At 43.2% G+C, this 104,933-nt stretch overlaps 3 protein-coding genes and 1 long non-coding RNA gene across 5 annotated transcripts in view; 2 read left to right on the top strand and 2 right to left on the bottom strand.

Annotated features, from left to right (window-relative positions):
• Positions 1-8,397: 8,397 nt before the first annotated feature.
• C3H2orf49 (chromosome 3 C2orf49 homolog) lies at positions 8,398-22,504 on the bottom strand. Of its 2 annotated transcripts, XM_012737659.3 has the most exons (5): positions 22,338-22,504; positions 18,841-19,007; positions 13,997-14,123; positions 13,748-13,870; positions 8,398-11,105 (listed from the first exon to the last, which is right to left on the bottom strand). In XM_012737659.3, the coding sequence occupies exons 1-5, from the start codon at positions 22,434-22,436 to the stop codon at positions 11,049-11,051; spliced, it is 573 nt and encodes a 190-aa protein (XP_012593113.3). In that variant the 5' UTR covers positions 22,437-22,504; the 3' UTR covers positions 8,398-11,048. The 2 variants fall into 2 exon arrangements, with proteins under 2 accessions (XP_012593113.3, XP_075857182.1); XM_076001067.1 differs by having other exon boundaries at positions 13,748-14,123.
• Positions 22,505-22,521: 17 nt separating this feature from the next.
• LOC105856152 (uncharacterized) lies at positions 22,522-26,345 on the top strand. Its single transcript, XR_001146976.2, has 3 exons — positions 22,522-23,118; positions 25,173-25,260; positions 25,351-26,345. It is a non-coding gene; the product is annotated as an uncharacterized LOC105856152 (long non-coding RNA).
• Positions 26,346-30,911: 4,566 nt separating this feature from the next.
• Positions 30,912-87,651, top strand: TGFBRAP1 (transforming growth factor beta receptor associated protein 1). Its single transcript, XM_012737660.3, has 12 exons — positions 30,912-31,016; positions 51,585-52,286; positions 56,909-57,103; positions 59,462-59,616; positions 71,661-71,743; positions 74,864-75,205; positions 77,785-77,842; positions 79,793-79,936; positions 81,940-82,083; positions 82,633-82,792; positions 84,083-84,516; positions 86,625-87,651. Exons 2-12 carry the CDS (start codon positions 51,599-51,601, stop codon positions 86,799-86,801), a joined length of 2,580 nt encoding a protein of 859 aa, XP_012593114.2. The 5' UTR covers positions 30,912-31,016; positions 51,585-51,598; the 3' UTR covers positions 86,802-87,651.
• A 15,410-nt stretch (positions 87,652-103,061) lies between these two features.
• GPR45 (G protein-coupled receptor 45) overlaps positions 103,062-104,933 on the bottom strand; it is a 3,598-nt gene continuing 1,726 nt past the window's right edge. The window contains exon 1 of the mRNA XM_012737663.2: positions 103,062-104,933. This exon is cut by the window's right edge and continues 1,726 nt beyond it. The gene's annotated coding sequence lies outside the window, so the exon portion shown is untranslated.

Raw genomic sequence — 104,933 nt, 5'->3', positions numbered from 1 at the left:
TCAGGAAAATCTATTAATACTAAATTTTAGCAAGAACAGTGAAAGTCTATGGCATTTGAGCCGCAGCCTGATCCTACCCATTCCCACGCTCCAACGTCATGTAACGAGCTCTACTCTGGGTAGGTATAGCCAAGAAAGTAAGAACTTCCCCTCCAGCTACTCATCTAGGGCTCTGCCCCAGATGCGACAGGCCAAGACAGCCAGGGCTCCAATTGCCCTGGCCTGCTCATAGTGTGGAGGTTCCACTCTTGGAGCGGTAAACTTGAACTACCAACCACTCACACAAACACGTATATGTATTTTCACTGAACTGTGTCAGTTAGCAATTTTTAACTTTATAGTATTTTACCTCAATAAAGATTTAAAATATTTTTAAATATGCTTGTTACACTTTTATAAGTTTCCTGTACTGGATAGTTATTTTCAAGCTTGCCTTTTTTTCTTTAAACATAGCAAGCCACTTTGTTTGATCTTTACTTGATTATTACAATATTTGAAAACTCTGGGGGCCAGTCTCTACTGCCTGATGTTTCTGCTGCAGCCCATGCTGGCCCGTTGTTTCTGTGTATGCTAGTGCAACTCTGACTTTTGTTAATCACAGCTTCTAAAAAGTTACTTGGCAGTGTCTCTTGAGGCTTAGAATAAGGGTATCTTCCTGTAGAGATGAATGCCATTGCCTCTGCCAGCCGCCTGGCCAAGCACCAGAATAGAGGGGCAATCTGGGACCAGAGTCATTTCCTGAGTTACTTTCACCATCCTAGGGGGTTGTAAAATTTGGCTACAAATCTATATGAGAGCCTGCTTGCCTGCCTCCACCAAACTTCCTCCCTTCTTCTTTCCCTTTCCTATTCTTTCTTTCTATTCTCCTGTTTCTTCTTTCCCTTCCATTGTTACTTTGTTTACTTCCTTTGTTAACTTCCTCTCTTTGTTACACATTCTACAATTTTAAGATTTACATTTATTTTATCCATTTCAGTGTCTTAAGCTTTGATTTATCTTGAAGAATAAATTGCATACTTAAACCTGTGGTAATATTTAGAATATTGTAAAATTCTTAATAGAACTAGTCTACCTTCAATGAAAATTTCAGTCATTGAAGTAACTGAAAGAAACAGCTTCACTTATGAGGCAATCACTACATGAACTTTAAACATGGCAAGATCAGTAAATGCTGTGATGCAGCATGCCTTGGAACTATGATTACTACTCTCTCAAAAAACTTAAAGAATGTCTGCAAAAGAACTCAGTGCTGGTAGAGTGTTGGTAGAGTGGAACTTTAGAGACTAGCAGAAAAATCCTCGTCATCACATAAATGAAGCACTGGGTAGAACACATTGTTGACTTGCTACAAATAGACACAGCTCAATCTGTAAGCAGAGAGGGCTCCCCTCAAGTCATAAATCAGCCCAATAAGTAAACTCTAACTCCCTTGGAAAAAATTTTTAAAAACTAGCTATACTAAAGCAGAATAAAAGTGCTATTAATGTGTGTATCAATCATATTACTTTAGAAACTTACCTAATCAATTCTCAATCATCTTTAGTGATGCCCAGACATGAGAGCATCTCTCATTTTTGGCCTATTAAATGACAGATTGAAGGGACTTAGTGATAAGCATATGGTAAATCCTAGAAATACAGAGAAATAAGATTTCAAAAAAAACCTAAGGGTCAGAGTGAAATCCATCTGCTTGACAAAGCAAGAAAAAGAAGCCCAGAAAGAATAAAGCTTATTCAAGACTGCACAGAGGCCAACATACTAGAACACACCGGGTCTCCTGTCTCCTTAGTTCATTGTCCCCTAAAACATGATGTTTTTACACATAAAGGTGATTATGGGGCAAGAGCCATCTCTGAATACACAGATTTTTTTAAACACAGAGAAGGAAATGTCCAGGTGATATACATGCTAAAATGTACATAAGCTACAAAACTGACCATTTAGTGCCAAAAAAGTGAGAATAAAAAAAATGGAACTGTTATAAAAATGAGAGCAGTGACTTTATCTAAGACATCTATTAGAGTTTATATAATTAGCATAATCTCTCAGGTTCTGAGGATGCTATGGTTTGAATGTGTTCTTCAAAAGTTCATGTGTTAGAAACTTAATCACCTTTGTATAAAAGAGATACAGCCTTTAAGAAGTGATTAGGCTGGGAGGATTTGCCCTCATGAAGGGATTAATACCATTATCAGGGGAGCAGGTTAGTTATCATGGAAGTAGTTTCCTGATTACAGGAAAAAAAAAAAGTTCAGCCTGATTTCCCATCTTGTATATGTAGTGCTGCCTTTCTGCCTTTTGACATGGGATGGCCCTCTTGAACTTCTTTACCTCCAGAACCGTGAGCCAAATAAACATCTGTTCTTTATAAATTACCTAGTCTGTTCTATTTTGTTGTATTAATAGCAGCAGAAAACAGAATAAGACAGAGGGGATCATCTATAAGAAAAATCCACTCTAAGGCCAGGCTTGGTGGCTCACACCTGTAATCCTTGCACTCTGGGAGGCCGAGGCAGGTGGATATCTCAAAGTCAGGAGTTAGAAACCAGCCTGAGCAAGAGTGAGACCCCGTCTCTACTAAAAAAAAATAGAAAGAAATTAATTAGCCAACTAAAAATATATTTAAAAAAATCAGCCAGGCATAGTGACACATGCCTGTAGTCCTAGCTACTCAGAAGGCTGAGGCAGGTGGATTGCTTTAGCCCAGGAGTTTGAGGTTGCTGTGAGCTAGGCTGATGCCACGGCACTCACTCTAGCCCAGGCAACAGAGTGAGACTCTGTCTAAAAAAAAAAAAAAAAATTCACTGTTTTTATTTGGTTTCTACAGGCTTCAAAGAATTAAAAACATAACTAATAAAGTATCTAGTGCACAGAATAGTATGACTTTAATTATTAAATGTTCTCTAATTTCTTCTCAAATTATTGTTTAGACTGAATCAATTAGAATAAAAAGACAAGGCCCTTGAGGACCATGTTTTATTTACTCCAATCCCTTATTTCAAACCTGAACATACAGTAGATACCATATAACTGTTGAATGGATGTTTGTCCAGGGATTTTTTTATTTACAAAAATAGAGATAAGTTGATATGACATTCTCTTTTTCATTAAAATGATAAAACTACAAACTCTTTTAAATGATACAACACTGGAAATGAATCTCAAAAGGCAAAGGAATTATACATAATCACTATATTCTAGTTTATAAAGTTGTTTCCCACATGGGTACAGGTTAACAATTCTGCAACTTCTGTACAAGTGTACTAGAACTGAACAATTAAGTAAATAAATGGATGGTGACAGTGGTAGTCATGTTTCTCACTGTTTGAATTAGAGGTTGCAGACAAGCAAGTGAAGTCCAGAATGAGTAGTACGGTAATGGATTAGAGTTGCAGACATCAGTATGAATTCATGTTTAACTTATTAGAGATACAGATGGTTACACAAAGAAATATAAATACATGTGTACACATATACACACACATATTTACTTGCTCTGTCAGTTGAGAAGACATACAAAGAATGATACTCCAGTAGCAATGGGTACCCCTAGTGCCCAGATCTTGGTTTTTGATAACCTTCACCAATAAAAGGAGCCAAGGCTCTTAGAGAAATGGTTAATTCTAGGACTTGGCAAGAAATATAGAAAATGAACCTGAGGCATCTTATAGTGCCAGGAAGTTAGATTATGCCCCAAAAGAAAACACAATGATGGGGTAAGTCAAAGGGAAATAGGAGCCACTGAAAAAGCTTTCAATGGCAAAAGCCAGAACAATTTGAGTAAAAAAAGAAAATTAGATTTTAACTCTAAGTATAAAGTATCCATGAATCATACTAAGTCAGATAAACAGATTAATGGAATTAATGGAATACACAAATCTCCTATGCAGAATTCCAATAATTTATGTATGTGGCCCACTAGGAACAGCATAACTCCCTACTCCTTAAGTGACTTCCTTCCAAAGAGCGCAGTATGAAAAGTGAGAAGAGGCTGGGTGCGGTGGCTCACGCCTGTCATCGTAGCACTCTGGGAGGCCCAGGTGGGAGGATAGCTCAAGGTCAGGAGTTCGAAACCAGCCTGAGCAATAGCAAGACCCTGTCTCTACTAAAAATACAAAGAAATTAATTGGCCATCTAAAAATATATAGAAAAAATTAGCCAGGCATGGTGATGGTGGCACATGCTTGTAGTCCCAGCTACTCGGGAGGCTAAGGCAGGAGGATTGCTTGAGCCCAGGAGTTCAAAGTTGCTGTGAGCTAGGCTGAAACCACAGCACTCTAGCCCGGGTAACAGTGAGGCTCTGTCTCAAAAAAAAAAAAAAAAAAAAAAAAGAGAAGTGGGAAGAGTAACTTTAGAGTGAAGAAACCTGACAAAAACTTCAGCCAGATGACCCAGGTTAACCTCAAAAGCGATATATTAAGCCAAGCACAGTGGCTTATGCTTGTAATCCTAACTCTGGGAGGTGAAGGTAGGAGGATTGCTTGAGCTCAGGAATTTGAGACCAGCCTCAGCAACAGTGAGACCCTGTCTCTACTAAAAATAGAAAAATTATCTGGGTATCCTAGCGAGTCCCTGTAGTCCCAGCTACTCAGGAGACTGAGGCAAGAGGATCGCTTGAGCTCAGGAGTTTGAGGTTGCAGTGAGCTACCATGCCACTCTACCCAGGGTGACAAAGCAAAATTCTGTCTCAAAAAAAAAAAAAAAAAAGAAAAGTGGTATGTTGTATGTGTCCTCAAAATAATGTGATGAAAATGGCAATTTACCTATGTGGGCTTCCCCAAAAAACCCATAGCCCCAATCTAATCATGAGAAAAACAGTAGAAAAATCTCAATTGAGGGACATTCTCCAAAATACCTGACCAGTACTCCTCAAAGCTGTCAAGGTCATCAAAAACAAGGAAAGCCTGAGAAAATGTCACAACCAAAAGGAGTCTAAGGAGAAATGATAACGAAATGTTAATATTGTGGTATCCTGGTTACGGTCTTGGTTCAGAAGGATATTATTAGGTAAAAACTAAGGAAATCTGAATAAAGTATGGACTTTAGTATTTTGACAATGTACCATAATGTATGGGAATAGGGAAACTGGGTGTGAGGTATATGAAAACTCTGTACTATCACAGCAATTTTTCCATAAATACAAAACTGTTCTAAAAACTTTATTTTTAAAAAGTCTATTTAAAAAAAAATTATATATGAACAACTGGCTCACTGGGTAAAAAAAAAAAAAAAAAAAAAGAATAAAAAAAAAATTATATAGTAAGGCAGAACAGACGTAACAGAAGGCTTAGATATGGTGTTTTTATGTTTATGAAAAACATTTGTCTTTCACCATAACTGGTATTCTGCAGTCTCCCAAGGATCTGTTTGTCAAAGAAATAAATACTTTAATTCAAATTACTTACCCAAAGACTAAAAAACAAAACTTGGACACTTTTACTATAGGAAAAAAAGATGTTTAGGGTTATGATATACTTATTTAATTATTCTTATTTTTGATTAAACTGAATGCTTGGTTAAGTCTAGAAAGACTTAACAGTTCCCAATTGCTCTTAAAATCAAATCCTAAGTCTTACATAATCTGGCTCCTGCCTAACTTCTTTGACTTTATTTTAAACTACCTTTATCCCTATTTGCATTTACTTGAGCCATACCAGTCTTTCTGTTCTAAAAACCTATTAAGCCTTAGGGCCTTCAGATTTTGCCCTTGTCTGTCACATGTTATGTACTCCTGGGTAGCAAACTACCCCCAACACTTACAATCCCCATTTTATTCACTCAGGATTCTGAAAGTCAGCAATGTGGACTGATCTCACCTGGGGCATTCATGCAGGTCTAGTCACCTGGCACTTAGACTGGGGATGGGTGACTAGTGGTCACATGTGTGATAGTGCTGGCTGTCGGCTGAGCCACATATTTCCAGGTGGCAAGCCTGGGCTCTTTCACATGGCTGCAGCAGAGGTCCAAGAGAATAGAAGCATTCACTGGATCAAAGGAAGTTACAAGGACAGTCCATACACAAGTGGTGGGAAAAAGACTCCACTCCTGATGGGAGGAGCAAAACAGAGCAAAACAGAAAATGTAGCCATCTAAAACCGACTATGTGTAGGATGCTTTTCCTGAAAGCTTTCCATAGCTGTCCTTTAGTCATTTTCCCTTTAAAACGTAATCTTTTCAGAGGCCTTTCCTAACCACTATATTTAAAGTACTTCTTTACCTTCTGTTGGGGACTGACATTATATTTTACTAGTTTAAGAATTAAATTTAGTGAGTAATGTACGTGTTCTGCCCAGAGCATTTGAAAGTAATGTGTTCCAGACAAGGTCCTTGTGATAAACAAGGTGTTGCCTAGAAGCAAAACAAAGGACCTGAGTTGCAAGTAAGCAAGAGCTGCTCCGCCCCAAGGCATTGGGGGTCTGGAGGCCACACGATAAACATCCCATAAGATGGCTGGTTAGTCAATGATGGGTAAGACCCCTCAAGGGAGGGGCGACCTAAGCCAGGCAAAGCTGCCAGGGTTCAGCCGAAGATCTTAGGGGGTCACCTAAGAGAAGCTGGGGATGAGAAATGCCCCCTGTGGCTCACCTTGCCCATCCTTGCTAATCTTGGTCAGTGATCTATGCCTAGCGCCTAGAGCAATCACCTGGAAATTCTGAGCCAGGGGATATCTGCTTCCATAAGGCTACGCATTCTGGAATTTATGGCTATTGCTGCAATGCCTGGGTGGTTACGTACAAGGAACTAAGTTTAAAATTTTAAAGTATAAAAATAAAACGGACCCAGTGTATTATTACTCGAGTCAACTGTTTGTACGTGTGTCCGCGGTTTTCTTTGTGTTCTGCGTTTGTGTTTTGTGTTCTGTGTTCATCCTCCGTCCTGTAAATGGGCCACGACAACCTTCCTCATCTTTACCAATTCATGACCCTGTTTTATTTTCTATCACAATGATTACACATTATTATTCATTCTTCACTTGTCTGTCTTCTCTATGAGAGCGGAAACTTACCCTGCCTTGTTCACTCCCAAGAGCTTTAATAGTAGACGCTAAAGAAATATATAGGCAATGCACATCTTTATTTTTTATTTCACAATAAGGAAGATAACCAAATTATTAAACAATTGAAAGAATAAAGCACTTCAGTTAGTAAAATGTACTTTAGTAAAAACAATCTAAATGGAATTAAAATATTTTTTTTATCTCTTCTGTCCAGACAAAAAATGAAGAATCTACTTTTTAAGTTCAAAGTAGAAAGTTATCCGAGCCTTTTCCGAACTAGGTGACTTAAGGCTTCAGTCTCCAAATATAATAACATTAAGATACCGGTTTAGAAATTAACTTTTTTTTCCCCAGATCACCCTAAGCACAAACAATCTCTCAACTGAATCTGTGGCTTATCTCATTTTGTTAAGAGCTTATTACATGGGAAGGTTCAGGGACTTCTGTTTCTATCCCTCAAAAGCACAGTGGCAGTCAGCATGTCAGCCTCTGCAGCACCAAACACTCAAAACACCAGACCACTCTAGCCATCCTACCATCACAGCAAGGGCCCCAAAGGTCCAGTGGCTGGACTATTTGTATCATGCCTAATCTCAATCAATCCAGGTAGAGAAGGCTGTACTATATAAAGAACACTACTTTCTAACATAGTTTACTCAAATAAAAACAGATCAAGTTATTACAGAGTATTTTTACATTTTATTTTTTATGAATGACAGACCTACTCAAGATAATTTTATTCAGTTTATTTAAATAAGGATAAGGCTACTTAAAAGACTTTTTACATACAAAAATTTACATTACAAGGTTAAACTTTTCTGTACTGAATTACAAAACCTGCACAAGCATTTAATAAAAGAGCACACTTATAAACATTTTGACCATGTTGTATAGCCTCTAAAAATTACTGAAGTTCAACAGTAGTAAATAGAGGAAGCTCTTACATATATATGATTTAATCTACTGGCAGTTTTACTTAATGTAAGTTTTTAAGAGGTCACATTGCTATTGAATGAGTCTCTAGATCAGTTTTAGAATCTTCTCTCAAAACTTAAGTTAACCAAAATATTATTTCAAACAATAATCCCAATTCTGAAGTATTTTAATACTAGCAAATATATTATGGCCTCAGAGTAGTAGTTGAACCAACTTTCCAAAATGCCTGGTAGCTATCTACATTAATAAGGCTATTTTGGAAAACTGTACAGTCTTTAGAGCCATTGAGAAGTAATTTAGTGCCCTGATATTGCAGGGTCTTGAAACTTTCCAGAATTCACAAAGCAGTCTATGATCCCTCATATGTAGGAGGACTGGGGGTCAGCCTATTTTCACCTCTCAGTGAATGAGTAGGGCCAAGCAAAATGACTTGCAAACCTAAGCCTGAAACTTAGAATCTATAGAAATGAGGAATGAGAATGGAAGTATAGGTAAAGAGGAAAAAGGAAAACAGGGAGCAATGAAGGAGAGGAAGAAAAGAACAAGGACCAGGTGGTAGGAAGAAAATGGTAGAAGTGGTAAAGTGCCTATAACTGTACCTTACAAAGCCACCAACTGACTGTAATGCCATTCATTTGCCTACCCCCCAAATAAGAAAAGCTGACTTTATTGGAATATAGAATCAAGAGCAACAAATACTAACCCGTGTTAGTGAGTAAAGGGTACTCTAAAGGGTATTCTAAAGTTGTTTGCCATTCAAATCAAGTTTTTCTAACCTTTCAAGCAAACAAAAACAACACTTCAAAACATAAGACTCCCAGTGCCGCTGCTCCAGATCCCCATCATTCAGCATGCTTTTATCATGTGGAGAAAGACATAGCAAGACAAGCTGTATCCATATACTTTCAGAAGGCACAGCACTCTAAGGTGGGGAAATTGTGTAATACATAGTACATGGTTTAGCGCTTCTCCATATTTCAAACTCAAAATAGCTCAATAATATGCTGCTATATGAGCACTGATTCTGAATGTTCATAATATAAACTTCAATTTGAAGCAACAATGTTACACAGTTCAGCTGTTATTACCAACCTACTCTGTAAGTTAAATATACAAATTAAAAATTAATTTCACTGAGTAACTAAAAATAAGTTCCCACTGACTTAAAATCGTCAAATGGCTAACTCTCTCTCAACTAAGAGAGAAATGCAGATGGAAGCAGAGGGGACAACTGAATATAAAATATAATTTGTCATTCTACCCTAAAATCTGCACTTTTTAAATCTCCCTTTACATACATTTATGTATAAATCAAAGGTGCCCACCAACAATATTACATATATCAGCCCTGCAGATAACTATATACTTAACAATTTATGGAATGCTTAGTATGTATCAATTTTGTCTTATGCATACAGATTTAGAGTCTAAAATAAAGGCAAAATGCTTGGAAAACTACAGGGTTAAAGTCTTAGTACAGTACTTACCTGCAAGGCTGAATTAATTTTTTGGAAGGCTATTCAATAGCTGAACTAAAATGTTTGTTTTAACCCTTTGCACTCAGATGTCGAGTGTGACTCGACTCAGTTAGCAAAAATTATAGAGATTAAAATTACTCTTTGAATGTATCAATAATTTGAAATATAAAAAAATCCAAATAAATAAGTTTGTATGAAAAGAAACTCCAGTTTTTTATTCTACTGCCGCGCTTTGTAAAATCTGGGGTATTTAAAAAATTAAATCCCAAGTAGAATAAAGGAATCGAGAAAAAGCGAGTGCAAAGGGTTAACAAATCAAAAGAGGTATAAGACTCCTCTAAAACATACCGAAAAGGGCAAATCCTCATTTCAAGATCGATCATACAAGGAAAAAAGTATAAAGTATCCTTTGCTCTTGGTTAGAAATACATAGCAGAAAAACAGAAACTAGAACTTATGCATATAAGGTAAACTCTACTTTCCCAATGACTTCCATTATACAACTGGAGTAATAATACCACTTGAACAACAATAAACAAAAAACCTTACTAAATAATCCTATGTGGGACAGCCCTGTGGGCAGCTGTCCATATTACACCTGTAGGGAGCCTCACCTAAGCCAGGAGTCCATTTTCCTATGCGTGCACTCAGTGACTACCGACTCCAGTAGCTCTTTAACTGCCAACTCCAGATGACACTGACTTTTCCCCTCACTGCTACACTTCCTGGACTCTCATAAGTTCTAGAATTCCACCACCCCCTACCCCATTCTTTAAATTTGCTGCCATCAAGTACCACCTCTAACATGATTACTCAGCCTAAAGATTTTTAAATCAACTTCATTCTGAAAAGATTAAGCTCCTAGGAGGGAGTAACAGCCAAACTCAGAGTGAGATCACAGACTGCTCATGAAACGAGTATGTCCGACTGTTGCATGACAAGAATATTCTAAAGAATGGACCAGGTGCAGGACTGATCAGTTAGCTCATAAAATATATCAATTCTGTTATGATTTCAAGAGAAGGAGTAATAGCAAGTGCTGATTTCCCATTTGTTTTTTATGGGAAGAACAATGTAAGCAATTAATGAATAGCAATTTTATCTGTATATCCTGAATAGTTTTCCAGCAGTACTATAAAGATGCTTTTCTTGGTGAACCTTTGAGGATGAATGTGGCAATATTTACTAAGATACTGTGACAAACTGTTATATGCTTCTGCTGGTAAAAGAAATTAATAAAAATAGCAAACTAGTAAAATATTAGAGTTTTTAAAAAAAATATCAAATTTCCCCAGACTCTGAAAGACACTAATGAGTAATTCCTAAAATTCATTAGATGCTTTATACCAGACTTGCAGCTAATGATTTGACTAGGGTCAATAGAAATGACATATACTAAGTTATTAGTTTAAAAAGAAATTCTTTCCTAATCAGAGCATGACAGGCAAGAATTTTAAAAAAGAAAGGAAGGGAGGAAAAGAGGGAAGGAAAAGAAATGCTTTATTTTTCTGAACCTATTTTTAAACCTCTTAAGAAAATTCCACAATAATCAGGATCTCTGTAAATACTGTCAACATATATGAACTTGTTTCAAAAACTACAGTTACAGTTATATTTACATTTTTGGAAACTTTCCTTCACGGCCATGTGACATGTTGTATCTTTCTCTTTGCTTCTGGGGGTTTCAGGTTATTCTGAAAGACATGAACAGAAATCAATTTATACTTGCAGAAATGTCAGAGAATAACTAAAATGAACATTTTAAACAGTCAAGGTTTACTATTGATATACTAATGAAAGATCACTGCTGCCATCTGGTGGGAATATATTTTAGGAGATTAGATGGAGGAAAAAAGCTTCCCCTGGCTCCGATTTTTCTAGCTCTGTGGTTCTCAAATGTTTGCTCATCAGAATAATCTAGAGCACATAAAAATATGCCCAGGCCTGGGCCTTACCCCAAAACCAATTAAACCAGAATTCAAAGAAGGTCCTGGAATGAGAACCTTCCAGGGGATGAGGCTCTGACTTCTTTTTTATTTGAAAGCTCCTCAGGTGATCTTAACAAGTGCAGTTGAAAACCACTGACTGCTCCAGATCTGCTTCCTCCCTGCCTAGCCCATGTCCTCCCTAAACTTCACAATCCAAAGTCAGTGGGAAATGTTAAAATAGGAGAAAAGATTTTACATACTTATAAAAACACACACACATACGTATATACATATATCTCACACCTCTGAAAGAATATATTTCTTTGGATAGAGAAATGTTGTTTAAGAGCCTGAAAGAAAAATCCTCAAGACTCACTCCTTATTGCAATATTTTCAGATATGGCTTATTCTTCCAACTCTTACTTATATCACACCTTCCTCCTCTCTCCCACAAAGGTGGATGAAAAAAGTATGAAAGCAGTATGGTCTCATAATGTGTACCCTGGGATCAAATAAGCCTGAATTCAAATTGCAGTCTGGTCACTCACTAACTCTGGAATCCTGGACAAGTTTATTGAAATTTGATAAGCTTCTGTTTCCTCACATGTGAAATGGGAAAAACAAGAATGCCTACTCCACAGGGTTGCTGAAAGGACTCAATGAAAAGTAAAGAACTCATTGCTGGTCAAGCGGCTTTCTGTTTCCAGGATCTACTATTTTAGAATGTTTGAACTCCTCTGAATTTTGATCCCTTTACTCACGATTAGATGATGATAAAGCCAAAGTATACTACAGGAATAATGGCTATAAAACTGTTAGGTATTTAAAAGTAAAATAACTTTTCTTTTTGAGACACAGTCTCACTTTGTTGCCTGGGCTAGAGTTCCATGGCGTCAGCCTAGCTCACAGTAACCTCAAACTCCTGGGCTCAAGCGATCCTTCTGTCTCAGCCTCCCAAGTAGCTAGGACTATAGGCATGCACCACCATGCCTGGCTAATTTGTTCTATATATTTTTAGTTGGCCAATTAATTTCCTTCTATTTTTAGTAGAGACAGGGTCTCGCTCTTGCTTAGGCAGGTTTCGAGCTCCTGACCTTGATCGATCCTCCCAGAGTGCTAGGATTACTTTTCTGAGGAGCCTAGGAAAAGTATCAAACACATATATTATATGTAGATTACATATATATATATATATACACACATATACATACATATATATATATTTTTTTTTTGAGACAAGAGTCTCACTTTGTTGCCCAGGCTAGAGTGAGTGCCATGTCGTCAGCCTAGCTCACAGCAACCTCAAACTCCTGCGCTCAAGCAATCCTTCTGCCTCAGCCTCCCAAGTAGTAGGGATTACAGGCATGCGCCACCATGCCCGGCTAATTTTTTCTTTATATATTAGTTGGCCAATTAATTTCTTTCTATTTCGAACTCCTGACCTCGAGCAATCCGCCCGCCTCGGCCTCCTAGAGTGCTAGGATTACAGGCGTGAGCCATTGCGCCCGGCCTACATATATTAATATAAATATAAAACCACCTCACAAATGGCAAATTGTGTTACTGTACCAAAGCTGCCAACATATAAACTCGAAGTATCCAAATGGTTCAATATAGTATAGAGCACAACATACTAGATTCCCCTAAACTTCTCTATTCCTCCAAAGCTAGGTACATTTCAGGGATTGGGGAGGCAAGTGGTAAATCTTAAAAAGATTCTGGTGTGGTTGTAAGGCAAGCACAGATGGACTTAAGGTCAAGCCCCAAATGCTACTTAATAAATGTGTGACCCTGAACAAATTACTTAACACTCTGAGCCTCACTAATAAAGGAAAACTCTTTTAATTCCAAGATAGTTAAAGGAACTAAATGAGAAAAATCTAGGAAAAGTATGTAATAGACTGTCTCTCTTTACATATTTTAAGCAGAAATAAATTGAGTCCACTTTTTTTTTTTAAGACAAGGTCTCACCCTGTTGCCTGAGCTAGACTGAAGTGGCATCATGATAGCTCAAACTCCTAGGCTCAAATGATGTTCCTGCCTCAGTCTCCGAGTAACTGGGACTACAGGTGAATGCCACCATACCTAATTTTTTTCCTTTTATCTAGCAGAGATGGGGTCTTGCTATGTTGCTCAGGATAATATCAAACTCCTGGCCTTAAGTGATCCTCCCACCTTGACCTCTCAAAGTGCAAAGATTACAGGTGTGAGTGCACTTTTAAAAACATTAATCATCATGGATTTTAAAATTCCAGGGTTCAAGCATACAAGGAGATGTAAAAAATCAGACAGACCACTAAAGGGTTCAAGAACAGCATACAGCACAGCTGACCCACCTTGGGCTATGAGGTAGACTGCTCAGGTTTCATCCACACCACTACTAGCATGGAAAGCACCCCCATACTTACCATGGCCTCTGCTTCTTCTTTAGGAGCAACTCGCTTTAACTTCACTGGAGTAGTTCCAACAGGGGACAAAGGTGGTGACTTCACGGAGCCCAAAGGACTTTTCCTATGCGTTAAGTCATGGTTCTGTTTAGTGTCATTATTATTGTGTTCCGTTTTATTGTTCATAGGCAAATTGGAAGACAAAATTAGGGGTGAAACACTTGAAGAGGAATTTGATAATTTTCGAAAGGCATTACTGGTAAAGCTTGCCTGAGGGGGAGGCTTGAGTCGATCATTATCTCCATTCTCTGTCTTTTTCACTTTTATGCTTGTACTTGTTGAACTTCCATCAAATACAATGAGGGGTCTTTTCCTTAACCCATCTACAGTGCTACTCCTGAAATCAAAGAGAGGTACTCTTGAAAAAGACCATCTGGAATGGAAAACCAGTTCACTGGAATATAACGTTAAAACAAACAATAACCAAACAGATTTATTGATAAGACTACTTTAAGTAGGACTACTGGAAATGAAATTTTCATGTTTGCTCCAAATGAAAAGAATTTCCTAGTGCTTTAATTCAAAGTTTAAAATATTTATGTAAAAAATGTTTAAAGTTAGCTTTAATATATACACAAAATATAGTTATTTTTAAAACATCAATTAACCATTTAGCCCTACAATTTAAATAGGATTTCCTAGTTAAAAAAAAAATCACCAGCTTATTGATAAGGTTATCTTGCCCACGTAATCAGTTATTATCTAAAAGGATAATAAACTGTAAAATTATACCAAGACTACCACTGTAGCAGTCTACAAATAATAAGGCACAACATTCTATTCCATTCACTAAAGGTCTCTAAAGCCATGGCATTTTATAAACTTTTTGTTAACTATTTGTACAACTTTAATTGTAAAATTTGGTGTCTTCATATTTAGCTTCTGAAAAATCTAATTTCCACTCCTAATGGTAAAGGTAAATAATCAAAGCATTCATTTATTTATCATTGTACCTCAAGTTAAACCAAGATCTGCTTATGAAAAAAACCTATTAAACATGTTAAAACAATTGAAGTAGCCAGTTACTAGGAAGAACACTTTGGCCTTGCCCCTCACAGTGTGATCCAAGGACCAGTAGTAAGAGCAGCAGCAACATTTGGGAACTTGTAAGAAATGCAGAATCTGGGGCCTCAACCTGAACTCCTGAATCAGAACCTGCATTTTAACCAGATCACTAGGCAACTAGCCAAATTTACCAATTCTTGGGTCACTACTGAACATCATTTGGTGGAAGATGAAAAATAAGCTTACTGTATACCCACTGTCATTGCAGAAGGGAAGAGAGACTGAGAACAAGGCTCAACAGCTTGTGTGAGGTCAATCTGAGATACAAGAGGCACATTAAAATTTGAGAAGCATCTCCCTATGGATCCGGTCCTAGCTGTGTGACCTTGGGCACATTATAGCACTTATCTGTATCTCAGTCCCTCCAAAGATAAAATAATAAGTGGTTCAACATTATGAGACAATCTCTTGGATCTTTCCAGTTTTAATGCTCTGATTCAAGAATTAAATCATAAATTTAAAAAATAGAGTCAAAGATCCTTTCAAAGAGGATATTGAAGGACTAATAAGGATGGTCATATGAATTGTGCTTCAAAGGAAAAGTATAACCAGCATTGAAAGTTTTGCTTACTAGAACAATGTGCCTGAAAGCGATCAGGAAGAAAATACTGCCTGAATAAGAGCCAAAGAAAAGTAAATTAAAAGGTATATGTGGTATAATCCATAGATTTAGGAAAGTTAACACGAACAAAGTCTGTACCAATATGTAACCATCAAGCTTAAAATGATGCTTAATCTGAATTGAAATGTGTTCTTGACCAAATGAGTTCTTCAAGACTATATGTGTACTTATTTTCGAAAAGACAATGAGCATACATGTATTCTTCAACTAATTCTTCATGCTTGGGGGATAATCTCAATCATGAGTTGTTCTTTATAACTACAGATTAAAACTAAGCAACTAAGGGCTACACATTTCCCTTTACCCCTTTCCTCTTACCCTGTCTTCTCCCAGCGTCTCTAGTGCACTGCCTACAACAGTGCCTTACAAATAGAAGGCCCCCAAAACAAATTAAGTAATTGATCAATAGCACCCACTGTGATATAACAGACATAGAAGAGGTAACTAGGGATTTTAGGCTACTTTGTCCACATTAACTAAACACTGAGCAATCAAATATAATTTTCTTTAAAACAGGAAATTCATTTGCTTTTGGTTTTATAAAAAATTCTCTGAAGTTTAAAAATTTTAAATAGCATGTCTGAAGCTGTTAGGTTGGTGCAAAAGTAATTGCATTTTTAGCATTGTTGGCATTTGCCCTTTATTATTGGAATACGTTCTTAAATATTTGTGGTTATGTTTCATTTTAATGCACATTTCTTGCTTTGTTTTTTTGCTAATGACCTATTACTTGCTGTTTATTTTATATTTATTTTAGATCATGGAAATGATGTTAGACAAAAAGCAAATTCAACTGATTTTCTTTTGAGACAGAGTCTCACTCTGTTGCCCGGGCTAGAATACCATGGCATCAGCCTAGCTCACAGCAACCTCAAACTCCTAGGCTCAAGCAATCCTTCTGCCTCAGCCTCCCGAGTAACTGGGACTACAGGCATGCGCCACCATGCCCGGCTAATTTTTTCTATATATATTTTTAGTTGTCCAATTAATTTCTTTCTATTTTTAGTAGAGATGGGGTCTCACTCTTGCTCAGACTGGTTTTGAACTCCTGACCTTGAGCGATCCTTCCCGCCTTGGCCTCCCAGAGTGCTGGGATTATAGGTGTGAGCCACCACGCCCGGCCTGATTTTCTTATTTGAGTTCAAAATGGGTTGTAAAGCAGTGGAGACAACTGGCAACAACAATGCATTTGGCCCTATATTTGCTAACAAATATATGGTGGGGGGGGGGTTCGAGAAGTTTTGCAAAGGAGATGAGAGTCTTGACGATGAAGAGTGCAGTGGTGGGCCAAGGGAAGTTGACAAAAACCAATTGAGAGCAATTATGGAAGCTGATCCTCTTACCTACACAAAACATTGACCATTCTACAGTCATTCGGCATTTGAAGCAAACTGGAAAAAGCTCAATAAGTGGGTGCCTCATGAGCTGACCGAAAATCAAAAGAAAATTCGTTTTGAAGTATCATCTTCTCTTCTTGTATGCAACAACGAACCATTTCTGAATTGGATTGTGATGAGCGACAAAAAGTGGATATTATACGACAACCAGCGATAACCAGCACAGTGGTTGGACCAAGAAGAAGCTCCAAAGGACTTCTAAGAGCCAAACTTGTACCACAAAAAGGTCATGGTCACCGTTTAGTGGTCTGCTGCCAGTCTGATCCACTACAGCTTTCTGAACCTTGGTGAAACCCTTACAGCTGAGAAGTATGCTCAGCAATCAATGAGATGCACTGAAAGCTGCAATGCCTGCAGCCTGCATTGGTCAAGAGAAAGGGCCCAATTCTCCTCCACGACAACTCCCTACTGCACATTGCATACCCAATGCTTTAAAAGCTGAATGAATTGGGCTAAAGAGTTTTGCCTCATCAGCCATATTCACCTGACCTCTTGCCAACCAACAATGACTTCTTTAAGCATCTCGACAACTTTTGGCTGGGAAAACACTGCCACAACAAGCAGGAGGCAAAAAATCCTTTCCAAGAGTTCATCAAATCATGAAGAATGGATTTTTATGCTACAGGAATAAACAAACTTATTTCTCATTGACAAAAATGTGTTGATTGTAATGGTTCTTTTTTTTTTTTTTTGAGACAGAGTCTCACTCTGTTGCCCGGGCTAGAATGCAGTGCCATCAGCCTAGCTCACAGCAACCTCAAACTCCTGGGCTCAAGCAATCCTTCTGCCTCAGCCTCTCAAATAGCTGGGACTACAGGCATGTGCTACCATGCTTGGCTAACGTTTTCTATATATTTTTAGTTGGCCGGCTAATTTCTTTCTATTTTTTAGTAGAGACGGGGTCTCAACTCTTGCTCAGGCTGTTCTAGAACTCCTGACCTCCAACGATCCTCCCTCCTTGGCCTTCCAGAGTGCTAGGATTACAGGCGTGAGCCACCACGCCTGGCCTGTAATGGTTCTTATTTTCATTAATAAAGATGTGTTTGAGCCTAGTCATAATAATTTAAAGTTCATGGGTGAAGCCACAATTACTTTCACACCAACCTAACAGATGACAGGCTCCTCTCTCATGTATTATCAAAGACCTTAGAGTCTTACTTGACCCACCTTTTTTTTTTTCTTCAAAATTCAGCAAATTCTATTGGCTCTACCTCCAAAATACATCCAGACTCCCACTACCAAATTTATTACCTTAGTAAAAATCATTGCTTACCTGTACTACAGCACAGCCTCTTAACTGATTTCCTGCTTCCACCCTTGCATACACCCCTCCCCCCCCCACATACCTTAAATCACCTCTTAGGACAGCAGGTAGAGTGATGCTGTTAAAATGTACATCTGATGGTGTTACCACTCTGCTGAAAACCCTCTAGTGGCTTCTCCATCTCAGTAAAGCCAAAGTTTTCACAATGACTTGTAAAGCTTCCATGACCTGACTATCTTCCCACTCACCACCAATAGATCTCTTTCCACCTATTCTCTTCACTCGAGCCCTGATGGCCACTTTGCTGTTCCTGGATATATGATGGGCACAATTCCAATCCAGGTTCTTGTACTCTGCCTGGAACACTAGCTTGCTCTCTACTTGCTACAGGTCTCTCTACCGAAATTTCATTTTCTCACTAAAGAAATTAGCTGGACAACTAAAAATATATAGAAAAAATTAGCTGGGCATGGTGGCACATGCCTGTAGTCCCAGCTACTTGGAAGGCTGAGGCAGGAGGATTGCTTGAGCCCAGGAGTTTGAGGTTGCTGTGAGAGAGACTCTGTCTCAAAAAAAAAAAAAAAAAAAAAAAAGATAGTTATTGAGTAAATCAATAGTTTTTACTTACGTTTACTTGGGGAAAAAACAAAAACAGAACTGTTTAGTCATATAAGATAAAATGAAAACTAGAACAACTAAAAAGTACCTTTTAGTCTCATTTTTTATTTCATGTTGTTCTCTTTTCTTTTCCATCATTTTCCCCCATCTATTCTTTGGCAGATCCCTCTGAGGCAATGGTATTGCATGCTGGACATAAAGGTCAGTAAGATTGTCTTTGTTTATTCTTACGTCATTTTCAACAGCTATGTTCTTCTGTGGAAAAGGAAACAAAAGTGATTTCAAAACAACATTTTTCATTTTAATAACCACCTTACCCACCATGATAAAACACTACTACTTAAATAACAAATTATAAAACCATATTCACAATCACACACATGCTTAAAAGTCCTGTAAGGTACTGCAAGAAGTGGTATTACACATAGGTTACGCTCTGTAAATATTCATCTTAAAGACAATGGTCACATTTCCTCAGGATGACAAAGACTGCTACCTACAACTGCTTGGCCAACGCCCCATTTCCAATAACATCATCATAATCTATAAAAGGGAATGAAGGCTGGGGGCGGTGGCTCACGCCTGTAATCCTAGCACTCTGGGAGGCCGAGGCGGGCAGATTGCCCGAGGCCAGGAGTTCGAAACCAGCCTGAGCAAGAGTGAGACCCCATTCCTACTATAAAGAAATTAATTGGCCAACTAAAAATATATATATAAAAAAATTAGCCGGGCATGGTGGTGCATGCCTGTAGTCCCAGCTACTCGGGAGGCTGAGGCAGTAGGATTGCTTGAGCCCAGGAGTATGAGGTTGCTATGAGCTAGACTGACGCCACGGCACTCTAGCCCAGGCAACACAGTGAGACCCTGTCTCAAAAAAAAAAAGGAGCCGGGCGCGGTGGCTCACGCCTGTAATCCTAGCACTCTGGGAGGCTGAGGCGGGCGGATTGCTCGAGTTCAGGAGTTCGAAACCAGCCTAAGCAAGAGCGAGACCCCGTCTCTACTATAAATAGAAAGAAATTAATTGGCCAACTAATATATATAGAAAATTAGCTGGGCATGGTGGCTCATGCCTGTAGTCCCAGCTACTTGGGAGGCTGAGGCAGAAGGATTGCTTGAGCCCAGGAGTTTGAGGTTGCTGTGAGCTAGGCTGACGCCATGGCACTCTCTCTAGCCTGGGCAACAAGCGAGACTCTGTCTCAAAAAAAAAAAAAAAAAAAAAAGGGAATGAAAATGGGGGACTGCCCGGGGTAAACAAACTAAAGAAAGTTAACAATGATAATAATTACCACATTCTGCCAATAAGCTAGCTTGAGCGCTAGTATTGTGATTAAATCAGTGGGATAAAGGTTTCAGTCTCATCCTGTATGTTATTTCCCATGTTTTTCTAATATAATGTTTCTTAAATTGATGTTAATTACCAAGATTTCATATAGCACCAAGATGAAACTATAATCCCCTTACTGATGACAATAGTAGTACATCATTAGAACAGCATGCCCTGCCCCACAAGTTTTCACTGGTCCTTTCAAGTGGCTGCCAGTTGCTGTCCAACCATCTCTATCTAAATCACCTCATTCTCCCCCATTTTCCCATTTGTTCTCAACATCATGGAAAACATACAGCGTAGGTCACAGGAGTCCGGAAACAAAGTTTGGATTTGGGAAGGAGAATGAAGATTGTTGGCTCTTCAACTTCAGAAACGCTTGAAAACATTTGTTTAGTAAAAATGACAAGACAAACCTATGTCCTCTGATAAACTTATCCCAACTCATTTTTTGTGTGTTCAGATTCAGTCTCACTATGTTGCTCACGCTAGTCTCAAGTGATCCTCCTGCCTCAGCCTCCCCAGTAGCTGGGACTATAGGTTTGCACCACTGCACATGGCTTTTTTAAATTTAAAAGCGTACTTTTCTCTCCCATACAGTGGGCTGACTAATTGATTCTCACCCCGTACTTACTCAGAGGTAGGGGAAACCCTAGGGATTCTCTTGAACAATATTCCCAGAGGATTCACAGTTCTTACTTTGGAAAGCAATGCCTTAGGGAAGTGGTTCTCAAAGTGTGGTCCCTGGACCAGAATAAAAAACTGGTTAAAAATGAAAATTTTCAGGCCACATCCCAGAACTACTGAATGAGAAACTCTGGGGGAAGGAGGCCAGCAATCTGTGTTTCAACAAGCAGTGCAGTGATTCTGCTACACTTAAAAGTTTGAGAACCACAGTTAAAAGGTAACTGACATCATTAACCCTTTGCACTGGCATGAGGTTAGCTTCGGTAGCAGCTCATAAGTCGAGCCACACTTGACAGGTAGTTACATCGCTGGGGGAAGGGGGATTTTTGTCTATTTTTCCAGTATCTTTTCTTATTTTCATTAGCATGAAAGGACAAGTAAAATGTAAATGCAGAGATGGTATACTAACTTCTAGGGGTAGATTATTATCCACTAACTTAGAGCAACGTTTAGATAGAAAGCTCCATATAATCACACCTCACCCTAACAAAAAACACAAAGATTGTGTTGTTTGTTCTAACAGAAAAATCAAAGGAGGAAGAAGAGAGACGATTTATATTTGCAAAACATGTGAATGTAAATCATGTCTTCATGTGGATGAATGCTTCAAAAAATATCACACCATGAAAAATTATAGAGATTAAAATTACTTTGAATGTATCAATAATTTGAAATATAAAAAATCCAAATAAATAAGTTTGTATGAAAAGAAACTCGTTTTTTATTCGACTGCCACGCTTTGTAAAATCTGGGGTATTAAAAAAAATTAAATCCCGAGTGGAATAAAGGAATCGAGAAAAAAAGCAAGCGAGTGCAAAGGGTTAAAATAATCTCTTTAGCAAGAAGGCTTGAAGAAATTAGAGAAAGATAGGGTACTAACAGGAAAGCCACATGGAAAACAACAAAATATGCCACATAAAATATGCCACAGAGTAATTCCCTGCCACTTAAAACAAAACTTATCACTTTTTTCTTTTCTGAATTTTCCCCTATTATCAGAGGCCACAGAAGCTGAAAAACAGCAAGAGCAACATAGAGCCAGGAGCTCTGAATCCTGGCAGTACCATTTACAGTGTGACTTTAAACGAGTCACTTCATCTTTCTGGGACTCAATTTCACTCAGTTCATCTTTAAACGAGGTAAGAGGTGTAGAATGGACGATTTCTCAGATGCTTTCCAGCTCTGACGGTCCATGACTTCTACCCTCCGTACCTATTCTTCTTCATTTCTTCCCCAGTCCCTCTTTTCCTCAGGCCCTTGCTCACAAACAGGCCGTGGGGGGTCGCCTTAGGACTCCTCTTTCTGAGCTATCAAAAACTCAGAGAGGTTAAGTCCTACTTCCCAGGAATTCCTGATATTTGGAGGACGTCTCTTTTTCAGTCAGGGGATGAGGGACGGGAGTTAGGGGACACCTGGCTGGTCTGTGTGTTTGGAGAGTAGTACAACCGAGCGGGAGGAATGACTACGACGGGAGTGTCCGTCATCACCGAGAGCTATTTGGGATGAGCTCAGGTGCGAGTGCCTCACCCGGGAGGCCCACCCGTCCGCCCTCCCTCCACTTTGGCGCACCCAACCTGCTCTAGAGTGAGGAGAAGGAACTCCTGAGACAGCAGCTCCGGATGCAGCAGCAATTCCGAGTCCGTGCAGCTGCGACCGCCCACATCCCCCGCCATCGTCGTCGCCAGGAGACCCCGGCCGCCTACCCACAAGGCTCCGCGAAGGAAGCGTTCCGGAAGTGACGTACTATAAGTGGAGACTGGAGTGTGTCGTCACTCTGAATGCGCCGCGTGCCGCGCCCCTTGTCCCACTTTTCCCATCTGGATGGGGGTTCCACTGCCTGCGCCTGCGGACGAGTACTCCAGGGGGTGGGAGAGGAGATAGGGATGTCCGACAAAGAAACGAATGGCTTGTCAAGTTTTGTAGGAAGAGAAAGAAGAGAGAAGTTCGCGAATCCAGCTACGATCGGTCGCGCCTCCTATGACGTCTAGTGGCAGAGGCCAAAGGGATTTCTGGGGCAGTCTCGAGGGAAAGAATCCGGCGCGCGGGGCCCATAGACGTTACTCTAAATATGCTACTAGCGGTGTCTGAAATTCTCTTGGTTCTTTCTTTTTTTAACGATATTTAAAAAAAAAAATATTTTGTCTCCTAAGCGGCCTTTTATACAATGTAAGCCCAGTAAGGCCATAGACGTTAATTAATTCCCAGTAACCCCGACGCCTTGGACATGTAGGTATCCAAGTATTTGTTCCTGAAATAATACTCTGAATTAACCTGCTCATATGTGGAAAATAATAACCAGCTGGGAAACGCCAGCAGTATCAGCTAAACGTTTGTTAGAGATTTACTGTGTGCCAGGTACTGTGTTTTACATGGATTATTTCATTTCTCAGAACAGCTTTGAGGTGTAAATTACTAAAACGCCTGTTTTTCTGGTGAGGAAATAGCGGTGTAAAAAAGATCAGTTTCTCAGTATCACAGAGTGAGGAAGTAGCAAAACTAAAAGTCAAGTAAATTTTCTCTGTACTTATTAATAACTACAACGCAGTAACCGTTTTAAATGAAATTGTTGTAGGTGTCAATTATGGTCTACTGCCTCCTCTTACATTATTCATAGGCGAAATGTACATCCCCAAATAGTTTGCACATTTAAAACTTAAAATTGCAGACATGTTCTGAATATTCTTACTATTTGCATCCTATATAGTGTATCATTTTATTGGAAATTATGACAGTGTGTACAAAAATACAACTCTGAGGATGCCAAAAGATAAACCTTGAAAGAGTACTAGAAAATAAGTGAGATACTGAGTCAAAAAGACAAGCTAGGCCAGGCACGGTGGCTCATGCCTATAATCCTAGCACTCCCACTCCCCGAGGCCAAGGCGGAAAGATTGCTCAAGGTCAGGAGTTTGAGAGGCAGCTCAGCAAGAGTGAGACCCCGTCTCTACTAAAAACAAAAAGTTAGCTGAGCAACTAAAAATAGAAACAAACAAAAAATTAGCCAGGCATGATGGCACATGCCTGTAGTCCCAGCTCCTTGGGAGATTGAGGCAGGAGGATTGCTTGAGCCAGGAATTTGAGGTTGCTGTGAGCTAGGCTGATGCCACTGCACTCTAGCCCTGGCAACAAAGCAAGACTCTCTCCTGGGGGGGGGGGGGAGGCAAGATAAAGCTGAGAGGCTTTCTGTGTTTTTTTCATAATCATATATATATTACTGAATGTCTAGAAACTAAATGTCAGTGCTGGGAGGAAACTTAAAAGTTACTCAGTCTGGTTCTTTCATTTTAGTGACAAGGAAGCTGATCTGAAAGAGATTAAATGACTCACTCCAAATTGAACAGTCTTAAAACTGAGCTGAGGCCGGGCGCGGTGGCTCACGCCTGTAATCCTAGCACTTTGGGAGGCCGAGGCGGGCGGATTGCTCAAGGTCAGGAGTTCGAAACCAGCCTGAGCGAGACCCCGTCTCTACCAAAAATAGAAAGAAATTAATTGACCAACTAAAAATATATATACAAAAAAAAAAAAATTGGCCGGGCATGGTGGTGCATGCCTGTAGTCCCAGCTACTGGGGAGGCTGAGGCAGGAGGATCGCTTGAGCACAGGAGATTGAGGTTGCTGTGAGCGAGGCTGACGCCATGGCACTCACTCTAGCCTGGGCAACAAAGTGAGACTCTGTCTCAAAAAAAAACAAAACAAACAAAAAAAAAAAAACTGAGCTGAGTCAAGTATTTGAATGTCCTAAGTTGGAGTTGAGTATGTTAGCTTCATGGTATTAATATCATGATACTCCATATCCAAAATCTGATTTGATTTTCATAACAATAGTGAGATTAGTGTAATTGGTATTATTATCTCCATTTCCTTCACAGGGAGGCACATTGTTTTAGTGTTAAAGCAGCTACCTTGAAAGGATCCTGGGCTTGAAAGCAGTCCTCAGTTCAAATTTTATTCTGCTGTACCAAGCCTTTGGGTGAATTAGTCTCTCAGCCTCAGTCCCCTCTTCAGGAAAATACTGTGCTAACACTTGTAAAGAATGATCAGTGGTGCAGAATAAGTGCTTAAGAACCAGTAGCTAGTTATTAGAAAGTTTTCCGTCTAAGGAGACAGTCTAGGGAAGGAGAGAAAGGGCAGGCTTTGGAGTGGTACAGAGATGGATTATAATCCTTGGTCTTGTACTCATCTAGGACATATATTGTCTCTCCCCCAGCTGTAACTTCCTCACCTCTGAGATGGAAATTAAAATGCTAGTGTTGTGAGGATTGGAGCTAAGGTCTGTGAAATGCCTCTCCTGTTGGCTCTACATGGAGATACATTGTAGTCTATTGATTGTCATCAAAGGAGAGAGGTGACAGGATGGTGGCATAAGAGGAAAACATCTTGAGTTTAATAGTCTGAAAATGTGGTTACAGGTTCTTGCTGTGCTCTTTCTCCCTGTGGTTTTCTGAACCAATAACCTGAAGCCTCAAGTTCTTCATCTGCAAAAATGTTTTGTATCAGGTAAGATCTTTTTTTTTCCCTCCCAGTATTTCCCAGAGTAAGAATACTACCTTACTTAAAACTAAATGTATTTTATTTATATTATTTTAGGCGCCTCTGACGCTTATATCTCAGGATAGAAGAAGTATCCTCAGAGACAACAACAACAAATCAAGATTAAGAGGGGAAGAACTAGAATGAGATTCGTACACTGTCCCTCCCCTGTCCAAGGGAAGGAGAGGCTGTTTGGTAATGCCTGCCCACTCCTTCCTGGGCAGCACCTTTGTAGAATGGAGCCTGGGAGAATTTGCAGTCTGCTAAGGGCATTTTAGTCAGTTTCTGACTTAGGTTGGTAGGGAGGCCCTTGAATTTGCATTTCTAACAAGTTCTATAGTGATGCTTCAAATATGTCTAAACAGAAGTGTTACCTCACAGAGATTTCTGCCACACTGCATGCAAATGAACCCACGGATATCCCCAACCCTCAAGCCTGAAACCAAAACACTGAAAACGAAACACCAGAGTGGACAAGGAACATCTCAGAATTTCTGTGGGAACCAGTGACCCATGGACCTGACATCTTCTCATCTTGGCACTTCAGAAATCATCCCAGCCTGGATACAGCCCTGGGGAAAGGGAGAGATCTTCCCTCCCATTGATAAGATTATTGTCACTGCAGCTAAATGGCGCCTTTAAGTAGAAATCAGTTTCAGTTACAGAAAAAAATGTTATTTATTACATATTTGAGTTTGTAGACTGAATCTCATTCTTACCACAGTATTATCTGTGAGCATTATATAGTAGCCATAAGGCACTAAACATTTTAAGCTTAGTATTGTGAGGATTCTCACTTCACTTAAAGATTGTGAGGTTTTATTCATTAGCATTTTTATTTGGTGGCTATAGTTGACAAGGACAAAGCTAAGAGGAACCAACAAACACTGCCCTGCCTGATATGGTAATATTACTAGGTGGTAGGTTCCTCTAGAGCAGGGTTAATACATTTCCTTGACTCCTTCCCCGAGCCACTAGCATACAAAGTGCTTGTGCTTAGTAGGTGCTCAAAAAATGTTTGTGGAATGAATACATTATGAATAAAATATATACTGAGGATTCTGGATGCTGATTCTTGTGTAATATTTAAGATATTTATGTTACAAATATTGTATTAGTTATCAAAAATACCTTAGCATAAATACAATTAAGGAGCTTCAAACTGAAGTTAACAGTTTAAGCAGTACTTCACATTTAGACCTATATTTTTAGCTATTTAGAACACAGTTAAGGCCAGGCGCGGTGGCTCACACCTGTAATCCTAGCACTCTGGGAGGCTGAGGCAGATGGCTCGAGGTCAGGCATTCGAAACCAGCCTGACCAAGAGCGAGAGGCCATCTCTACTAAAAATAGAAAGAAATTAATTGGCCAACTAAAAATATATAGCAAAAATTAGCCGGGCATAGTGATGCATGCCTGTTAGTCCCAGCTACTCGGGAGGCTGAGGGAGTAGGATCCCTTGAGCCCAGGAGTTTGAGGTTGCTGTGTGCTAGGCTGACTCCACGGCACTCTAGCCCGGGCAACAGAGTGAGACTCTGCCTCAAAAGAACAAACAAACAAACAAAAAACCTCACAGTTAATTGACGACTTTTTTAAATTGACATTTCTCTCCTGATCAACTGGGGTGAGAAAGAAAGAAAAAAAAAAAAAGAATGAATTGTCATTTCTCATTCCATTTACAACTAGATCATAATGAAAATGCATTTAAACTGCTGGATTTCTTATACATCCATTTTCTTAGTCATTTCAGGCTGCTGTAACAAAATACCATAGACTAGGTAGCTTATCAACAAGAGAAATTTCTTTTTTAAAGGCCTGGAGGCTGGGAAATTCAAGATCAAGGTACTGGTAGATTCAGTCTCTGGTGAGGGCTCATTCATCATAGAATATTCCTTGTAGCTCCCTCTTACAAGGTGGAAAGGGCAAACAGCCTCTCTTGGGCTTCTTTTATGAGGGCACTAATCCCATTCATAAGGGCTCCATCCTCATGAACTATAATCACCTACTAAAGTCCCCATTTCCAAATACCATCACCTTGGGGATTAAGTTTCAACATATGAATTTTGAGGAGACAAAACATTAAGTGTGTGCTAGATGAATACAAATGAATGAATCTTTCCCAATCCTCAGATACTTCCTGAGTTCCCCTGTCACTACACCTCTATAGCACATTATTTTTTTGCCTTGTTATCTGGTTGGGTGGCATTTCTCTTCCATATCCCACGAATCCAGTGGTTCTCAAAATTGAGTGAGCATTAGAATCGCCTGGAAGGCTTGTAAAAAAAACAGTTTGCTGGGCCCCACCCCCAGAGTTTCTGATTTAGAAGGTTTGGGGTGGGGGCACAGGGATTTGCATTTCTCACAGGTTTGGAGGTGATACTGATACTGCTGGTTAGCAACCATACCTTACAAGCCACTGTACTACATTAAGCTGCCTGAGGGCAGAGACTGTCTTCCTCATTTCAGTATCCCCCTCCAGCCTCTGGCAAAGTACCTGGCACATAGGTCCTGCTCAAGAAATAGTTGATTTGAATAATATAGTTCAGGCTGGGTGCAGTGGCTCAAGCCTGTAATCCTAGCACTTTGGGAGGCCCAGGCAGAAGGATTGCTTGAGCTCAGGAGTTCAAGACCAGCCTGAGCAAAAGCAAGACCTTGTCTCTATTATAAATAGAAAGAAATTAGCTAAACAACTAAAAATAGAAAAAATTAGCGGGGCGCAGTGGCACGTGCCTATAGTCCCAGCTACTTGGAAGGCTGAGGCAGGAGGATGGCTTGAGCCCAGGAGTTTGAGGTTGCTGTGAGCTAGGCTGATGCCATAGCATTCTAGCCCAGGCAACAGAGTGAGACAGTCTCAATAAATAAATAAATAAATAAACAAACCATTCAAAAAGTTCATTTTACTGAAACTAGATTTCAAGTATATGAATGTGTATGTTTATATGATTAAATGAGCTAATACATGTAAAAGCTCTTAAAATATGGCACATAGTAAGCTATGTTTGCTTTAAAAATGTCATAAATGTAACTGCTTAACATCATATTCTAAAATAACTCCAAGCATCCCAGATGTGTGTGTTTTAAAGGAGCTTATACATCAGGATAACAGAATCTCAGTGTTAAAAACTTCTTTTAAAGATAATCATATTCAACAATGTTGACCATCAAAAATTTTTAAAAATTGGTTAAGTGCTTTCTACATGCAGCAAGATACAGGAGAAAATACAGTGGCCATGCTGCTTGCCCTCCTGAGTGTATACCCAGTGAGGAAGTGAGAGAAGCACAGGTTATGTGGAAATATGAAGACATTAAGTTTTGGTAGTAGACAGCAACCATTAAAGCATTCAGTTGTATCTATACAACTCTTAATCTCATTAATCTTCTGTTTGAACACATCTTCACATTCTATAAAATACTCTTAACATGTTTGGTATGGGCCCAAGGAATATTTAATAAATATTAATAAATGAAGTTGATAATTCATTTGAAAACCATGACTTTGATATTTCTTCTTAAACAGAATCAGTAGAAACAATCCAAGGAATTTAGTCTATGTACAAATATGCCCGTGTTTATAGTATAGGCATTTACCTATAGATGCCTGTCATTTGTGACATAGACTTCTTAGCAAGTTCCAGAAAGAGAAGATGTTTCTAGATAGAATAACATGCACATGTGGAGCTTGCTATTCTAAGAATGCTATGGTAAATCTTTTCATAAAGTAAATTATTTCTGAATTATCTTTTTTGTTATTATACATTTTCACTCCTAGATCACCTAAAGTGGGACACAAAGATTGTTCCATAAACTATTCAACCAATACAACCTAATTTTATATTTTAAAAAATCACTGTGTTGTTGAATTCTGAATTCTTGTAATTTCTCTGTTTCTTACTAGCATGGGATTTGGAACAAGTCATTAACCTCTCTCTCATTGCCTCAGTCAACTCCTCTGTAAAATGGGAAATTAAGTTACCCTACTTAAATTAAGGTACCCTATTAAGTTACCAAGGTATGTTGAGGCATATGAGATGATCACTGTAAAGCACTTAGCTCAGTGTCTGGCAGTCATATGTCACCTCTGCAACTAGTCTGGTGCAGCTCTCTGTGGTAGAGCACTAAAATGGAAAAGCACAAATGTGTATTCTAAGCCCAGCTTTGTCAGTGCTTAGTTGATGATAAGTCACACATTCTCCGTAGGCCTGGGTAAAATGAGGAGACTGGGGTGGATTTGTTCTGGTGCTTTCTCCCTCCCTGGCTCTACTGGCACTATTTGTCCTTGAAGATCCATTGCTGGTCAAAGCTCTACAATGCTGGAAAACGGGTTCCCCACCTTGAGCCTGAGCCAGTGACGCTGGGTCCCAGCTGAAGCAGCACTGTCTGGGGCCAGGGCATATTTGTTTTTGAGACAGGGTCTCACTCTGTCACCCCAGCTAGAATGTAATGTTGTCAACATTGCTCACTGTAACCTTAAACTCTCAGGCTCAAGAGATCCTCCTGCCTCAGCTTCCTGAGTAGCTAGGATTACAGGCGCATGCCAGCCTGCTCAGCTAATTTTTACTTTTGTTTTTGTAGAGGCGGGGTCTCGCTACGTTGCTCAGGCTGGTCTGGAACTCCTGGCCTCAACCGATCCTCTTGCTGCAGAAAATTAATTCTTGATAGTTCTTTTTCTTCTTTTTTTTTTTTTTTTAACTTTTCTTTGTCCATGTTTTTTTGCCCCATGATAACAGAAGATCACAGAGTAGACTCTGTATCTGCCTTCAGACCTGGGATGACATCTTTGTTTTACAACAAAGCTGGAAGAAAGCTGAGGCCAAAGGTCATTAGTTGGGTTCTAAAGTCAGTGAAAATCACAGGGAAAACTTGGCTTTGTATATGCTAATAATTGAGCACTGCCAATTCTGGAGGGGGCTTTTCGATTCTTTCATCATGAAATTGGATTTTGATTATATATGGAAGAGCGGTTTCTGGATTCATGGAAACCTTTGGTTCTTCATTGTGTGCTGACTCAAAGTAATAGCCATCGACGGACTCTCCTAGGAGGAGTGGGTGAAACAGTCCCAGGACTGCCTCCTTGACTAAGTGCACCACGCAGATGCGCTCCTGCCCTCTGGCAGCTCCTCAGGGCCTCGGCCCGACCAGCCGCGGGCCTGGGGGATGGGCGGCTCCGTCCCCGAGGCGCGGTCCAGCTCGGCCGGGAGCACCGCCAGCCAGTCGGTGCCACGAGCCCTCGCTGTCAGGTGGCGGCGGGGCCAGGCGATCACCGGGATTCATTCATTCATTCATTCAGCAGGCATTGCCCGAGCGCCTGCCGCGCCGGTCGGGGAGGAGAAGGTACCTTAACCCCAGCAGCGCTCGGAGCTGGCGCCGACTGAGCGCGCGCCGGGGGCCGGGCGGCGTTGTGGGCGCTTTCCCCGAATGAACGCCCCGCATCCCCGGGCCGCCCCGCGAGCCAGGCACTGTGGGGGTCCCCGTGAACAGATGGCGGCCCTGAGGCCCGGAGCGGGGCCCGCCTCGGCCTGGGCCCGGCGCGAGGCCGGGCGGGCGCGCAGGCCGGCGGGCGGCGCGGGCACGGTCGCGCTCCCGCCCTCGCCGGCGCCGGGCGGCCGCCCCACGTGACGGGAAGCGGCGGCGGCGGGGCCGGGCCAGCCCTGGAGCGGCGGGCCGGAGCGGGGCGTCGGGGCCCCAGGCCGCGGGGCGGCGCGGGGCGGCGAGCGCGGGCGCTGGTGAGTGCGGCGGGCGGTGGCCTGGCGGGGTGCGGACAGGGTGACTGGAGGGCGGGGGACAGGCGGCGGGGCGGGGCGGAGGGGCGAGCCGGTGCGGGTGCACTCGGGCAGGTGTAGGGCGCAGGAATGCATAGGTGGAGGGGGCAAGTGTCTGTACAGGTGTGCAGGCGTGCGACTCGAAGGCAGGTACACACTGTGGGGGCCGGCGTGCTTGCTGGGGTGAGCAAGTAAGTGTTCACGTTGTGTGGGATGGGGCGGTGTGCACGAGTGTGGGCTCAGCAAGTGTGTATGTTGTGGTGTGTGAAGAGTGTGTGTGTTCAGGGCAGGGGAAGATCCGGAGACGTCGTCCTTGATTTGGGTTTTATGGAGAGAGGGGCCAGGAAGGACTGCACTCCCGTGCCCTTTGCGCCTCCACCCCTTGTATGGAATGGTTTGGGCGCTGTAATTGAGGGCTCCCCAAGCTCTTTGCATGTGAGAGCTCAAGTTCAGTTCACACTCAGGCCGGAATTGTTGCCCTGAACTGGAAGAGTCGACAGGGATTTGTCAGGGAAGAGGCCTGTGCTTGGGGTTCCTGACCCCTGTTTTTAGCACCAGATCAGGGGCTGGAAGCTGACACCTCCAGGGGATTTTTCCTTTCCATTGCTTTCTGAAGGTGCAGGTAGAAGTTCGTCCACTTGCTTCTGTGTTACGTTGGGTTGACTTTAAAGACCGAAGCTGTCCAGTTGTCTGCACCTACCCGTTGCTTACACCTAAGGGCTGTTGGGTGACCCTCAGCAAGAATCCCCCAGCCTGCTCTGAGCCCTACCTGGGGGCTGGAAGTGGGAGATTAGGGATCATACAGTATGTCTTAATGAACTGCATTGGGGTGTATGTAATCACTGATGAATTGCTTGTGGGCAGGTGCCTTGTCCTTTGGGAAGGAAGGCAGCTGTGGCCATGGTTGTGGTGGCAGGTTAAGACACTGAGAAGGTATGCAAGAAGGATTATACTGTGCTGTGAGTTGCTTGCCTGGAGTCAGAACCAACAAGTGTGGAGGTGCTGTGGTGCCCACTGCTCCCTTGTGGTGGACATACTTCTCTCTCTGTTGGTCAGCTGGAACCTGGTAGACAACTGAGGGCTCACAGATCCAGGGTCAGATAGGAAGGAACATTTGGCCAGCTGCTTCCTTTTCTTTTTCCTCTCATTTCTGCCAGCCAAGCAGCCTCAGCAGTCATTGCAGCTGCCTCTGGTATATAGTGAAAGACAGTCTGGGGCATCAGAAAGACCACTGACTGGAATCTGCTGGCACCTGTCCACAATTAGGCTTTCCCAGGCCCTCTGTGAAGTGGGCGCAGTGCTCCATGGTGGTGATGAATGGGGGGCTGTGGGTTCAAATCCTGCCTTTGACACTTCATGTGACCCTTGGGCAGTTGGCTGGGCATTCTGAGTCTCGATTTCTTCAATCAAAATAGGGCTAATATTAGAAAAGGTACATGAATTCTATTAAGAAAACTTGTTTGGAATGCTGGCGCAGGGCCTGGCACTGGGTAGGTGCTTGATAAATTATTGCTAATATAATAAATATCAGTAAGGATGTAGGGCCATATCTCCCTTAGCTCTGAAAAAGCCAGGTTTTTATGCTCTGTAATTTTTGATGCAGTGCATGCTTTGCTCTGGAGTTTGACTTGCTGTAGATTCTGAATTCTAATTTGCTGTCCACATCAAGGTATGTCTTCTACAGTTAAACTGGGTGATATGAGTGTGGCAATACTCTAGCCTTCGTTCACTCTGCTCTTGATAGTCAGTGGTAGTCCTGTGGTCCTAGAGTTGGGGGCAGAGCTTGTTCACCACTGCAGGCTCTGGGATGGATTCAGCCTCACCCTAAATCTTCCACAGATAGGGATTTGTTTTAATTTTTTAATGTTATTTATTTATTTGAGACAGAGTCTTGCTCTGTCACCCAGGCAGAGTGCTGTGGCATCAGCCTAGCTCAGGGCAACTGGAAACTCCTGGGCTCAAACCATCCTCCTGCCTCATCCTCACCAGTAGCTGGGACTACCAGCGTGCACCACCATGCCCGGTGAATTTTTCTATTTTTAGTAGAGACGGTCTCATTCTTGATCAGGCTGGTCTCGAACTCCTGAGCTCAAGGGTTCCCCTGGCCTCCGCCCCCCAGAGTGCTAGGATTACAGGCCTGAGCCACAGTGCCTGGCCCACAGACAGGGATTTGTAAAGGGCCTATTCTTTGTTTAGGCAGCTCCAGTGAGGAGTTTAAAAGCATCGAGCTCACTGTTTAAAAAATGCTGTGTTTTGTAGGCCTCATTTGCAGCTGGCATTTCTGTTAAAAAAAAAAAAATGAAGTTATTATGGCTTCTTCTTTCATGCTGATATTAAAAATTTGTGATCCTTAAAGAAAACTCGAGGAAATTTTACTTAATGGGTTAAGCGTCTTCATCTTGGGCAGAATCCAGTCCTCATACATTAAAGTAATCATTTGTGGCAGCCAGGTGTTTGGATACTGCCGAATAATTTGGCCCGTACTTTACAATTCATCTTGATGGCAGAGAAAATACATAGCTACTAAGTGAATTCAGAAGTAACAGCTTAACTTGGGGCTACCCCAAATGAGATTGAGTGCTTCATGAAAAATGAATTATGAAATCTTGTAGATGATTGGACATCAAAGTCTTTTCTTGATCTGACGATCAATAGTAGCTGCTATTGAGTACATTAAAGATTTAAGAAAAATTATGTAAAAGAGGCCAACTGATTAGCTACTATGGACGGTGGAGTTTCTATAGGCAGTCGATAATTCCTTGTGGCTGTCTGAAGGTTCAGTGTTGAGCAAGTGTTAGGAAATAAATGCCTTATTCTGATTCTGCACTTCTCCACCTCTCCCTTCCCTTCTCAAGTTCCTTCTTTAATTATAACTGTTGATGTAACTCTTATAGGATTTCTTTTTGTTTGTTTTCATATTAAATTTGTAGTTTTATTCGGGTTTGATTTTTAACAAATCTGTCGAGGAGAGAGCCCGCAGGAAAGGGTGAAGCCTATGTGGGCAGGGCCCTCCAGATGCCTGAGGAGGGGGCCAGGTCCCCTCCCTTCTCTTCTTCCCTCCCCATCTAAAGGGGCTTGGGGAGAGAAATAGGGGAGGAGGCTGGTCCCCAGTCTGTGGGGATGAGGATTTCTATTATGTGTAGAATGTTCACCTCAGTCATTGTGAGTACTCTTTATAGGTTGCATATTATGTATACATACATATATACATCTCCTATAAGCATACATACACACACCCCATATATGTGGGGTATCTATGTGTTTGCATATATACATATGTATTTCTGTGTATGTGTGTATATATGTCTGTATTTATTTAAATAATGTTTAGATTAGTATTGCCCAGGAAAAGGTCATATATAGGTATACAGCGGGATAGTATTAAGATGACAAGTTAGGTGTTAGACCTTAGCTGTCCTTTTTCTTTCTTTTTTAGATACTCTTTTTTTTTTTTTTTTGAGACAGAGTCTCACTCTGTTGCTCAGGCTAGAGTGCCATGGCATCAGCCTACCTCACAGCAACCTCAAACTCCTGGGCTCAAGCAATCCTCCTGCCTCAGCCTCCCAGTAGCTGGGACTACAGGCATGTGCCACCGTGCCTGGCTAATTTTTTTTATATATTTTTAGTTGGCCAATTAATTTCTTTCTATTTTTAATGGAGATGGGGTCTCCCTCTTGCTCAGGCTGATTTCAAACTTCTGACCTCCAGTGATCCGTCCGCCTCAGCCTCCTAGAGTGCTTAGGATTACAGGCGTGAGCCACCGCGCCTGGCCTTTTTTAGATACTCTTGCAGGTCATTGGAACAGGTTCATTGTGCTCTAACTAGTCTTTTGCTGTCTCTGTCCCATGAGTGCAGATGTTAACATGAAATGGTTGTCAAGTAGTATCTTAATTTTCAAAAGAGGGAAAGCTTGACTTTGACACAAGGCAACACATTTATTGTTGATTCCTGGCAGATTTCAAGATTGCGTCACTAAACATATAGCTGAGGGACTTAGAGAAGAACGTAGGGCCGGCACAGGGTGCAGCTCAGGAAGAGCAGTTTATGTCACATAAGCTTATATCTTGTTTCGATAGATTCCTAGGTTAGTGAAGAAATTTGTAAGTTTACAGTTATGTCTCTGAATTTTAGCAGGGCAAGTAGAATAATAGGATTACTCTTCCAGACTCACAGTGAGGAAGCAAGGGCCCTGCAGATGGCAGGATCCCCTCAGGAGGAGCTATGGCAGCAGGACAGTCATCTTGTACCATAGTGGCCTCATGCTCAGGTTGCTGCTTTGTTCAGGAGAACTGAATTCCAAGAGAGGATCTGAAATCACAGTTATCCCCTCAATCAACGGAATGGGAAGGGCTGGGTGTGGTGGCTCACACCTGTAATCCTAGCACTCTGAAGCCGAGGCAGGCGGATCGTTTGAGCTCAGGAGTTGGAGACCAGCCTGAGCAAGAGCAAGACCCCATCTCTACTAAAAATAGAAATTATCTGGACAACTAAAAATATATAGAAAAAATTATCGAGACATGGTGGCACATGCCTGTAGTCCCAGCTACTTGGGAGGCTGAGGCTGGAGGATTGCTTGAGCCCAGGATTTTGAGGTTGCTGGGAGCTAGGCTGACACCACACCACTCTAGCCCGGGCAAAAAAAAAAAATTGAGTGGGAAGAATATGGGCTTGGAGTCAGAAACAAAAAGTAGGATCAAAGCCCTGTTTCCTCACCTCATAGCCATGTAACCTTGAGCAAGCCACAGGAGGTCTATCTCCATAATAATACCCACCCTTAGAATCATTGTGAAAATGAAAGGAAATCACTATATTGATTGCCCAGTGTCCTACCAAACGCAGGCTCCAGCTCTCTTAAGGAGCCGGTGTCAGCCAGAGCTGTGTCCAGCTTTTGCCCCAGGAGCCAGTGTGGCATCATCTAGTTAGGAGCATGTGCTCTGGAGTGACTGCTTGGCTGGAATCCCAGCTCTCCACATACTAGCTGTGGTTATTCCACCTTTCTAGACCTCCATTTCCTCCCTCTTTTCCTAGAACGAGCTGGAAAATGGTATAGGAGAGCATGCAGCCTAGTCCAAATTCCTGTTTAACAGAAGAAGAGATAGGTCCGGAGGCTCCAGGTGACTTCCCCAAGATAGCCTGGAAATGGCCAAGCCATGAGCAGAGCTAAGAATTCCCAGATTAATACTGGGCATGTCCGCTGTGCAACACACCCACCTTCACCACCCCTAGGGCCTTGGTCCTTAGGGAGGGGCTCTGCTCCTCCCTAGCCCGAGGGCCCCCAGCAGAGCTCTGACCTGCCTACTTCTCCCAGAGCTCACAGCCTGTCCGCTTCTGCACCCAGCAAGAGTCAGCTCACATTCTTCCCAATCCAGTCTGAGCCCCTCTATGAGAATATTTCAAATGAGCAAAAGTCCCAAACCCTCCTCTTGGAAATGAATTTTCAGTAAGAAAAATTTAATTTACAGGTATTCATACCTATAATTTTAAGCTAGGTTACTAAACTGGAGAAAAATCACGTCCCAAAATGACTCAATGAGAAAGGTCATAAAATTGCTCCAAGGGCACTCCATAGGAGCCTTCTGTCGGCCTGCTGGACATGAGTTGAATCTTGTCCTTTTTGTATTCTATACTCATCTCTTTTCCTGTAGAGATGGAGATTTCCAGGTCTCTCTTCTCTTTTTTGATTACTTTAAGGCAACATAATTAACCAATATACGATGACTACTTTTTAACTTTTGAAGTAATTTGGGCTTACTGAAGAATTGAAAAATAGAGTTCACAAATACCTTTACCTAGCTTCCCCTTTTGTTAACATCTAATATGATCATAGTTCAGTGAGCAAAATGAATACATTAGCATCAGTACAATGCTATTAACCAAACTGTACACAGTATTCGGATTTCACCAGTGTTTTTTCGGTTGCAGGATTTTTTTTTTTTTTTTTTTTTTTTTGAGACAGAGTCTCACTTTGTTGCCCAGGCTAGAGTGAGTGCCATGGCCTCAGCCTAGCTCACAGCAACCTCAAACTCCTGGGCTCAAGCAATCCTCCTAACTCAGCCTCCCGAGTAGCTGGGACTACAGGCATGCGCCACCATCCCTGGCTAACTTTTTCTATATATTTTTAGTTGGCCAATTAATTTCTTTCTATTTATAGTAGAGATGGGGTCTCACTCTTGCTCAGGCTGGTTTCGAACTCCTGACCTTGAGCAATCTGCCTCAGCCTCCCAGAGAGCTAGGATTACAGGCGTGAGCCACCGTGCCTGGCCAGGATTTTTTTTATCACATTGCATTTTTTTTTTTTTTTTTTTTTTTTTTGGAGACAGAGTCTCGCTTTGTTGTCCAGGCTAGAGTGAGTGCCATGGCATCAGCCTAGCTCACAGCAACCTCAAACTCCTGGGCTCCAGTGATCCTTCTTCCTCAGCCTCCCGGGTAGCTGGGACTACAGGCATGCGCCACCATGCCCGGCTAATTTTTTATATATATATCAGTTGGCCAATTAATTTCTTTCTATTTATAGTAGAGACGGGGTCTCGCTCTTGCTCAGGCTGGTTTTGAACTCCTGACCTTGAGCAATCCGCCCGCCTCGGCCTCCCAAGAGCTAGGATTACAGGCGTGAGCCACAGCGCCCGGCCTATCACATTGCATTTAATTATTATGTGCCCTTGGCCTCTAATCTGTAGCAGTTCCTCAGTCTTTCCTGTTTTTTCCATGACCCTAACCCTCTTGAAGGGTGTCAGGGATTTTGTAGAATGTCTCTGTTTGGATTAGTTTGGTGTTTTCTCATGATTTGGTTGAGATGATGTATTTTTGGCAAGAATACCACGCAGTGACATAAAGTGGTTACTTTTTAACTCAATGCTGGATGTATTAGTGTCCTGTCCTCCCTCCACCCCAAGCAGCAGGAGCACCTCTGATGAAGCCCCTCTGGATCCCCACTGGCTCTTCTGTCCTCAGGAAATTCACTGGCCTCCAGGCCCTGGGAAGCGATTCTCCCTCCCTCTGCCCCTGGTGAGCAGGGCCTAAATGTCCCCCTTTCTCCATCATATTTCTCTTTCATTTTCTTAGGCTCCAGTCCCGTGATTACCCTATTATGTTACCTTGAGGACTTAGGAGAGAATTTATTTTTTTTCTGAAAAAGCCAACTGCAGCTTAAAAAACAAAAATTTCAAGCCTTCTTTTATTTATTTATTTATTTATTTATTCACTCTGTTGCCTGGGCTGGGCTAGAGTGCCATGGCATCAGCCTAGCTCATAGCAACCTCCAACTCCTGGGCTCAAGCAATCCTACTGCCTCACCCTCCCGAGTAGCTAGGACTACAGGCATGCGCCACCATGCCTGGCTAACTTTTTCTATATATTTTTAGTTGGCCAATTAATTTCTTTCTATTTTTAGTAGAGACGGGGGTCTCGCTCTTGCTCAGGCTGGTTTCGAACTCCTGACCTTGAGCGATCCTCCTGCCTCGGCCTCCCAGAGAGCTAGGATTACAGGCGTGAGCCATGGTGCCGGGCCTTAACCTTCTTTTAATGAACAACACACTAAAATGCATCTTTTAGGTGCAACTTAAAGTTTTGAGACACTGATGTGGTTTTATTAAATGTTATTTCTACAGACTGAAGGTGATTGTCAGAGAGCCTGTTTAAGCGGCCATGGGAGTTGGAGGTGTTTAGTGGTTTATTATATAGTAGGGGACTCCCACTAGTTGTTTATTTTGCTGATTTAGCACAAAGAATGCATCAGAAGGTCGCTTGCAATGGGAGCTTATTGTTACCAAAGTTTGTCTCTTCCCACCTAATACAGGATTTTGAGTCTGTGATTTGGTTCTTCTTTCAGCCAGGAACATAAAGTAGGAAACAGAGATTCCTGGGCAAAAGAAGGTACTCAGTCTACCATGTTGCAGATTGCCCCTTTCCCACACCTCCTCCTCACCACCATGGCTTGCTTTTTGGCTATGTCCCCTGTGATTTACTTTTCACTCCTGATTATGTGGCACCAACGTTGTGACCAGTCGTGGAGCTGCGAATGACTGATGACATGTGCCAGGTCCTGTATTCTCTGCAGCCCTCTCCAAGGCTGTTAGGATGTATGGCTACTTTTGTTAATTCCCTTATAGGTTTGGTTTTTAGAGATAATATATGATATGTAGTCATGCGTTTCTTAACGATGAAGATACATTTTAAGAAACATGTAGTTATGCCATTCTGTCATTATGCAAATGTCATAGAGTGTACTTACACAAACCTAGATGGTACAGTTTACTACACACCTAGGCTGTATGGTACAGCCTGTTTCTCTGAGGCCACACACCCGTGCACCATGTGATCGTACTGAATATTGTAAGCAGTTTTCACACAGGTATTTGTGTTATCTATGCATATCTGAACCTAGAAAAGGTACAGTGAAAATACGGAATAAAGGATAAAACATACTACACCTATAGAGTGCACTTACCATGAATGGAGCTTGCAGAACTGGAATTTGCTCTGGGTGAGTCAATGAGCAAGTGGTGGGTGAATGTGAAGGTCTAGGACATTACTGTACACTACTGTAGGCTTTGTACACACTGTACACTTTGGCTATATTAAATTAATAAAAGATTTCTTAAATAATAAATTAACCTGAGCTTACTGTAACTGTTTTACTTTATAAACTTTAAAAATTTTTTAGCTTTTTGACTCTTGTAGTAACACTTAAAACATAAACACATTGCACAGCTATACAAAAATATTTCTTTCTTTATATCCTTAGTTTATAAGCTTTTTTTTCTATTTTTAAATTTTTTTATTTTTATTTTTTTACTTTTTATTTATTTATTTTTTTACTTTTTAAATTTAAAAAAAAAAAAACAAAACTAAGACACAAACACGCACACATTAACCTAGGCCTATACAGGGTCAGGATCATCAGTATCGCTGTCTTCTACCTCCCAATCTTGTCCCTCTGAAAGGTATTCAGGGGCAGTAACAGGCGTGGAGCCGTCATCTCCCATAGCAACAATGCTTCCTTCTGGAATATCTGCTGAAGGACCTGAGACTGTTTTACCATTAACTTTTTTTTTCCTAAGTAGAAGAAGTACACTCTAAAATAATGATTAAAAAGTATAGTATAACATAGTTATTTATTGTTATTGGCAACCATTATGTGCTGTTCATAATTGTATGTGCTAGACTTTTGTGTGACTGGCAGCAAAGTAAGTGTGTTTATACCAGTATCACTGTCCTACAGCATTACAATGGCTATGACTTCATTAGGTGATAGAAATTTTCAGCTCCTGCCGGGCGCGGTGGCTCACGCCTGTACTCCTGGCACTCTGGGAGCCCGAGGCGGGCGGATTGCTCGAAGTCAGGAGTTCAAAACCAGCCTGAGCAAGAGCAAGACCTCGTCTCTACTAAAAATAGAAAGAAATTAATTGGCCAACTAATATATATAGAAAAAAATCAGCCGGGCATGGTGGCACATGCCTGTAGTCTCAGCTACTCGGGAGGCTGAGGCAGTAGGATTGTTTAAGCCCAGGAGTTGGAGGTTGCTGTGAGCTAGGCTGACGCCATGGCACTCACTCTAGCCTGGGCAACAGAGTGAGACTCTGTCTCAAAAAAAAAAAAAAAGAAATTTTCAGCTCCATCATTATCTTAGGGGACCACCATTGTATCTGCCATCTGTCGTGGATTGAAACGTCATTATGTGACGTGCGACTATATTCAGTTTTCTCAAAGATTTTCCCCTGTAACGAATATTGATATCTGTCTCTGGCTTCGTGGTCTTAGTAAATATCTTTACCCAGGTTAATTGGAAAGCTGCCTCCTAGAGAAATATTTTTTCTATAAAAGGAAAGTTCTTTATTAAAATGGCAAAACAGAAACTTTAAGAAAGTCATTGTATTTATAGAAAAACTGCAACTCGCAGGAAAATGCAAGGAAAGAAAGAATATTCATGCCTAAAGCTGGGATCCATGTGGTCAGCCAGTCAGTGGCAGGTGTGTGGGAATCTGTGGGTGTCCTCCAGCACCCATACCGAGGCTGGCCTTGTCCCCCAGATGTCACAGCTTTTCTAATGCACGTGTGTCGTGGTCAGTGGAGGAGGAGGAGGTGGAGGCAGGCATCGTGTTTTCCTTAGGGGTTATTATTAATACGCTGTTAGATTTGACTCTACCACTGGAGGTAATAATAACTATTTTCTGACTAATGGTTTTAATCCCTTGAAAAGCTGTCCAGAAAGTAGTGTTTGCTCAAGATCCCTTTTGACAACAAGTCGGTTTGTGGAGTGCCTTGGACACTTGCAGGCTCTTTGGAACACCACAGGCTAGTTGAATGTAATTCAGAACTGAATGTAGCTTATAAAACAAGTGGCCGATATTATGGAATAATATGAATAGGTTAATAGCTGTAACTTTTCTTTCTAAATAAGGGAGGAAAGGTTAGCTGAGGTTAGAATTTTAAGGGCTTTGTGTCTTATCTGAGTCTGTAGTTTATCTTTTGGGCTGGGACACACCTTCCCAGACAAGTTAAGGATGGTAATGATGTTTCAGGTGCACGGTCCGCATTTCTGCCCACCTTTCCAAACTGGCTTCAGATCTGGCCTGGCTTTAGTCCAAATGCTACAATGACAGTTTGATCCCTGTTATGGTGAACTGTCATAAACTAAATAAAATAAATAAACAAAAAAAAAGCAAAAAGCTCTTACTGTAAAATGAGAAAACGGCAAATCTAACTTTAGGTAGAGTGTCCTTTTTAAAATTAGGAGAAGAATTCATCTTCAGCTTGTTCCAAGTGGTTTCTGTTATAGGGCTGTAAGACCCATTGATGAGTTTTTGGAGGTTTTTTTTTTGCGCCCTGAAGTGATGAAGTTCTGTTGCACATATAGCTTTATAGGGCTGTAAAGAGTTTGTTTCATTAAAAAGTTGTGAGCTAATTTTAAAATGTGAGATTTTTTTTTTTTTTGCAGATGCATAGGATGCCAGGCTGATCTTAAAGTTGACTCTCATGTTATGTGCACATTATTTGCACATAATATGCCATTCTTGCAGACAACAGATAACAGATTGTCATTCATTGGTTCAAGAATAATTACCAGTAAAGATCCCATCTTAATAAATGCCACTTTGTCATAACATTCTTTTAGCAAGATATATTTATTATATATAAATATCCTATATTTATATTTATATCTGTCTCGAGAGTTCGTAAATTATACATATGTTAAAATCTTATAATGTTGAATCTACAAGGCTCTTTCCCACTAGATAATGTATTTACTTAAAAAATTGCTCTTATTTTGTGTTTAATCTTTGTGCTGTGACTTTTTCATGAGGCCCGGCATTGGTGAAATTAGTGCAGCAGAAATGAAAAGGAGAGTGAGACAGTTGGTAAAAACCAGTCTTTTTTGTTGTTGCTGTTGTTGTTTTTTTTTTTGAGACAGAGTCTCACTTTGTTGCCCAGGCTAGAGTGAGTGCGTGGCGTCAGCCTAGCTCACAGCAACCTCCAACTCCTGGGCTCAAGGAATCCTGCTGCCTCAGCCTCCTGAGTAGCTAGGACTACAGGCATGCACCACCATGCCCGGCTCATTATATATATATATATATATATATATATATATATATATATATATTAGTTGGCCAATTAATTTCTTTCTATTTATAGTAGAGACAGGGTCTCATTCTTGGTCAGGCTGGTTTCGAACTCCTGGCCTTGAGCAATCCGCCCACCTCGGTCTCCCAGAGTGCTAGGATTACAGGCGTGAGCCACTGCGCCCGGCCAAAACCAGTCTTGAAATGGTTGAAAAATAAGAGTGGAGATATTATACTTGTCTGGCCCTGGAAGTGGAAGGAGGTGAGAGGCCAGCCTCCTTGAAGCTGCCACCCCAGAAGGTACAGGTGCTCACCCAGGGCGGGGCATCCACCCTCTGGAGCCGTCTGCCGTATGCTAGTTTTTTCCTTCATCTTCTAATATATAGGGGATATTTATGAGAAATAATTGATAGGATGCCCCAAATTGGACTTTGATATTCTGAGAAATGGCCATTGAATGTGAATGCAACGTAAACTAAGCATTGAATTTAGATGTAAAAAGAAATTACAAGTAAATCACTTATTTGTGTGATAAATATGCTTCCGTGTAATGAAGTTTTTTTGTTTTGTTTTGTTTTTTTGAGACAGAGTCTCACTCTGTTGCCCAGGCTAGAGTGCTGTGGTGTCAGCCTAGCTCACAGCAGCCTCAAACTCCTGGCCTCAAGCAATCCTTCTGCCTCAGCCTCCCGAGTAGCTGGGACTACAGGCATGCGCCACCATGCCCGGATAATTTTTCTCTATGTATTTTTAGTTGGCCAATTAATTTCTTTCTATTTTATGATAGAGACGGGGGGGGGGGGTCTCACTCTTGCTCAGGCTGGTCTTGAACTCCTGACCTTGAGCGATCTGCCTGCCTCGGCCTCTCAGAGTGCTAGGATTATAGGTGTGAACTACCACACCTGGCCCTGTAATTAAGTTTTAAACAAGGACATGTTGTTTGTGAATTCTACCAAGTTTATTAAACTGAGATTTTTTTCCCCTCTATTTTCAGGGTTAGCTGGTTTGGGAAAATGAGTAGAATTCTATATGTAAACATATGTATTTTTAAATGAATATTTAATATCTATAAAAAGATATTTATAATCTGTGTAAGATGTAGAGAATAATAATAAAGCAACATTTAGCCTAAGAAATAAAACATTGTAATACATTAGAAATCTGGCACATGCCCATTCCCAGTCTTGCCCTCCCTGGATTTATGTTTATTATTCTCTTAAGATTCCCTTACGATTCATCCTTACAGGTAGCTGTAGTTCATTCTCTTGCTGATGTCTATGTAGTATTCCAGGCTGTGGAGGGACTTGAGGCATTTTCACTTTAACCTTATCTCAAAAAAGATTGCTGTGAACTTTCTCGCTTCATGCCCTGGTGGACACAAAATGAATTCCATAGGGCATATGCCTAGAAGTAGAATCCCTGGATTACTAGTCATGTCAGGGGCTTCCTAGATAATGCTAACGTGTTTTTACCAGTTTAGAACTTTCCGCTGGCAGTGTGGAGCATTTTCATTGCACCATGTTCTTATGAACACCTGATGTTATCAGACTTCAAATAGTCTTGTCAATTTAATGGGTATGGAGCACATTTCTCATTGTACTTATAATTTGCAAATTCCAGGTAATTAATCAGGTTTTCTTTCATTTTTATTGGATGTTCCCCTTTCCTCTTCAGCAAAAAACTGGTTCATGTCTTTTGCCCATTCTTCTCTTAGATTATTTTTTCTCTGGCTGTGGGAGCTTCCACACCATCCGGAGGCCTGTGGTCAGATCTGTGATATCAGTGTCTTCTCCTCAGCCCCTTATGTTTTTCCCATCTTTTCACTTTCCTTATGGTTGGTATCTTTTAAAGAACGGAAGTTATACATTTTAATGTGGATGAATTTATCTTTTTTTCCCTTAGGGTTAATTACTGTAGTTTGGCAGCAATTTCTGAACTCAGTTAACTTAGGTCCTTTAGTTTTGTTCATTTTCAACATCGTTTTGACTATTCTAGGTCCTGTGATTTCCACTTAAAATTTAAAACCAGTTTGTAAATTTCTGCAGAAATCCTGCTGAGATTATAATTTAGGTCTTCCTTAATGTCTAACATCAGATTGAAGTTTCTAACTGTTGTTTGTAGTAATGCAGATTACTTTGGTAGTTTTTTAAAGAATTAAACTATTTTTAAACTCTCTAAGAGATTTTTGTCGGCTTCTATGTAAACGGTGACGTCATCTATGAATAATTATAGTTTTATCTTTGTTTTCAATTCTTTATAACTGTTCTTCTTTTTCTTGTTTTATTGTACTGACAAAGACTCCCAATACAATGTTGAATAGAGACAGTGTATTAGTTTTCTGGGGCCACAGTAACAGAGTACTACAAACTGGGTGCCTGGAACAACAGAAACTTCTATTTCACAGTTCTGGAGGGTAGAAATCTGAGATCAAGGTGTAGGCAGGGTTGGTTTCACCCAAGGGCTGTGAGGGAGAATCTGTTTCTGGCTTCTCTCCTAGTTTCTAGTAGTTTCCGGGATTCCTTGGCTTGTAGATCCCTGTCCTTTCCCTGTGCCTTTGCGTGTCTTTTCTCTGTATGTGTCTGCCTGTGGGTTCAAATTTCCCCTTTTTTTTTGAGACAGAGTCTCACTTGTTGCCCAGGCTAGAGTGAGTGCCATGGCGTCAGCCTAGCTCACAGCAACCTCCAACTCCTGGGCTCAAGCGATCCTCCTGCCTCAGCCTCCCGAGTAGCTGGGACTACAGGCATGCGCCACCATGCCCGGCTAATTTTTTCTATATATATTAGTTGGCCAATTAATTTCTTTCTATTTATAGTAGAGACGAGGTCTCGCTCTCGCTCAGGCTGGTTTCGAACTCCTGATCTTGAGCAATCCGCCCGTCTCGGCCTCCCAGAGAGCTAGGATTACAGGCGTGAGCCACCATGCCCGGCCTCAAATTTCCCCTTTTTATAAGGACACAGTCATACTGGATTAGGGCCCACCCTAATGACCTCATCTTAACTTGGTCATCTGTAAGGGCCTTGTTTCCAAATAAAGCCACATTCACAGATAACTGGAGTTGAGGACTTCAGCATGTTTTGGGTGGGTGGGTGGGGGGGTCTCATTTCAGCCCATAACAGATGGTAATACTGTGTTTCCCTGAAAATAAGACCTACCCTTAAAATAAGTCCTAGCAGGATTTCTAAGCATTTGCACAATCTGAGCCCTACCCGGAAAATAAGACATAGTGATGGGCGTGGCTACTCAGTGAATCCGCACAACCCATGCATTTCGTCACGGAGCGGTAAAGAAGACGAGCAGCCCTTCTCATCTGCCCCACGAGAGCTCTGTTGCTCAACATGAGAGATTGGGGCAAATGGTTCTAAAGGAAATAGAGTCGCAAGAAATTCAGGATGGAATTCGGGGTTTGGAGAGTTATGATGATGTTCCAGAACAAGATGACTTAACTATATTTGAATAAATGTAGATTGTTGTACTATACTTAAAAAAAATAACACATCCCCTGAAAATAAGCCCTAGGGTGTCTTCTTGAGGAAAAATAAATATAAGACCCTGTTTTATTTTCAGGGAAATACGGTAGCAGGTATTCTTGTCTTGTTTTAAAGGGAATGATTTTAAAATTTTGCTGTTAGGGTTTTTGTTTACTTTAAATAAGCAAGATAATATGCCACAAATTTGTGCTATAAATGGATGTCAAATTTTATTTAATGCTTTTTCTGTACCTATTAAAATATTTACAGTTTTTTTCTTTTCATTTATAAATGTGGTGAAGTAAACCAACAGATTTTATTAACTTAAACCAATATTGCATCTCAACATAGCCATTTTGTATTTTTAAACATACATTGGTTGATTCAGTGTGCTAATATTTAATATTTTTGCATGTTGATTTATGAGTAAGAGTGTCCTATGATTTTCCTTTTTCCTGTATGCTTATCTGGTTAGAATATCAAAGTTGTACTTTATACTGGCTTTATAAAATGGAGTAGAATGTGTTCCCTCTTTTTTTTTTTTTTTTAATTCTTAGGAGCATTTATTATGTGAAATTGGAATTATGTGATTCCCACATGTTTGGTAGAACTTTCTAGGAGAACGATCTGGACGTGGTGTTTGCTCTGTGGGGCCGACAGTGTCCATGAAATCAGAATATAGCCAGTGCTCTGCATTGCTCGTAAGCTCGTCATAAGCAGCTCTGCTGGCTTTGGCTGTGTGCTGTGAGATAAGTGGTACCTCTAGACACCTACCTGCTGGCATAACAGGTCTCCAAGAACACAGAAACTTTTTTTGAAACTTATAGGTAATATGAAAGTCTATGGTGTCCAGTCAGTGTATAGCCAGAGAGAATGGAATTGCTTTTGAACTGAGTTTTAGGAAACTTACTAAGGAGTCTAAGGGAAGATGCCAAACATAACCAGTTCTTTTAATAGTGGCCACAGGTGCTGACTAAAAGATAATGTTTTTGTGTACATTTATGGAAAAAAGATTAGTATTTGTGCGTAAGTATTTTCAAAGACCTGGACTTAGATTCTAGTTATCACTAGTGGCAGTGTCTTTAAGATGACAATGTGGGCATTCTTAGTCTGATAGAAAATATTTACTAGTATTTTTATTTTGGCCCCTAGCACACAATTTTCTTTATACTGTTACTTGTTTATTTTTCTAGTCCTATTTCCTTAATGAGACTGGGAGACTTTTGGGAAATGGGACTGTGTCTCATACTTTTTATTTTTATTTTTTTTGCACTCTTAAAGGTGTTTGCTATCTGTATAATATTTATTTAAATTATGGTCCTTGAGTATACTAGTATTTTTCAGGCTCTTCCATAACTGAGTATGTATTTTGAGATTTTGAGAAAACATTAAACTGTTGATCTTTTAGCCAGGTGTGGTGGTGCTCACCTGTAAGTCCCAGCTACTCAGGAGGCTGAGATGGGGATCCCTTGAGCCTAGTTAGTTACGATCGCACCACTGTACTCTAGCTGGGCAATAGTCCAAGACCCTGTCTCTAAAAATAAAAAAGGTTGATCTTTGAAACTAGACATGCTTTTAAAGTGAAATGCGAACAGAAAGTTCAAGTTTTAGATCACACAGGAAAAGTATGAATTGTATACCTTAGAGAAACCTTTTATTAGCATGTTGATTTCTCTCTGATTCAGAGCCTGGTTAGTTGGATTTAATGATAATACAAAGGTGTGGCCTATGTTTATGTTTTTATGATTCATATTTTTTTTATTTTAGCATATTATGGGGGTACAACTGTTAAGGTTACTTATATTGTTCATGCCCCCTATGATTCATATTATATTGATATAAATATGACACGTGAACAAGATCATGGAGAGTGTTTTCTCACTGCTTAAAAGAATAGTTTTTAAGTGCTAGCATATTATGTAGTCGGCTTTCATTTACCTCCATGTAATTTTGCCTTACCATTTAATTATTACCATTTAAATATTATTATTATTATTTTTTTTTTTTTTAGGAAAAGGGTCTCATTCTGTTGTTCAGCCTGGAGTGCGGTGGTGTGATCAGAGCTCACTGTAACCTCAAACTTCTGGGCTCAGTCAGTCCTCCTGCCTTAGCCTCCTCAGTAGCTGGGACACAGGTGTGTGCCACTCATAGGTGGCTAATTTTTTAAAAATTTTTGTAAAACGGGGTCTCACTATGTTGCCCAGGCTGGTCTCGAACTCCTGGGCTCAAGTGATCCTTCCACCTTGGTCTCCAAAGTGCTGGGATTATAGGTATGGGCCGTTGCACCTGGCTCCATTTAATTATTAAAGCAGGTTTTTTATTTAAAGGCCTCCAGCAGGAAATTTATCTTTAGCAAGACTTGAGTAACTATAGTTACCAAATAATGAAACAATATTGCATTTTCTTTTAAATATTATAGAGTTATGACCTTTTGATAAACCACATGCTTTTCTTACAGGTGCCTCTCCATTCCTCCTCTGTGTGCAGCCAAGGACTTAGACTAACTGTGGTGTTTGATTCTTTCCATAATACTCCGTACCGCAGATGTGTTCAGCATATCCCTTATGCTAACTAAAGACAGAGGCTAGAATTATGGACAATACGCTTTTAAGAAGTTAAATAAGAGTTTGATTGTAGGTGCCCAAAGCTTGTTTCTCTATTTCTTCCACAAAGGGAAAGACACAATTTATATTTTAAATGGCAGAATAACTTTATCCTGCCATTTTAAAAGACAGCCCTGATGATAGATCAATCAGTGGAGGGAGAAGTATTTTCTATTACTTGACTTTCACTGACTTAGATGTCTCAAAGCCTACATTTCGATATCTGGGTTTTTTGCATTAGCATTTAAATGGAGGAAAAAATGCTGTCTAGGTGAGTTTGGGTGATTATGGGGTCAGTTGGGACAGATAGATGATGGTGTTAAAGAATTATTTGTGCCAGAGACTATTTGCAGGAGCCTGCCAGAGTCCTTCACCCAACTTTCCCTGGGATTCCGGGAAGTTCCTGAGCTCGGAGACAGGGGGACACGATTCCTTTTCTTTTCTTTCTTTTTTTTTTTTATTTCGGCATATTATGGGAGTACAGATTTTAAGGTTTCAATAAATGCCCTTCCCCCCACAAGTCTGAGTCTCCAGCATGACCATCCCCCAGATGGTGCACATCTCACTCATTATGTATGTATATACCCACCCCCCCTTCCACGATTCCTTTTCTGTGGGACCTTTTGAGCCTTCCTCCCCACTCTCCCCTCCTCTTTTCCGTGGTTTCTGTGAAGGTGAGCCCCATAACTGAGTGTGAAGATGCTGAGGGTAGGGGTACAGTGTTCCGGCTGGCATTGGTGTCTGTCAGGGGAGGTGAACAGGTTGCCCGTATCTGAGGACAGAAGACAGCATTGTTCTGTCTCTTGCTGCCCAGCTTAGGAAATAAAGAACTGAAGCTGGATGGGAGAATGGGGGAGAGATGGGAGCTGGTCCATACGGGGAGGGAATCATAGTTAATGATGAGATCAAGCACTTTTATTGAGTGTTGTGTAAAATGCCAAACGATATAGTAAGCTTTTTACACGAGCTAATTTACTTAACCCTCAGTCTATGAAGTAGGTGCCATTATTGTTACACTCGTTTCACAGATGAGAACATCGAGGCTGGAAAAAGCACCTGTCGTTGTCTGTTTGGGCTGCTATAACAAACTCCCATAAACTAGGTAATTTATAAACAATAGAAATTATCTCCACTCACAGTCCTGGAGGCCGGAAAGTTGGAGATCGAGGCAGGGCAAGTTCGGTGTTTGGTGAGCACCTAGACGGTGCTTTCTAGCTGCCTCCTCTCATGGTAGAAGAAGTGAGCAGACTCCCTTAGGCCTCTTTGATAAGAGCTCTCATCCCACCCAGGAGAGTTCCACCCTCATGGCCCAGCCACCTCCCGGATGCCCCATCTCCCAGCACTACTGCCCTGGGGATTAAGTTTCCACATGTAATTTTGGGGGACACACAAAACATTCTGACCGCAGCACCAAGTAAGTTTTGCTCAAGTGATGAGAAGAGACAGGAGGGACGGATGTGTCCTCATCCCCAGACCTGGGGTACCCTCCTGCCTGGGGATTTTATTTGCCCAGGGCAGAGGGCTGGAGTCTCACTCATGTACATCAATTGTTGCCCCAGTGGACAGGGGGTTACAAGTAATTGCCGAGTTCTAAAATCTTTGAGTTGAAAGGCACTGGAGAGGTTATTGGATACCTCCCCTTCCCTGATGTATGAATCTTTCTTGAATATTTCTGAGAGGTCTTCTTGTCTTCTCTGGAATGCCTCAAAGGATTAAGGAACTTAATCACTCATGAAAACCCTATTCCATTTTTGGACAACTTGCAGTGATGAGAAGGCTCTCTGACGCAGGCCCGGCCAGTGTCCCTGTGACTTCCATCATTCTCTGTAGTCCTCTTGTGCAGTCCTCTCTCTCGGATCCCCTGCTCTGCTCCTGTCACAGGGTCTGTGCCTGTGAGTCTGCCTCCGACCACCTGAGAAGTCAGGAGGCCGTCTCGCCTAGTCTGCTGCCTCTCACCATAGAGTTAGAAACCAAAGTCCTCTCCAGAGGCTGGGTAGGAAGCCAGGGGTTAGCATCTGGGGCAGCCTCTTGTCCTATGGGAGCCGGTGGCCGGCCTGCAAATCTACCAACTCCCACCTGAAAGACTTGGGAGACCCGAGGCACACCTTTACTGTTCCACACGAACACGTTTACTCTGGAGCTGGGGCCAATGTGCACGCCTTGCTGGGAAGGATACAAAGCAGGCGTCCTCAAACTACGGTCCCAGGGCCACATGTGGCCCGCCCAGGACATTTATCCGGCCCGCTGGGTGTTTTTGCCACCGCTGCCCGTCCTGCTTAGCAGCGGACTCCTCCTCCTGGGCCCACAGTGCGCATGTGAGGAATGTGCGCCGCACTCTCCAACGGCCTGTGGGACAGTGAACTGGCCCCCTGTTTAAAAAGTTTGAGGACCCCTAATACAAAGGAATGCAAGACACAGTTCCTGCCTCGGCGTTTCTGGCAGGATCCTATAGTTGCATCCCACCGTTGACTGAAATGCATGTTCAGGTAGCGGTAGACACTCGGGGAAGATTGTTGAGCGCCGTCTCTGCCTTTTTCAGACGTTCCTTTGTTGTGTTGTCTGTGGGTGAGTACGTGCACCCATCTCCCCCAACGGGTGTGTCTCCCGTGGACAGCGTGAGGAAGTTCCAGATGACTTTCCGCTCTGGTGGGAAAGAGCGTGATGGCACGATCACCAGCACATGTGTGCACGCGTGCACGTGTGTGCTTTTCTGCTGGGGTCTCCCGATTGTCTGATGGGGGAGGTCAACGGGGAAATCTTTTCTTTGCATTTTTTAAATCAGTGTTGAATGATTTTCTGTAATGGAAATAACTGGCGAGTCAGTGTGTCTTTATTGCAACCTGACACGTTTCTGCTCATTCCTTGTTCCTCTAAAATTAATTTTATTTCCCCTTTCTCTCCCGACAGATCACCCGGTAGACATGATGAACATCAAGGCCTTCACGCTGGTCTCTGCGGTGGAGCGGGAGCTGCTCATGGGCGACAAGGAGCGCATCAACATAGAGTGCGTGGAGTGCTGCGGCAAGGACCTCTATGTGGGCACCAACGACTGCTTCATCTACCACTTCCTGCTGGAGGAGAAGACTGTGCCCGCTGGGGCCGCCACCTTCACTGCCACCAAACAGCTGCACAGGCACTTGGGTTTCAAGAAGCCAGTGAATGAGCTGCGGGCGGCCTCGGCTCTCAACAGGCTGCTGGTGCTGTGTGACAACTCCATAACCCTGGCCAACATGCTGAACCTGGAGCCCGTCCCCTCGGGGGCCCGCATCAAAGGGGCGTCCACCTTTGCTCTGAACGAGAACCCCGTGAGCGGGGACCCGTTCTGTGTGGAGGTTTGCATCATCTCTGTCAAACGCAGAACCATCCAGATGTTTCTGGTGTACGAGGACCGGGTGCAGATCATCAAGGAGGTGTCGACCCCGGAGCAGCCCCTCGCCGTGGCCGTGGACGGCCACTTCTTGTGCCTGGCTCTGACCACGCAGTACATCATCCTGAACTACAGCACGGGCGTCTCCCAGGACCTGTTTCCCTACTGCAGCGAGGAGAAGCGGCCGATCGTCAAGAGGATAGGGAGACAGGAGTTCCTGCTGGCGGGCCCGGGAGGGCTGGGTGAGGAGGATGCTTTAGCGCCCCGGTTTTCCTGGCGTGGTATCCGCGAATGCACTCTGAAATTGGAGAGCGAGGTTTTCGCTGTGCACAGTAAATACTCAAGAAGAGTATTGGCGAGAATATGTGGCAGGATAGTGGCAGAAGTGCATGAGCAGTGTTTGATTGTCTTGGCTCCTGAATGGTGACATTCTGTTTTTGTCCTTTCCTCCTTCACATCAATATATTATGGTCGAGCAGCCCTCATCCAAAAATCCAAAATCTGAAACTTTTTGAGTGGTGATATGTCATCACAAGTGGAAAAATTCCCCACATACGTACTTAACACGAACTTTGTTTCATGTACAAAGTTATTAAAAATATTGTATGAAATTACCTTCAGGTCCTGTGTATAAGGTATATATGACACATAAATGAGTTTCATGTTTAGGCTTGGGTCCCATCCCCAGGATATCTCATCGTGTATATGTCAATATTCAAAAATCTGAAATCCGAATCACTTCTGATCCCAAGCATTTGGGATAAGGGGTACTCGGCCTGTGTCGGGAATGCTTCTAAGAAGCGAAACTTCTCGTAAGTATTTGGTCACACCAAGTACGTTATATCCAAAAGGCAGTTTTCAACAGGGGGGTCCCTTCTGTCTCTTAGAAATGACTTTCTAAAAAGCATTGTTAGGAACTCACGGATGTGCTTGGTTCCTTCGGTGCCTGGTGGAAGCTCATTCGGGGGGACTCCTGAGTCCCTCCGACATGTCCAGGAATCTGTTAGTGTCCCCGGCTGCTGGCATGTTCCCGGCTCACCTAGTGCCCTTCCTGCCCTGGGTCTGGTTTCAGCCATTTCTCCAAGGAACCCTCACGGTTGCAGACCATAGCCTGGGGGCTAGAGGTGCTTGTTTGCTATCGTTTCTAGTGGACAGTGCTGAGAAGTGTATATTTTTCAGTCATAACTCTGCAGTGAGATCACGTTGATAGAACCAGTCCATCATCAGCATACCTGTGCCTCCTGTCAACCACACTAAAAATCTTACTTCTCTTACTTTACCCAACATCATTCTTCCTTTAATTTATCCCATAGTGTATAGAACAGAATAACAGTACTGACACTACTGTGCCCACAGCGTTAATTACTGGAAAAAGTTTAATGGTTTGTGGTTCTTTTTGTCCTGAGGGTATTAGGAATATACAGTCAAATTACTGTGTTTTAAATTCACTTGGAATAGTTCCCCTCTGTGCGGTTATGCCACCAACTAGATATACAGTTAGATTGGTTTGTTTTATTTTACTTTTCAATTTTTGGAAATTGCTTTAGTTTATTTATTTTTTATTATATAAATATTTACAGGGTTCCAAGGCAGATAAAATACAGCAAGATAGAATCAAAGAGGTCTAGCGTATATCCTGCTTTTTGCCTAGTCTCTCCCTCCTCCATAGGTAACCTTTATTTTTAGGATTTATCCTTTCATTTTTAAATACAACATAAAAATGTAAACATTTGTATCTCCCTCCTTCTTGGCTAAATGTAGTGTACTGTTCTTTCCCTTGCTTTTTTTACTTAATATATTATGGCAGTCACTTCATAGTATACCATAGAGGTCTTCCTTCTTCATTTTTATATTATTTTATTTATTTATTTTTTTTTGAGACAGAGTCTTACTCTGTTGCCCGGGCTAGAGTGAGTGCCATGGCATCAGCCTAGCTCACAGCAACCTCCAACTCCTGGGCTCAGGCAATCCTCCTGCCTCAACCTCCCAAGTAGCTGGGACTACAGGCATGTGCCACCATGCTCAGCTAATTTTTTCTGTATATATTTTTTAGTTGTACTGCCAATTTCTTTCTATTTATAGTAGAGACTGGGTCTTGCTCTTGCTCAGGTTGGTCTCGAACTCCTGACCTTGAGCAATCCGCCTGCCTTGGCCTCCCAGAGTGCTAGGATTACAGGCATGAGCCACCACGACCTGCCTATCCTTTCATTTTTAGATAAAACATAAAAACAAATACATAAACATTTGTATCACCCTCCTTCTTGGCTAAATGGTAGTGTACTGTTCTTTCCCTTGCTTTTTTTACTTAATATATTATGGTAATCACTTCATAGTATAACATAGAGGTCTTTCTCCTTCATTTTTATATTAATACCTACATGCTACTCAACGGTGTGGAGGTGCCACAGTGCATTGGACATGCTGGTGGACGTTCGGTTTTTTTCTAGTCTTACGCTGTTAAAAGGGACTTATCTTTGTGTGTTTGTGTGTGTTTTCAGAGTGTCTATGAGAAAGCTTTCTGGAGGTGAGATTGCTGAGTTTGCAAAGTGTAAATGCAAAATATTACCACATTTCTCCTCCATAAAGGTTGTACCAATTCATTTCTCTCCAGCAATGTATGACAGCCTGTTTCTCCCCAGCTTTGCCAACAGAGTATGTTGTCCAGACTTCTGCTAAACAGTCTGGTACATAAGAAATGGTTTCACAGGGTAGTTTTAATTTGTGTTTCCCCTATTACATGCAAGGTTGAACAATTTTCATATGTTTAAGAGCCATTTGCAGTTCTTTAATGGGAATTATCTATTCTTTAGCTTTTTTTTTTAAGTATTCTTAATATATTTGAGATACTAACTTAGTATCTGTTACATAAGTTTCAAATATTTATTTCTTTTTACCACACAAAAGGTTTTTTAGAAATTTCTATATAATCAAATATATTGACCTTTTTAGTTATTGCTTCTTGACTTTTAGTTGCAGTTAGGAACTTTTTCCACATCTTTTGAGTTAAAGATGGAGTCACCTGTGCTTTCTGCTTGTATGATTTCATTTCTTAGAGTGAGGAGTGTAAAGAATGGATTTAATTTTGTCTTTTTTATGTGGCTATCCAGTTATCCCACCCAACTAAGGAGTCCATTTTCTCCTTGTCAATGTAGGTGGCTGCCTTTAAATGTACATTCAATTCTCCTTTAGTCTTTTGTCTGTCTCTGGAGTTTCTGTTTTGTTCCATCAGTTCATTTGCCTGTTCATGTGTCATACCTAACCGTTTTAGGTATAAAGATTTTATAGTGAAAACATTTGACTTCAGGTATCCCTTTGTTGGTTGTAGTGTTAGGACTGAAGGGAAATGATATTCATATTTTGGATGCATTTTTCCCCAAGCTTGCTATCTCAACGACATGGGTATCATGCTAAATGAATTAACCTTCTTAATTGTTGTTCTGCTTATAACTGGTACACTTATAAGCAGATTGAAAAGTCACTTGTAAGGTCTCACATTGCATATATACAACATAGTAACCACCACCATCTTCCACCGTCTTCATATAGATTCAGAAGTTATTAAGTCAAACAAATTAGTGAATGTAAATGCACCTTTAAACGAAAAAGCTATATGTTTTCGTTTTTCTTGCTGCCATTCTCCCTGAATATAACTTGTGATCATTCCCCTGTCATGAGAAATTGCTCTGAACTTTTTGCAGAGCAATACTTTGTTAGAATTTTCATAATATGATTGATTATTGTGGCTTTGAACTCTATCTTGTGATAATGCTTCTTGAAGAAGGCAGATAACTCAGCTGCTCTTCATCCACCCCCAGCTTAGATAAGGAGGTAGACTGAAACTTAGAGGGTGCACAATTGAAAGTAATGTTTTGAGAGGTGTACCTCTTGCACGTTTGTTACGTTTGCATGTGACAGCACTCACACTCCTTCCCTAGTTTAGAAGCAGTACACGTCATCGCCTGCTTGGCCAGAATAGAACTAGTTCATGGGTATTGGTCACAGTCCCCTCCGTTCCAGGCTGGACTTCAACTCTGAGCATGGGCAGTTCCTCATAGAACCCCTAGTAGAGTGCTTGGCACATAGTAGGTGCTCAATACATACGTGTGGAATGGCTGGGTGAGAAAGAGTTGTAACTTAGAGAGACAAACCAGTTAGAGGACTAGATATGAAAGAAAGCTTGCAAAGCTTCCTAAATTGATTGAAAGTCACTTTTGTCCCACATGAGGACATGTACTTTATAAATCTTCATGTCGGTTATACAGAAACATTTTTTAACCTCATTTTTTTTTTTTTAATTTTTTGAGACAGAATCTCACTTTGTTGCCCAGGCTAGAGTGAGTGCCGTGGTATCAGCCTAGCTCACAGCAACTTCAGTCTCCTGGGCTCAACGATCCTACTGCCTCAGCCTCCCGAGAAGCTGGGACTACAGGCATGTGCCACCATGCCCAGCTAATTTTTTGTATATATACTTTTAGTTGGTCAGTTAATTTCTTTCTATTTTTGGTAGAGACGGGATCTCGCTCATGCTGGTTTCGAACTCCTGACCTTGAGCGATCCACCCGCCTCAGCCTCCCAGAGTGCTAGTAGGATTACAGGCGTGAGCCACCGCGCCCGGCCTTAACCTCATTTTTAATGGCAGTACATGTCAGGTATGCATTCTAGGTAAGGTAGTTAGTTCTCTTTACAGAAATAAAGTCCTGTAGGGTTCTTCACACATGCAGTGCATTATATTATCTTTCCTTTCTTGAAATATAAGATGTTATAGGAAACTGCAGGGGGCATTTCTGCATCCAGACATATCTACAGAAAAAAGATACCATAGTTATTTGAAGTCCCACCTAACTCTTTCTTCTTATTTCCATAGGCATGTTTGCCACAGTCGCCGGGATCTCCCAGCGTGCCCCTGTGCACTGGTCAGAGAACGTGATCGGGGCGGCCGTTTCCTTTCCGTATGTCATAGCGCTCGATGACGAATTCATCACGGTTCATAGCATGCTGGACCAGCAGCAAAAGCAGACCCTGCCCTTTAAGGAAGGCCACATCCTGCAGGACTTTGAAGGTACTCGTTTACGTAGGCATCTTTACAAAACTTGCTTACCAACCCTTTTATGATGATATTGCTTTAGTAAATGTTATGAAAAGTCTGTTAGGAACTGGGCCTTGTGCTGAGCATAGCAGATAAATGAATGATTCTAACACGGTCCCTGCAAGAGTGCGGTGTAACTGTAGGGTACAGTGTGTACGGAGGGGCAGTGTGAGCTGAGCTGCAGCAGACGGGGGCAGTCAGGGAGGGATTTCATCTTATGTGTAATGCTGAGCCAATTGAAGGATTTATTTTACTTTTCCTCAGTTTTATTTTGAACATTTTCAAATGTATAGAAAAGTTGAAAGAGAAGGAAAGCCTTTCCTCTAGATTGGACACATGTTAACATTTTGCTGAGCCATTTGAAAGTAAGTGGAAGATAGCATGACTTATTTTTTTTGGGGGGGAGACAGGGTCTTGCTCTGTCACCAGAGCGAGAGTGCAGTGGCATCATCACAGCTCACTATAACCTCAAACTTCTGGGTTCAAGCAGTCTTCCTGCTTCAGCCTCCTGAGTAGCCAGGATGGGCACACACCACCACATCCAGCTGATTTTTCTAGTTTTTGTAGAGAGGGAGTCTCACTGTGTTGCTCAGGCTGGTCTCAAACTCCTTGCCTCAAGTGATCCTCCCATGTCAGCCTCCCAAAGTGCTAGGATTACAAGCAGTTAGCCACCACTTGGCATCCTTATGACATTTAATCTCAAAATAACTTTAACACTCATCTCCTAAGAATAAGGGCATTTTGCTATAAAACCACAATGCCATTTTCACACCTAAAAAATTAACACTAATTCTGTAGTACCATCTCATGTCCTGCTTTTATATTCAGATTTCTCCAGCTGTCCTCAAAAATGCCTTTTATTGTGTCTTCTTTAAACCAGGAACTGATTGAGATTTATGCATTGCATTTGCCATTCCAGGATTTTAGTTCACCAAGCATTGCTCTTCTGTGTCCAGCACAGTCTTAGCTGCTGGAGAGATAAACTTAGTAAGACACACGGTCCCTACCGTTAGGTGGGTCAGATTCCAGGTGGGCACTGACACATGTCTTGGAGTAGCATATAGAGCAGTATTATGATGCTGTATGTGTCGAATGATAGCGGTGGGCTCAGGGTGTCATGGACACATACAGGAGACGATGTAATCCGCCTTGAGTGGGAACAAAGAGGCCAGCTGGAAAAAGTGACAGCAGGCAGAGGAGGGACAGAATCTTATGTGAGTTTGAGAAAAACTGCTTTAGTTGTGATACAGAAGACAGAAAGAAAAGATCATTTCATTGCTTCCTGTGAACTGGTAGTGCTTAGCTGAAAGTTTCTTCAGAAGAGAACAGTTTCATTTGAAAGCTTAGTAGTGGGAGCTAGTCTTGGATTGCAGTTCTGACTCTTCCGTGAACAACCTGGGGAGGGTCTCACAGGTAAAACGAGGACAGCAGTGTTGGCCAGCAGGGTTTAACTCGCAGGAGAGTGGGGAAATGAGTACATTAATGGCAAGACTTGGGGCGTATTTGGATGGTAGATGAATATGAAATATCTCATGGTTCAAAATATTGCATTAAAATCTTAGTTTTAGGCCAGGTGCGGTGGCTCATGCCTGTAATTCTAGCACTCTGGGAGGCTGAGGCGGGCGGATAGCTCAAGGTCAGGAGTTCGAAACCAGCCTGAGCAAGAGTGAGACCCCCATCTCTACTAAAAATAGAAAGAAATTAATTGGCCAACTAAAAATATATAGAAAAAAATTAGCCGGGCATGGTGGTGCATGCTATAGTCCCAGCTACTTAGGAGGCTGAGGCAGGAGGATTGCTTGAGCCCAGGAGTTTGAGGTTGCTGTGAGCGTGAGCTAGGCTGACGTCATGGCACTCTAGCCTGAGCAACAGAGTGACACTCTGTCTCAAAAAAAAAAAAAAAAAAAAAATCTTAGTTTTATATAAACTAAGTTGGAGGGGAAAGAATTTTTTAAAATTGTTACATGAGGCATATTTTAATTCTTACTGATAATGTTCCCTGATTGAGCTCTGCCAATTCATTGGATTATATATTATACATCTACCACAATGGTTTTAAATTTGCTAGCACTTTTGAATCAAAAAAGGGGGGAAAAAGCATATATTATTCTTTGGAAATATAGTATTAAGATTTTGCCCTTTTCTAACAGTTGACAATGTGGAAAGAAGAAAAGGGAAGCATTATAATTTCTAATTTCTGTAGGAATTCTATTGAGAAACTATGATGATATTGATTAGCAATCAGATAATGATCTAATTTGTAGAAAGCAATGTGTTTTCTTGCAGGCAATATGTTTTTTCCTTTTCCAACAATGTTGAATTTCTTCCCAGGAAGAGTGATTGTTGCCACAAGTAAAGGAGTTTACATCTTGGTTCCATTACCTCTGGAAAAACAAATACAGGATCTTCTAGCAAGCCATAGAGTGGAAGAGGCTTTGGTTTTAGCAAAAGGGGCCCGGAGGAATATTCCAAAAGAGAAATTTCAGGTTTGTAATTAACTGGTCACAAGAAAGCATGCCTCTAAGCTACCAGTTAGAGAACATTTGGATTTAACTAACATGCATTGGCCCTTCCTGTATGCCAGACTGCTTTTGTATCTGTTATTTAATTTTCTCAATAAATCCACATTTTATAGATAAGGAAATACATTGCAGAGCAGTCGAACAGCTTGACTGACAATATACAGCTAATAATGGAGACGTCAGGTTTTGAACTTCAGACTTAATTCTGCTACTTTATACACTGGGTTGTATTTCTAATCAACTTTCTTCTTCAGTGAACATTCAGAGAAGAGTCAAGAACATAGTTCTTATAAACCAGAAAAGTTAATTTGTCTCTGAATTCAGAATTTGTGTTTGTTGGGATGGGGTTGAATTAAAGTTTAGATTTTTTTATTGTCTATAGGAAAAGCTTTGCTATTCATATTGATAAAAGTGCCTAATATTGCAGGAACCTATCTAATTAATTTCCTTAGGAGAAAATTTTTAATGCATTTAAGAAAGACTAATTTTGGATATAATTGCTATGATAAATATAATTGATATAAATCAAGTTTCCTAAAAATTATTACTTGATCAATTGTTAGTTGTTCAGGTTGCTCTATATATTTGAGAGTAATAAAACATAATATTGATGTGTGTATCCTTTATATGAATATCTAAATTGATAATTAATAGATATTAATTCTTAATATTAAGAATTAATGTCGGTCAGATTTTATACCTGACAGTGTGGTGGTTGTGGGTGAAATACTCTTTGGCCTCAGGTGCTTTATGCAGCAAAGGATAGATTCTGACAGTGGAAGAAGGCAAGGTGTGTGATTTATGGTTATGGAGTGTGAAGGGGAGCATCTTTTCTGTATTTCAACATGGATAAACTTTCCGTCTTTGTTGCTGGCTTTTAAGTAAGACAGATCTGTTAGTGTGCAGCAGGGGGCAGCAAAAGCAAAAGGAAGAAAGCTCCTGTTGGTTCAGGGCCTGGACTGTGCTGAGCACTTTTATTGTTTTCCATCTGCAGTGAGCCATGCAGGGCAGGGGAAGGGACCCCGAGGCAGGTCACCACTCTGACTGAGGCTGGCTGCCACCACGCTTGCTCTCGATCCCTGCTCTCCTCTGCCAGCTGCCCTCCGTGGAGGTGTTGGAGTCCAGAGGGGCCATGCCAAGGTTGTCACAGCTGCTGCTGGGGCGGGGTGGTGTCCCCTCCTTGCACCCACACCATGTGTACACTTTAAGTGCATAACATTTTCTTACAGAGGCTTTCAGTGTTCTTTATCTGATTGTTTGCTTTTTTCCCCTCTACCTATTTTTTACCAAGAGTAGAGATGAACAGTCATTATTAGATAAGTCATCTTGTTCTTAAATCTGGTATCTCGAGAGGTTTTTTGTTTTGTTTTTCCTTTTCTAACCTGTTCTTTGTATTGCTCCAAACTCATATATCTAGCTCTGGAAATATGTCCTCAGAATTATCTCTACTTCAGCCTTTATTCTCAGTTCCCATTGTTACTGCTGGTGTTCAGATCTCCCCCATATTTTGCCTGAATTATTTTCACAGCTCCCTTCTCGTGTGTTTGCACTCCATCCTCCAGGTAGCTATGGGAATCCAAATCCTTCGCTTAAAAGACTTGACTGGGCACCTCCTTGCCTGGGTAAAGTCCTTGAAAGGCGTCATAATCTGGCTCTACCTACTTCTCTGGCCTCTTGGTCACACCTGGCTCCTGCTGCCTAAATTCCACATTCCCGCCTCAAAGGGTGTAGGACAAAGAGAGCAAGCAACTCTTGAGCCCTATAATATGCCAGGCACTCTGCAAGGCAGATGAGACATTTGTTTTGTTAATCCTCAAAAGAATTCAGTAGTAGCTGGTGCCCTCATCTTACAGACAAGACCTAAAGACAGGGCAGCCCAGATCAGACGTAGAGCTGTGATGTCAGGGCCAGCCCTGTCTGGGGCTCTTTGCCCTGCCGCCCGTGCCTCCCCATTTCTGGAACATGCCATGTTCCCTCTCACACACCTCTACCCTTCCCCCTTCCCTGCGCTTGTTATTTATGCTATGTCCTATTACTGGGGTATATTAATACTTCTGTACTCAGTAAGATACCGTCTCAGAACCTTGCTTAAATCTGTCTCCTTCGCTGAGCGTTTTCTCTCCTCCGGGCAGAACTGAGAACTGCTTTTCCCCCTGCTTCTGCAAGTCTGTGTGTACAGGAGCGCTGAGCACGCTGCGCATGTCACATATCAGCTCACTCCTCAGCCTGATGCTTTTTCCTCCCTGGTTCCTGGGTAGACTCTTCCCTCTCTATAGAAGAAAGGGACGAATGGGTAGTTCCGAGCTGCGGACTGGTCCTGCAGCAGAGCTGTGGTAGTGGATGGTCAGCAGAGGGTTTTGTTTGAACAAGAAACCATAAGAGAGCAATAAGACAATATTGACCAAAAGAAGGTTACAAATAACATTGCCTGAATGTGTGTGCATGTTTTAAGGACTGGGTGCCGCTCATATAGTTAGGTGCATTACTTATTTTAACTTCAGGATGCTGCATGCTAGACCTCAGGCTTAGAGAAGCAGAAAGGAAGAGAAGAGGCCAGAGCTCAGTAGACTGCTTCCTCACCATTGCACTCCTTTCCCTTCATTGAAAGCAATGACTAATTTTGCTTCACTGAGTTCTGATTTGGGAATGGGTTGATCAAAAAGTTTAACTATAGGACTGAGATTATAGGATTGCTTCTTCTAGAGGTCCAAAAGGGTTCAGAACTTTAAGAAAGCAGGCCGTAAGCAAAGGTTTAGGATGCTTTAAAGAAAGAGTAAGGCTGGGCATGGTGCCTCACAAGTGCTGTAATCCTAGCACTTGGGAGGCTGATGTGGGAGGATTGCTTGAGCCCAGGAGTTCGAGACCAGCCTGGGCAATGTAGCAAGACCCTGTCTCAACAAAAATAGAAAAATTAGCCAGTGTGGTGGTGCATGCCTATATTCCCAGCTACTTGGAGGCTGAGCCAGGAAGATCACTTGAGTCCAGGAGTTAGAGGTTGCAGTGAGCTGTGATCGCACCACTGCTCTCCAGCCTGGGTGATAAAGCAAGACCCTATCTCAAAAGAAAAAAAAAGAGAAACAATAAAGAGACATCTTCTTGCTTTATATACAGGTTTGTGTCACACATAAAAAATTACTTGATTTGTACCATGTCATATGGATAGTGTTTATATTTAAGCTTGAGCTCGGATAGTTTTTTTTTAATTTTATCTAAAAATATTTCAGTATGTACCTCTAAAAGCAAAGATTCCTCTTTTAGATAACTACAGCACATAGCTCTCCGAAATTAATGCCAATTCCTTTGTATGGTGGGTACCTGGCTGATGCTCTTATTTCCCTAGTTGTTGTATAAATGCTCTTGCTTTGTATTTTTTTTTTTTATCCTTAGGGAAAATTTCACTAGACTGTACACTCAAATTACTATTTTAAAGTCACTTGGGCTGGTTCTCCCTCGTGTGGTTCTGCTACCAGCTCTTATATATATAGCTAGGTTCATTTGTTTCATTTGACTTCTGTTCTTTAGGGATTGCTTTTTAAAATTTAATTTGTTTTATAACTATGTAAAGTATTTACGTAGTTCAAGAGTCAAATCAGCAAGACAAAGTATATTCAGAGAAGTCTAGAGTCGGTTTCTCTCCTTTGCTCTGGTCACTGCCTTCCTTCCTATTGTGTGGTCTGTTGATCTCTCTCTCCTTTCTCCTCTCTCCTCTCCCCTCTTTTCTCTCTCTATCGCTCTCTCTTCCTCCCTCCCTCCCTCTCTCCCCTTTTCTTTCTTTCTCCCTCTTTCCCTCTCCCTTCCTCCTTAACCTGTATTCTTTTGGTGTGAGTGTATTTTTTATTTTAATGATTGCTTTAATAGTATTAACTTTATACAATGCCTTTGGTTTTCTCTTTCCAGGGAGGTTCCTGTTGTCTGTTGGTTCCCCACTTTGAGTGTATTTGAAGTTAGCCAGCACCCTCTTCTTCACTGTCCCATTCTCTTCCCCAGCATCTGCTTTGAAGTACTGTCCCTTCATCATGTAGCCAGTGCCTGGAAGGCAGTCGGCAAGCATATTGTCCTTTTTGCATAATCTCCCTATTCTCTGCTATTGTTTTGATGAGCATATCTGTACTTTCTCTGAGCACGTAACACACCACATACTGTTCTGTCTCCGTTATTTATCAGTTGAATGCTCACCACCAAATTTAATGTCGATGTCCCTCCAGTCATTTTGGTTTTCTGAACAATCCTCTGGTAGATATTTCTGGATGGGAACATTAGAGCACTGGCTCTGAATTGGCAGTGACTGTTCAACGGCTGCATTTATACTTGAGGGCCAGTTTGGTTGAATATAAAATCCTCGACTCACATTATCTTTCAATGAGGAACTTAAATATGTTCCACCATTATAAAGTGTTGCAGTCAAAAATCTGATGACAATCTGAAGTTCTTTCCCTTGAAGTGACTTGATCTTTTTGCTGGGATGCCCAAACCACTCAAATTTCTGGAAGTCTCATGTCGCGGCCAGTTGGAGCCTTACAAGTCCCCACTGCCATCCTCACGGTGGCCTGCCGAGCTCTCGGGTGGTGCTGGTGGCAGGTGGAGGTGCCCTGGCGGTCTCGGGTTCACAGCCCTTTGCCTGTCTCCACTTGTCCCCACGGTTTCTGATACCACCAGGACCTGTGGCTGGTGGTGAGTTGTCCCCACTGGCTTTTGCTTTGGGGTTTGTGGGGAGGCCTTGTCACTTATTTTGTACAAGTGTGTCAGTGAGTTTCTGGTTTTGCTATCCAAATTGTTTTTTGCTTTTGTGTTTTTAATGGTGCTAAAACATACGAGATATTTACCATTTTTAAGTATTCAGTTTAGTACACAGCAAGTACTAAGTCCATTCACGTGGTGTGCCTTCATCACCACCTCCCTTCCATCCTCACAACTGTTTCATCTTCCCAGACTGAACCTCTGCACCCATTAAACACTAACCCCCCATCTGTCCCCTCCTCCCAGCCCCTGGCAACCACATTCTGTTTCTGTCTCTGTGAATTTGACCACTCTAGGTACTTCCTATGAGTGGAATTACATTTCCTCCTTGTCCTCCTGTGACTGGCTTATTTCACTGAGCATAGTATCTTCAAGGTTCTTCCATGTTAGCTTATGTCAAAATGTTCTTTCTTCTTAAGACTGAATAATACTCCATTGTATGTCTATACCGTGTTTTCTTTCTTAACTCATTCGTCAGTGGACCCTTGGGATGCTTTCACCTTTTGGCTATTGTGAATGAAGCTACTATGAAACAGTAGTTTTCTTTTTTGAGGGGAGACTTGAAAGACTAAAAAGCATTGGCACTTTCTTAGCCATCTCAGGTTGCTGTGACAGAATCCTATAAACTGGGTGGCTTAAACAACAAACATTTATTTTCGACAATTCTAGAGGCCGAGAAATCCAAGATCAAGGTGCCTGTATGATGTGTTGTCTGAAGAGGGCCCCCTTCCTGGTTCATAGACAGCTATCTTCTCTCTGTCTTCACATGGCACAGAGGGGAGACAAGCTCTCCTGGAAGTCTTAGAAGGGCACTGTCCCATTCATGAGGTCTCTACCCGCAGGACATTATGTAATCCTAATTACCTCCCAAGGACTACATCTCCTGATGCCACCCTACCTACCTACCCTAGTAGGTAGGACAATGAAGTTACCTGTCTAATAAATATATGAAAAGATGCTTTGTCTCCCACATAGAGATATGCACACTAAAAGTACACTAATGCATTTTTCCATTTATCAGATTGCCAGAGATTAAACCATTTGATAGTACCATGTTGGTGAGGATGTGGGGAAGTGGGCACTCTCATGTGTCACTCATAAGAATGTAAATTGATACAGCCTTTGTAGGAGGCAATTCAAGAAAACCTGACAACATTACAACTTGCAGTTGTGCACCTTGAACTGTAGTCTATAAAAGTCTAATCACTAAAATTTGAAATAACAAATTATAGAAGACTCTTGCTCCATCTTTGTTAAAAAAACAACAGAACCTAGAGGCCACCCTTGGGGCGTGATTCGATGTGTTTTTGTCCGGTGGGTGGGTGTTGCAGTGCTGTGCAGCCAGGAAAAAAATCAGTGCCTTGGTGCACTTAACGCACAGTGTGAAGATACAATACGTTAAAAAAACAAAGTGCAGAGCATGGTGCATAGCATGCTACCACGATTAAAATGGGGTAAAAGCATTTTCTTACCAATACATGTCGTGTCTCTGGAAGGTTGCACGAGAAACGAATAGCACTGATTACCTCTGGAGGGCATCTCTGGCTGGGGTCAGGAGTGGAAGGCCTCACTGTATCCCTTTTGAATGTTTGAAATTTGAGCGTGTGAATGTATTACTCATTTGGGGATTTAAAATTTTAAAAAGTATAGAAGAAAAAATAACATGCTACATGTGGTTAACAAAAAATCAAATGGCAAGTGTCCTTTTCTCCCTTAGCATCTTTCTCTCTAAAAGCCACCAATGTTCTTTTCCAAGAATTCGTGTCTTTTTGGGGGGCATACATTTTTTACATGTGCTCCCCCTTTTCTTGCCATCACCTTGCTGGCACACTATTCCCACTTTTGCCGCTTTGTGTGTGTGTGTGTCGCATGGCTTCCTTCCAGGTGAGGGCTTCCCAGAGCGCTTCACAGAACACTTACGCAGGGATGGCAACAGGTGCAGGGCGGGAAGAAGCTTCTGTCTTGAAATGTTAAATTAATTGGGTTTTCTAGCTGAAGCTTCTCTATCGTGATTCCCTCTGAGGGTATATATCATATGTTGCTATTTTTGTATTATGTTTCTGTGAATCCTCAAAAAGGACTACATATAAAAATATATCATTCTATATATGATATAGTTGTATGTTTTATAATTACAGCATTTAAATGCATCTTTGCTTATATATTTTATATATCAACATTGAAATATGTAGACCCCTGTACATACATACATACATGTTTACAAACTTATTCATTCAGGACAGATTGCCTTTTTTTTTTTTTTGAGACAATGTCTCGCTCTGTTGCCTAGGCTAGAGTGAGTGCCGTGGCGTCAGCCTAGCTCACAGCAACCTCAAACTCCTGGGCTCAAGCGATCCTACTGCCTCATCCTCCCGAGTAGCTGGGACTACAGGCATGCGCCACCATGCCCGGCTAATTTTTTCTATATATATTAGTTGGCCAATTAGTTTCTTTCTATTTATAGTAGAGACGGGGTCTCGCTCTTGCTCAGGCTGGTTTCGAACTCCCGACCTCAAGCAATCTGCCCGCCTCGGCCTCCCAGAGAGCTAGGATTACAGGCATGAGCCACCGTGCCCGGCCAGATTGCCTTTTTAACAAGGAGACTGCCATGGCATTAATGTCCCACCTAATCTATTTTGGAAAAGATGTTTCTATTTCAGCGATAACTAAGAGACATTTTCAATAAGTGAAAAAATAAAGGTATGAATATAGTTAAAATTGTAACATGCTGAATTTTGTGTAGGATGTTAGCTGTACTTACAAGAATGATACTTACATATCACATAGCCCAAGTCTTCTGGGTGTTATGAGGCATCATAGCACGCGTCTTGGTGGTCTGTGTCACGTCAGGAGTGGGCTGTCCTCCGTGTGTTGGTAGCTGGTTTGTAATGACTGCCTTTGGCATTTCGCCTTCTCCAGGTCTGCGTCCCAGCCTGTCTTGAGTGAGAAGGGCGTGCCGCCAGCCCTGCTGTCCCGGAGGCAAATGAGCCCCACTGGCAAAGCTGGGGTGCCCCCTTGAGGTGGGAAGGGATCTAAGTCTAACCCTATAAGTACGCTTTTCTGCCCTTAAAAGAATGTCTTTTCAGCAGAAAACTCCTAGAATAGGTCTTAACGCTGTCTTTATAATGTAGTTTTTTTTGTTGTCTCCTTGTATCCTAGTAGGGGTGACCTACAGCTTCTTGGTTCCCAGCCTGTCCCCTGGACTGAAGAACCAGCCACAGCCTCAGCTGGCTCAGGAAAGGGCGGAGGCAGCCTGCTCTTGGTGTCCCTGCCCCTGGCTTTGAGTTCACATCATCCCAGTGTATATCTGTCATCCCCCCTTGACTCCAGGGAGACCCCCTGCTGTGGTATTTGCAGACTCATTTGGTTGCGGTTGTCATCTTTATCAGAAAACCCTTTTTATAGCTAGCTATGAAAAATATTCTAGTCTGAGTCCACATCTGACCTACCCAGTTTTTACAGACTTGAAAGAAAATGTCACTTTTCCGAATTGCAGTTAAATGACTCCATTTTATTCCTTATGCTGGCCCCACCGCTCTACGCGTTGTTGCACATTTGGCCTATGGTTAGGCACAGCCACCTGGGTGCCATGTTTTAGGACCTGCTCTTTTCACAGTGATCGTGTCTGTGCTGCCATCGTGTGGTTATTCCAGCTGCTTGTAGGAAGATTCCTTTTAGAATCTCCTGATTTTCAACTCAAAAAGAGTTTTCTTTCTAATGAAAGAAAAACTTTCATTAGAAAAGGATTTATCCACCTCCCCTCCAGTACTCACAAAGATGTGGTAGCATAAAGCAAACAGACTTGAAAAGACAATGGAAATGGTTAAATCATGGCATTAGAAATGCAAACTACACGCTCAGTAGTCTTAAAGAGAGACATTTATTGAGTGCTTACTGCATGCCAGGCACTGTTGCGAAGCCCACACGGTTGAACTCGCTTACCCTCACCGCAGCTCTGAGGTAGGAGTGGTTGTGCCTCCTTGCACAGGTGAAGATGCAGCGTAGAGACCCAGAGTCACTTGAGCAGCGTCACACGGCGAAAAACGGGCAGAGCCTCTGGACTCACAGCCCAGCCTTCTGTTTCCAGGGTGTTTCACTTCGGTCTAAACCAGGTCACCACAGAAATAAGCAGCTTTCGGCTATTACCAAAGTTCAGTAAAGGAAAAAAATTTACTTGGAGAAGATTTTTTTTTCTATTATTGTAGTAAGATATACATTACATAAATTTTTACCATCTTAACAGTTTTTAATCACATAGTTCAGTGGCATTAAGTGCATTCACAAGGTCGTGCAGCCATCACCACCATCCATCTCCAGAGCTTTTTACCTTCTCAGGCAGAAACTCTGTGCTATTGAACAGTATCTCCCACCCCACCCACATTCCACTTTCTGTCTCTATGAAGTTGACTAGCCTGGAGATGTCTTATTGGTGGAACCATGCAGTATTTTTCCTTCTTTGCCTGGCTTGTTTCACTTAGCATAATGTCCTCAGGGTTCATCCAGGTTTACTATGTGTCAGAATTTCCTTCCTTGCTAAAGCCGAATGTCACTCCATTCGTTGGAGGACGCTGTATTTCATTAGGCAGTGCATGTTAAGGAGGAGCCACAGAATAAGCTACGCTGTGAATTTGGTGCTCAGAAGAGCTGTTCTCCCAACATGTGAAGAAGCTCTTGTGTGATATTTCACTTGGCCAATGCAACCTTGAAAACAGGTTTAGAAATCTTTAGCTTAGATTCTCATGTTTCACAAAACTCCCAATTCCTCAAATCACAAGAGCTAGAAATGTCAATTCAGAAATATAACACTGATAACATGGGTTTTAACTTCAGTTTCAACTTGTTTCCAGAGTACTTGTGACCTCTTAAACCTGGCCGAGATATTGGGCTCCCAGCCCTTTGTACCGAGTAGATACTGAGTGACTACTTAGAGGCCTGTTTTGGTAATTTACTCTTTTCACCTGGGAGTTTCAGTCACTGCCTTACACTGAAGGCTGATTATAAAAAAAAAGAAAACTGAAGCTTCTGTTGTTGAATTAGCTCTAGACTTTCTTATTCTCTGTCTTCCTTACATAGTCATCCTGTCTCTACCTGGCTCCAGGTGTTGTATATAGTTCAGGATTAATGAGCAGGAGCAGGAGGAGGCTTCAGTCTAGTAGACAATCTGGAGATGAGATAGTCAATTTCAAAGCACCAAGAATTGGCTGTACTTTGTCAGGTTTCTAATCAGGCATTTTTTAGGTAAAATCAGATGGTGTTCTCTATATGTCATCTTTGGTCAATACCCCTGGTGCCTGTAAGCAGGACGAAAGAATCTCTTTGCATGCTTCTTCCAAGTCTGTATGTAGCATTTCTGGACTAGAACATAGAAAACAGCCTCTTATTCTTACAGATTTGGAGTGTTAGCAAAAGTAATTTTTATTTCTCTTCAGGTAGGGGACCACTGGAACATTTGAATCCTGCAGCCATACCGAATAAATTGCTGTTCAGCTGATTTCTCATCAGCAACTCTGGGTGTGGTTGAGAATTCTTCTGCCCTAGCAGATGGGTCCTCTTCATTCTTTTGGCTAAGTGGATGGCCTCTGTTATTTCTGCTTTCAGAAAGGGAATTCACATTCCTGAGCAACAGGACTTCGACCTGCTCCCATCTTCTTATTATTGGGCAGTACAACTAGGTTGATCTTTAGGTCAGAAATGGCTGGTTTCAGGGAAGAAAAATAAAGACAGATGGTGAGAAGAGAAATGAAAGGTTTAAACAGCCTGCTTGTTCTGACATCTCTAAAGGAATTTTTGCTGGGGGCAGAGGGAGCAACTGTGGCTTTGCTTTTGAGCACTCTTTAAGACTACTGTACAGTGAAAGCCCTTTGAAGGGTAATTTGAGAGAAAAGGATTGGTGGTGTTTAGGCACTGCCTGGCTCCACTTCACCAGTGTCTTCAGTGGCCAACAGCACTGATCTCCTGCTGTGTGGATGAATCAGTGAGTGGAAAGAATGGGCTCTAGAATCCAAAATAGATCTGGTTTTAAATCATGGTTCAACCACTTGTTACTTTAGTAACCTGGGGCTAAAAACTTAACATCTCTGGGCACAACTTCCTTATCTGTAAAATGGGGACAGTGAATAATGACAAAGTGGAGTTTCATGAAAATTGATCAGATAATTCTTCAGATCAATAAGCACCGATAAATGGCAGATATTGGGGCTGGCCGTGTCGGGGTGCTAGTGAGTGATGTGTGTGCCCTACATTCACAGAACTCATGGCCTGTCAGGCAGCCCTTGGGTTGGAAGGAGGAGGCTTCGGGGTCAGGGAGACAGCCAGGGTCTAGACACAGCCAGGGTCTTCACTTGCGAGGCAAAGAGGGCCTGGGCTGTGGTGGTGGCACCTGTAAGGACAGAGCGAAGGGACACATTCAGGAGCTGTTGTGAACAAAGGGTGCACAGAACTCAAAATTGACCTGTGGGACAGCAGCAGGAAGGAGGTGGGATCAGAGACACCATATGACAAGGTCCTAAGTTGTGTTTTGCTATCACTGGGTGTTACGAGAACAAAGGGGTCATGGAAATGTGGGTCATAGTGGGTTAAACAAAGACAAAACTGGTACTTTTACTGCAAGAATGTCAGATAGTGATGTGTTAGTGAGGGCCGTGCATCACTAGAAGGAGATGGAACTTGCAGAATTTACCCTAAGAAAGCCTATGTATTTATCTATATTTATTTATTTATGTATTTTATTTTAGCGTGTTATAGGGGTACAAGTGTTAAGGTTACATATATTGCCCATGCCACTTTCCCCCCTCAAGTAAGAGCTTCAAGCATGTCCATCCCCCAAATGTTGCACCTCTTACTCGTTGTGGTTTATCTATATTTAGTTGTTAAATGGTGTCAGCCTGTGCTCTGAGGGACACTCTGAGAAATGCTGCTATGAAGTGTCAATACCAGAAGAGCAGGAGAAGGCCAGGCAGCTCCTGGTTGGCCAGAAACACCAGAGTTGTTCATGTTCTTCTGAGCAACCACAAGTAGAGGCAGCCATTGAAGCCCTGCAAGTTAATGAAGATGAAGGGATGCGTTTGGGAAGGATCTGGGGATTATGAAAACCACGAAGAGAGAGATTATCTGTCACTTCATATATGCCTTGTTTTTTCCTTTAACTTCCAACTTCAAGCTTCTGTGTCACAATTAACATTCAGCTTGGGTCATGAATTAGAGATTGAGTTTCCCCCTGCTGCGATGGCTTTAAGGTATCTCTAAGAGATTAAACGTGTCTTTCCTTGCAGGTAATGTACAGAAGGATTCTGCAGCAGGCGGGGTTTATACAGTTTGCACAACTTCAGTTCCTGGAAGCTAAAGAGCTCTTCAGGTAATTTGAGGTGTTGGTAGCAAGACTTCCACCACCATGTCCCTCTGTGGTCAAACCTCTGTTTCCAGTGTGATGTCGTGATGGGAAGTGTTGCCGTGTGAGGTTGTGCTTCAGGTGGAAATGGCGAGGGTTGTTGGTAACAGCAGACACCAACCGTGCTGGTTCCTTAACTTCACTCCTCACGCTCAGCCTCAAGTTAACTGTCCTGTGTCCTAAAGAGGGTGGAGGCTGAAGAGAGGTCAGAGAATAGTCCTGCTTCTGTGAAGGGATCAAGACTGTTTGGCCAGTCTTGGTAGGGTGAGTGGGAAAAAAAAGAAAAAGATTGTTTGGCCAGAAGAAGAGAATTCTAGAGAATGAACTTGATGGCACTGGAAGGATTCCTAGGAAAGCACTATAGTTCTGGCTTGCTTCTCTCCAGAGATTCTACAAGAAGCTTTGAGTTTAAAGAAAGAGCTGGGGCTTCTGGAAAGACCTATGAAAACTTTTTGTTGCCTTCTAAAGACTTTTAACCCTTTGCACTCGCTTGCTTTTTTCTTGATTCCTTTATTCTACTTGGGATTTAATGTTTTAAATACCCCAGATTTTAATAAAGCATGGCGGTAGAATAAAAAACTGGAGTTTCTTTTCATACAAACTTATTTATTTGGATTTTTTTTATATTTCAAATTATTGATACATTCAAAGAGTAATTTTAATCTCTATAATTTTTGCTAGCCGTGTTGAGTCACACTCAGCATCCAAGTGCAAAGGGTTAAAATGAGACATTCCCGGCCAGCTGTCTTAGAAAGTTGAGTCCCTCTTGTGGAGGTCCCTTGTGGCATTGAGATGAATGCTGTATCTGTAGGACACACCCCACCCCCTCCCCCGCAGTGACCATGGGCACATCTTTGGCGTCAGGCCCCCCCTCTCCCCACTGCCCTTTCCTGCAGCCAGTGTGCTTGGTGAGGCAGTGCGTACTTGTTCAGCACGCCTTGCAGAAAACTAAGTTATACTTGCTCGGATAGTCTTTAACTATCCTACTAAAGCACTGCGTTTACAGTAAGTTTTCAAAATGTCTCACTAGAATAGATTCTGCACAATTTAGAGCTATCTAAAAAATAAGATGTATAGGAAGTCCCTGAATAGATCATTTTCATCTAAGTAACAGCTTGAGCAAACACCTCCCATGGCATGCTGTCTCCTGCCAGTCCTACAGGATGTTTGCATACGACCCAGGCATGTCCTTACATCTACTGTGGCTCTGATCTCTCTGTTACACAGTCCAGTGTAGACAATGGATTTCTGAGCAAAGAAGGAATTATTCCTTAAATAACGATGTCCATATAACTTTTACTTATGCAAGTACTTTACTTTTACTTTTATCTTGTATGCCGTTCTCATCTGTTCCTGGAAGGATCAGTAGCCTTGGAGTGTAAATAGATTCTTTGCCCCGGTGGACCCAGGCCCTTTTCTGCCATACCTTGTTTTATCCCTGCAGTGTTGAAGACTCCTTACTCGGGTCATAGGTGCATGCCAGGGCATCTTCTTTTTCTCATGGGCTGATCTGAAACAATGGCCACAGACACATGCCTAGAAGAGGTCACTGATTTGGGAAGATAATAAATGTGTAGGGTCTGTCTGCTATGTGGATGGGATTCCCGCACTTCTATACATCAGCTTCTTACTAGCTTAACTTCACATTGACTGCTGCTCAGCTTCTGTCTGGGGCGTGACTGCGAGCATTGATATTTGAAGAGGATACTCCTAAAACAGGGATGAGTCCACTTTCCCTTCCTGTGCCCCAGGCAAACATTGCCAATAAATCATGATTTTTTTTTTCTTCATTGAACTGGGACTTGTCCTAAGACTCCTTCTCAGTACTGTGCTAGAGGCCACAACTGGCAGCTGGTCGTAGCTGGTGCCCAAGAGGAAACCAATTTATCCTTCGTGTTGTGGGGACGTGTGGGATGTGTCTGTTCCTCTGGACGGTCTGCGTCCTGTCCTTGTGTCCAGCAGCTGCAGCTGGTCCTTCACTCAGCAGACATGGCCTAAGTGTCAGAGCAAAGGAGAGACGAAAGGGAGGGAACAGTGAGACCATACTCCTGCTGTTATGGTGTGCCCATGCCACTCTGGGAAATGGGCATGTACCCCTGTACAGTATGGGTGCTGCTCTGCCATGGTAGTGTTGTGTGGGCTTACGTTAGCCAGTATGGGAACCCTAGATCTTATATGACAGGCGTAGGTTTCCCAGATCAAAAATCATACTTTAGCCCAGATCGGCACTATGAATGTTTCAAACCAGATAATTCTTGGTTGGGGACTATCTTGTGCATTGTAGGATGTTTAAAAGCAGAAACCGTGGCCTCTACCTGCTGGATGCTGGTAGCAACGCCTCCCCTCCCAGTCCTAACAAAAATGCCTCCAGACATTGCCACACGTCCCCCAGGAAGCAAAATTGCTTCCCATTAAGAACTCCTGCTTTAGGCAAAGGAAACAGCAACAGCAAAAGCGTAAGAGGCATGAGCTTAAAACTAGCAAAATAATTGGTGCCAGCAAAATAATTGGGCAGAAGTGTCAGGGTGTGGGAGGGGTGCTCGAGGCTGAAGTCGTAAGGTAGTTTGGGGACAGGTTAGGAAGGCCCTTGAATGCCATGCTAAGACATCAGTGAGGAAACTGTGTCCTTATAAAGTCCCTTCTTTAAGGACCATGCAACAGGTCTGTCTGTCATTTAGTGCCAGTTAAATGTTGGCTTCAGAAGACCCGAGGTTTCGCTGCCTTTGTGCAGACGCCGAGGGCGTTGCTTTTTCTGCCTTGATTGCCGGGGAGTCTGCTGTTCAGCTGGGTATTCACAGCGTCGAAGTGTTTCAGTGTTCCCCTTCCACGCTGGTTGTTGGTTGTGTACGTGTCTTTCACCCTGTCCCCTCTGTTCTCTTTGGGAACCAGGCGGTGGCACCCAGTTCGATGGTGCTTTGCTGCGTTTGCAAATTAGGACAGTCGCTCTGGCGTGCCTACCCTGTCTCCCCAGCTCCCCTGCTCCCTGTGAACACGTGCCGACGTGCACTCCCCTCCAGTGCTGTTTTGTGTGCCTATGTGTACTCTTTCTCTCTTTTTGCTTCATTTAGTTTGACACTGTAATTGCAGAAGCGGCCAGCTTGACGTCCGGGAGCTGATCTCTCTCTACCCCTTCCTGTTGCCTACCTCCTCCTCCTTCACCCGGTCCCACCCTCCTCTCCACGAGTATGCAGACCTGAACCAGCTGACCCAGGGGGACCAGGAGAAGATGGCCAAGTGCAAGCGATTCCTCATGAGCTACCTGAACGAAGTCCGCAGCACAGAGGGCGCAAACGGCTACAAAGAAGACATCGACACAGCCTTGCTCAAACTGTACGCGGAGGCCAACCACGACAGCCTGCTGGACCTCCTTGTCACTGAGAACTTCTGTCTTCTGACAGACAGCGCCGTCTGGCTGGAGAAGCACAAAAAGTGAGTGTTCTCCTTTTGCCTGGCCCTTCTGCACCCGGTGGCCCTTTGCCGTGGATGTTACCATAAAGCTGACTTAGCCAGTGTGACACTGGGGCTCCTGAGGATCCATCCAGCGACTGCCGTGAAATCATAGTGACAACAGGCACCCAGCACTCCTCAGACGGCACTCCCATCACGGTCTGTAGGCCACTTGAAGGGCTCTTGGAGGGCATTCACTCAAGACACAGTCTTTTTTTTTTTTTTTTTTTTTTTTTTTTTTTATTTTTTAAAGCCAGTCAAATTTAGCAGTGGGGGGTTGAATACCAACTTTAGTGACACTAATGTGAATAAGTTCTGATAACCCACTACCATCGGACCAGCCAAGACACAGTCTTTAATGAAGCAGTGTACAGTTTGCAACTAGTCATGGGCTTTTGTTAGTAAATGAAGTTATTTTTTTTTTTCTTTTTGAGACAGAGTCTCACTCTGTTGCCCAGGGTAGAGTGCCGTGGCGTCAGCCTAGCTCACAGCAACCTCAAACTCCTGGGCTCAAGCCATCCTCCTGCCTCAGCCTCCCAAATAGCTGGGACTACAGGCATGCACCACCATGTCCGGCTAATTTGTTCTATAAATGTTTAGTTGGCCAATTGATTTCTTTCTATTTTTAGTAGAAATGGGGTCTCACTCTTGCTCAGGCTGGTTTCAAACTCTTGACCTTGAGCGATCCACCCGCCTTGGCCTCCCAGAGTGCTAGGATTACAGGCGTGAGCCACTGCACCCAGCCAATGAAGTGAGTTTTAAGTTTCCTATGTAGTCAACCTAGGATTCACCTGCGGGAGATGCTACATGTGCATTGGTGAAATCAATAGTGCACTTTAGTCATTGATAACCTAATCGAATAGATAGCTATCTAGATAAGTAGGTACAAAGGGAGGCTTCTCGATTTTATTGATACAGGGTATAGTTTAAAATAAAACTTTGCCTTCTTTCTGTGCATAAGTTAGTAGGTGGCCTTGAGTACAGTGGGCGGTTCATACATAGTGACTGGCTTGGTTGGGCCTGGCAGCTTCTTCATTCTGGGCAAGTGGTCACGTAGCAAAACCATTCCAGGCCTTAGTTTTCTAATCTTTAAAAGCGAGAGGTGTTTGGTGATCCCTCAATTCCATTTGAGCAATGAGAGTTTTGTCTGTGACTCTTGTTAAGTCTGTGAAATGGCAAAAGTGTGGATGAAATCCCACAGGGATCATGGGGTTACTGTGCTAGGTCCCATTCAGGTGTCGAGGTGACATGCGCTTCCACGTGGGTACTAGCTCTTTCAGCAGTTTCCATCAGTTACTCGAATATGCTATGGAGTAGGGTAACTTTGTTTAGGAGCCAGGCCTCATGGTAGTGACTCAGGATGGTAGGGTCTGTAGAGTCAGCATAACTTTGCAAAAGTTTAAGGAAATGAGAAGGATTCAAGTAGATACGTCAGTCTCTCGAGAGTTTACTCTTGGAAGGAAGAAACCTGACCTCTCACTGGGTCAGCTCATTTCAGTTACCTGCCAGGAAGGAGGACCAGGGACCTGGCACACATTCAGAACTTCAGGAGGGTGCCAAAGGCTCCCTGCCCAGGCAATGCCAGCATTATTACTAATCCTTTCCATTTATAAATGAGGAAATGGAGGGCTGGGGAAGTTAATCTACTTGTTCAAGGTCAGTTTATACATAATGAAGCTTAAATTGAAACTTGGGTCCCTGAACTCTGGGCACCCTTCCCAGGACTCTCCCTGGCTTCCTGCTGTCTGCCATGCTTGGATACTGTTGCAGTTAACTGTAGTTACTCATGTTCAAACTCCTCACCCCTTCTTTCTTTCTTTCTTTCTTTTTTTTTTTTTTGAGACAGAGTCTCGCTTTGATGCCCAGGCTAGAGTGAGTGCCATGGCGTCAGCCTAGCTCACAGCAACCTCAAACTCCTGGGCTCAAGCCATCCTGCTGCCTCAGCCTCCCGAGTAGCTGGGACTACAGGCATGCACCACCATGCCCGGCTAACTTTTTCTATATATATTAGTTGGCCAATTAATTTCTTTCTATTTATAGTAGAGACGGGGTCTCACTCTTGCTCAGGCTGGTTTCGAACTCCTGACCTCGAGCAATCCACCCGCCTCGGCCTCCCAAAGTGCCAGGATTACAGGTGTGAGCCACCGCGCCCGGCCATCACCCCTTCTTTCAATACTTTCTCAGGCAGTATACCTTTTAGTACCTTGTGATGAGGTAATAATGATTAACTGAAGGAATATGAAATTACATTAATAATTGACGCAAACTGTAAAGCAATTCCAAATGTGATTATTCCGTAGTATAGTTATTGTTTTCTTTTTCGGCTCATCTTAGATTGAAATCAGATTCTTTTTAGAAACTGGTAGAACATACCTTTTTAGTACCATGAGTAAATAAATGAACAGAAATGAGAATCCTTTGGCTCTTTGAAATTTGTTGTTGAACTCTGAGTTGAATAGAATACAGGGGTGGGAGGAGACCAGGACTAGGGGTTGTCACCATGCGGGGGCCGTCTGCGTGGCTGGTGGGAGGGTCGTACTTACCACGTTGTTCTCTTGCAGGTACTTTGCGCTGGGACTGCTCTATCATTACAATAACCAAGATGCTGCTGCAGTTCAGGTGAGTTCAAAAGCATTTTCGAGTGATTTTAAATCAGCGTCATTTAACTTAGTGTTATTTAAAGAAAATTCGCAAGTTGACAGAGACCACTTTTGCCTGATCAACACCCTTTTTTTGCAGGACAAAAATAATGCTGTCTTAGAAGGTGGATTCCTTGAGAAATGTTGGCCGAGAATTTTCTTTTCTTTGTTTTTGTGTCTCCTTAAAGAATTTTATTGAGACTGAGTTTTTGGAAATTTAAGAAATAAAAATGTGATTTCTCATGGAGCCACGAGGCATATGACATCGCTGCCCTATCAGAAAATTAAGGCAGTGAATAATAGTCAGGTGTATCATTTCCACTGTTAAGGATGATAACTGTTGCCAATAAGCCGGGTCATTTATTGCCCTCATGTCACCGTGACAAAACCAAAGCTGATCAAAGCCAGTCTCTTGCCCAAGGCTATGCTGCCGGTCAGTGGTAGAACTGGGATTTGAACCAGCACTCTGTGTGGCCCTGGCAGGGCTATTGTGTATGAACCAAAACCAGCATCGATTAGTTAGTGTTATTTCTTGTCTTACATCTTACTACTGATCTTATCTCGAGCTCTCAGAAAACTTTCTCCCCTTCTGCTATTGGTTGTCTACTTGTATTGCAGTGTATAGGAGTTTCCTGATGTAGCTTTTTGTTTTATTTTGTGAGGGTCTGAGAGCATCAGCTGTATTCACCCAGCCAAAGTCAACTTCATGACTTTGGCAAAGCTGAACAAGTGTTTAATTGCTCTGAGAAACTATCATGGTAACAGAATCCCAGAGCAGAGTGTAAAAAAGTGGGTTCCCATCAATGTGTACCCAGTGGCCAAGAGTAGATTTGGGTGTCAAAGATAAAATTTTTATTCTTTAAAACATGGTGTTATCAGAATTACAGCTTGATATAAGTGTTAATGATGGCACGGTAGCTCACACCTATAATCCTAGCACTCTGGGAGGCCGAGGCAGGCGGATTGCTCGAGGTCAGGAGTTCTAAACCAGCCTGAGCGAGACCCCGTCTCTACTAAAAAAATAGAAAGAAATTAATTAACCAACTAAAAAAATATATATATATATAAAATTAGCCAGGCATGCTGGCACATGCCTGTAGTCCCAGCTATTCAGGAGGCTGAGGCAGTAGGATCCCAGGAGTTTGAGGTTGCTGTGAGCTAGGCTGATGCCACGGCACTCACTCTAGCCTGGAAGTGAGACTCTGTCTCAAAAAAAAAAGTGTTAATGATAACATTAGCAGATATATATGTGTGTATGTATATATATATGTATGTATAGTTAGAGAGTGATTTGTAAACTTATATGGAATAAATAATATGGAATAAATAATATGGAATAAATATGGAATAATATGAAAATAATATGGAATAAATCTCCATATGTAGCATTCTATAAAAAATGGCACATGTCAATGTATATATGATTAAGTTATTTGGTTTGGAGAATGCAGTATTGAAGAAAATAGTATCATAAAAAAATGTCCATTTCTTTTTTTGTTGTTGTTGTTGTTGTTGTTGTTGTTGTTGTTGTTGTTGTTGTTTTGAGACAGAGTCTCACTTTGTTGCCAGGCTAGAGTGAGTGCCATGGCATCAGCGTAGCTCACAGCAACCTCAAACTCCTGGGCTCAAGTGATCCTCCTGCCTCAGCCTCCCGAGTAGCTGGGACTACAGGCATGCACCACCATGCCCGGCTAATTTTTTCTATGTATATTAGTTGGCCAGTTAATTTCTTTTTTATTTATAGTAGAGACGAGGTCTTGCTCTTGCTCAGGCTGGTTTCGAACTCCTGACCTTGAGCAATCCACCCGCCTCGGCCTCCCAGAGTGCTAGGATTACAGGCGTGAGTCACCACGCCCGGCCCATTTCTTTTATTTTTAAATTTAATTAAATTTTTATTTTTTTTCTCTTTTCATTTTTTATTCCTGTCCAGTTGTGGGTGAACATTGTGAACGGGGACATCCAGGACTCCACGCGCTCAGATGTCTACGAATACGTTGTTGATTTCCTCACCTGCTGTGTAGACCAGGAGCTGGTGTGGGCCCATGCAGACTGGGTCCTGCAGAAGAGCGAGGAGGTTTGTGCTTCACAAATACGTTCTTTGTAGGGGGTGCAGTAAAAACAGACCCCCACAAAACTTTGATTTTAGGTGGGGAAAGAAAGCTACATGTCAACCCTCTCCACTGTTTTTCTTTGTTCTCTTTTTAATAATTTCCTTTGAGCCATCTGAATCCCAGCTCTGAGGGCAGTTCTGCATTTCAGTGTTTCTGAAACGTCCTCTTTCTGGGGCAGGGTCACTTTTATCAGAAAGCAAGAAGCATTGCCAACTCACATTCTAGCGTCTTGAAATCACATGTTTTTGGAAACCTCCCCACCCCACTCCCCGCCAACTGAATGAAGAAGTCTGGCACTGTTGTTCTCTGGAGCAGGAGCAGGTGGTTGCTTGCAGGACTTGGTCCTCAGGAAGAGAAAGCCCCTAGCCTGGGCCACATCAGGCAGACCATCACGCTTGTCTCTGCTCCCTCTACCCCAAACCCCGAAGTGGAGGTGGTCTAGAGAAGGGGAGCTGTGGGCAGGACCTGCCCATCTTAGGGACTGACAAGTGACGAAAGTGCAAAAGCACCACTTGGCTGTAGGGAAGGCAGCACGCTCAGGACAAAGGGCCGGAATCCTTAGTAATGCCCCACAGACTGGGAAAAAGATGGCAAGCGTTGCAGGTCTCACTGTTAAAAATGTGTGCTGTACATTTTTATGGCTCCCCTTGGAGAGGCAGAATTAGATTGCCTTTTTTTTTTTTTTTTTGAGACAGAGTCTCACTCTGTTGCCCAGGCTAGAGTGCCATGGCGTCAGCCTAGCTCACAGCAACCTCAAACTCCTGGGCTCAAGCGATCCTCCTGCCTCAGCCTCCCAAGTAGCTGGGACTACAGGCATGTGCCACCATGCCCGGCTAATTTTTTCTATATATAATTTTAGTAGGCCAATTAATTTATTTCTATTTTTAGTAGAGACAGGGTCTTGCTCTTGCTCAGGCTGGTTTCGAACTCTTGACCTTGAGCAATCCGGCTGCCTCGGCCTCCCAGAGTGCTAGGATTACAGGTGTGAGCCACCACGCTGGGCCAGAATTGGCTACGGGTACACACACAGACTTCTGTGTGCCAGACAGTGGACAGTTAACCTGACATATGTCATCTCTTGCACAGGACAACTGCCCCATAAGTGGGCATTAATTACAGATGAGGAAACTTTCCCAAGGTTGTATAGTTGGTAGAGCTGAGACACAAATCCAGGCTTATAGAACCCAAAATTTATACTCAAAACAGCCGTGCTATATTTCTCATATTTTGGGTGTGTGGAGTGTGTGTGTGTGTGTGTGTACATGCATGCGTTTGCATACACTACAATAGCACCAGCACATATAAGTGCTCAGGGCAGGCGCAGCATGGATTCACTTTCCTACTTGCCTTTCTTTGGAAGACGGAATTAGACCAGTCCACTCCATTTGACAGGCACAGGAAGACAGCCCGCAAACTTGTTCAGAGACCAGAGCCTGAGATCTCACATTAACCGTCTATCGTAAATAATCCACAGTGCAGATAATCCACCGTCAGAGAACTAAGGTTACTGTATTGAATTTTTTACACTTTTGATACTTTTTCTTATACTCTTCAGCAAGTGACCAGCCTTGTTTTAGGATGATCTTAATATGACAGAGTTGTTACTCTGTGGGCTGTTAAAACCTGTCACCAGTAACTGTTTCATTCTTTAGTTTTCAACCCTTGAAAAAGAAATTCCTGCTGGATTTGAGAGGAGAGTTTCTGAGTTTAGGCTGCCTTTCCTATCTTTGCTTTATGCCCTTTGGTCTTTGTGCTTCTTGCTGGACTGCTTTTCTCTATAATTATGTTTTTAAACCACTTTATTGAGTTACAATTGACATAACACAAAGCTGTATATATTTAATGTGCTCTGTCACCATATCTGTAATGATGATTTTTATCCAAAGTGTGAATGTGCAGTGATGAAAATAAAGATGAAAAGGTGAGTTTAAAAAGCACAATAACTAAATTGCTGCTTTTCTTTCAGGTAGGAGTTCAAGTTTTCACCAGGAGACCTTTGGACGAACAGCAGAATAGTTTTAAGCCAGACGATATTATCAATTGCCTTAAAAAATACCCTAAAGCCCTCGTTAAATATCTGGAACATCTCGTTATAGACAAGAGACTGCAGGTGAGCACCTCAGAACTTAGACTCCAGTGTGTGGGATGCAAATGGCACAATAGTAACTGAAAAGATAGAATTTAACTATAAAACTTGTCACACAGCTCTAAGTTAATGTTCGTGTTACCTGGGTGCCCAGTCTCTACTTGCTGGTGGTCCGAGGGGGAACTTGAGTCTTGGTAAAAGAGACCTGGAGGAATAGGTAGCTTTTTTCCCCCTAATCTACTATCTCATGTCCACTCAGCTTATATTTTTCTTCTCTTTTCCTCCTTTGTTATTATCCTTAAAGGAAATGAGAGAAGCGGCACCTTTTTGCAGAATACCTAAATCCTGTGGCCCTTACATCTCAAAATGAGAAGGAACCTTTTTTTTTATATTCCCCATAGATGGATGTTAAACTTGTCTTGTCTGTCTTGTGATTTCTGAGAGTTTTTCGACACAGCAAGGAGGGTCTGCCCCAGCCCACCTCCCGTCTCGGGAGCCCTGGCTGCCGAGCGAGGGCTGCAGGCTTCCCACCTGCCAACGCTGTCTGTCTGCTTGGGCCCCCGTTCCCTACAGAAAGAAGAGTATCACACACACCTGGCTCTCCTCTACCTGGAAGAGGTGCTGCAGCAGAGGGGCCCCGCCAGCAGCAAGGGTGCAGAAGCCACCGAGACGCAGGCCAAACTGCGGCGTCTGCTCCAGAAGTCCGATTTGTACCGAGTCCACTTTCTGATAGGTGAGGACGGTTTCAGTATTCGCTCCAGTTAGAAACTTCTCTCAAGCGGGCGGAGGAAGCAGAGAGAAGGGCTTTGGCGTAGCTCCTGATTTTGAGGCCACAGGGTGATTCCTTCACCCTCTTTCGGCAGAGTCAGCCTTCCTGGAGGGAGGGGCGGGCTTCTCATGCTCCCGCCCTCTGCAGGTCGGCAGTGCCTCTCATGGAGCTGCCCCGGTAGGTTTTGGATTTCTGCACGTCTCTCGACCATACCTTTGTTCAGACTTCTTTATTCAGCTTCAAAGCACTGAATCGTAGTTCCTTCTGATGTTTCCAGTATCTGATCGGAGCTCTGCCAGCTGGCACTGCCCCAGCGGCCTTTCATGCCCTAAGCCAGAGGAAGGTAGCCTCGGCATCCTGGAGGGAATCCGGGTTTGCAGTTCTCAGGGGTGCACAGAGCACAGTTTCTGTATTGTGCAAGGTGCCACAGAGCAGCACGGTGTTTGCACCTAGTACAATCAACTAATTTCTTGCTGCATTTGGCATTATAGAATTTCTGGATTTGTACTCCCTGGGGTTAGTGACATGTTTTTCTTATTCTCATTATAAACAGTAGTTATGTTCTGTGACGTCTCCCCAAACACTGACTTAGTGAAAACGAGCTACTGTTACTTGGGGAATTACAGGGTGTTATGTTCTTGCAAACCTCTGGTCACAGCATTTTCGTCAGCTGATCCATACATAAGCTTGTTTTGTGGGTGTGTCTGTTTAAAGACACCTTATTTAATACATATTGTTGATTCGCTAACATTGAACACAGCCAACAACACCGTACCTCACACCCGAACGAGGCAATCTAACACACATATTTTCTCTGTAAGACACATCATGTGCCTAGGGGCACTAGACAGCACTTCAGCACTATGCTCGGAGGACATTTTAAACAGCGAAATCGCCAACAAAGGCAAAAAAAAAAAAAATACAAAGAATGTGGCATTAATTAGACTAGACTGTGGAAAGGATATGTGTACATTTTGTGAGAGCTGAGACAAGATGGCAGGGTGTCATCACCTTGTTTGACGTCGGCTGTGTGACTAAAAGTTTTTGACGCTGTGTTTAGCTAAAAATGAGTTTAAATGATCTCGAGCATTGATTTGGAGGTCACAAATAAGTATCAGCGAGTAGATGAGTTCGTAAATGCAAAATTCACAAATAACGAGGATTGACCAGCTATGCCAGACACAGAGAGGCCCGCCAGTGGGCCCCGAGGGTCCAGGCCCCGCCTGTGTCTGAGCCGCGGGTTCTGTCTCGCAGAGAGGATCCAGGGCGCCGGCCTGCCCATGGAGAGCGCCATCCTCCACGGGAAGCTGGGCGAGCACGAGAAGGCCCTGCACATCCTGGTGCATGAGCTGAGGGACTTCTCGGCGGCCGAGGACTACTGCCTGTGGTGCTCCGAGGGCCGGGACCCGCCCCACCGCCAGCGCCTCTTCCACACACTGCTCGCCATTTACCTCCACGCCGGACCCTCTGCCCACGAGCTGACCGTGGCTGCCGTGGACCTGCTGAACCGCCACGCCACAGAATTCGACGCGGCCCAGGTGCTGCAGCTGCTCCCCGACACGTGGTCAGTGCAGCTTCTTTGCCCGTTCCTGATGGGGGCCGTGAGGGACAGCATCCATGCCAGGAGGACCATGCAGGTGGCCGTGGGCCTGGCTAGGTCAGAAAACTTAATCTACACCTGCGATAAGGTGAGTGTCCGGCCCTTCTGGACAAGCTAGCTTTTTGGCCAGTTGACATTTTATTGAAGGCAGATTTTACCTATGGAAAAATAGTCTTTTTGGTTTTTCTTTTTTCTCTCTCTCTCTCTCTCTCTCTCTCTCTCTCTCTCTGACTTGAACACATCAATATCCAATCTTACTTATATTGAAACTGAGTCTGTGGCAGCAGAGCAGAGGCTGGGCTGGCAGGTCTGACAGCAGTGCACTTGGTCTCCCCTTTTGGACACTGATCAAGAGAGCGTGGGAGAAGCTGAGGGAAGGAGAGCAATGTCAGAATAGCGAGCCCTTTCCAAGCAGGGATGATGTACTGTTAGAGGGTCTTTCTTTCCTTTCTCTTCTTTCTTTCTTCCTTTCTTTTCTTTCTTTTTCTTATTTTTTTTGAGACAGAATCTCACTCTGTTGCCCTGGCTAGAGTGCTGTGGCATCAGCCTAGCTCACAGCAACCTCAAACTTCTGGGCTCAGGCAATCCTCCTGCCTCAGCCTCCCAAGCAGCTGGGACTAACAGGCATGTGCCACCATGCCTAGCTAGTTTTTTCTATATATTGTTAGTTAGCCAATTAATGTCTTTCTATTTTTAGTAGAGACGGGGTCTCACTCTTGTTCAGGCTGGTTTCAAACTCCTGACCTTGAGCGATCTGCCTGCCTCAGCCTCCTACAGTGCTAGGATTACAGGCATGAACCACTGTGACTGGCCACTTTCCATTATGACACCATTTCGTCATCATGACAGTTTTATGTAGTATTTATTATTATCATCCCCATTGCATAGGAAAAGAAACTGAGGCAGGGAGGAGTTGCACAGTGAGTAAATGGAAGAGCCCAGAGGTGCCTTCCAGGCCAATTCAGAACCCCATTCCTGGTCCTCACGCTGCCCTCCCCCTCTGGAGACGGCTTCCATATGGGGCCTGTGTTCCACGTGGCTCAGAGGGTTTTTTCCAGAGCAGAATCAACATGTTCCTCTTCCTCCGAGAGCCTTGGTTGACTCCATGTGACCTGGAAGATGGAGTCTCACCCTCCTTCCCCATCTCTCTCTGCTTCCCAGCACATGTCCTGGCGTTAGCTGCACAGAACCTTCCAGATGTGACATGCTTTTCATACCTCTTCACCTTTGTACATGCTGTTCCCATTGCCTGAGATATTCTTACCTTTTTCTTTGGCAAAGGTCCAATCAAAACCCAGCCTAAGTATTTTTTTCCTTGGTGAAACCATCTCATACCCCTTAACAGATTAATCACCACCTTTTTTGCCCATTTGTATACTTTGTGGGTGCATTCACAGTTGTCTCCCTTTACTGTTAGACTTTGGGTTTTTTGAGGGCAGGGAGCTTCATTTTATTTATCTTCATTGCAGTCTGCCTAGGAAGAAACGCCAAGCCTGGTGTGTTGAAGGCACCTGGTCAGTGTTTGTGGAATGACTGATGGAACTATGTGTGCAGCAGGAAGGATTCACTAAGTTGTTACTTGACGCCACCAGTAGACTGACTTGCCTGGGTTGACACAAGTGAATTGTACAGAAAGACTTGGTAGCTTGCTAAACTCAAGTCCTGTTTATCAGACAGGGGCTGCCGGCATTACGGCTCAGTTTCAGCAGTTACTGCTGAAGAAACAGAATTGTGTTTCCCAGAGCCCATCAGGAATGTGCCACATTAGCCATATGACTTTGACTACATCCCTTATTATTGCCTTACTCATCTTATTTGCAAAGGAGAGGGCCGTGGAATTAGGTGATTTACACAGTCCCATTCAGCACTGACATTCGTGACTTTAAACAGGCCTCGCTTGAAAGGATCAGAGCTCCGAGAATGTTAGAGGATCTTGATAGAAATGCCTTGGCCAGGCAAGCATCAGTGACTTCTGTAAAATAAGAAAAACAGTTTTGTAGGTCTTTTACTTCTCTAGTTAGTAAGAATGTTTTTATTTTCGCCTTTTAATATTCTATTCCAAGATAATATTAAAATAAGCCTCAATAAGTAATAATAATCCACGCAGTATTGCACATCAACTCTGAAAAACCAGAAAGCAGCTACTGCAGGGATAATCAGGTATGAAGAAGTCTCAGTCTCGCTTTCTCTTTGCAGATGAAGCTGAAAGGAAGCTCCGTGCGGCTCTCCGACAAAAAGCTTTGCCAGATGTGCCAAAATCCCTTTCGTGAGCCTGTGTTTGTTAGATATCCAAACGGTGGTCTCGTGCACACCCACTGTGCTGCCAGCAGACACACGAACCCCAGCTCACCCAGCCCTGGCACTCGGACTTGACACGCTTGGCCCGAGGGCACGAGGGGACTCCGATGCCGCGCTCCTTACCGGCCTGCCGGATGCAAAGAGCAGACAGCCAGGCCCTCTGTCAGCCATACGAGGGGAAGACATCTGGGTGCCTGCGTGCTGGGGAGACTTTTAGTCCACGGGAAACAAGGACTCCTCACTTCTGACTGCTCTCTGTGAATGTACATGGCAAATCCCTGAAAAATCCCGAAAATAGAGACATGCAAGAGTTCACCTGTCCATGAACATAGTAATCCAAAACAAAGGTCTACTTTGAAAAGTGAGTCTTCCCTGTGCAATCCAGACACAGGTGAGGCCCCACTGCCCCCAGCCTCATGTTTAGACACGCACCTGCACTGGAATCATGCTTCAGCGTGGCCCGGGATGCAGCCCTCTCCTGCCCAGGCAAGTGGCCAGGGCACAGACACCTGTGGTGGTGGCAGCCTTGCATTCCCACGGAGGTGTGTTCTCCATCCACACAGCTCGGCTGTGGCAGTCCTGTTTCCCAGGGTAACCTTGTGGGCCCTGCCTTTGTCCTTGGAAACAGCTGACCTTGGAGAAGGATCTTTGTTCCTTACTTCCGTCTGGCTGTCAGTCCCCAAAAGATTCCGCCTTCTTTACCCAAGCACTCACTTTTGGGTAAAATTCCTGCGCTTCTGGCTGCCTAGCGAGTGACGATCTGTTTAGAAACTGAGAAAACTCCAGGAAAGAAGCCTGGAGGTGGCGGGAAGGGGAATCCCATGGTGAGTGAGGGCCCAGGTGTGTGTTCCTTTCCTGTCCCTTGTGGGCTGATTTGAAACTCCGTGATTAACATGTTTGACTAAATAATTTTATTTAAATTGCATCATCTGTAGTTTTTGTCTTGTTTAGAAATTCATCTGTCCTATTCATTAGGGATATTTTCTCTCATTAGAGTGTGTCTCCTATCAAATACTCGGGAAATTAAAAGGGAAATGTGATGAGCACAAACCGAGCATTCTTTGCAGGAGAGGCCGGCTTTAACCTCGCACTTTTAGCAGGGCAGGCACCCGGTGAAGCTGCCTTGGCACTTGGCGCAGGTGGCGCCATTCCTGGCGGGTGCCTCTGTGCTGTACACCCTCACGGGGACGTCCAGTCTGGCTGCTTTACCTCCCTGCACTTTACGTGCCTGCTCTGAGGTCTCCTGAACACACAGAAGAGGAAAAAAAAAAACAGGCCGGGGATTCCTTTTGTGTTTCTGTGTAACATCACCAACAAGCTGAAGCTGTTGTCACTTCACTGCCCTCTTTTGAATTTCTTCATTGTGGTTATTGATTCTCTTAGGAACTAACAATAAAGACACTGTCCCTCCGACCATAATGCTTGCAGACAAGTGTTAGCTTGTACACAGGACTCTGGAATACACCCTCTCTTCAGCAGCCCAAGCCTTCCTGAGCTGGGATGAGGAGCTCATTCTCCGTCCTTTAAAAAATGTTTCCTGTACTAATAATGCTCAGTGTATTGTTTTGTTTTGTTTTGTTTTACGATTCTAATTGGGCCAAGAAGCAAAAGCATCCGTGTGTTGTTTTGGGGGTGGGGGGTGGAATTGGCACCATTTTTTTCCTTTTAAATAACTATGTTTCAATTATCTAAAGAGTAAATGATGAAGAAATTCTCCTTGTAGCTCAACTGTGTGCTATGTGAATTGGTTTACGCTCAAAGGCTGGTCATGAGTTTTATCCTGGGGGTGACTCTGTTTCGGGATGGCCATATTATTGCATATATTATCATTACAACTTGTGAGTTTGAGTTTATATTTCTCAAACAATCAGTTACCCATAAATGCAACATTGCACTCTTAAAAGCACTATTTTCTCTGTACAAAATGGGTAAAGTCTTGAAAAAACCCAGCGATTGCGCATTCCTAACTTGGGGACGCTTGTCTCTTGTTTCTCTGAATGTTGATCAATATGTTGGAACATTTATCATCCTTTAGAATAATGGGGATTAAAGTTGAGCAGTTTTCCATCTCTACCAAATCCTTTAACACAGGCAGAATTCTATGACGACGTGCAGAATTGTCTGGTATGTTAAAAACCCTACCTTTGTCTAACCTTTCTCACTGCTACTCAAATTGCTCAAATCATATTTTTAAGAGAAACATATGGTTCTTTCTAACAGGCCTGCTGATTTGTGACTGTGCCGTTGAATAGAGCAATTAGAACCGTCACTCAGACCTTTCCCCCTCGTTAGGTTCAGTGTAACCATTCTAGTTAAAACAGCATGAATTGAATTCAGTTTACATTCATTTTCTATGGGCAATACCATTTGGTTTTATGAACTGTTTATCTGCTGTTGCCCATCAAGGATTAACGTAGGAGTGTCCCCTGGGCCGGGGTGAGTGGCTCCTGCCAATGGGGTTTCTAACATGTGCTTGCTCACCTTGGGAATGTGGGCAGGGGGCCACGGTGGCACTGCTCAGTGGACACCTGTTACACGCCTAGGGTGGCTCTTGCTTTTTGCTTTCTCTCCCGTAGAAACCCTTGTCCTTGCACCTTTATCCTTCACTCCTGATCGGGTCCCAGATACACAAGATGTACAAATGTAAACTTGTTGATTTTATTAAAATTCTTTTAGTTCTTTGTTCTTTCTGTAATTTTTTTAAAATAAAAGCGATCTTGATGGAGTGATGGTTTCCACTCAACGCCGTACCTGGTCTAAGGAATTCTAGAATCTGTACCTCCTGGCTCCTTGCACCTGCCCCTCAAATTCTGTTTATTACTTTATCAAATTTTAAGCTTTCTGCCTGTGAATTTATCTCGTGCCTATGTTTAGGGCACTCCTTGACATTTGTTGCCTTCAGATTAATCATGCGCTGAGGAATTTAACCAGGGGGGTTTCTGATTACTTCTTACATACTTCACCTTTTAGCCAGGTGCTCTTAAATAAGCCTGCTGCTCTTGGATTTCTAACCCTGAACATATTCAAGGAACATAACTTTTTTTTTTTTTAATCTTTTAAATTTTGCTTCATCACCTAGGACACTGTTGAGAAGAGGTCTCTGAACCATCCTGTTGAATGTCACGGCACTTTCTCCTGTTCTTTCCTTCCTGGTACTGTTCTAGCCCCGAGGAGAGGGCTGTGTCAACACAGATCACGTCCCCTGACCAGGCCCCCCTACTCCACGTGCTGCAAGTCGGGTGGGGTAGATCCCAAACGTGTATGAGGACAGGCAGAGTGTCATGACTCCTCCGCATTTCACATTGAAGAAACTGAGGCACAGTTGGTTCAGGTGATTTTCTTGGAGTTTGAGTGGGTAACAAGCCTGGGTTGCAGTTCCCGCCTGCAGATCCTCCCACCTGGCGCGTCAGCCATGGGAAACCACGCTGGGGCTGACTGCATTCAAACCGTTGTGCTGCTGCGTTTAGAAAAAGCACGAAGCAGCGACTGTAATATTCTTTTCTCATTTTCACATCATTGGTATCTGAAGCCCCATTAGCATGTTAGAGCATGAGGAATCAGGGAGGGGCCATTTCGATGGATAAACCTGACGGGAAGGGAGCTGTATGGATTCGTGGTGACTGAATTGTGAGGACAGAACCAAGACAGGAGACAGGCCCGTGGCTGGAAGAGAGAGAGTAAATTGACCTCCTAAGTGCGTCTGTCGGTGGAGGCAGAGACTGGCGTCTGACTCTGTTAAATGGGCTGTGACTTGTGTTAGGAGTAATTAGATGTTAACTAATACCCCATTTGCTCTTAGCAGATCTGTCAACCTTAGCATTTGAAATGAAAATGTACAAGAATCTAGACCATATGGACTAGAGGCCCTTTCACCTTCTCAAAAAAGCTAAATGGCTGGAGCACCGTCCAAAGGCTTGTTAACAGTTGTTGGGAGATGAGCACTTGAATTAATGAAGCCTGCTTTTCCTTAGCTTGCAACCAGGGAAGGGAAACAAATAGCTATCATTCAGTCTGCAGTCTGGAGTCATAAATTAGTTAAATGAGATCACGTGGCAAGAAGGGATTAGAAAGCAACACGCACGACTCAACAGGCCAAGTGTGACTTGAGAAGTCTAATCACACTTCTCAATGTGTGGGGTATGGAGAAGCCTCCCTGGGCTCTGACACACCCCACTGTGGTCCTGGGCAAGTCATGTCACCTAGACCTTGGTGGCCTTGCCCATAAACAGGAGGTGGAGCTGGGTGGTGTCTGAGGTCCCTTCTGGTGTTAACTTTCTGTTCCAAGCAAGAGAAATCGGGGTGAGGGAGTAGGTATGGTCTCAGCCTTTGATACCAAATGCTGCCCTATAGCACTGGGGTCTCCCAAGGGAGCTCCCATCGGCCCCAGCACAGGAGCTCTTGCACGGCATCCCGTGTCCCCGTGGGTTTGCGTGAGCATTCCCAGACGCTCAACTCACAGCATCTCATGGTAGTTCCATGATTAGAAAAGTGACTTTCTAACTCACCCCTGCTGGTTCATGCTCCACTGTCTGGACCTGTGAGTGGAGCTGGTCTATACATACCCTTTTCGGATGCCCTTTCCTCCAGCCTCTTCCAGTCTTGGCTGAGAATCCGTTTGCCTTTGCTCGTGTGCTCTAGAGAATGTTTTCCGTTTATCTCACTTGAAATACCAGTTTTACTCTTTCAAATTCCATGTGTGTCCAGACTAAGTCGGGGAGGCAACTCCCCACGCTGATCTTGATAGGAGCGAGAGCCGAGATGACGCAGAGTGCTGCAGACTGACTCACCCCGGCCCTGCGCTGTCTGGGCGCCCACGCACATTGGTGATTCACCTGGTGCAGCGCGTGGTGTGGTGTGCGCAGTAGAACCGCGTGGTCAGTCTGCCCACCCTCCCCCACCCGCCTCTGTAGCCAGCTTGTCACAGTAAAACCCCACAGTCTAAGTTGTTTTTCAACACATTACTGACTTACAGACAACCACTGACTGGGGCTTCTAAGTAAATATAACTGAAATCCCTAACTTTTGCTTTCTTAAGAATTGGAGCACAAGAGATTTCCCTGATACTGTTTATGAGACAAAATAATGCGTAATTCTAAAGACATCTGATTTATTTTATTTTCAGTCAATTTACAAGAGTATATTCACTTTGTGAGTATAGTCAGAAACTCAATTTTATGTCCAAAAAAAAGAGACAAGTTATCATACTGTTGATATGGCTATATTTAAGTACATTTTCCATGTATGTTAGTTTTCTTGCCATTTTATTATGCTAGAATATATATCATATAAGATTTACCATTTTAGCCATTTTTTAAGTGTACAGGTCTGTGGCATTAATACATTCACCTTGCTGTGCAACCATTACCACCCTCCATCTTCAAAACTTTTTTTTTTTTTTTTGAGACAGAGTCTCACTGTGTTGCCCCAGGCTAGAGTCCCACGGCGTCAGCCTAGCTCACAGCAACCTCAAACTCCTAGGCTCAAGCGATCCTCCTGTCTCAGCCTTCCCAGTAGCTGGGAATACAGGCATGCGCCACCATGCCCGGCTATTTTTTTCTATATATATTTTTAGTTGTCCAATTACTTTCTATTTTTAGTAGAGACAGGGTCTCACTCTTGCTCAGGCTGGTTTTGAACTCCTGATCTTGAGCAATCCGCCTGCCTCGGCCTCTCAGAGTGCTAGGATTACAGGCGTGAGCCACTGTGCCCAGCCCTTCAGAACTTTTTTTTATCCCAAACAGAAACTCAGTACCCATTTAGCAATAACTTCTCATCGCCCCCTCCCTCAGTCCCTGGCAACCATCATTCTACTTTATGTCTCTATGAATTTAACTGTTTGAGGTATCTTACAGAAGTGGAGTCACACAGTATTTGTTCATTTGTGACCGTCTCATTTCACTTGGCATAATATCTCCAAGGTTCACCCATGTTGTAGCAGGTTTCAGAATTTCCTTCCTTTTTGATGCTGAATAATATTCCATTTCATGGTTTTTAAATAGTGTATTTAGTTACCAAAACTGTGTGGGCATAGACTATTTGCATTATTTATTTTATATAAAACTAGACTTGCTATTTTATATATTCATATCAATGTAGGAAACATAACCCTCTATCAGCCCATCTAGAGGTCATCCATTTATTGCCCTAATCCCTTCCGGGGGGTTAAGCTCATGAGTGGTCTAATGCAGGCCCTTGGAAATGGATTTAAAATCAGTACAAGGTCTTTGACAACAGGGAGTGGCACAGAGATTTCCCCATCCACGATGTGACATGTGTCTGTCTGCAAAGGTCTGCATAAAGCCGACTCAGAAACAAGGGCCAGACTAACTTACAGGGAACAGTGACCAGAGCCAGGGCAGCTGCCCTGTAGGTCAGAGCAGGTGACACAGTGGCCAGGTCTCCTAATAAAGGTTTGTGTGACTTCCGTCATTGTTTTCTAGCCTCCTTTACATAAAGCTCTGTAGCATCTTTTGGGAAGGGAAGAAGCTGTGTCCCATCTCCAGATCCCTAGTCATGCCCCTCCTTGGGCTTGCTGTGCCTATTAGGGCTCCAATTCCTGCTTTCGAGTAGCTCACTGCTACATGACACCTGGAGTGTGAACAGCCTGCTGAAGCTGACCACAGGATAGGAAGGGGGCATTTCCCCTTGTTTTCCTGGGACAGGAAAAAGTGACTTTGTAGGCAGTGTAGACAGCATGTGCACGTGTCTGGGTTTGGGCCGGGCAGGGTTTGTATTCACGGTTCTCTGCCAGCAGTTAGAGCCAGCGTGTTTCTTTTGGTCATGCTCCCCCGCTGCAGAGGCAGGTCTTGGTGCCGCAGATTTCCTCTGCGTTTCCACACCTGCATTGCGGGCCCGTGTCCTGGGCGATCCGGTGTGGAATAGACCACAGCAAAGCGTAGGTAATTACAGAGGGAAGATTGGCTGTCTCGGCATGTCAGACATGAGAGCATCCTGCAAACCTTCATTATCTCTGCTCCCATAACTGTAATTTCATGCCACTGAACGCTGAGACGTGCAGCGGCAGTGCCAGTTCCCTATTTGTGCTCAGTTGGCGCCGACTGGTGTAATTTTCAGATATCTTGTGTTTGTACAAATACTAGAAAACAAGCTGCTTCCTAAGCAGCTGACAGGGAAGGTCAGCTATTGCCAAGCCGCCCTGTCCGTGACAGGATGCGCATTGTGTCAGGGCTCAGCAAAGAAAGAGAACCAACAGGAGATGTGTGTGTGTGTGGGGGGGTGGTAGAGAGAGATTGATTGATTGATTACGAGGAACTGGCTCATGTGATTGAGAAGTCCTTGCCGTCTGCTAGCTGGACAGCCAGGAGAGCCAGTGATGTCCTTCAGTCCGAGTACTAAAGCCTGAGAACCAGGAGCTGATGGTACAAATCCCAGCCTAAGATCAGGACAAGATGAGAGGAGATGTCCCAGCTCAAGCACTGCAGCAAGTAAAAAATAAAAAGGGGTGAATTCCTTCTTTGTGCGCCTGTTGTTCTGTTCAGGCCCCCACTGGATTGGACAGTGCCTGACCATATTGGGGAGGGCCACCTACTTTACTGAGGCCACCGATTCGAATGCTAATCCCCCTGGAAACACCCTCACATACATAGACACACCCCGAATAAATTTAATCTGGGCCCCCTGTGACCCAGTCACACTGACACATGAAATTAACCATCGTCCACATCTAGTAGGCCAGGAAGACAGAAGGATCTGTCTCCCTGGGGACTGTCTGGGGCTGTCCACCATAGTGAGTGTCCTTGTGTTCTCCTGGGGCAGAGCCATAGTGGCACTGATTTATTCCAAGTTTACTGTCACGTTCATGCATCTGTAGAATTAGACATGACCTTGCCACAGAAGGAGGCAGCTGAGGGACTAGAGGACTCACCAAGATTATATTTCATGCAAAGAGGGGTGGTTTTTCCCTTTTCCATTCATGCATTCATATATTCATTCATTCCACAAGTGTTATGCATGGAGGCTGCTATGTGCTAGGTTTTGCAGATAAAACGGAGAAAAAGACCCATCAGGTCTTGGCCCTGCCGCAGCTGTCCCTGAAGACAGTTGCAACAGAGCAGGACACATGCGTAGAATGGGTGGTGGGGTGACTCAGTGCCTTGCGGGGAAAGTGCTCCAGGCAGAGAGAGCCTTGAGGCCAAGCCCAAAAGTAGGTGAGATGATGGATTCATGGGAACGAGGGAAAGGGTCAGTTTGACTGGAGCCCAGAGAGTGATCAGGGAATGGAGACAGATGAGGCAGGAGGGCAAGGCTTTTTCTGGTTTCTCAGCAGAGTTACAAAAGGATTTGTGCTGTAGAAAGACCCGCCACCCACCACCGAAGAGGCCACTGTTGGCACTGCCATTCGGTATTCTGCCTGCTCGTCTTGTCTCTGCATAGTCCAAGTTTTTAATGACATGGGAAAGGGTGTGTGGATGGGAAGAGTGGAAAGGCAGAATGCAAACTGTTGTAGCCAATCAGCTTATTGGAGGACACTTTGTTTTAAAATACAATGTATTAATAGAAGTTCTGCGCTATAGCGAGGCCCACAGATGAGGAGACGACTGCCACTGAGAAGGTAGTGAGTTACTCATGGCTCCCGAGGGTAGGGGCCTGCCATGCTGTGCAGGGCCACACGGGGCAGCACCGGGGGCCGCGGAGAGGGGAGCGTGGACAAGAGCATTTATTGTGGTTTCCACAGGCAGCAGCGAGGCAGGGCCAACAGGCTTAGATTGGTTAGCTTGAATCATCTCAGTAGGCTCTGAGGTGCCGGGCTGTCCCTGGTTGTTAGGTATCTGGCCCCACGGTGATTAGGGCAGGTGGGTAGTGCCCCAGAGGGCAAGAGCTCCATCAAGGAGGTGATTGAGGTTGGTCTCCGGATGGTTGGTTTGTGTCTGGAAAGCATGCTTGCAGGAATTGGCTAGTCCCAGGAGGGGCAGACTTGGGGATCAGCAAGATTCCAGATGTCAAAGCATCAGTTACAGAAAGTAAAAGACGCGGTGAATATATCTTTTTGATTAGGCCATCTGGACAGCCACAACTGTATTCTTCTCTACCTCTCAGGACAGAGAAGAGGGTGTAAAAACACTTAATATACTTGTCACAGCAAAGGCAGGAAAGGCTGCCTCAGTATTTGCCTTAATCAGCTGTGTCTGCTGTAACAAAATACCGTAGTAGACTGGGGGGCTGAAACAACAGAACTTTACTTCTCACAGTTCTGGAGGCTGGAAGTTCAAGATCAAGGTGCTGGCCAATTCGGTTCCTGGTGAAGGCTCTCTTCCTGGCTTCAGGTGGCCTCGTTCTTGGTGTGTCCTCACACACCAGAGGAAGGGAGCTCTAGTGTCTCTTTCTCTTCTCATAGCAGCACTAATTCATGGGGCTCTACCGTCATGACTGAATCACCTCCCAAAGGCTCCACCTCCTAACACTATCACACTGGGGCTTAGGGATTCAACAGCTCATTTGACAGCAGTAGGACACAGAAACTGGAGAGTTTGGGAATCCCTTCCTAGCCCCAGCCTGCCAGGCAGCCAGCCAGATTTCTGCTGAGTTCAAAGGGTTTCTTGAGTTTAGGTGACTCAAATTTGCCTAAAGTGGCCATGATTAATCCTTTTAGCCCTGACTGGTTTCTGGGGAGATGCAAAATACCTTTAATAGTCGTTTCTTTTATACTTTTCTATACAGAATTAGTGAACATATATTAATTAGCCTTACCCATTGCAAAACTGCAAAGTTCTTGAATAATGCCTCGTAAGTCAAAAAGGCTGTGTTTACTCTCCCTGGCACCTTCATAACTGGATTCATAATCCAACTGGTGGCCCACAGGAAACTTGGCAGAGCCTGTTTGGTAGAGAGCCCATTGGTGGCTGATTGGAAGTACTTCACAGCCTACCCAAGAATTTCCCAAGTTGATGCTAAGCCTAGCCGGTAGGAGAATATCTTGACACACACTTTCCAAAAAGCAATTTCATTATGGCACCAGAAGCCACCATTTCCACTTTCAGAAGTTGATTTTAGGAGAACAATCAGTAGCTGAGCAGGGGAATTTTTGTCAAAGATGCTCATTACAACATTTTTTTAAAAATAGTTAAAAATAGAAAAAAAAGGCTTGGCTATCCCAAACAGGGAATCCTTAAGGATCTGTGGCACATCCACACAGAAATCACTTCAAAACATGAAAAAAAAAAAAAAAAGATAGAAATCAGGCCACAAAGTTGTGGAACTATATGATCTGAATTTTGCAAAAGGAAATATCTATTTTTATATAGTGAAAAGGACTAGAAAAAATTTTTTCTTTTAAAAACACTCCAATAAACACAGTAGTGGTGGTTTGTTTTTGTTTTTACAAGGAGAAAATTCCTTCTATAATTGAAAAAATAATCAGTACAGATTTTTTTAAAACTTTTTTTTTAAAAACTAGGGAACATTTAATCCTCGATGTCATTCTTTCACAGAATCTGAAACCTAGACTTTAAGACGTTAGTGTCATCTCATATCAGATGAAGGGCTCCACCACATCTGCTCGTTGCACTGTTGGAGAAGGAGAAGGAAAGGTCCAAGAAAACCAGAGAGGAGGGTAAGGGAATGAAGAGCATGTGTAGACAGAAGGAGGCTCACATGGAGGTATAACAGGATTTAGAGATAATTGGGGCAAAACTTGCAAGGCATCAACTCTGGAGAATGCGAGGAGCCGCTGCGAGCACTCTTCTGGGCTGGCTGGAGAGAAGCCAGCCACCTGTGCAGGTCTTTGGGGACGCATTCCAGCAGCCTGCAAGGGGGAGGTGCTCTCTGGTAGCCTAGACTGGCTGCTTCCTGAAAGACCCATCGAACCTCTGATCGCAGAGAATCCTGAGGCCTTAGGGAGAAAGAACCTCCAGTTTCAGATAGTTCCTTCCTTACTTCTGTTTGCTCATTGAAAACAAATTACGCTTTCTATTTTTCCTTATGCATTTTTTAAATCATTCAGGCTTGTTTGTCTTGATGGTGAGCTTAGTGACCCTCTGTTCATGGTGTAATAAAGCATCCAAAGGCTTCATGATACCACAGCAAAATACTGAAATGAGGGAGTATGCCATCAGCATTTTGATGAGGGAGGAAACAAGAAATATATTCCCCCAAAGGACCGTGAATAAGGAGCAGCAAGCCTTTCTTTTAAAGAATGCTTCTGAAAATGAGCGTGGTTATTTTTCGTAGACTGGAATGGTCTGGCAAAGGGATAGCAGATGCTGGAGGCAGCAGGAAAAAGTGCAGAGATGAAACATGAAGATCCTGGGAAAGTAATTTGTTCTTATTAACTAGGCTTTGGGGCTCTCTGGGCATTTACCGGAACACCTCAGGAGGTAATGAACTTGCAATGCATTTGTGAATGCAGAAGGTAAAGTTCTGGTTGCATCTAAGCGGTTGTCACACTGATAAGTTCCTATTAGACTGATTAGGAAAAATCTACCTGTGCTGCAGCCCCACTGGTTCCCTCTCTGACTGTGGCAATCTGTGGCACCCCTCCTATTCCTAGAACACCTTGTTCTCTGCTCCTCCAGCATGAAGGGGCGAGAGAGCAGAAGGCGAACTGGAACCCTGGACGCCTGCCCAGAACCGTGCACACACCCAAGTGCACACACCCAAGTGCACACACACATACCATGCTTTTGCATTTACACATCCTTTTATTCTTACACAATCCGGATGCTAACCTCCCAGTGAGGGTCCTCAGGCCCTCCCTTTCCTTGAACGGTTAAGTCACCATGGTCTGGCCTGAGCCCGTCCCGTGCTCTGTGGTGGTCCATCTGTGCCTTGGGCAATCGTCTCTACCATTCAACAGCCGAAGCTTTGAAATTTCTCTTTTCTTTAACGTGATCAAATTCTTGGGCAGAGTTGGTCTTAATCAATGTCGATTGTTCGTTGTTTTTTTTTTTTTTTTTTTTTTGAGACAGAGTCTCGCTTTGTTGTCCAGGCTAGAGTGAGTGCCGTGGCGTCAGCCTAGCTCACAGCAACCTCAAACTCCTGGGCTCAAGTGATCCTCCTGCCTCAGCCTCCCGAGTAGCTGGGACTACAGGCATGCGCCACCATGCCCGGCTAATTTTTTATATACATATCAGTTGGCCAATTAATTTCTTTCTATTTATAGTAGAGACGGGGTCTCGCTCTTGCTCAGGCTGGTTTTGAACTCCTGACCTTGAGCAATCCGCCCGCCTCGGCCTCCCAAGAGCTAGGATTACAGGCGTGAGCCACCGCGCCCGGCCTGATTGTTCGTTGTTTTAAATAGTAATGTTTTTTTCTTATCTTGGCAAAGTTCATTTCTTTGTGGCTATGCATTTTCAGACAGTTTGGCTTTTATGTCTCCCATGGTTTGTGTCTAATAGATGAAATGTGGGACCTTTTCCTCCTTACCATGGGCATCCATGCATGCATTTTCTGTATTTGGATGTAGGACTCTGTGTCCGGGTGAGGAGAGAGGCAACTGTCTTTGGTTGATGTGATAGAGATGTGTTTACTTTACAATGAACAAAGGCTCTTTGTGAAATTTGTACACAGGACTTCAGAATCATATGTGTGCTAAGAACTCTTGCTTTTTAAAATTGTGCAAAGTTTTGGCAGACACTGCTGGGATTCCCCCAAATCCTTCTCCTCTTCCACAGGAAGATGCAGCCGGGCACACTGCTGCCCAACAAGGAGCTCCATTTCCCAGCCTCCTGTGCAGCCAGGGGTGGCCATGGGGCTCCCAGGGTTGTGTGGGGCATCTCATTGCATGTGCTCCCCCATACTCCTCCCACTTCCTCATGAGCTGGAACAGGAACACAGAAGTTGCTGCAGACCAGACTGATCACACGGTTGAGGACAATGCCCAGGGGTTAATGGGAAACTAGACAGAACGAACTGAGTCCTGAACACCCACACAGAGCAGAGCCTGCCTGGCTGCCCTGGACTCGCAATGGGAGGGAAGCTGCCTGTCTGGTGTTGGCTCTCTGTGTTGCAGCAGCCTTTTCCCAACCCACCCATCCCTCCCTACTCCCTGCACTCCCACACAAGCTCTGCAGGGCTCTGGGGACCTCAGACTGTGCGTCCATCCAGCCTTAGGAGACCAGCTGGTAGCCCAGGGAGCGTTTTGAATGGAGTGTGCTGGTGCAGCTGAGGCCATCGAGCAGAATTTGGCTCTTTAAAGCCAAGCCCATGCTCCTGGCTTCAGTGGATGTGGTGTTCTTGTCAACTGAACCTTGAAACCGCGGGCCACATGAGGATGAGAAAAGGGACTGTGATATTGTTGTGATACAATAAATATATCGTCAGTCTCTGCCCTGGTTCCTGGCATCTAGTTCCTAAAATCCTTGGAAAGCCCAGAATGATGAGTGCCTTTTGTATGCTAATGAGATGGCTGGTGGCTGGGGACCCTTGGGTAGCTTCAGGATAGGGGCTGGTTACTAGAAAGACCAAGGCCTGATTAGAGAGTTGGGACTTTGAGCCCCAGCCCTGACCTTTGGGTCAGGGAGAGTGGAGAAGGGCTGAGGGTTGAGTTGATCATCAGTGGCCAATGATGTAATCAGCCCTGCCTGAATAATAAACCTCTAAGGTCCCAAACCTCTAAGGTCCCAAAAGTACTGGGTTCAGATGGGCTTCCAGATAGCTGAACACATGGAGGTTCTGGGAGGGTAGTGGTCCCAGAGAAGGCACATGCCTTGTCCTGTGCAGTTTTTCCTTTTGGCTGTTCCATCTGTATCCTTTGTAATGTCTTTATAATAAATGAGTAAACCTAAGTAAAGTGTTTCCCTGAGTTCTGTGAACTACTGTAGCAAATTAATTGAACCCAAGGAGGGAACCCTCAATTTGTAGCCTGTTGATCAGAAGTATGAGTGATCACGTACTACTTGCGATTGGCATCTGAAGTTGGGGACAGTCTGGTGGGATGGGACCCCCAGCCTGTGGGATCTGACTCTAACTCTGGGTAGATAATGTCAGGATTGAATCGAATTAGAGGACACCCAGTTGGTGTCCACTACAGAACTGCTTAGTTTGTTTTTTTCTTCAGAAGGACTGAATAGCCAGTTTCTGAAACAAATTTCCACCCATGCCCCCAAAAGGACAAACTTGGCTATCAAGCAGGTTGACAGTATAACTGTAATAATTATTGCTTTTGTGTCTTCAGCATCTACCATGGCCAAAGGCCTTGGTCTAGACTCTTTATATGCATTCTTTTATATATGCTTCACTGAGCTTTCTGGCTGGGAGTATTTCTGCTGTCTCAGAGATGAGGAAGGGCAGGCACAGGAATGCTGTGTGACTTGCCCAGAGTCACTCAGAGAGCGAGGCAACTCTGGCATCGGACTGTCCTGTTCTGGAACACATGCTCCACTGCCCCTGTTACTGTCCGAACTGGGTTGTATTGCCCGCTGCTCAAAAGGAAGCCAATACACTGAGACAGCAGGGGCTGCAGCAGAGAAAGAGCTTAATATTGCAGGGCGCCAGGTGAGGAGTTGGGAGAAATTTCTCCAATCCATCTCCTCGAGAATTATGGGGTTAAGGTTTTTAAAGATAGTTTGGTGAACAAAGAGTTAGGGAATTGGATCTGCTAACTAGCTGAGGATGAAGTTAAAGGGTTGGGAAACAGAAATTGTATTCTTGGCTGAGACAGTTCCTGGGTAGAGGGTCACAAGACCAGTTGAGTCAGTTCCCACTTATGCCTACTGGTCCAGTTGATATCAGTTGGTCTCCCCAAATGCAGAGTTCGGAAGATATCTCAAAGACCAGTCATAGGTTTTAGGATAGTGATGTTATCTACAGAAGTAACTGGACTCTTAAGCAATTAGCAACTATAGGAAGGCGAGCTAGGTTACCATGGCTGGTTAACTTTTAGCTATGTCTATACTTCTGTGGAAATCAAACTTTTACCATACTTCTTACCTTATGGCCTTATGTTAATATAGGCAGTTTCATACCTGCATTTCTGTAAGAGCAGGTACCTGAGCACTGGGCCCTCCTGCAAGGGCTCTGGGGGTCAGGACTGCCAAATGCATGAACAAGGGGAGCAGAGCAGCAGCAAAAACACTTCATGTAGAAGGTTTTATAGTCCCAAAAAAGCATGCACTGTGAGGCCTGTGCAGGGAACATGCATCCAGGGCCCAGAACGGCAAAGTAAGAATTGATCTGGATTTTTCTTGCTCTTCTTGGTTGTCAGAACATCCTAGAGAACCTTTGCTTTTATTTCACTCCAAGCTCAGGGACCAAGATTCGAGATGAAAAGGTGGTGGGTTTTCAGGGGTAGTCACAATTAGGAGGACACTTCTGAGATGTAATTGTGTCTCATTTCTAAGGAGAGGCTCTCCCAGGGAGCCTGGGCATCTGCCTTGCCAGGCCAATTTATGACCATAGTCCACAGGTTTCTGTCTCTTGCCCAAGGCCACCACAGAAACAATTCAGGTGTGAAGCTGCCGGACTACACACAGAGCCCAGGGTTAGGGTGAACATCAGGGCGAACATCAGGGCCAAAGAGAAGATGAGAAAATAATAACAAATCAACAACAAAGCACTGCTTGTCCTGCAAGTTCCAGGGAAAGAGACCAGAACTGGGTATTTACTCTATATCTTAGGAAATCAAGTTTGTTAAAGGTTTGAGTGAGGCCAGAGACAATTATGAAGGTGGCAAGCTACAAGTCAGAGTGGAAGACTGGCTGGCTGGGCTGTGATAGGAAAACAAAATGATGAAAGCAGACACCCAACTGTGACCCCTGTCGCTCAAACAGTCCTGGCTGTCATCTTAAGATCAGGTCCTTCTCTAGTCTTTCCAGTTTCGCCAGTAACTTACAGGTTCTAGACATCCTCTGTTGGTATCCTCGCCCCCCAGTTCATGTGTTGGAACATAATACCCAATGTGATAGTATTAAGAGGTGGGGACTTTGGGAAGCGATTCAGTCCTGGGGGCTCCACCCTCACAAGTGGGATTAGTGTCCTTATGAAAGAGGCTTGAGAGAGCTCCTTTCCCTTTCTGTGATGGAAGACACAGCAACAAGATGCCATCTGTGAAGCAGAGGGCAATGCTTCACTAGACACTGAAATTTATCTTAGACTTTCCAGCCTCCGGAACTGTAAGAAGTAAATTTCTATTGCTTGTAAATTACCCAGTCTAAGGTATCTTGTGATAGCAGCTTGAACAAACTGATACAGAGGTGTTGGGCCTGGCATTCTGGGCTTACTGTTCATGGTCCTTGTGTGCATTTTGGCAAAAACGTGGTCTGATACACCGAAAGAGCAATAATACTTTATTTAAAATATATACAAAATTATTACTTTGAAACATATATATTACTGTTCAACATACATCATATAACACTGAAGGATGTAAATTTTGGTACCTTCGTTCATTCAGTTTTGTGATTTCTCTTTTGCTCAAGGCTCCTGAAGAAAATTATCTGAAATGCCCACCCGAGGGGAGGTGCCCATGGGCTCGGTCCCCTTGGTGGCCTAGCTGTGCTCTTGGACACTGCTGTGGCCCTGAAGCCCTGCCCCATGGGAGCTGAAGGCAAATTCTGGCCTTGCTGGGGCACTGGGGACTCAGAATTGATGGGACTCACTTCAACCAGTCACACATCAACTGCTCATCTTCTCTTTCTCTCTCCCTGCCACTCACATCTGGGTATAAAAGGAGGGTGGACTTGGTGACCACAGGTGTCAATTATTTTCTTAACCCTTCTCTGGGCTTACATGAATCTAAATTATGTTCTTCTCTTCACCCTCCTTTCTTCCCTGCCCTTGTCACCACTACCACGGGGAGGGAGTGAGAATGGGAGCCAGCCTCTTAATACCTCTTGGAAAGAAATAAGAAGTAAAACAAGAATGGAGTTTCTGTGCTCTTAGGCTGCTTTTGAGTTACCATTATCCTGAGATAAATCAGACAACTGCTTTTAGGCACAGCGCATGCCTCATTCATCACTGCCTCCCCACAGTGCCTTACATCCAGTAGGCACTTAATAAATGCTCATTGCATGGAGGAACAAATGGTTGCAGGGGATCTGGTAACTGCAGGTAGGAAACACACACTTCACAATCAGAGTGTTGGAAAGATGAGAGGAATGTCGGAGCTCATCGACACCTGCCTCCTCTGTTGGCAAACAGGGTAACTGAGGCCCAGAGCAGTGAGGTGAAACGAACAAGGTCACACGAGTAATTCCTGATAGAGTCAGACCTGGAATCCAATTTTCTAAATTTCTCCTTAAACTTCCCACTCTCCTTAGATCTGAAACTATAAAGAGAGCTCCGTGGACGCAATGCTATGCCCTGAACTCAGCACGCTCATCTCCCAACATCAGAAGCTCCTGGTGGTGGTGGGTGGCTGAGTGTAGGGTGCAAGCAGAAAGGTCCTCTCTGGGCAGCTTCACTCCTGGGATCCAGTCCTGGGCAGGTGGACCGGACAGCAGCAGCGGGTCTGAATGAGGTAGGAAGAACACAGAGACCGATGGGGACCACCCTGCGGGTGGGGTTTGCTCATTCTGCCTCTGCAGCGGTGCTAGGGCTGAAGGGCACTGGGTGGCTCACAAATGCTCTGGAGCCCCAGGATGTCCAGAGGGAATATGTAAACAAGGCCCAGCGACTCACCGCTTCTGATACTGAAAGCAGGTCCCTGCAAAGACTTGCTCAATGCATGGATTTCCAGGGGCATTTTTTTCAGCACACTGGAAACATGGGAGAAAAGAAACGAAAAGAGGGAAGGGTCCGAGGGACTGTCCTGCAGACAGGAAAGCTGAGAGACTTTGGGGCACAGGGACAAAGTGGGCCAGGCCAGGTCAGGGGGGGATGGGTATGGGGGACATGCATGAGTGTCCAGGTGTGCTTCTCACTACAGCTGAGTTGCCCCAGAACATTCTCTGGGCTTCAAGCCACTCAGGTCTCCCATGCACTGCACCAGGGAACTCAAAAGCACAGGAGCTCACTCTGTGTCCCACTGTGAATTTGGTTTCTTTCTAGAAAGAATGATTTGGCATGACCAGAAATGCACATGTGACAAGGGAAAGAACCTTTCGTGATTCCCCATATGCCACAAACACAAATGATTGAAGGCAGGTGTCAAAAAGGGGGTGATAACCCTTGAGCTGCTACCTACTTGGGTTTCTCACCTCAAAACATGGCACCACCCCGTTTTCTGGAGTAGGTGCAGAGGGAGCTCGGAGCTAGCAGGCAGGATTAAGCTCTTGGGACAGACCCTGCTCCTGCCCTACCCTCAACAGCTTC

Source organism: Microcebus murinus, chromosome 3 (assembly GCF_040939455.1).
Source record: "Microcebus murinus isolate Inina chromosome 3, M.murinus_Inina_mat1.0, whole genome shotgun sequence".
NCBI classification, from domain to species: Eukaryota; Metazoa; Chordata; class Mammalia; order Primates; family Cheirogaleidae; genus Microcebus; species Microcebus murinus.
Note: the sequence above shows the minus strand (reverse complement) of the source record. Positions and strands in the feature narration are given on the sequence as shown.

Coding starts and splice junctions, on each gene's coding strand:
- C3H2orf49 (XM_076001067.1), bottom strand. CDS start 22,436: ATGGCGGGGGATGTGGGCGGTCGCAGCTGCACGGACTCGGAATTGCTG. Junction 19,008..22,337: donor TTCTCCTCACTCTAGAGCAG/GTTGGGTGCGCC, acceptor CCTTTTCCACAG/AAGAACATAGCTGTTGAAAA. Junction 11,106..13,747: donor AAGAAGAAGCAGAGGCCATG/GTAAGTATGGGG, acceptor CATGTCTTTCAG/AATAACCTGAAACCCCCAGA.
- TGFBRAP1 (XM_012737660.3), top strand. CDS start 51,599: ATGATGAACATCAAGGCCTTCACGCTGGTCTCTGCGGTGGAGCGGGAG. Junction 77,843..79,792: donor AAGATGCTGCTGCAGTTCAG/GTGAGTTCAAAA, acceptor ATTCCTGTCCAG/TTGTGGGTGAACATTGTGAA. Junction 82,084..82,632: donor TTATAGACAAGAGACTGCAG/GTGAGCACCTCA, acceptor CGTTCCCTACAG/AAAGAAGAGTATCACACACA.